The 144,179-nt window shown below is 45.6% G+C and overlaps 4 protein-coding genes and 1 long non-coding RNA gene across 7 annotated transcripts in view; 3 read left to right on the forward strand and 2 right to left on the reverse strand.

Moving 5' to 3' along the window:
- The first annotated feature begins 39,542 nt into the window (after positions 1 to 39,542).
- On the forward strand, positions 39,543 to 64,173 carry LOC138769463 (free fatty acid receptor 2-like). The gene is made up of 2 exons (XM_069947964.1): positions 39,543 to 39,626; positions 62,690 to 64,173. Exon 2 carries the CDS (start codon positions 62,706 to 62,708, stop codon positions 63,678 to 63,680), a length of 975 nt encoding a protein of 324 aa, XP_069804065.1. The 5' UTR covers positions 39,543 to 39,626; positions 62,690 to 62,705; the 3' UTR covers positions 63,681 to 64,173.
- Positions 64,174 to 68,555: 4,382 nt separating this feature from the next.
- Positions 68,556 to 82,483, reverse strand: LOC138769775 (natural cytotoxicity triggering receptor 3-like). 3 transcript variants are annotated; one of them, XM_069948455.1, is made up of 6 exons: positions 80,922 to 82,483; positions 71,268 to 71,603; positions 70,384 to 70,680; positions 70,171 to 70,272; positions 69,886 to 69,945; positions 68,556 to 68,741 (listed from the first exon to the last, which is right to left on the reverse strand). In XM_069948455.1, exons 2-5 carry the CDS (start codon positions 71,599 to 71,601, stop codon positions 69,920 to 69,922), a joined length of 759 nt encoding a protein of 252 aa, XP_069804556.1. In that variant the 5' UTR covers positions 71,602 to 71,603; positions 80,922 to 82,483; the 3' UTR covers positions 68,556 to 68,741; positions 69,886 to 69,919. The 3 variants fall into 3 exon arrangements, with proteins under 3 accessions (XP_069804556.1, XP_069804555.1, XP_069804554.1); XM_069948454.1 differs by lacking the exon at positions 80,922 to 82,483 and adding an exon at positions 74,000 to 74,373; XM_069948453.1 differs by lacking the exon at positions 80,922 to 82,483 and adding an exon at positions 73,032 to 73,100.
- Positions 82,294 to 100,369, forward strand: USF2 (upstream transcription factor 2, c-fos interacting). Its single transcript, XM_069948452.1, has 10 exons — positions 82,294 to 82,705; positions 92,296 to 92,342; positions 92,572 to 92,687; positions 92,957 to 93,076; positions 94,001 to 94,154; positions 94,724 to 94,811; positions 96,290 to 96,348; positions 96,441 to 96,535; positions 98,217 to 98,348; positions 99,484 to 100,369. Exons 1-10 carry the CDS (start codon positions 82,659 to 82,661, stop codon positions 99,571 to 99,573), a joined length of 948 nt encoding a protein of 315 aa, XP_069804553.1. The 5' UTR covers positions 82,294 to 82,658; the 3' UTR covers positions 99,574 to 100,369.
- A 16,079-nt stretch (positions 100,370 to 116,448) lies between these two features.
- Positions 116,449 to 120,889, forward strand: HAMP (hepcidin antimicrobial peptide). Its single transcript, XM_069948456.1, has 3 exons — positions 116,449 to 116,606; positions 117,048 to 117,113; positions 119,727 to 120,889. Exons 1-3 carry the CDS (start codon positions 116,529 to 116,531, stop codon positions 119,826 to 119,828), a joined length of 246 nt encoding a protein of 81 aa, XP_069804557.1. The 5' UTR covers positions 116,449 to 116,528; the 3' UTR covers positions 119,829 to 120,889.
- Positions 120,890 to 131,921: 11,032 nt separating this feature from the next.
- LOC138770081 (uncharacterized) overlaps positions 131,922 to 144,179 on the reverse strand; it is a 17,231-nt gene continuing 4,973 nt past the window's right edge. The window contains exons 2-3 of the long non-coding RNA XR_011359390.1: positions 132,325 to 132,387; positions 131,922 to 131,945 (exon numbers count right to left, since the gene is read on the reverse strand). This is a non-coding gene — a long non-coding RNA (uncharacterized lncRNA). The remainder of the gene's footprint in view (positions 131,946 to 132,324; positions 132,388 to 144,179) is intronic.

Genomic DNA, 144,179 nt, shown 5'->3' on the forward strand with positions numbered 1-144,179 from the left:
ATACAGTATGCAGTAATAATTTACCGTACCTTTCACATTCAATAAACAAAGAGTTTTTGGGGGGTGGCGTAATTGTTAAAAAAGAAAGAAGGCGCGTGATAGCTTGATCGTCTAAGACAGTTCCTCACATGAGGCCACACCCACTCATGTCCCGCCCACTTGGCAAGCGCAGATTGTGACAGATTAGGTGGAAACTATACTAAGAAAATAATAAACAATGACATCTGTAGATAACACAGACTAGAAGGAAACCTGCGGAGGGTTCTTAGAGAGTCATAGAGAGTCACTGCAGATCTGGTCCCATAAGTCGCCAAAATCCTGACCATTTATAACCACATCCTCCATCAAACACCTCTAAACTTTTGATAAGATACCGCTAGTATCTCCATCCACAGACCACACGCCACAACTTAAAACATTTTTTTCTTAAGCGTGCGTTCACACGTACAGATCCGCAGCAGATTTGATGGCCCAGAGTTACTTTGCACTGAAACTTCAAATCTGCGCCATCAAATCTGCTGCAGATCCTGTACGTGTGAACGCACGCTTAAAGAGAAACTAACAGCAGGTTAGGAGCCTGTGCCGTGTCCCCATAGGGCCGGAGATGTTGAGAATGAAGGTCATTTCTTACATTCATCCTTAGCGCCATTTTTGTTAAATCACGCGTATTTGGAGTAATCAGGAGATAGAGGTCAGAACTGTCCTCAACAATAATTCCTATCTGGATTTTCCATCTTTATAAGGAACTAATATTTCGGGAAAGCTGATTTAACAACGTTGTCTATTTACTGATCTAGTGTCCTGTGTCATCTGAATGAATGGATGTAATCAGTCACCACGCCTGGGAGAGACAATGCCTAATAACCCCAACATTGCTACATATTAACATTTTATGACATTCTATCAACTCCGTCTCTGTTGTCCGAGGCCTTATATCTCCTACAGGGTGGAGGCCTTCCGTCAATAACTGATGCAGGGGCTTTCCATCTACCAGACACCAAAGCACATCATGGTTTTCGGAGACAAATATACATCAGGTGTAAAGAGAGGAGACGGACGCACAATCCGGTGATAACATGGAATAGAAAGAGATCTTGGATAAACTCCCCTATATTGCGCTGTGATTTAGAGAGAACGCAGCTGCAGGCCAGATAACTCCAGATAGCATCCAGGGAGGGAATATCATGCATCCAGGTGTCGGTCAGAGGAGATCGGTCAGGGGCAAGGAGTAAGAAGACGTGTAGCCCAATTAAGTACTACAAATTAAATATCTCAAAAACAATGCGTTTTAAGGTTACATGGACTTCTTTCTCAAGTTACATAGATACAACATGATATAGCATGGAAAAAACACACATGACAAACACATATGCAGTGTCCCAGTACAGATCCAACCTACTGGTTGTAGTCTGGTTGCAATCTGTTTTGTGTTAATCCTCTACTGTGAGTCTTTATGGATGTTGTCATATGTTCTGCATATGTGAAGTGTTAGTAAAACCACTACTTTACTACCTGATGTTAGATTTATGTCGGTGCAAAGGAGACGGGATTGCATACAAAACACAAGCCCATCCAAATATATGTGGAACTCTCTAGAGTGTGTGGGTGGAGCCTCCCTAGCCCAGCCTCCTCCCTAGCCCAGCCTCCTCCCTAGCCCAGCCTCCTCCCTAGCTAAGCCTCCTACTGATCTATCGACCAGTTAGTCAGTACAACAACTTGTGCACATGTACAGATCCTTTTACACGTTATCGAGCTCCTTTAGTGAATGACAAGCAATGATTTTTTTCTATTAAACAATAGGCGTTTAGCCGAAGAGGTAAAATGCTACAAATTGTTTTTAATAGGATAATACTGATCCCTGTGAACGACCGAATGATAACACTGGAGGATGATTAACAAGGATTTTGAGGTAGGCTCAAAAGTTGCAGTCAACGACATACAAATGACTTTATGTTCGTTGCCGCGTTCACACCAGAAGATTATCGCTTCACTTTCGAAAATTTATTGCATGATAATTGGCTCGTGTAAAAAGTCAGTTCATTTGGTTGCCTGCACCTTTAGCTGAATCGTTCTAGTGATTCTAGCTCAGCTCACCATAGATAAGTTCTCAAGAAACTGGGTTAAAGGGGTAAAAGGTGAACTATCAGCAGGTAAGAAAAAAACCAAACCTGCTTATAATCCTCTATTGTGCAGAAGATGCAGAGGATGAAGGTATGCCTCTCACCTTCCTCCTTGGTGCCATTCGGGTGCAGTTAGTAGTTAGTCCGGTGAGACCATTAGGCGTGCCGATCTGCCCCGCATCCCTTTCTAGTGATAATTAATAGAGCGGGCCACCCAGGGGCGGGGGCAGTCTATATGGGGGTGGGCAGTGCTCCTAATGGCTCCCCAGAGCTCCTTATGGTTTCACCGGACAATGGAGCAAACAAATGCACCAGAACTGTGCCAAGGATGAAGGTAAGAGACATACCTTCACCCTCGGCATCTCCTGCACAACAGTGGACTATCAGCAAGTTAGATCCTTCAATTATTTGTGACTTTTAAAGGCACGGCACACAAGCACCGATCTGGTGCATGGTTTTATATATAGGGACCATTAGACTACATGGCAAAAGTGGACATGTCGGCCTGCTCCGTGATCAGTCTAAGAACTGGAATATTTATTGCTTTCTCTATCAAAAATCATCATAAAAAACATCACATCCAAAAAGAAACCGATGTGATATGACGTGCCATCGCTGCTGATACATTTCAGTAAATTTACTACTGTACATCTCGATAACTCTCTGGTTAAGGTTACGCAGAAGTTTTTTCTCCAGTCTTTCGTAAACCACATATCTTGGTATCATCATGAGTCATACCAGACAACAAACGTCTTATTTAACCCCTTTAAGGATGTGGCATCATTTCAGCCTTTTTTGGAGGGTTGTTCCATTTTATAGACTCTATTAGGCAATCCTATCAGACTCTTGTACATATCAGAGCAGGTTTTAACATGACAATGTGTTGGTACCCCTTAACATTGCTATGAGGGTGGTATGAGGGCACACTTCTTTATAACCACCTAGGTGCTATAGTCAGTACTGAGAGCAGCATCTAAGAGGTTAAACTGCTGGGATTGGAGTTGACTCAGATCCTGGCCATTGCAGTGTGGTAAATGTGAAACCCCCTGCGGATGGAACGGGCACAGCACCAAAGCCCATGTCATTCCTATTCAGTACACGTTGCTGAGATGGAGATTGTGTTTCTATTGCGGAGCCCAGGGTTGAAGTGGTGCCAATGTTTGGCCCGCAGACACTGCCAAGGTGTCACCACGTGCTGCTGCTCTCTGTGCAGTCTAGCAGGGTCTCTTCACCTCTCTAGTCTCTCTCTGCAAACAACGGGCTGCTGACTGACTCTTCCTTTTATACTGTTTGTGAGAGGACTAGAACCTTCTATTGGGCGGGGAGGAGTGGAGAAGCACAGCCTTAAAGGACAACTCCGGCGGGACCCCCCCCAAAAAAAAAAAAACACAGACACACACAGACACCATACTCACCATCCCTCCGGTGACGATCACCACTCCATTCGCCCGCCGTCCGCCTAACCGTCACCACCGTCCAGCGATGTCTCTGACTTCCAGGTCCTGGGGATGGAAAAGGCTGCCAGTGCGCTTGCGCGCCGGCAGCCTTTTCATTGGCTGGAGCGCATCACATGGCTTCCAGCAACCTCAGCCAATCAGGGCTGAGCAAGCTGGAAGCCATGTGATGCGCTCCAGCCAATGAAAAGGCTGCTGGTGCGCATGTTCACCCTTTTCCGTCCCATTCACTCTCTATGAAGACGCCGAGGAGGAAGAAGAACCGGACCGCCCCCCGGCTCTGACGTTGTCGTCACCAGATGCCGCCCGGGAGAAGAGGACAGTGACGATCGTAATAGGTAATGTGTATATTCCTTAACTTCCGGGCGGGGGGTCGGAGGTCCGAAAGTGGGGGAAGGGGGCCAGACCGGGTATTTAACCACATTACAAAGTTATATAAATTTGTAATGTGTGTTAAGTAAGCTAAAAAAAAAAATTTAGTCGGAGTTGTCCTTTAACATATACAATGTTTCATCTTTAGTCTGCCGTAGACTTATATTGAGTTTCCATACAGGTCTATGGGAATGACACAGCAGTTTCTTTCTAAACATAAATATTGAAAAGGTCAAAATGTCAACATGAGGTTTTTTGTCCCTCCAAAAACTCAGCTCTGCACACATATTATAACCTTCTGGTGTCATAGCTCGGCTTTATATTAACCCCTTCAGAGTATGGTGCAGATACAGTGAACATAACAAAAAAATTACATACCAAAGTTCAATACTACAACACAGTGCAATTTAGCATAACAGAACAACACAGTGCAATTTAAAGTGTCACTGTCGTGAATTTTTTTTTTGCAGAAATCAATAGTCCAGGCGATTTTAAGAAACTTTGTAATTGGGTTTATTATCCGAAAAATGCATTTTTATCATGAAAAAGCAGTTTGAAGCTCTCCCCCCTGTCTTCATTGTTCTCCTATGGAGAGAGCTAAAGAAAAGACCAAAACAGGACAACAAAGAGTTAATCTACAAATCCCTCACGGGATATCTCCTGTGACAGTCACCAGTGACCTGTGTGAGCTCCGATTACAGCTGTCACCCAGCTCCGTGCCTGTAATCCTCTGTTATCTGCTTTCTGCTGCCGGCTAACTCCCTCCTTCCTCCTCCCCCCTCCCCTCTCCCTAGAACAGACAGGGGACGTCTCCTGCAACAAGTCACAATTTTCAGATTTTTCAGAGTGGATGAAAAAGAGGAAGGAGGGGGGGACCTGGGAAAAGGCTTTTTACATGCAGATAATGGCAGATTTGGCTAATAAACCCAATTACAAAGTTTCTTAAAATCGCCTGGACTATTGATTTCTGCAAAAAAAAAAAAAAATACGACAGTGACTCTTTAAGCCTTGAAAGTACAATAAAGTGAGATGGTAATGGCCTTCCATTATAGCAAATGTCCGTAACTGTCCATGATCAAAGGTAACCTTATTCCTGGGCACTACACTATGACTTTAATATAGATTGCCTATGGAAAGACCTATAAACAATGTATAAAGCGGTGGCTGAGCATGGTCAGGTGACCAAATTTTCCATGGTCTCAGTGATTGGACCTCCATTTATTAGCCAGAGTATCACATATCCTGTGGATAGGAGATATCTCCTGTAATAGCCATAAAGTAATTCAAACACAGCTGAATGAGGCTGAGCTGTAATACCAAGCGCAGCCTATAGCAAAAAGTGGCGCTGTTCACAGAAAGAGGCCAAACCTCTTCTAAACTCATACAACCCCATGAATCAACCTGACTAGGATTGGTCAAAATGAGTGACGGCCATGACTGCTCTTTGCATGGAGGACACTGAAGTTTCTGACCCCATATTTGTCCTCCAGTGTTCTGTGCATTATAATTCCTTCTCAGAAAAATTTCCAATCTTGCAGAAATTAGAAATTAATATTCATCTTCTCACATGAAGTTCTTCTGTAGAAATAGGAAGTGGTTGGTATGAAATCCAGGATGCAGCTGAAACGCGTCTGTGCAGACACTTAGGGAAGTAATGGCAGAGCGTGCGTCTGCCTCATTGTTTATCTACAGGCATAGTGCACAGAGTGATGTCACAGTACATGGATACTACACAGAGTGATGTCACAGTACATGGATACTACACAGAGTGATGTCACAGTACATGGATACCACACAGAGTGATGTCACAGTACATGGATACTACACAGAGTGATGTCACAGTACAGGTATAATACACACAGTGATGTCACAGTACAGGGATAATACACACAGTGATGTCACAGTACAGGGATAATACACATTGATGTTACAGTACAGGGATAATACACACTGTGATGTCACAGTACAGGTATAATACACACAGTGATGTCACAGTACATTGATACTACACAGTGATGTCACAGTACAGGGATAGTACACAGAGTGATGTCACAGTACAGGGATAATACACACCGTGATGTCACAGTACAGGGATAATACACACAGTGCTGTCACAGTACATTGATACTACACAGTGATGTCACAGTACAGGGATAGTACACAATGATGTCACAGTACAGGGATAATACACACAGTGATGTCACAGTACAGGGATAATACACACAGTGATGTCACAGTACAGGGATAGTACACACCGTGATGTCACAGTACAGGGATAATACACACAGTGATGTCACAGTACAGGGGTAATACACACAGTGATGTCACAGTACAGGGATAATACACACAGTGATATCACAGTACATGGATACTACACACAGTGATGTCACAGTACAGGGATAATACACACAGTGATGTCACAGTACAGGGATAATACACACAGTGATGTCACAGTACAGGGATAATACACACAGTGATGTCACATGGATACTACACACAGTGATGTCACAGTACAGGGATAATACACACAGTGATGCCACAGTACAGGGGGAATAATACACATAGTGATGTCACAGTACAGGGATAATACACACAGTGATGTCACAGAACAGGGATAATACACACAGTGATGTCACAGTACAGGGATAATACACAGTGATGTCACAGTACAGGGATAATACACAGTGATGTCACAGTACAGGGATAATACACACAGTGATGTCACAGTACAGAGATAATACACACACAAGGTACCTGGGGCTGAACCTGTAAGCATACTTTTATATTTTGCCGTGTTGTATGTAAATTGGTGTCAACTAGGCATCGTGTCGATCTATCTCTGTCATACAGAGAGGCGGGCCTGGCAATATGTCCGAAATAGCCTCAAACTCATTCTCCTTTAGGCTATGTTCACACTACATAAAACTACAGCCATAGTTCTCACCGCAGAACTACGGGCGTAGTTTTGCGGGGTGGGACATAGCTTTATTTTTAATGGGATCCCGGCAGGAGCGTAAACACATCGTATGTGCTCCGGCCGGGATCCCATGCGGCGCCGGAAAAAACGGACATGTCAGTTTTCTGCGTCTGGAATTCAGTGAATTCTGGCCGCAGAAAGACCTGTCAGTTCACACAGTGAATCGAGTGGCACCTGCCGCTTGCTTCACTGTGCGCTATGGGAAGCTCTGATGCGGGCGTGCGCTAATGCACCCGCATCAGCGCTCTGCAGCCGGAAAGATCACTTCACGATCCAGGCCGGTTTCTCACGTAGTGTGAACATAGCCTTTCAGAGGGCTAATGGAACCATTGCTTGACTTTTTTTTTATCCCTAGAAATGTTTACATCGTTAAACAAACTGAGTGCAGTAAAGGGTGGCACCCGTATATAGATAGCACACCAGTATATAGATAACACACCATTTACAATACCTGATGTTCACAGCTCAGCCTCCCCCTCCCCGCAAGATGACCTCTGCACAGCTCACAGAGCATGCCTAGAAACCTCTTTCATTGTGGCGAATGATATCTGAGCCTAATCAGTAAAAAAAAATTCTTGGCCATGCAGTTTTGCTTATTCAGTAAAAAAAATTTTTAAAAATACAAAGTATAAAAGAAGATTAGCAGCTGTAACCTTCCGGCAGATAAACCTTCTAGTCACTGTGGGTTACGGAACCTTATTCTGGAGGTTCCAGCTCGCAGATTTCCTCAGTGATATTTGAGCAGTTGACATTATATAAGATTTTCCCCCCACACTTGGCAGAGGTCCTGTAACTTTGAGCCCCACCCCCAACCCCCTTCCACCCTGTGGCCTGCGCCGGACTGCTAACACTGCAAGAGGAAGTCTCATTTATTCATTCTATTTTGAGATTTATCTGAAACCCTTTATCTTAAAATAAATCCTGATCAACTTCCCCTTATATGTATAGAAATGATTACCGTCCATGTCTAAATTCATGACTGGTTACCAGAATATCATAGAACATTTCCAGCTCATACAAAAAAGAACAACCCATATACCACAGGGTGACATTGGAATACTGTTATAGCACTGGCCCTTGTGCAGTGTCCCAGAGCATTTTTTTTTTTTCAGTTGGAGTTTCTGAAGGCGTACCTACAGGCCCTGGCCTGCGGCCAGGAGCCTTATACGGGTCTTCTGTTGTGTCTTCTGACTGCTAGATCCTAGCCATGTCCGGCTGCGGTGAAGGACAGGAATAATCTATTCATGCTGCAGGACTGTCTTCTCTACTTCTGCTACGTCTGAAGGATTCTACAGGTGTATTGAGGTAGCAACACAAGTCAGTACTTTAGCTAAGTGCAAGGGCTGTGTCTCTACTGCAACTTTCTCGCATGCCCCTAGAGGGCCTCCTGGACAACTAGCTCTTCCACTAACTGGACCTGAACTCCATATTATTGTGTCACTCCGTGCCCACATAATAGTATAAGGCGGACGTCTCTTCCTGTGGATTCAGGACTTGTCTCTGACAGCCCCAGCTGAGCCATTGTGCCTGAATAGGCCCCGATCCCATAACCGTCTCCTAAATTAACCTTGCAGCACAACATAAGTCTATCACAATTAACATAAAACCTATCTCAACTAACTACCAGTGTATTCCTATGTATATTCAACTCATCTGCTATACTCTCCAGTCTATTTCACCTCAACTTTAGTATTTAGTATTTTAGTGTTCTGTGGACCTACCTAAAGCGTGTGAGAACTCTTCAAGTGTACTACCTCCCTTGCACAGAAGGCTACTGTATTCTAAGCTGTCAGATGCTGTACCTGTCCTTCAACACGTTACAGGAAAAACTATTCCCGGTTTATCTTGTCTCAGTCGTCTACCGCACCCCCACACCTGCAGCTTGGCAGAACCACCTTCTCTACACTAGAACAGCAACTACAACTTCTAGCAGCCTTGTGGTGCCCAGCCAGTATCCAGGGGTGGCCAGCTGGTCCCACTACTTGCTCACCATGACAACTACCCATGTGGTGCTCCCCAGCCCTCTTCACAGGTCACAGAGCATGCTCAGTAATGCTTCACAGTCATCTCAAGGGGACAGAATCTTTCTATTGTCATCTATGTCCATGAGTCTTGCTGTAAAGCACATCACTAAATGCTGTTAAAAACAGCTCAGGCAAGATGGCTAACCTCATAACAATGTACAAAAAGTAAAATAAATTTAAAAATAGAAACAGATTAGAACTCGTTTTAATGTGGAAGACTGCAGGGGAAGCACATGTGTCATTTCATATAATACATTGATATCTCTGTTCCTCCAAAGCAGGAAAAACTCTCAGTTCAGGCTTCCGATATCCATATACCCCAATATAGGTATGGGGAATCTTCGGCCCTCCAGCTGTTGCAAAACAACTATTCCCATCATGCCTGGACAGCCAAAATAATTTTATCACCAGTGATTCAGAATTATTTTTGATAATTTTACTAAGCAGATTTATAAAGGGAATAAAGGCCATGAGATTATAAAGTCATGAGCTGCAGCATGCACGCCTGCTCCCTCCCCACATCTCCCTGCCGTGACTGATTGACATACATACAGGGCTCAGTGCTGGAAGCCAAGCCCTATACCTCAATCTGTCAGGCCATGGAAGGGTGGACGAGGGAAGGAGAACGGTTTCAAAATGGACTCTCTATGGAGTCTCTATGTGGTGGATCCTGGGGATCGGGCGTCCCATTGAGTTCTGTTACCGTGATGGTTTAGTGTTTTAAGCCTGTGCATGACTGCATCATAACATTACCTACCATGCATGTCTGCTATGGATCTGGACGGATACAGAGAGTATAGAGACTGGAGGGATCTCAGGTGGAGGGGATAGCAAACGGGCTTGAAGAGAGCAAAGAATTTTGGCTGATTTTTTTTCTAATAATCTATAATTTAAAATAATCCTAAAATCTTGCAGTTTCCATTCTCACCACTAGGCACAGAACTAGTCAGAGACTTCCTGTTCTGTCTGTGGTGATAAATTATCTGTACAGCATTACACCAATAGATAGACAATAGATAAAGCTCACAGATCACCCTCCCCCTCCCTGTGCAACAACCTCCACACAGTGTGCTTAGTAATATTTCTTATTTGTGTCATCGTGTTCATTGCCGTCTATGTCCATGAGTCTTGCTGTAAAGCATACCATTAAACGCTGTTAAAAACAGCTCAGACAGGATGGCAACCACTATAATAATGTACAAAAGAACATGTTTTTATTATGAGTTGAAAAAAATCAAGGTGCTGTTTATGGTCAGGTATATCATATGCCAATAGGAAGTAGTGGGTTAAGCATTTCCGTACACGTTATTATGGTATTTCTATTAATGTAGTTCTTGCTTATTAAACTTACGTTGCCACATCAATCTATTTTTGACAGATACAAACTGGTTACATAGCACAAGTTATCAGGAAGTCTGCCTACGTGACAAATATACCAGTCAATGAATTACCCAGTAAAGTCATAAGAATTGGCACCTGGACTTCCAAACAATGCCAATACCAGTACAAGCTATAACCCTACAACAGTCCCAGAATTGCTGGCAGCACATCACTCCGTGTAATACTGATGCATGGTCGTAGCTGATGAAAGTATAAAGAAAATAATGTAGATGTATACTTACCTCTCCAGGCTCCCGGGTGTCCTCCCTGCCTGTTCCCCTGTTGTGGCACTGTCCTGTCTCGGCTAGTGATTGGCTGAAAAGCCTGTCACAGCAGAGAAGGCTTCTGAAGCGCCAGCTGCAGCTGCGGTGAATGGGGAGCAGGCATACCAAGGATTCTGGAGAGGTAAGTATAACTTTATTTTTTTCTATATACAGCAAGTGCTGCACAACCATCGAGCCAAGTAACAGTAGGCGAGACCCAATCTAGCAGATCGCGATCACTTACATAGAAAATCAGGCTATGGCCCTTAGACTGATCTGTATAACTATCACCCTGCAGTCTCCAGGTGCTCCTTTTTTAACCAATTTTGCATTTTTAATTGCCGACCTGCTGATCTTTTCAGGCTACAGTCCGTCCATTACCAGGGATTTGCAGAGGAAGAGAACAGAGACGCTCTTCTCCAGGTTGTCACCACTTAATCTTGCATCCTGAATTCAGACACACACTAGCATGATCAGTGCAAAAACCAGGGCCGTATTTACCACTAGGCACCCATGGTCCGGTGCCTAGGGCAGCACCTTTGAGGGGGGCAGCACCAGGGAGCAGGGGGAAGGAAACAACTTTCTTTTTGTGTTTATTTTTTAAATCTCCAACCTCCATTTCAGACTTGCCAGTAATTTTTATTTTATTTTTTTTTGGCGGGGGGAGGGGGGTGGGTCTGAGGGAGTATGGTAGGATTATTCAGGTCTGGTATGGCAGTGTTATCCAGTCAAAGTATGGTGGTATTGGTCAGGTCTTGTATAGAAGTGTTATCCAGTCACAGTATGATGGTATTGGTGAGGTCTGGTATGGCGGTGTTATCCGTTCACAGTATGTCAGTATTGTTCAGGTCTGGTGTGGCGGTGTTATCCAGGCACAGTATAGCAGTATTGGTCAGGTCTGGTGTGGCGGTGTTATCCAGTCACAGTATGGCGGCATTGGTCAGGTCTGGTGTGGCGGTGTTATCCAGTCACAGTATAGCGGTATTGGTCAGGTCTGGTGTGGCGGTGTTATCCAGTCACAGTATGGTGGTATTGTTCAGGTCTGGTATGGTGGTGTTATCCAGTCACAGTATGGTGGTATTGGTCAGGTCTGGTGTGGTGGTGTTATCCAGTCACAGTATGGGCGTATTGGTCAGGTCTGGTGTGGTGGTGTTATCCAGTCACAGTATGGCGGTATTGGTCAGGTCTTGTATAGCAGTGTTATCCAGTCACAGTATGATAGTATTGGTCAGGTCTGGTATGGCGGTGTTATCCGTTCACAGTATGGCGGTATTGGTCAGGTCTGGTATAACGGTGTTATCCGTTCACAGTATGGTGGTATTGGTCAGGTCTGGTATGGCGGTGTTATCCGGTCCCAATATGTCGGTTTTGTTCAGGTCTGGTGTTGGGCGGTATTATCCGTTCACAGTATGGTGGTATTGGTCAGGTCTGGTGTGGCGGTCTTATCCAGTCACAGTATGGCGACATTGGTCAGGTCTGGTGTGGTGGTGTTATCCAGACACAGTATGGTGGTATTGGTCAGGTCTGGTATGGCGGTGTTATCCAGTCACAGTATGGCGGCAATGGTCAGGTCTGGTGTGGCGGTGTTATCCAGTCACAGTGTGGTGGTATTATTCAAGTCTGGTATGGCGGTGTTATCCAGTCATAGTATGGCGGCAATGGTCAGGTCTGGTATGGTGGTGTTATCCAGTCACAGTATGGCGGTATTGGTCAGGTCTGGTATGGCGGTGTTATACAGTCACAGTATGGCGGTATTGGTCAGGTCTGGTATGGCGGTGTTATACAGTCACAGTATGGCGGTATTGGTCAGGTCTGGTGTGGCGGTGGTAAATGTGATGCCTGGAGCTATTACCTACCAATCACCAATCCTGTGGTGAAAATTCTGTCAGACAATATGCAGACGGCTCTAATCATTGATTCAATGTGGAAATTTGTTTATGTTTTAGGCTGGGTTCACACACAGTATATTTCAGGCAGTATTTGGTCCTCATGTAGGGTCCTCATAGCAACCAAAACCAGGAGTGGATTAAAAACACAGAAAGGCTCTGTTCACACAATGTTGTAATTGAGTGGATGGCCGCCATATAACGGTAAATAACGGCCATTATTTCAATACAACAGCCGTTGTTTTAAGATAACAGCAAATATTTGCCATTAAATGGCGGCCATCCACTCAATTACAACATTATGTGAACAGAGCCTTTCTTTACCTTCAATCCACTCCTGGTTTTGGTTGCTATGAGGACCAAATACTGCTTGAAATATACTGTGTGTGAACCCAGCCTTAGGCAGTTAAAACCCATTAAAAACACAATTCCGAAACCACTCTCCCCCACGTTCCCCAAGATGGGGCGTCTTCAGGCTTAGTGCCTAGGGCAGCAGCAGCTGTGAATACGGCCCTGGCTAAAACCTGTATCAAAGTGCAAGACAGAGGTGTCAATGCACAGAATGTGTCCCCTGCCCAATGACTCAGTGGTAATCCTGTGATTTAGGATTAGGGTTTGATACGTATCTCACTACTCAGGTCTCCATGTCTACTACTACTCAGGTCTACATGTGTGGTTGCACGCGCGCTATTTTCCAGTGTAATTCTGCAATCTATTTACACCGCCCCATAACAACCGCACTCGCCGCATTGCTTCCTGGCACAATATACATTTATCCAAACTATTTTTTATTTACTAACAGTGACCGCTGTCCACGTAGAGCAGAGACCTCCAGATGTGAATGGGGTATCCAGGAGTAGAAAAACACAGCTACTTTCTTGCAAGTACAGCACCACCCCTGTCTTCAGGTTGTGTGTGGTATTGCAATTCAGCTCCATGCACCCCAATGACAGTGAGCTGCAAAATCCACAACCAAACTGAGGACAGGAGAAGTGTCGTTTCTGGAAGAAAGCTGCTATCTTTTTCTAACCCCTTTAAGAGCCACTTAAATATTTTTTTCTGCTTTTGTGACATTAACCTTTCACGGAGTTCACAAAGTGAGTTTCGTCAAGAGTCTCCAGCCAAAAAACCATTGTGCAGCCATAACCAAAAAGTCTAAGGGGCCACATAAAAAATTTCTAGAAGTGTCTCTTTAAATAACCTTTTCTTGGTTGTAGTAAACTGCAGCAAAACATCATTGGGGAAGATTTATCAAACATGGTGTAAAGTGAAACTTGCCCAGTCGCCCCTAGCAACCAATCAGATTCCACCTTTCATTTCCCAAAGAGTCTATGAGGAATGAAAGGTGGAATCTGATTGGTTAATAGGGGCAACTGAGCCAGTTTCACTTTACACCATGCTTGATAAATCTCCCCCCATGTGTACATAATGGTACAACACCATCTGCAGACCCCCAGCTCGCCACACGGTCAGCACAGGGTTTACCCGGGCAATTGCTGAGGCCCACAGCTACTATAAGGGATCGGACAGGGAGAGGGGCCCAGTGTTGTAATGTTCAGCCTGGTCACTGTAAAGCAGGGTTAGTAAGCTGAACATCAGAAGACAAAGGAGACAAAGCAGGACCTGCACAGAGAGAGAAGAGGGTGAAGGACCTGATCACATGACCCAAAGGTCCTTAACCTCACAGTGTGGAAAGCAACCAATCAGAGAGGAAGAGGGATGAGACTGAGCTGTAACTGCTGAGTCTTATGCTGCGTTTACATGTAACGATTATCAATCGAATTTTCGCAATAACGATCGCATTTGAGTGATAATCGTTCCATGTAAACACAGAAAACGATCAAGCGACGAGCGAGAAATTGTTCATGTTGATCTTTCCACATGTTATCAAATCGTCGTTGGTCGTTCTCTAAAAATTCGCAGATCGCTTAGTGTAAACAGTCTTTCAAAGATTCCCCCTATGTCAAAGATGGGCTTAAGCAAACATAATATAAAACTCTTTATTTATTTATTTATTTATTTATTTATTATTATTATTTTTTTTATTATTTTTTTTTGTTCCCTTTCCTGCTCTCTCCTCTTTCCTCTCAGGGTCCTCATTTGGGTAGGGGTGGGAGGGGGGTGCGTGGGGTAACTGGGGTAGGGATCGGTATATAATAATTATTTTTTTTCTGTCTGTATACCATATCCGAGTCCTTTGGATGCATAAATTATATGACCCTTATTTGTATATAGATCATATCACTTATTTTGGTATTTGTAGGGTTTTGTACTGTAAAATTTGACTTTGTTCCGCATGTTTTAGGTATTCATGTTTACTGCTTAATTTATATGGAAAATTTAATAAAGAAATATTAAAAAAAAAAAAAAAAAAAAGATGGGCTTAAGCGATCTTAAAAACGATCGCAATAACGGTTTTTCTAACCATTTTTCTAACGATTTATTCGTCTAAACGCTGATCGTTATAAAAACCAAATTGTTGCTTCAAAATTGTTAAAAGATCGATTGGGCGAATTATTGCTTCTTGTAAACGTAGCATGAGTGTCTGTGTCTCCCCGGGCCTCCCCGGGCCTCTCATTCAATCTCCGTATACGAGACAATCACCCCATTGGGACAGAGGAGAGGGACCTCGGATGTTCCTGCTAATCGCAGTCTCTCCATCTACTACTCACCTACTCACTACTCACTCACTGGAAGTGGCCTGGATTACGCTGCTGGGAGAAGTGTAGTCCCGGCTATTTCTGGTGAACATGTACGCCAGTCAGCACAGGGGAACAGGTGAGTAGTAGATGTGATGACAGGAGAGCACATCATGCATTTCTGCAGCTGGGCAGCGGGGGAGGGGGTGTGATCCGTGCCGTGGTCTGCACTAGGACATGTCCTATTTTTTTCACGGTGCGGGTCGCGGCACAGATCATGTGAATGCCTGCATTCACTTCGGACAATTCGGACAATTTTACGGGACGTGTGAATGCAGCCGGGCCCGGCTGGGTTCACACTATGTATATTTGAGGCTGTATTTGGTCCTCATGTCAGGTCCTCATAGCAACCAAAACCAGGAGTGGATTGAAAACACAGAAAGGATCTGTTCACACAATGTTGAAATTGAGTGGATGGCCGCCATATAACAGTAAATAACGGCCATTATTTCAATACCACAGCCGTTGTTTTAAAATAACAGCAAATATTTGCCATTAAATGACGGCCATCCACTCAATTACAACATTATGTGAACAGAGCCTTTCTGTGTTTTCAATCCACTCCTGGTTTTGGTTGCTATACAGCCTCACAAATACAGCCTCAAATATACATAGTGTGAACCCAGCTAAATCAATTCCTATCCAGTGCAGTGGCTTTATCTAAAAGTATAGGGTAACACACTGTGCCAAATAACACACTTAGCTCTGCTATATATACATAGGGACGCCCTACGTCATAGCTGGATACTGATTTCGTAGAAAACTGAGCCTCCATGTTTGATGTTATGGGCGTCACTACTTCCTGAGAACTAGATTATCAGTCCAGCATGTGTTTACCTCTTAGCCCCTTCATTAATGGGACTTCTCCGCTTTACAGGATAATGTTGACTTATGAGGCCGGGCCTGAGCTGTACCAGTAATATCAACACAAGCTATGGCCAATGTTAACCTGTGCATGGCCGGAGTGTCAGAGACATCCACTGACAGTTTAATATAAGAGTCACAAAGTGCAGATTTCTGCAAATGAGTTGCCCCTGTCACCTATGCCCCTGCCACCACTAGATGTCAGTGTTATGTATTTCTGTGTATTGCACAGCTAAAGAAGGTAATGGGTTAATGTTTTATCGTTTACCATGTGCTTTTGTTGACCTATAGGGGGTGCTCTCTACTCTCAGCCTTTCTTCTTTCTCTTGAACACACTCCTTATTGTAGTGGTAGATGTAGGAAGTTAGTTATTGGGTGAAGGAAGTCTTATCTAGATTCTCAGAGAGGACAGACACAAACAAGACAGTTTCTGCTGTAGCCAATCCAGGGCCTGGCTCCTGCCAGGACCCTTGTCCGGGACCAAAGTGCAGTCTGGTCTAATCTAGTCTAAGACACGTGTATGCAGATGTGGTTAGAGACAACTGCTTCTTCCAGCACTTCTTCTCTATCTACTATGAAAAGCTAAGCTGAACATCCTAGCCCACGCCGTGAACCAGTCAAAGTGCTGGGGAGTGTCCTGAGACACAAGAGGAACTAGCCTGTATAGGACGAAGCTACCAAGGAAGGTCCACGTATCCTATCTCGCAGTGCAGGTAACTGGGACACCCCTGGAAGCTTAACTTTGACCAGATAACCACGACTGAGGCTTGTATTACCCTAGGAGGATGGGACACTAGACACTGTGGGGCACAAGGTCCTCAGACTAAAATCTATACATGTGTACAAGTAACTTCTCACTCTAAAGTATTCTCTACAAGTTCCGGCAGACTATATAACCAAAAAAAAACAAAATTGAGTAATCTAGCAATAATTTTATTCAGATCATGTTAAAGTACAGAAAGAAAATGAATCAACACTATAAAAACAGGGTGGCAATCCTGGAGAGATATCTCATATGACATAACTATACAGAAGCAATTCATAGTAAAGAACACTGGGACCGGGTATAAAGTGCTGAGTGCAAAAACTGTTACATGGGGAACCAACCCCTATATCTATTGTAAAGACCCTTATCACACCCCATATATGAACCGCTCGTATTACCAGGGAATTACAAAGTCCGCTCTCTCTCCAGGACGCCACCACCCCGACACGCGTTTCGTGTCCTTCGTCCAGGGGTCGGCAGAGTACAGTGCTACATTGGCTTGGGACTCCCTCTACAAACCTTTCTCCTCTACTTCACTTTCAACTCTTCAAGCACTGCTACAACTACTTCTCTACTCTACTTTTTTAAGCATCTCCTCAGCACAAACAAGTGAAGCACTAAAGTTTGTGTAAAGATTTATCTATTTTACCAAAGTGCATTGTACTACTAGACTGCACAGTAAAACTGTTCTATCACTGGGACTCCGTCATCTTTCTCCTCCGCATCAGCACCCATGCACACTAACCGTACACCTTGGGTTATTTTCCTCCTTTCTGTGGCCGATATTCCGGGTAGGTCTATGGCCTCTCAGAACTACCGTGACAAGAGCCCAATGGACCCATCACAACCCAGCAGGCTACCGACCATTTCTGGGGAGTACAGCCAGCCCCAATACAAAGCAGGTACCAACATCACACCTGTCTGCTGGACTAGCACTGGTGTCAACAATACCACCTCTGGCTGAGCTGTACAACAACACCAACAATCCAAAATTAAATTAAAGGAACGCAGAATTGAGGCCGCCGGGGACTACCGACACAGGGGCACAGAGGGGGCCTTATACTAAATGGGGGCTATCTACTATTTAAGGACTGCACAGAGGAGGCCTAATAATCTGGTGGGTACACAAATGGGCCTAAAACTACATGGGGCACAGAGGGGACCTAACTACTATATGTGAACACAGAGATGGGCCTAATGTCATTTAGGACACAGGGGGGATCTAATTACTATTTTGGGGCACAGAGGTGAGCCTAATAGTATAGCCAGAGAGTTGGCCTATTACTAGGTAAGTTTCAACTTAGCGGTATTACTATAGTAATATGGTATTGTTATACTGTAGTAGGTCAACTAATTCATTAACAATAATTTTGTATTTTTTGTATATTTACTCGGCCAATTTTAGGACCCCTAGTCTAGACTCAAACCTTCAACTATAAGAAGTATTAGGTCTATACTGGATTCTCCAGCCTCTGGGTATAATCAAAAATCAAGAATCACTTCATTCACTGAGAACAAGCGGAGATCTTGAAAGCGGCAAAAGAAATGAACAAGTTGCAGAGGTTTCCATAAAAAAAATAGTGTCCATGTTAGCGTTGGGGTCCGGTTTGCTCAAGTGGAGTCCTGTATGTTGTAAAAATGTTATTTTTTTATTATCAGTTTACAGACATTAGATTTTATCATGGGAGACTGTGATATTTACAAAACCTGCAGCGCGGTGGAGCAATAATACGAGTCGGAACAGGACCATCGACCACGCCATCCAGTATATGGGTCAGTGGGGACTGGCGGCGCATAGAGATGTTGATACTTTTCTATCAGGACTGATGGTTTATTTTTCATTTCTGTGTTTTATTGTAAGCAAATTCTATTTGCCAAAAACATCATCCGATTCTCCATAAAATAAAAAAAAATCCTGGAGACCTTGAGTCGTCCTTTACAAAAATTCTATTCTGACTTGTACCTGTTTATGGGAAAGATGAAGGACAACCAGAACAGCTTCTATAGCTGCGTGCTGGGGCTGCTACATGTAGGTCGGGAAATGTAAGAATTTAGAGGGTTTAATAGTTTATAAATTAGTGAAGATAAAGTGAACAACAACTATAACAACAACTCTGGAGGACCCAATACATCAATTTAGGTAGGAATTGTGTAATGCCTCCTTTCTCCTGTTGGGGTGCTAAAGGGAAATTGAAAACTTTCCTTCATTGATTAGAGCTGATTGCTGGGAATTATAGTGAGACCCCCAGTAAGCTGAACTTGATGGACAACCGTATTGACTATGTAACTATTCACTATGTAACATTTCAAACAACTGGTACACAGCGCCCGCACCTCTGTTGATTGTGTCAGGTATTGCAGTTTAGCATTAAGAAGAAGAAGAGACTAAGCCACAATACCATGTACAACCTGTGCGTAGGTAGTGCACTGTTTTTGGAGGAAACAAGCCTTGTTCTTCTACTCTTGGACGCCCGCTTTAAGAAGTTTAGTGTGAAGTGGCCGCTAGTAAACTCTACTGCTGTTACGTCTCTATCACGTACAAGTCCAAGGGGCCAATATCTGATAATTCAGCATCATAAAATTGCCGCTGCCTCCAACATGGACAGCTGGCAGGTTGTAACAAATCAGACTGATACAGAATACAATGGCATCACATAACAAGGAAAACTGGCAAAGCTCCATTGTCAACAGAGCGTCGTATCTGCTTTGGGTCTGGGCCAATGCAAAGTATTAGCAGGAACGCACAAGCTTTAGTACGTTCAGCCTCCAGTCCTCCAGTACCTGGCTTTATAAAGGCAGACCTACTTGGCATTAAAAAAAACTAGGCCTGGCTTTCTAATGGACTCTAAGTTATGTAGGTCGTAGAAGGAAATATTGTGGACCTGCAGAAGAACTCCAACCTCCAAACTCTCATTGGATGCCCATACTGATAGACTCAGAATCTAACGGGCATCATTAATAAGACATAGCTGGTGGCGGACAACTATCACCTACGACAAGGCAACAGGATCCTTGTCTGCCCCAACACAGAAGAAGCTGGTGGTCCCATGGACATGGACAATATTGGCCGGTCCTCTCTCGATATTGGCGAGATCCACGAGCAAACACCTATCCACCACAATAATACGTGTTCCATAGAATATAAGATCCATTGTTACCATCTTATCATCAAAGCGAGAGAGACGTTGTTATCTTATCAGAGGTCTCGGGAGCTGCTGCTATCCTGTGCCAGGTTGTCCTATCTGTACATATCGGGCCAGGGTGTCTACCTGATATCATGAAAGAGTCCTTGTATTTAGTGGAAGTTTATTAACCGTATTAATAAAACATAAATATTAGATACAACCTTCACTTTGCTCAATAAATGTTTAACCAATAGGAAAAAGTTGGATTTCTAGGCTCGATGAACTCATATACCTTCTGCCATCTACAGACCATGTACTTTACCCAAGATAGAAATTCTTGACCACTAGGTGTCTCACTTCCCTAAACATTGCAGTCCACTGCTTGTTGTTAAGGGAATTCTGTCTCTAGTAATAGAGAAACCAGGATGGAACAGTGGAAGGAAGTCTGACCAGTCTGGAGAACTACTCCCCATTTGATAAGCCACCTTGTTGTTAAAGGTCCCCATACACTTTCATTAGCAATCGCCGTGTCTTGTGGCCGGTTCGGAGGCCGGTATAAGGTGAAGGGGGCTCTCCTAAACAACCACTGGCAAATAATGTCCTGGGAGAGATAAGCTTACCCCTTCCCACAGACAACACAGAACCGCTCGGCCGTGACGAACAATCCTGTAGATGGGGAGGACGACGACAGGAGAGATAGTTGACAACTGAATGATTGAATGATCATTCAGCCATCAGTTATCGAAAGGGGATGGCCACCTAAAAGGGGTACTCCAGCAAAAAAAAAATATTTAAAGTCAACTGGCGTGAGAAAGTTTATATATATGATTTACTTCTATTTAAAAATCTCGTCTTCCACTACTTATCAACTGTTGTATGTCCTGCAGGAAGTGGTGTATTTTTTCCAGTCTGACACAGTGGTCTCTGCTGCCACCTCTGTCCATGTCAGGAACTGTTCAGAGCAGCAACAAATCCTTATAGAAAACCTCTCCTGCTCTGGACAGTTCCTGACATGGACAGAGGTGGCAGCAGAGAGCACTGTGTAAGACTAGAAAGAATACACCACTTCCTGCAGGACATACAGCAGCTGATAAGTACTGGAACACTGGAAAGTTTAAAACAGAAATAAATTACAAATCTATATAACTTTCTGACACCAATTGATTTGAACGGGAAAAAAAATTGCTAGAGTACCCCTTTAAGTCTATAGTATGATCATGTGGACCATGAATTACCTATGCCACATCGCCATCCCACAATACAAGTGCAATAACAATACATTAACAAAGTAAATATATTCCTAGGGTTAAGGAAGAGGAGAATCTGCTGCTGCCACTTTTTCTATACCCAGCCCCCTACACTGATAATCTGATCACTATGTAGCCTATGCTGATTAAGGTCATGTTCACACGGCATAATGTACCATAATGTAGCAGCCGGTGTCTGCAAAGATCATCTGGCCGGTACTGCATACTCCATAGTGTGCACTGACATGGTTTTCTATGGCCGCTATTCAATGAATAGCGGCCGCAGACAACTGACATGTCAGTTGTTTGCGGCGCCGCTTGGGATCCCGGCCAGAGCGTATACTATGTGTATACGCTCCGGACGGGATCCCATAGAGGAACATGCTGCGTGTCTTTTCGTACAAAGTACGGCCGTTGTTGCCAATTGCAACAACGGCCGTACTTTTACGCTGTGTGAACATAGCCTAAGAATGAAGCTCCCCTTTAACGACTACACATAAGGCAAAGTAGCAACTTATGATTTTACTAAGAGATTGGAAATCTGCCTAAAATGTTTATTGTGAGTGTAAATGATATAATAAAGTTAGATAAAAACATAAAGTCCTCATGGCGGCCGGCCAAGCTGGATGAGAGCCAAGGGAGGGGAGTGGGAAATCTCCAGCTATGATCCGGCTCTACTGGTTCTTACACATCTGATGAAATCTGCCGGCCCCAAATAGTCAGAATACCGATGCACTATGCATATCATGAATGTATTAGGGTAAATGAGCACTAGATAGATTTGCTGCGGATATTCCCACACTCACACAAGGATAGGGAAATTATCTTATTATTAAATTATATTATTAACTTTTGCAGCTTACCGGGAGACAATGCTCTGTGTTATGTATCAATTCAGTCAGTATAATGTCATTGTGTGGTACAGAGGTTTTGGTGCTGTGTGACAGGAGAGCTGACCGTACAGTGCGAGAACCCCCAGGATTCTCTGCTACTGAATGTGGATGCAGAGCAACTGCACACAAGCACAGTGAAGGGAGACACCTAGTGGCCATACCTATAATGTTGCTTTAAACACAGAAAACATAAAAAAAAAAAATAGTACATTGCAAAAATGCTTGCAGTCACAACCCCTGTAGATTTCTTTAAACAAAAAAAATTGTGACACGGAGAGAACAATCCTTACAATTGGTTGTACTACACTAGTTTGCCCATAGGCCGTGTCTGGTATCGCAGCTCAGTCCTACTCAATGGGGCTCTATAGAGATGAGATGCAATACCTAACACAGCCACATGCACATGAGTGGCGCTGGTTTACAAATAAACTTCTTTACACTTTGAATTGTCCTGTTTTGATACTAATGTAATGTAATTGACTGCGGCCGATCTGAAATATTCATGAATATGATGTTCTCCTGGTCTGTTAGACCAGGTCAGGTGAGAACAAGCCATAACTGGCTCCTAGAAGAAGCCTCAGGCTTCCAGGACTCATCAGGAGCCATCATGTGGTCAGTGTGGTCACGCTTCTTGTCCATAACATCCATTAGTATTAGCCTTACTGATCTAGAGACGCGTATTATTTCATGTGTAGATCCCTCAAGGATAGAAGCAGTAGCAGTAATGTTGAGGTCATTCTGTTGTTCTTCTCACTGAGTGATCTGTTACACACCCAACATGGACAGTGGCCTATGGACCCTATTAACTTTAAAGGGATTCTGTCAGCTCCCGGGCCCTACCTGAGGTGGTCACAGTGTGCTGTAGCTAGCAGTCCCCTAGTGAGCATGGTGCCTTTTCGTAATGTGCCTGTGGAGTGGATTACAGACAATCGAAGGTCTCCTACTGTAATGAAGAGTCAAAGAGGAGTTGTGTCTCAGTGTTTGTGCCGAACTTTGGCACTCCACTCCTTTTTTTTTTTTTCCTCTCTTTATTACATTTTCATAGTACAAAATCATGTTAAAACCTCAATGATCCACATCCTACCCCATACCATCTCCATCAGCTAAATATACCCGGTCTAGTTCATTACCATCCAGTATAAACCATAACCAAACAGCATTATGATCCGGAGGGGATTTCACCAGGGGGCTCAATCCATCCCTTTACCAGGAACTATCTAAAATCTTCCCCTTACCATCAGTATATCCCAGTTTACTAACACCACCACTATATCTTACCACTATACTAACCGCAGAATCCAGACACTGCCGGGAGAGCACAACAAACTAACTTAATTGAAAAATTATAAAGTCATCACTTAGCCAGCAGACTCGGCTGTCCCTCAACAGAGCTCCGCTCCCCTTGCCTACATTTCATCCCCGAAAGAAGAGGAAAGAGAAAGGGGGGGGGGAACACAAAAGGGAAAGAAAACAAAAAATAAATAAATAAATAAATAATTAAACTAAAAATAAACGAAATTACAAGACTACAGAGATATACTTCTGCTCTTTATCCACCTGGTAATTCCATCCATTCGGGGTACCTTCTCTGGCCGAACCGCCCCATCTCTGGAGCCGTACTACCCAGCAGAGCCCTTCCCACCAACCATTCCTTCCTGGAGCACAGGAAAGCCCACTCAGGTAGACCACCAGTGCTCCATACACTCAACTAAACTCCCGGAAGGGCCTCATCCACCATTTATCATGATAAATTCTGGTCCCCCCGTCAGCTTCCATTCCAAATCATCCCTCCACACCTCAGGTGTTATAAAAATAAATAAATAAGTGAAATCAAATAATAATTAAAACTTAAATAATAATAATAATCGTAAAGAATACTAAGAAAAAAATAAAAATAAATAAATGAATAAAAATATATATAATAAATAAAAATTAATTAAATAAATATTTATAATTTTACTACTGAGACTTAAAGAAAAGCAGAGCCGGCCTTAAAAACAACCGAGGCGATCCCTCAAATCTTATAATCAGTCGTTTACCTTTACCTCTCTCCCGATTGTGTCCAGATCCACGGCCCCACCTACAAACCATCCTTTCACCCATTATCAACATAAGGTTAACAAGCCACCCTGGTTCTTCCTTCTCCGGTTACAAATATAACATATAATCATCCATTATCTTAGTTCAATAACATTTACTCCTTTCCTAGCCCTAGACAAGAATCTTTTACTTATTATCAGGTATAGTATGGTGTACACAATTCTATATTAACTATAATGAATTTTAACTATGAATATTAATGAATATTAACTATATATGAACATACACACCAGTGTTGGATCTGTGGTCTAGGGTTAAGTCACATGTCTAGAGACCACCAACAGTTTATTTATTGGTTCAAATCTCCTGATAGAAGTTAAAGGGGTATTCCCCCCAAAGTTATTTTTGCATTAATACGCTGCCCACCCGTAGCTTTCCATGTTTCAAATATAAAGTTATTATGGATTCTGCACAGTTTTGCTGTTATCCAGCTGCATTCACCCCCACGGAATGCATAGAATCATCAGACCTCAGTCCACCCCGACACGCTCCCTGCTCCTGGCCCCCACCCTCCGAGACGGCATCACTTGTCCTCAGTCCCAGCACAGTGAAGTGACTGAGAACACTGATGGGGCGGCTGCTGTTACAGAGGGAGACACTGATCAGCGCAGCTAACAGCAGCCACCCGGTCACCCCCAGCCCAGAGCTCACCCCACCATCCAGCACTCACCCGCAGCACACAGCCCCCCGCCCCACAACCAACCGCCCTCCCATCACCCGTGGAATCCCTCACTCACCCACAGCATAGCCTCCGCACTCACCCGCGGCAAGCTCCGCCCCCGCAATGGCCCGCGGCAAGCTCCGCCCCCGCAATCGCCCGCGGTAAGCTCCGCCCCCCCCCCCCCCCCCCCCCGCAATCGCCCGCGGCAAGCTGCGCCCCCCGCAATCGCCGCGGCAAGCTCCGCCCCCCCAAATTCCCCATGACAAGCTCCGCCCCTCGCAATCGCCGCGTCACTGCCAACTCATCTCTGCTACACCCTCCCCCCAACTCAGCTTTGCTACGCCGTCACCGCCAACTCAGCTCTGCTACACCTTCCCCCCAACTCAGCTTTGCTACGCCGTCACCGCCAACTCAGCTCTGCTACACCGTCACCGCCAATTCAGCTCTGCTACACTGTCCCCCCAACTCAGCTCTGCTACACCGTCACCGCCAACGCAGCTCTGCTACACCGTCCCCCAACTCAGCTCTGCTACACCATCACCGCCAACGCAGCTCTGCTACACCGTCCCCCAACTCAGCTCTGCTACACCGTCACCGCCAACTCAGCTCTGCTACACCGTCCCCCCAACTCAGCTCTGCTACACCATCACCGCCAACTCAGCTTTGCTACACTGTCCCCCTAACTCAGCTCTGCTATACCTTCCCCCTAACTCAACTTTGCTACACCGTCACCGCCAACTCAGCTCTGCTACACCGTCATCCCCAACTCAGCTCTGCTACACTGTCATCATCTCCTTCATTGTCTCAGCTCTGCTACTTCACCATCATCAGGCAGAAGCATTGCATGATGGGAAATGTAGTTTCCTATCTTGGATATAGATCGGCTTTTAGAAAAGGTTGTAACTCAGGAACGGCAGCAGCTAGAAAGATGGGAGACGGCTCAAAATACTCAGAGGGACTTTGTGAGTAAGACCAGCTAGGTTTGGGAACATTTCATTTTTTAGCTCTTGGGGGGAATACCCCTTTAAATGTCTGTCTTTATTTTTTCTTCTTTTCTCATTACTGTATCATTTTTAACACTGCAAAGAATTTCCAATCAAGTTCAAGTTAGTTTAGCTTTTTTTTTTTTAATACAATGATGAGGGGAAAAAAAATATTTTTGTTTCTTTTTATCATTGTATTAAAAAATGAATTTTAAAACTAATTGGGCCCTGATTGGGAATTATTTGCACTTTTAGGCTATGTTCACACAACGTATGTTTTCGTAAACGTACGGCCGATTGCAACAACGGCTGTGATACAGAACGGCCGGTGTCTTACGTTGTGTGAACATAGCCTTATAAATGATACAAGAAAAAAATATATAACTGTATTTCATTCTGTCAGGGGATTCGAACCTAAGAAAGAACGGCTGGCAGGTCTCTTTACCCCTAGACCACAGCTCCAACACATTTGGGCTCAGAGATTCAATTATATCTGAGTGTTTCTTTCAGACATAACCTGTCTACAGAGGACTGATCTGCAATCAGAGACACTGGCTGACAGCTGAGCGAGCCTCAGGGCAGATCCTATAGAGATAGCAGGAGCATACAGATCTGGGACATCATCCTGTAGGTTCCAGCTGACCCAGGACAGACCTTTTCTTAAAGGGGAAGTTCACCAAAAATGTTTTCTTTCAAATCAACTGGTGCCAGAGATTTGTCATTTACTTCTATTAAAAAAATCTCCTGTTTTCCAGTACTTATCAGCTGCTGTATGTCCTGCGGGAAGTGGTGGATTCTTTACAGTCTAGAGAGCAAGAGAGGTTTTCTATGGGGATTTGCTACTGCTCTAGACAGTTCCTGACATGGACAGAGGTGGCAGCAGAGAGCACTGTGTCAGATTTTAGTAAGATCCTAAGAATGGCTTCTATACGCAGTCAGTGGGATTGCCGGCAGGGCATGGATTTAGCTTTTCAGTTTTCACCCATCAGCCTCTAATAGAGGAATCAGGTCGCCCCCTCTGTATAGTCTTCCTCCGCCATGATGATACAACCTCTTTCTGCAGGGTTTCTATAGAAAAATCAAACCACAACCTCCAGACGGATTTCTGCGATCTCTACTGTTTACAGAAGGTTTCATTGTTTATGCGGAGGATTCGCCGTCCTGGTTTCACCCCCAGGACCTTGTGAATTATTTAGTTTTTATTTGCCTTCCAGAACTTTTAGTTTTTTGTTTTTTTTTTGCAGAATTATTTGCATTGTCAACATTCTGTCCAAATTAAAAACAACATTTCTTTATTATTACTAACGGGCTCAATTTGGGAAGGGGTAGGTTGTGGGGTTCACTGTGCGTTAGAAGTGACACAAAAACTTTCTCTTTTGGTTACAGAAATAAGAGATTAAGGCCACGACTACACATAGCGGGAGATTTATCAAACATGCTGTAAAGTGAGACTGGCCCAGTTGCCCCTAGCAACCAATCAGTTTCCAGCAGGCTTGGAGCCATTTAATATAATAATGAGAGCCAATGACTACGGGGCCTTTACACAAAGAGAGAGAGAGAAAAAGAGAGATTTTTTTGAAAGCAAAGCCAGGAACCAGAAGTGGATTACAATAGGGCTGTTTCAGGGCAACAACCTGGGGCCCTGAGCTCCTTACAGTTGTGTATTGTCGGCTGGCTACAGTTCTGCCATGATTGGAAAAAAAATGCAGCTTTTTTGACATTATCCTGTACTATGAGCATCATACTACTGCTGCCATAGTTAGGGTCCTATTCCACGGGCCGAGGAGGGCCCGATCAACGATGTAAACGAGCAGCGATCTGCTAGATCGGCGCTCGTCTACTGGGCCTATTCCACGGCCCGATAATCGCTTAGCGGGGGCTGCAGGGACATCATTACAGATGTCCTTGCAGCCCTTGTTTCATACATTACCTATCCAGGCGCAGGTCTTCTCCTTCTCCCCGTCCCGCGCCACAGCAGCTTCAGAGCGGCCTGTCTGAACTGACGGTACCAGCCAGTGATTGGCTGAGCGGTCTGTCAGCCCCGACAGGCCGCTCCAAAGCTGATGCTGCCACGCGGGACCGGGAGAAGGAGAAGACCTGCACCTTGACAGGTAATTTGTGAGATCGGCGGTCGCCCGCCGCACCCGCTATTCCACGTAGCGATGTGCGGGTGGCGACTGATGATTTTAGGTTTGAACCTAAATGAACGATCAGCCGATGACACGATCATTGGCTGATCGTTCTCTCTATTCCACGGAGCAATAATCGCTTTGTGGAATAGGCCCCTTACAGTGGAGTGGGGGCACCCAGGGTTGGTGAACAGCCCTCGGCCTATGGTAATGTTAATCCGTCCCTACCAGGAACAGACTATAAATAGAGAACAGATCATAAAGGAAAGACTGAGATTTTTCCTCTTCTCAAATCCATTCCTGGCTTTGGCTTCAAAAATCTGTCAGATAAATCTCTCTGTGTGAAGGCACCATTAGATGTTTTCTTATTACAATTTCATGTGACCCTAAAGTGACCTTCCCTAAAAAGGGGAAAAAGCTGCATAACAATTGTAAAAGCCTTACCATGGTAAATATCCACCTAGTACTACAACTCAACCGTGTCTTCTTCCTCCATGGGGGGGAACTGAGGTCGCACAAGAGACATCTTAAACCCACACTTCTACCACTGTCGCAATGGCCGTTTTCAATTGTCACTGGTGTTATAGCTCCCCCTGCTGGTAAAGTCCTGATTTATTTATTTATTATAAATTCAATCATTTGACCTACTAACTTTGTATAAATATATTTTAAATATATATATTTATATAATATTTCTATTTTAAATATTTATATTTTCAAAGTATATTTTATTTTTTATATTTTTTTTACCTAAATGTTCCTTTTATTTGATGCATTTTATTGACATTACATTTATTAACTCTTTTTCACCAAGAATAATTGTGTACACACTTTTTGGCAGAGTTTGGTGTGATTATGCAACATGTAAAAGTATCAACATGCAATAGTTTGGTGTGAACGATTGATGGATTTCATAGCAATACAAACTACAGAACATTATACTATGTAAATTAAGAAAAATAGAAACCAATTTGACACATAATTTACATGTTCAAATTGCACTAAAAAATTGTACATCTGTCCCTTTGTTATTTTAGCAAAATTTATGTCAGTTGCCATCTTTGACCACCAGAGGGCGCTGTTGTCTAGGAAAAGCCACCATGGGTTTATTCCTCTGTAATATTGATATGTGCTTTAACAGAGCAGATTGAATGATAAACTAATTATTATAAATTACAGTAAATTAAAAATAAGGGAACATATTGCAGAACATATTTGGTTTCCTAGTGTTACCGATCCATCAGGAATATCTGGGTGCACAGCTTGTGCTATTCCCACATTTTCTGGTTGTACAACACTGAATGGTTAATGATAACTAAACACAGAATAACAATAAACTTAAGGGAATAAGAGGGGAAATACGATTCAGGTAATTATAAAATATTGGAATTTTGCACTGTTTTCACATAAGAAGAAAGTCATCTGAGCCTATAAGGATACAGTGCGCACTCCACCTCTACTTACCTCTACACCGTGATCTGACTTCCTTGCATTCAGATATTAACGGAATATCCTAAAGTGTTAAAACCGCCCCCTAATCTGTGTAAAAAATATATCACTGTGTACATACATTACATTACTGATCCTGAGTTACATCCTATATTATACCCCAGAGCTGCACTCACTATTCTGCTGGTGGGGTCACTGTGTACATACATTACATATCTTCTACTGATCCTGAGTTACATCTTGATTTTTCTCCAGAGCTGCACTCACTATTCTGCTGATGAGGTCACAGTGTGCATATATTACATTACTGATACTGAGTTACATCCTGTATTATACTCCAGAGCTGCACTCACTATTCTGCTGGTGGGGTCACTGTGTACATACATTACTGATCCTGTATTATACTCCAGAGCTGATTACTTAATGACATTGTGGGTTTCCCCGGGTACACAGGGACATCGCTATAACTGGCACATAATGTGCCGCCATACAGTACATCTCACAGAGGACGGAGGAGTTAGGAGACTCCATTTATTACCAGCATCGTCCTTCAATGAATCCAGTGATTCAAAACTCCTGTGATGTATAGAAGGTCAATGATGAGGAGGAGGAGGAGGAGGAAGTTCTCCTCTCACCTCTATGTCTTTTCTATTATCACAGATAGGACAGGCGCTGATATCCTGTGAATCTCCAGGATCCGGCACAGCAGGGCACCTGTCACCAGCACGCACACATTATCAAATCTCTATGCATTTCCTCAATATGATACAATGTAGCAGAGCCGGGGCTGTTATCATTGATTAGTCCTATAATAAACTCAGCTCTGCTACATCCCATAATCTCAGAGAGGGCTGTGCCCCTAGAGAGCGAGGAGATGCCATTTACACGTGTCAGTTACTCAACCTTCAGGATAAAGCTTCCTGCAAAGTCACTGAGCATGCCCACTAGAGTTGGCAAGCACAGGAGGAAGGGATGAGGGGTTGTGTCTTTGTTATGAGACGTGATGCCTGGCGTCATAAATAACGGATGAACTGCAGTTGGCACCGCCAATGGGTAAACTACGGCTGGCACCGCTTGTGCAGGAGCAGAGGGCTGGCAGGCTGGATATTTATGGGAGACCTCTGTTTATAAGGGGAGATCTAATTGGCACTACTGGCTTTCTGGTTGGTCCTATTTTTAGAGAAACTTCAAGCAGGAATAATAGCAGCTCAGGAGTAGACATATACCGTTCTCTTAGGTTCTGTTCACACCGTAGATTTTCAGGCTATAACAGACACTTGTTTTACAAGCAAAAGGAGACTAAAAAATATGTCCATGTCAGGAACTGTCCAGAGCAAATCCCCATAGAAAACCTCTCCTGCTCTGGACAGTTCCCGACATGGACAGAGGTGGCAGCAGAGAGCACTGTGTCAGACTGAAAAGAATTCACCGCGTCCTGCAGGACATACAGCAGCTGATAAGTACAGGAAACCCTCAAATTTTAAATAAAGTACATTACAAATCTCTGGCACTTTCTGGCACCAGTTGATTTGAAAGATTTTTATTTATTTTTTTCTGAACTAACCCTTTCAAATTAGCTAGTAATTTGATGGTGAAGTTATATGGACGTCAAAACTTGTTTAAGACAGAATCTACAGAATCTGCCAGAGAAGCATTTTAGGTTCTTTGCTCCAGCCCCTATAGTAAGTAGGTCCCCTCTGCAGCCCCATATAGTATTAAGGCCCAACTGTGCCCCCTTCTAAGGCCCCCTGAAATAGTGGTTACAGCCCCTCCATGCTCCTATATAGTAGTCAGGTCCCTCTGTGCGTCCATATAGTAGTTAGGTATCCTCTGTGCCATCCATATAGTAGTTAGGTATCATCTGTGCCATCCATATAGTAGTTAGGTTCCCTATGTGCATCCATATAGTAGTTAGGTATCCTCTGAGCCATCCATATAGTAGTTAGGTTCCCTATGTGCATCCATATAGTAGTTAGGTATCCTTTTTGCCCACATATGGTAGTTAGGTTCCCTCTGTGCCTCCATATAGTAGTTAGGTCTCTCTGTTCAGGCCTCGGTAGATACCATCTAACAAACCCTGTTAGTTAGTCCCCACAGTAGGTAGTATCCCCTTGAGTGTTAGGCCCCCAGTAAGGCATACCTGCCATGTAGGCAATCCCCCTGTCAGTATCTACCTGTAGGTACTGCCTATGGTAGTTGCCCCCAACAATGTAAATAGTCCCCCATGTAGGTAACCCCACCATATAACTACTCCCCCTGTAGGTAGCCCCAGTGCTTGCGGTAGTTGATGAAAAAAAATATCCCCAGTGTAGGTAATCCCCCTGTAAGTATCCCCACCATGAAGACATCCCCCATCAGTAATCCCCCTTAAGTAATCTTCTGACAGCTCTTCTCCCCGTCTCTCTCTCTGTGGGTGGGGGGGGGGGGGGCCGGAAGCACAATGCTGCCTGCTGATAGGCAGCTAATCCTTGCTCTGTCAATCACAGTGTAAGCAGGTAGCTCCACCATGCTTCATGACAGAAGCCCCCCTGGATAGGGAACCTGCCTACTAATGGGGCCCCCATGAGTACACGTCCTGCCCCGGTGGATCACATCTCATCAGATATAACAACCCCCTTCATCCTGACTCTGCAGATCTGACGTAATAACATCTAGATAAATATTTACAGCAGATATTATTCCAGATTCGGCTGTAATGTCTCTAAATGATTCAGGATTTGTTCCCTTGATTGATGAGCTGCTATGGAGGAAATTGGCCGCCGTCCACTCGTCCGCGGTATCAGGGTGAGATAAGCCGCTGTCTATCCAGATGCTGAAAGCGAGAGGTGACCTGATTCTAGGTCAACAGGAAGTCCCCGACAGCCACCGCTCGCTCTGCACACAGGGGATCTGCTTGTGTTCATCCTCCTTAGTAATATACAAAACACTTTCCAAAAATTAACAAAAAATAACTTGAGGCAAAACTTTGCAGAGACCCAGAGAAGATTGTGAGCCTTTGTAATGGAGGGAGGCAGGGTTGTAACTAGGATTCATGGGGCCCTATAGCAAAAAAACTGTATGGGGCCCCATGAATCCTGTACACTCCTACACTCACCCAACCCAACTGTTGGGGGTTGGGGCTTGGTGGGTGTTGCCGGCTGTCTGGAGGGGCGGGGCGGGGGGCGGCGGCTGTCCGGGGTGGGGGGGGGTGCTGGTTTGAGCAGTGCCATAGAGGCAGACCACACTTTGCCACATGGGCCCCATAGCAGATGCTTTGCCGGCCTCTATGGTAGCAATGCCATTGGAGCGAGATAGTTTCCATGGTAACATGGGGCACAAGTATTGACAAAAAAATAATTTAAAAATGTGTTTAACGAAAATATTTATTTTAAACAATAGGTGATTTTGGATGGTACATATCAGGGGAGAGACAGATTAGGCATGACGGTTTGGCTGCCTGTTCCTTCTCTTTCCTCTCTCTTCTCTCCATTCAGCACAGATGAACATGAAGGGATCACAGACCTCACCTGATAAGTCTCTGCTCGGCAGATCTCATTGTCAGCACTGCTCATCCTCCTCTAGAAGACGACCTTTTTATCCAGGTGATCACAGCAGCAAAGACATTAATTCTCCTTTGCTGGCGGAGTAAGGGGGGTACAGGACCCATCCTCCTCCATATTGTGGTAATCCGGTGCAGCCAGGTGGTGTTATCTAGGGCAGGTGGTGTACCTCTTCAGCTCGTGTCACAGGGTCTGGGCGGTATGTGCCCTCCCCGGGTCCCAGACACACGCCCATTAGAAGTAGGTGCCTAGTACAGGTGTGCCACTAAAAGGTATCTCTGTCAGGTGTCAGACTCTGGGATGATGGGTGTCATTTTGCACTATTACCTCTTGGTGTCTCACTCTCCCCTATCCTAACTGCACAGCTGAAGGTATGAAGGGGTAACTGATGTATTTTACTGTGTTATGCTGTTGTCCAATCTCTGGCTTCTCACACTTTTTCACCTATCACACTAGCACTGTCTAGATATCAGGATGAGAAGTGAAGATAGGTACCCAGCATGGACAGGATTCCCGTTTTCCCAGCCTACAGCAGCCTCACCGCAGGACACACTACCCCGACATGCAGGGGCTGGCTGGCAAACTTTAGCCTGGGGGGCAAGTACACAGCAGTGGCCCATGAGTAGCGGATATTCGCCAGGGCCGAACCTAAACATCCCAAGCCGGCCGGGGGTGAGGGGAACATAATAAAGAATCCATACTTGTCCCAATGCCTCCGCAGTGCAGCGTCACTGCTCACAGACCGGTTCCTGCAGCTCCTGGTCCTGCAACGTCACGCACTGGGGCGAACGGGTACTTCCTGCCGGACTTGACAATGCAGGAATGGGAGGAGCAGGATAACAGTAGCTGTGAGAGAGGTGGTGAACCTGTACTGCAGGGGCACAGGGACGGGTAAGTATAGATTCTTTTTTATGTTCCTCCAACCTCTGCCGCCCCAGGATTTTTATGTAAGGCCAGAATTTAATCTGCTCTGGCTTGGATTATACCTTGTATGGACATGGACATCATACTATTACTGACCAAATCCTGTATACTTATATAACCAATAATATCAGTATACAAGGGGCAAATAATACCGCCATACCATGACCACATACTACAATCACATAGTAACTACATTATAAAAGGTTACTTAATACCGTCACACCACGAGCATTACTACTATACTGGTACTACACTCCACCACACAGGGGCCAATATTACCCCATACGGTGACCAAATAGTAGTAGATACCAGCTGTACACAAGCTCTGTATACCATATAAGTACAGTGCAAACACATCCAGTGACTCACAGATGACGTTTTCTGAGTCGGTCAGGTTTCCTTTTCTTTTCGATCATGAATAATTCTTCCAACCACAAATCATCTCAGCAGTATCTGCCAGACAAACATCTTCAGCACCTTACTTTTACAGCACCTTTACCCACTTTTATACAAACTCTCCATCATAGTGCCCCTAAACAGTAACAGGAACTTCTTTAAAGACCAATCTGTAGTCACTTCCCTTTTCTGTGCCTCTTTTTAAAGTTAGGTCCCTTCTTCATGCTTGTATCTGTAATGAGACCCCCTATTTGTTCCCCATCTGTAATTGTGCCCCCTGTCTTTGCCCTCATCTTTAGTTAGGCCCCCCTTTGTGTCCCCATCTGCAGTTAGCCCCACCCTCTCCTTGTGCTAAGTGAATAGCACCCATTTGTCCTAATGAACTGTACTACTGTCCCATAGATAAACTGTGCCTCTTATGAACTGTCTATAATAAATAGTACCACTGCCCCCCACAACACTGTCCTCTAATAAACTGTACCGCTGTCCTCTCTAATGTACTGTACCACTGACCCCCCTAATGTACTGTACCACTGTCACCTCTAATGTACTGTACCACTGCCCCCCAACTATCCTCTAATGTACTGTACCACTGTCCTCTCTAATGTACTGTACCACTGTCCTCTCTAATGTACTGTACCACTGTCCTCTATGTACTGTTCTACTGTCGCCTCTAATGTACTGTACCACTGTCCTCTCTAATGCACTATACCACTGTCCTCTATGTACTGTTCTACTGTCGCCTCTAATGTACTGTACTACTGTCCTCTCTAATGTACTGTACCACTGTCCTCTCTAATGTACTGTACCACTGTCCTCTCTAATGTACTGTACCCCTGTCCTCTAATGTACTGTACCACTGTCCTCTCTAATGTACTGTACCACTGTCCCCTCTTATGTACTGTGCCACTGTCCCCTTTAATGTACTGTACCGCTGTCCTCTCTAATGTACTGTGCCACTGTCCTCTAATGTACTGTACCACTGTCCCCTCTTATTTACTGTACCAATGTCCCCTCTAATGTACTGTACCACTGCCCCCTCTAATGTACTGTACCACTGTCCTCTAATGTACTGTACCAATGTCGGTCCTAATGTACTGTACCACTGTCCCCTCTAATGTACTGTGTCACTGTCCTCTCTAATGTACTGTCCCAATCACCCCCTAATGTACTGTGCCACTGTCCACTCTAATGTACTGTACCACTGTCCCCTTTAATGCACTATACCACTGTCCTCTAATGTACTGTACCACTGTCCCCTCTAATGCACTGTACCACTGTCCTCTCTAATGTACTGTACCGCTGTCCTATCTAATGTACTATACCACTGTCCTCTATGTACTGTACCACTGTTCCCTCTAATGTACTGTACCACTGTTCCCTCTAATGTACTGTACCACTGTCCCTGTAATGTTCTGTACCACTGTCCTCTCTAATGTACTGAACCACTGTCCCCTCTAATGCACTGTACCACTGTCCTCTATGTACTGTACCACTGTTCCCTCTAATGTACTATACCACTGTCCTCTCTAATGTACTGTACCACTGTCCCCTATAATGCACTATACCACTGTCCTCTATGTACTGTACCACTGTTCCCTCTAATGTACTATACCACTGTCCTCTCTAATGTACTGTACCACTGTCCCCTCTAATGCACTATACCACTGTCCTCTATGTACTGTACCACTGTCCTCTATGTACTGTACCACTGTCCCCTCTAATGTACTGTACCACTGTCCTCTCTAATGTACTGTACCACTGTCCTCTCTAATGTACTGTACCACTGTCCTCTCTAATGCACTGTACCACTGTCCCCTCTAATGTACTGTACTACTGTCCCCCCTATTGTACTGTACCACTGTCCCCCCTATTGTACTGTACCACTGTCCCCTCTAATGTACTGTACCACTGACCCCTCTAATGTACTGTACCACTGTCCCCTCTAATGTACTGTACCACTGTCCCCTCTAATGTACTGTACCACTGTCCTCTCTAATGCACTGTACCACTGTCCCCTCTAATGCACTGTACCACTGTCCCCTCTAATGTACTGTGCCACTGTCCTCTCTAATGTACTGTACCTCTGTCCCCTCTAATGTACTGTACCACTGTCCTCTCTAATGCACTGTACCACTGTCCCCTCTAATGCACTGTACCACTGTCCCCTCTAATGTACTGTGCCACTGTCCTCTCTAATGTACTATACCACTGTCCTCTATGTACTGTACCACTGTCCTCTCTAATGTACTGTACCACTGACCCCCTAATGTACTGTACCACTGACCCCCTAATGTACTGTGCCACTGTCCCCTCTAATGTACTATACCACTGTCCTCTCTAATGTACTGTACCACTGTCCCCTCTAATGCACTATACCACTGTCCTCTATGTACTGTACCACTGTTCCCTCTAATGTACTATACCACTGTCCTCTCTAATGTACTGTACCACTGTCCCCTCTAATGCACTATACCACTGTCCTCTATGTACTGTACCACTGTCCTCTCTAATGCACTGTACCACTGTCCCCTCTAATGTACTGTACTACTGTCCCCTCTAATGTACTGTACCACTGTCCTCTCTAATGTACTGTACCACTGTCCCCTCTAATGCACTGTACCACTGTCCCCTCTAATGTACTGTGCCACTGTCCTCTCTAATGTACTGTACCTCTGTCCCCTCTAATGTACTGTACCACTGTCTTCTCTAATGTACTGCACCACTGTCCTCTAATGTACTGTACCACTGTCCCCTCTAATGTACTGTACCACTGTCCTCTCTAATGTACTGCACCACTGTCCTCTCTAATGTACTGTACCACTGTCCTCTATGTACTGTACCACTGACCCCTCTAATGCACTATACCACTGTCCTCTCTAATGTACTGTACCACTGACCCCCTAATGTAACGTACCACTGAGCCCCCTAAATCATTGTTTCCCAACCAGTGGCTCCTCAGATGTTCGTAAACTACAACTTCCATTATGCAAGCAGGACATGATAATAGTTGTAGTTTGGTAACACTCGAGGAGCGCCTGGATAGGAAGCAATGATTTATGGGTACAGTTTATTTAGTGTAATTTCTCCAACATCTGACCCTTCTGCAGTTATTAAACTACAACCCCCATTATATCCTGCCAGCAGGGCATGATAGGGGTTGTAGTTTTGTAACAACTGAGGAGCCACTGTTAGGAAGCAATGATTTAGGGGTACAGTTTATTTTGTGTGGTGTTCTCCAACATGTGACCCTCCTGCTGTTCCTAAACTACCATCCCCACTATCTCCTGCTAGAAGGGCATGATGGGAGTTGTAGTGTTTCACTAACTGAGCAGTCACAGGTTGGAGAACACTACCTAAACTCTACCTAAATTATTGCTTCCTAACCAGTGACTCCTCAGCTGTTGCCAAACTACAACTCCTATCATGTCCTGCCACCAGGATATAATGGGAGCTGTAGTTATGCAATAACTGGAGAGTCAAATGTTGTAGATAGGACAAAGCACAATGCACAATGCCCCCCCCCCCCCATGCTTACTTCACAAGCTGGTCCGTGCTTCTCTGCTGCTCTGGCCTCTTCTGGTTAGGTCTGACCACAGCAGAGAGGAGCAGGCCCGGCTAATCACACTGCAGAATCACGGAGGAGACACTGGCTGCCCAGACAGGGAGGTGAGTGTCCCCTGCTCCAGCCAGCCCTAGGCTACTGTATTGTATTGGTGTCTTATAGACCCCAGTACTATACAGTAACCCCCCCAGACCCGCTCCCCACAACCCAGGCCCCCTCCCCAGATACCAGTCGGGCGGTGGGCGGCTCTTCTCCCGGCAGGCGTCCTCCTCCATGGGCTGTGCACTTCTCTTTGCTCAGTGATGGAACAGGCTGCCTGCTCCACCAATGAGCAAAGTGAAGTGTGAGGCAGAGTCAGCGCTGCGTTCTGTCACCGCTGCTGACTGCTAGAGAGTGAGTGCAGCGGCCGCACTTACTGAGGAAAGAATTAAAGTGGCAGAGCGGCCCTAGCAACATCCGGACGCCGCGGCCCTTAGGTGTAGTGGGGGGACCGGCCCGGGGGGCATATGCCACCCTGCCCCCCTGCCCAGCCCGCCCCTGCCGACATGGCTAGGGTTGAGGTGCTCGTGAAAATGGAATAGTCTCTGGAAAAATAGTCTACACACATGGGGCCTGGCCTCCAGGCCAAGCCCAGAAAAGTACTGCAGCAGGAATGTGCTCTCTTACTTGCTCTTAAGGCCTTATTAAACACACAGATTATCTGACAGATATCTGACATATCATTTTTGAGACCGAAGCCTGGGATGGATTTAAAAAGAGGAGAAATCTCAGTCTTTCCTTTATAACCTGTTCTCTGTTTATAGTCTGTTCCTGGCTTTGGCTTCAATGATCTGTCATATATCTGTCAGATGAATCTGTGTGTGTCTTAGCACCCTTACCCTGGAATATTCGGACAAATCTGCCCCAACTAGCTCTACCTCAGCATATATACCCAGTCAGGGAGCTGGCTGATTGGGCAGCAAAACCTCAAGAGACCTACTACACTAACTTACAATAGGCTAGGGAGACAGAGGCGGAACAAGTGTGAGGTACTCCGCCCAGGGATTGGCTCTGTCAGTGGAACATACAGTGGCCTGAACAGTATGACATGAGAAAAGTCACATTCACAGTTAACCTTCAATTGTGCCAGAGACAGTGTAGAGTGACACCTAGTGGTGGGAGTGCATAATACAACCCTCAGCCCAGAGCATATACATACATCAGTACCGGCCTACACATGCTCAGTGCAGCAGCTGCACACTCGCTCTGGGACACAGCAATATGATAGGGAATGGAGAAATTGGACATCTGCGATCAGACTTCAGAGCGATCAGGGATCTTTAGTTCTCATCCCACCTCCTCCCACTAATACACCAGGCTGTACAGTAAACCTTATAGAGTGGGAAGGCTGGCTGACCACCCGTGAGTCCTCCATGACAGCTTTCCCAGGTTCCTGAATGGTAAATCTGCCTGGTTACTCAGCAGTGTGAAACAGTTGGACAGTTGGGAGGGAACAGCAGAGGCAGATGAGTTGTAGTGCGGCAGCATTGGAGGAGTGAGCTGTCTAGTGATTGGTCGATGAAGTCATAATCCAATTTGCAAAGGGTTAATGATGTGCTTCGTTGGTCTCTAGCCCTCCAGAGGCCCTGCCCCCTCCAATACAAGAGGCTCAGGTCCAGGGGGGTGATGATGATGATGATGATGGTGACAGCAGCAACTTCTCACCCCCATACAACTTGCTGCACAGTTACATTTGTGGTGGAGCTGGAGACTGTAACAACCAGCGGAGCTTCCCAGAAAGGAGGGCACAGCACTCACACAGCAACCGCAAGTAAGTTATCTCTATACTGATGTAGCCGAGCTGAGTCTGTCAGGTGTAGCAGAGCTGAGTCTGCCAGGTGTAGCAGAGCTGAGTCTGCCAGGTGTAGCCGAGCTGAGTCTGCCAGGTGTAGCCGAGCTGAGTCTGCCAGGTGTAGCCGAGCTGAGCCTGTCTGGTGTAGCCGAGCTGAGTCTGCCAGGTGTAGCCGAGCTGAGTCTGCCAGGTGTAGCCGAGCTGAGTCTGCCAGGTGTAGCCGAGCTGAGTCTGCCAGGTGTAGCCGAGCTGAGTCTGCCAGGTGTAGCCGAGCTGAGTCTGCCAGGTGTAGCCGAGCTGAGTCTGTCAGATGTAATTGAGCTTTTACATTTAGTTCTGTTCATAGTGATGTGTCCTGATGTGTTATCTATGGTTTTACATAGGACTGCAGCTAAACCTCTTGCGTTATAACAGCATCACCACAGTGCACAAAATATACATAGGATTTAGCTCAGCTACAAAGATCCATGAATTTGTTATAAATTACAGAACTGAGTTTGTCATTCGGCTCCAAGTGACATCACGCTGTGCCGTCTGTATCTTTACATGGGACTGCCTGTGTTTCAGAAATCAAAGCATTGTCGTGATATACTGTAACACAGATGCATAGCTGAGATAGTTTAGAAACCAGTTTCTGCTATACCTATACAGAATATGTATTATATCTAGTAGAGCTGAGTTTGTCATTCGGCACAGGGCTCTGTAATGGACTTCTTTATGTGAGCTCCAAACATTGTCATAATGCAGAAACTATGCAGACTGACAGTGAGAACACTAACTTGGCTCTGCTACATATCTCGCTTTCTCCCCTCCCTCCTTCACATAGCTGGTACCCTGTTCATATTTCTCTGCAATAGGGAAGATACCCGGCACCCCTCATATACTGGGCCAGTGTTGGTACATATTCTCCATTCGGTCACGTTGTCCATGTGCATTGGCATCCCTACCACACAGACAGGGCGTACAGCTAAACTACTCCCCCGGCTTACCAGGACAAACCTACCTACTGATGCTACACAGAATAGAGCTTCAAAAAAGTTATACAATTTGTAATTTACTTCTATTTAAAAAATCTCGCCATCCAGTACTTATCAGCTGCTGCATGTGCTGCAGGAAGTGGTGTATTCTCTCCAGTCTGACACAGTGCTCTCTGCTGCCACCTCTGTCCCAGGCAGGAACTGCCAGAGCAGGAGAGGTTTTCTATGTGGATTTGTTGCTGCTCTGGACAGTTCCTGACATGGACAGAGGTGGCAGCAGAGAGCACTGTGTCAGACTGGAAAGAATACACCACTTCCTGCAGAACATACAGCAGCTGATAAGTACTGGAAGACTTAATATTTTAAATAGAAACACAAATTATATAACTTTCTGACATCAGTTGATTTCAAAGAAAATCATTTTTAGCAGAGTTCCCCTTTAAGTGTTGTGTGACCCTATATTTGCAGGTTGAGGGGTTCTGGGAGCCTGACCCACACCAATCTGATATTAAAAGTAGGCCACTAATATCCTCCTCCTGGAAAGTAAACTGGGAGTTGCCCATTTGGGGTGGACTGACCCTTTAAGTTCCCAGCTGCCTGAGCTCTTCCTGCAGACGTGGAGCTGTATGTATCCGATAAGAGGCTAGGAAGTGAGCTGTGTACAGGAGGCCTGTAATCGGCCGGTCTACACAGATGGCGGCATCAGTGCCAAGAGGAAGATTTACACAGCCCCATTAATAGCCTCTCATAGCCGAGCACTGTGTATGTGTGCAAATGGTGCCTGCCAAAGCGTCAGGTCACCCGGAGTACTGGGTACTGCCTGCCAGATGAGACCATGCCAGCCGGGGGGGGGGGGGGGGGTAGGGGCAGCTCCACCTCTAATTCACAACTCTGTGGTCAGACCGGTCCAATCTGAATCACAGTATCCTGGGGGGGATGTCGCCAGCTCCCCCCCCCCCCCTGTCAGTACATGAGCAGTATTGGTGTTCTAGGATCATAGCCCTATAGATTGGACCGTACATTCGCTGTCCTGATTTTGTTTATATTTTTTTGTACAATTTCGGTTATACCAGTTTACTACCATTTCAGGACAATAGAAACTAACCTGATTTGATGTGTGTGTTGTTTGTTATGGAGCGGTGAGCGTTCATGATACCCTGACACTTGGGGTACGGGATAATGACACTTGGGGTACAGGATAGTGACACGCTGACACTTGGGGTAGAGGATAATGACACTTTGGGTACAGGATAGTGACACGTTGACACATGGGGTACAGGATAGTGACACTTGGGGTACAGGATAATAACACACTGACACTTGGGGTACAGGATAGTGACACAAGAGGATAGGATAAGTAATGTAAGTAAAGTATGTATGTACACAGTGACCCCACTAGCGGAATAGTGAGTGCAGCTCTGGAGTATAATACAAGATTTCAGGATCAGTACAGGATAAGTAATGTAATGTATTACACAGTGACCTCACCAGCAGGATGGTGAGTGCAGCTCTGAAGTATTATACAGAATAAGTAATGTATGTACACAGTGACCCCACTACTATATGTAATCTGGTGTGCAGTCATCAGTTCTACCCTCAGCTACAATAAACATCCTTCAATATTTGCTAATGTTATGTAATACGGCACAAATTGAGAATCTAATTGGGATGTTTTATATTGAGGATAATGCGGGAGGTCACCTGCCTGTGAGAGTGACATCCTTCCTCATAACCTGCCCTGTGACACGTCCCCCCGGGCCGTGATCCATACACTGATTGCTGCCACTAATCCCATTATGACAATTGCCGCTTCCTATGATGTCATTAATTACAATGAAGCGCAATTATCAGCGGCTCCTTCCATTTCCTCTCCGTAATAATAACAACCATTCTGCAGATACTGTGGCAGTGGTCATAACACGACAACAACAACGACAAATCTATTCACCTGGTACAATTCATATATTAGGAAGAGGAAGGATCCTTAAAGGGCACTTCCATGGATGGGTTCATAGCTTGTCGTATAAAGTAACTTGGGGTATCAAACATATCTTACATCTTACCGTATTGTTATATATATAAATACAGTATATATAGGGGCAGGGGTGTAGTGTTAAAGAAGCAGTCAAAGCCTCTGGTTTTATGTTTGCAGATAGTCATGAATTCGCTTGACAAGTCAATGAGTCTTTTTCATCTTTTTTTTTTTTTCATCTGTTTTTACAAAAAAATGGATGGAAAAACGGGTGCATTCTAAAAACAAGGGATCAAAACGTGTCCGTTTTTTTGTGTACACAAAAATGTGGCTCACCACCTATGCGTTTTGATCCTTTTTTTTTTTTTTATAATGGAGGTCAATGGAAAAACGGACGCACACAAATGCACCCATTTTTTTTGTCCATCATTTGCAAAAACGGATGAAAAAGAGTAGTGTAAACCGAGCCTGAAAGAGAAACTCCAAATCACCGCCATCACCATGGCTGACCTTGTCTTACACTGTCCTATTGATGGATAACTATAATACAATGGAAAACAACTGAGTCATTGTCATTAATGCTCTGGGGTCGCATCGATCAATGAGGACTGTCGCCACGGAAACGATAATTATTGGCGGTGCGACTCCGCTAATGAGGAAACCCCCGTACGTCAGTGTCCAGATAGATGATCTCTGTGTACTTTATCTCATACAAGACCACTAAGCTCATCGTCCGCTAATCTTATTACCAGTGATCAGGAAGACATGACACCTAGTCACATGACATCCTTAAAGTGCACCTGTCATTTCATAAACCTGGCATTGCTAGATTAACCCTCCAGAGCCGGCCCCTAGGAGTCATCTCCATGGAGCACAGCCATTTCCCAACATCAAGGAGGTGGGATCAGACTTTGGCTGTTTGCCTGTGTGGAGCACTATGGTCGACCAGTCACTTGCCAGATGGTACTGTGTGACGCCACTACTGTGATGGTTGGTCGGAGTGTACCTCAGCTGGATGGTAGGTTGTCGTGATGCCAGTGCCAGTTGTGCACACAGGTATGGGGGCACACCTGCTTTTATTTTATGGTGGCAAGCTATACCCTTTCCCCTGGCTGTGAGGGGGGTCCCTTGGGTACTTATCACAGTGGTCCGAAGTGAAGCTGTGACCCACCCGGACTATTGGTACCACCACCCACAGAAAGGGAGATGACCCAAGGATGGTGTAGCTACTGTGTAGGGGCCGGAGCAATAATCACTGAGTCCTGTTACCATAAATAAGTTCTCCTTTACTTCAGGAATACTTAAAGGGAACCTGTCACCCCCCCGTACCGGGGTGACAGGCTCCCGAGTCGGGCTCCGGGCTGCAGCGGCTGAGATCTCTGTGACCCGACCGGATCCAGAATCGGGACCCGGCGGGATCAGGTGAGTATAGGGGGCTGTAGCGGGGGGTCGGGAGCCTGTCACCCCGGCACGGGGGGGTGACAGGTTCCCCTTAATACAGTAGCAGATAATAGACTTCTAACTTGACTAGACACAATCTGCAGTAAAAGCTTTTGGAGCAGAAGAGCTGTGCTGACTTGATTGCGTGCTGAGAAGTAGAGTGAGTTTAGAGGAGTTTGTGCTGAGAGTCCCAACCCAAGGTAGAAGTGTGCTCTGCCGGAACTTTAGAAGAAGAAATAGAATACTCAAGAATACTTGAAAGTAGAAGACTACTTATGCCCTGGTTTCGACCTTTGTTGTCGCTGTACCAACTGCTGCCCTACAGTGTCGGGTGACCCGTCCTCCTAGGGTGACACAAGCCCCAGACCTTATTACCTGAGTTGAGCAAGGTGGCCAAGATTACCTGGTTACACCTGCGCTGCGAGATAGAGTACGTAGGCTTGTAGCAACTTTGTTCTATCCGGATCAGTTCCTCGTTTCAGGATACTGTCCTGCACTTTTAGAGACACTTAACGACGTAGATTGGGGTGATCTCTGACTTGCCCTCTCCTGAGTGGTTTAGCACTGCATAATAAGAATAAGTGTTGCTTTGAAGAAGAAAAGAGTCTCTGTGTTTCCCATACATTTGTCCCCTACCAAACTCCCGAGTAGACTACACTGGACAAGTGGGGGACCTGGCAGAGCCAGGGCCCAGATGAACTACAGCAGGAACCGTCTTGTTGTGCATCCTCTCTCTACCAAGACTTGGATAAAACTCCCTAAGTGTGGGCGTGTACTTCCTCTCCCCATGTGACAACTTCCTATAGGGTGTGTAAAACCTCCTGTTAGTGGTGGAGAGGAAAGTGCAGAGAAAAGAAAAGAGACTAGAGATAGGTGGAGAACAGAAAAAAACTCTTATTAGTGCGCAGAATACAAACAAACAATAACCCCTTGTTCACTACAGCTGTGCAATATTCAAGTGCATATACAAATAATAGTGACATCTAGAGGCCAAATGTTAGGAACCAGAAAGCAGGACAAGACAGTGAGCCCTAAGCTCAGCCCCGCCCACTGCCCCTACCTACTTGCCCCCCTAGGCTAAGCCCTAGGGCAGCAACTGGGCGGCAGTCCCTGCACTGGCTAGGTGGAAGACAAATACAAGACAGACAGACAAACACAATGAAGAATAGTCAACAATCCGGGTAACAACGGTCTGGCAGCAAAAGTACAAAATCAGGATCCAAAAGAGTAGTTGAATAACAGGCAATATGGTCAGGGGCAGGCAGCAAGCAAGGGTAGTCAGAAAACAAGGCAAGGGACAGAAAACCAGAGGTAACACAGATAGATGCAGGACAGGGAAGCTATACTGAATAACCAGCAATGAGAACACAGACTGGGGTTAGTTATATAGGAGGCCAGGGTTCTGGTCCAGAACGTAATTGGACCATCCCCCTGATCTCCAAGCACAGACACCTGAGAACAAAACAGATCCACTGGCAGGAAGACCTGTCAGTCACAGCAGAACCAAAACACAGATAAACCCTGACATGGCCAGACAGAACTCAGCAGTTGAATTCGGGTGTGTCTCCCAACAAAGGTGAGCATATAAACCAGTGTTCACACACTGCAAACAAAAGCACAGAAACAGAATACAAGAATATCAGCGACTTCTCGGCCGCACAGCACGAGCCAAGGGGCGCAAATGCTCTGCAAAGATACCATCCTGACACCAAACTTAGGCATAACTTCATTACCACTTTACTTGAAGTACAGGCTTTTGCAACGGGTGTATAGACTAGCAACAACCGTGGTGGGACACCACATACTCCCCCACTTGAAAAGAGTCGTCCACTGCCTAACACCTGGAGAAAGTCTGGACAGAAAGTTAGGGCACAGCAAGGGTTATATTAGCAAACATATACAATAAGTGTACAAGTAAAACTTTGGCTTTGGGCAATAATGAAATCGTCCACAATAAACCTGAAACACTAGATGCCTCTGTCCTTATGCATCGTGGCTGGTGCTATGATGCGTCAGTCTCTCTTGTAAAAAGTTAGGCTTATTCCTCACAAGAAAGGGGAATAAAGGAAAGGCGATCATGGCTAGGCCGGGTACGGGGGATACACAAGAACTGGGGAGCCTGAGTGGAATAGTGACCCACCCGGAATATTAGTACTGCCACCCACAGAAATGGGGGATGATTCAAGGAAGGTGTGTGCTGTGTCGGCGCTTAATGAGGAATCACTGAGTCTCTTTAGCATAAATATAATCTTGTTTACTCTGAAGATACTTGAGGTAGGCAGCAGATAATACAGCTTTTCCTTGATACAATACTTTACACTTGATAAGTTACTCAATACTTAAGAGTCCAGATCTGAGAGCAGAAGGAGTGATACAGCTGTGCTGACTGAGTTGCGTGATGAGAGGTAGAAAAGGGGATCAGAAGAGTAGAGAGGAAGATATCGAGAGAGTCCCAACCCAAGTAGTACTGTGCTCTGCTGGAACTTCAGAGGTAGAAATAGGAGAATACTTGAGAGTAGAGAGAGAACACTTATGCCTGTGTTTTGACTCTTTTGGTCTTTGCATCACCTATTGCCCACCAGTGTCGGGTGACCCATCCTAGAGGGTGACACAAGCCCCAGACCTTGTTACCTGGGATGAGCAGAGTGGTCAGAGTTCTCTGATTACACCTGCGCTGCGAAATAGAGTGAATAGACCTCTAGCAACTTTGCTTCTTTGTGAATACTGTCCTGCACTGTGTTTCTCTGGTCCACGGCATGGGTTAGGATGATTCCTGACTTGTCCTCTCTAGTGGAAGCTTAACACTGCATAGTGTGGAATATGGTGACTTGAAGATAAACTGTGTCTAGATGCATGTGCTGTCCGTCTAGACCACAACTTAGACTGGGGACCTGGCAGGAGCCAGGGCCCAACTTGATTGCCGTAGAGAGCATCCTAGCTTGTGTCCTTCCTCTTCAGAATCCAAAAGCAAAAGACCCTACACTTCCTCTACCCATGTGACTTCCTATAGTGCATGTAAGGTGTGTTGTGAGTGGGTGAAAAGTTCATGTGAAGAAGTAAAGAGAGAGATGATAGGTGAAGAGAAGAAAGAACTCTCATTGGTGTGCAGATCCATGAAATACACAAACAATAACCTACAGCCGTGCAATATCTGAATACACATAGTTATAACGACGACATCTTGTGGTAAAACTCTGGTATTACTACATTACCACTTACACATAAAAGTACAGGCTTTTGCGAGAGTGTAACCAATAGCAACATCCCTGGTGGGACACCACAGGCTGTGAGGGCAGGTCCTTCTCTGACCGCTCATTGTGGATGAGACAGCAGGGTACTGGAAGCAGAGTGCAGAGTGACTGCAGGAGACCAGGAGTAGGTAAGAATTGTTTTTCTTCAATTTTGGTCCACCCAAGAATTATCTTTTTATTTTTTTTTTCTTAGTGCCAGAAAATATAATATATATACACTCACCGGCCACTTTATTAGGTACACCTGTCCAACTGCACGTTACCACTTAATTTCTAATCAGCCAATCACATGGACCTAGTCCAACTAGACATGGTCAAGACAATCTCCTGCAGTTCAAACCGAGCATCAGTATGGGGAAGAAAGGTGATTTGAGTGCCTTTGAACGTGGCATGGTTGTTGGTGCCAGAAGGGCTGGTCTGAGTATTTCAGAAACTGCTGATCTACTGGGATTTTCACGCACAACCATCTCTAGGGTTTACAGAGAATGGTCCGAAAAAGAAAAAACATCCAGTGAGCGGCAGTTCTGTGGGCGGAAATGCCTTGTTGATGCCAGAGGTCAGAGGAGAATGGGCAGACTGGTTCCAGCTGATAGAAAGGCAACAGTGACTCAAATAGCCAACCGTTACAACCAAGGTAGGCAGAAGAGCATCTCTGAACGCACAGTACTTCCAACTTTGAGGCAGATGGGCTACAGCAGCAGAAGACCACCCGTTACTAGCATGGTGTACCTAATAAAGTGGCCGGTGAGTGTAAATATATTTCAGAATCTCATAGCTCATGTCCTGTCCACCTGCTATTACTGACCTCAGAAAGCCAACCACCACCCTCCCCCATCCCATCTTGTGCAGTTTTCCTGTATAATAATGACATTAAACATGTATAGCTAATGGACGACAGGTGGAAAACACCTTCTGTTACCCGTCACCTCAGTGCAGCCATTAACTATTTCCTTGATGACCGATAGATTGTCGGCCATATCTGAGGCTGCACACGTGTTATACAGGAAATCTGACTGGTCAGTCATGGAGATGCTACATCCACCTGGCCATGTGCCTCTGCGTCTGATAGTCACTAGGGATGAGCGAACCGGCTGAGGTTTGGGTTCATATGAACCTGAACTCTCGGCTTCTGATTCCCGCTGTCTGCCCGCTCCGTGGACAACCTTGAGGACTGTCTGGAAAACTGGGATACAGCCATAGCCATAGGCTGTATCCCAGTTTTCTAGGCGGTCCTCAGGCTGTATCCACCCTTTCCACGGAGCGGGCAGACAGCGGGAATCAGAAGCCGAGAGTTCAGGTTCATACGAACCCAAACCTCAGCCGGTTCGCTCATCCCTAGTAGTCACCGTCTCGTATTTTTATACCTTCACTTCTTTTAAAGGTTTTATAAGTCCGTGATGTGTGATCACCTGATACGGTACACAGCACGAAGAGGAGATTCAAGCATTGTACAAATTAAAGGGACAGTACTATTTTGGAATGGAATGGCTATAGCATATATGTACATATAGATAGATACAGACCGCCCCCCCCCCCCCCCCCCAATAGACACTGTAACACACAGTATGGCACTAGCCTAACTTGACCCAGCAAATGAAGCATGTCGGAGGACGTACTGTACACAGCCTGTACAATCTTTTCCATCTTTTCCTTCTTTTTTTCTGTTTTTCTCTTGAACCCACTGTTTTTCTCTTTTTCTTTTTTTCCATCTTCTCCTTTTTTTCTCCCCTTTGGTTTTTTCTTTTTCCCTTCTCATTGACAGTCCCACTGAGCTCCCTGATGAGTATATCTTTTGTGCCCCCTTAGCTAGTAGTACACACTGGATACACTATACTCTACCTCGTTTACATCTAGTACCTATAACGTTACATATGTTTTGAATTTCTATATACGACTTGGTAATTTTTTGCCTGAAATAACATATTCTATCTATCACATATTAGTTATACCTATGCTGGCATTATGTTTATATTGATTATATCTACTTGACCGATACCATGATTATAACATGTCCTCTCTTTTGCATTCTTTACAGACTGAAAGAATTATTTCAGAATGATTTGTGGATTTTTTTTCAATCGGAAGCTACTGCACGCATACGCCAGAATTCACACATGGAATTTGACTCTACGATTACTATTTTTGATGACGTCTAGTTATCTTTTAGGGCCATGGTTTCTTTATATTTTTCAGCACATTGGGGCTCTAATATGGTTCATTTTTGGACATATGGGTGAACATATATGCATTTAATAAATGGTCTCTATATTTTATATTTATATTTGTTTGATCCATTATTGATACCCTATCTCTAGTCTGGGTGGATGCTGGACCGATAGTACAATTATTTGGAGGTGGGCCTGTGCGGAAAGGGCGACAATTGGGTTCTCTGAGGAGGGTTGAGCCATATTACCGACCCAGGACACGTGCACTACGTGTGGTTTCCTGAAGTTGGTACCTTGGGCATTGACTGTTGCGGTACTTTACGAGTGTTGTGACATTTCTTTATGTCCTTGGTTGGTTCCCCTTCTTATAACCCTAGGGGTCTCATGACCCGTCATAGACATTCTCATTGTGCACTGTGTGGCCCTGCTTAGCCTCCTATGTACTGTAGGTCGGCCCTTTAATAATTGCCATATTTATATATTTATATATTTATTTACTCCTTCCCCATATATGCTTTACCATTTATCAGCATCATTTTTTCATATATTTACATATTTATTTTCCCACCCCACTATTAACTTATTTTTTACAATATGCCCTTATTCTTGCCCTTCATTATCCTTTGCTAGTTACTGGTCGCTATATATGTTCATCAAATATATCCTGGGACCTTACCATGATGTAAGGGCAAACTGCCCTCTTTCATCATGGCGACGTCTTTGATGATGACTCTCATGGAGGGGTCTGTGTTCCTGTCTGATGGTCGGCACACTACGCATGCGCTTTGGAGCGCGGCCGTCATGTGACATCTCTCCCGGTCATGTGACTGGGTTCCCGATCATGTGACTAGATTGGCGGTGCCTCCTGGGGGCGTGCTTGTTGTGACGTCATCGGCAGGCGGCGCGGACGCTTCCAGGCTCGTCATCCTCCATGTGGATTCACTGACATCGGCGTTGTGTATGTATTAACTGACTGATTGTTTATTTATGATTTTGATTACCTACACATGTATTATACTTAGCTTGTTTACACTAGGGATATTTCCACAAATATACTGCACTCCGATTGTTCATGATCACTGATTAGTTTTACTTATTGACACACTGTACATTGTATACATTACACCCTATGCATTTTAATATCTGCTTTTTCTACTTTTTTCACTTTATTTATATTTGTGAATCACTTTATTGATTGATTATCATTGATTGTGCACACATACATATATACTGAGCACTTGAGAGTATTGTGTATCACTGCTTGAGAAAGGCTGGTGTTATAGCCGAAACGTTGCACTTGTGTGATTAAAAGTGAAGATTCTTTTTGGATGTGCTGTCTCCTCTACATTTTTTGGACAGTCTGTACAACCCTCACACCCAAACATAACACATCCATTTATTTTACAAGGAAAATGTTTGAATGAACTAGCAAATCAGTACAATAAAGTTCTGGGCGCTGACACCGCTCTTAGAGTGGAATGAAAACACTTTGTGCTATAAAACGGTGAAGGGCCCTTTGAAGCTGCTTATGTGCAATTCCACCTGTTCAATATTTATACAGGGAGGAAATCGGCAAAAACGTCCGAATTGAGCCTAAAATATGGTGTATTAGAGTATCCTCACCGCAGAACATTTTGTAGTGTGTGCATTACATTACTGATCCTGTACTGATCCTGATACTTCAGAGCTGCACTCACTATTCTGCTTATGCGGTCACTGTGTACATACATTACATTACTGATCCTGTACATCCTGTATTATACTCCAGAGCTGCACTCACTATTCTGCTTATGGGGTCACTGTGTACATCCATTACATTACTGATTTTGTACATCCTGTATTATACTCCAGAGCTGCACTCACTATTCTGCTGGTGAGGTCACTGTGTACATCCATTACATTACTGATCCTGTACATCCTGTATTATACTCCAGAGCTGCACTCACTATTCTCCCGTTGGAGTCACAGTCACCCCCTAAATAGCTGGACGTCTCCAGTGAGTCTGATAACCCGAGTCGTCTGCAGTCAGGACTGGAAGCTTCTTTATAGATCTCTGTTGTGGTCCCATTAGTATTAATGCAGTGTGACTATTCTACAGGACAGCGACCTTACACACTATAGAGAGTACACTCTATTTACTCAGATATGGCGGTGTGGTGACCCAGGGGCTGCAGATGTTATGGTAGTAGTTAAGATGTTGCGGTACCACTGAGGCACTGGTCATTGGGCTCGGATTGGTAGTTAGCTTTCTAGTACCCCATAGTGCAAGGGTACACCGGATAATTTCTTTTCCTTTCAAATTAACTGGTTTCAGAAAGTAATATAGATTAGTAATTTATTTCTATTTAAAAATCTGCAGTCTTCCAGTACTTTTCAGCTGCTGTATGTCCTGCAGGAAGTAATGTATTCTTTCCAGTCTGACACAATGCTCTCTGCTGCCACCTCTGTCCACCTCTGGAAAGAAAACAACACTTCCTGCAGTACATACAGCAGCTGTTAATTTCTGGAAGACTGGAGACTTTTTTAAACAGAAGTAAATTACAAATCTATCTAACTTTCTGTCACTAGTTGATTTGAAACATAAAAAAAATTACGAGAGTTCCCCTTTAATGCAAGTAAAAAAAGACAGGAAAATACTCCTCTATATAATGGAATATATTAGCACAGAGAAAAATGCAAGAGACACCCCCAATGTATGTAATAGTCGCAGCAGAGACACCCCCAATGTATGTTATCGCTGTAAGAAAAAAATTGAGGCAAAGAGAAAACCCTTAATGACAAGTCACAGACTTTCAGCTGTCGTGCCCAGCACCCTTGGACCTGTCTCTTCCTGCCCTGAACGTACCTGCATGATGGCACCTTGATAGTAAACCAGGACTGCTGCAGAAACCTAGTGAGTGTCTCTGGCTTCTATTTTCCTTACTCAAAGGCTTGTGCTTATAGTACTTATATTCTTGTATATAGGAGCAGTATTATAGTAGTTATATTCCTGTATATAGGAGCAGTATTATAGTACATATATCCCTGTATATAGGAGAAGTATTATAGTAGTTATATTCCTGTATATAGGAGCAGTATTATAGTAGTTATATTCTTGTATATAGGAGCAGTATTATAGTAGTTATATTCCTGTATATAGGAGCAGTATTATAGTAGTTGTATTCCTGTATATAGGAGCAGTATTATAGTAGTTATATTCTTGTATATAGGAGCAGTATTATAGTAGTTATATTCCTGTATATAGGAGCAGTATTATAGTAGGTATATTCTTATATACAGGAGCAGTATTATAGTAGTTATATTCTCTTATATAGGAGCAGTATTATAGTAGTTATATTCTTGTATATAGGGAGCAGTATTATAGTAGGTATATTCCTGTATATAGGAGCAGTATTATAGTAGTTGTATTCCTGTATATAGGAGCAGTATTATAGTAGTTATATTCTTGTATATAGGAGCAGTATTATAGTAGTTTTATTCCTGTATATAGGAGCAGTATTATAGTAGTTATATTCCTGTATATAGGAGCAGTATTATATTAGTTGTATTCCTGTATATAGGAGCAGTATTATAGTAGTTATGCGGTTCAGGGAAGAAACAGAGTGCTGCACCTCCAGTTCGTGTTTTGCAATTCTCCCTCTCTGAACAGCTAGCACTCCTTTATAAGGCCCCGTTCCCACTGAGCAAAGCTAGCGGAATTCCGCGACGGAATTGTCCGCCGCGGAATGCCGTTAGCCTCCCGCTCATAATGGGACTCTATGGGAGGCGCGCGCTCCTGCCCTGTCCGCGCTGAAGAATGAACATGTTCATTCTTCAGCGCGTATAGAGCAGCAGCGCGCGCCTCCCATAGAGTCCCATTATGAGCGGGAGGCTAACGGCATTCCGCGGCGGACAATTCCGTCGCGGAATTCCGCTAGCTTTGCTCAGTGGGAACGGGGCCTTAGACCCACATGACCAAAATTAGCAGGAGATGCCTGTGCTCACATGTCTGGACCCTATGTCTTCCCCATTCTGTGAGAGCAGCAATGGTAAGTGTAATACCATATCTATACTTGTGTCGTTTGGGGGCAGCCTTCCCCGCCGGTGGTGCTGGCTGGGTTTTGGTGGGGCTTTTTGGGTCTGGTCCTGTGACATTGGGGTTGCAGGGCCGTTCCATGGCCTCCCTTCCCTGCACGTGCACGCTTTGCGGGGTTGGCGGTCGCTGACCGACACGGTGTGGAGTTAGCGTAGGGACCCGTGTGGACCAGAGGACCTGCGCGGTGGTACACGGGGCAATATGGCTTGATCAATTCATATACAGACACTCTGGTGTTGATTTTTAATATAGGCCTAGCGGCATTAGTATCAGCCATAGATGGGATGTGCAGCGGTTCCATTCTCTCCAGTTCGTATTATAGTAGTTATATTCTTGTATATAGGAGCAGTATTATAGTAGTTATATTCTTGTATATAGGGAGCAGTATTATAGTAGTTATATTCCTGTATATAGGGGGCAGTATTATAGTAGTTGTATTCCTGTATATAGGAGCTGTATTATAGTAGTTATATTCTTGTATATAGGAGCAGTATTATAGTAGTTATATCCCTGTATATAGGAGCACTATTATAGTAGTTATATTCCTGTATATAGGGAGCAGCATTATAGTAGTTATATTCCTGTATATAGGAGCAGTATTATAGTAGTTATAGTCTTGTACATGGGAGCAGTACTATAGCAGTTCTGTTATTATACATATTGGAATAACCTTCCCCAGTAGATTGCTCACAATAGTAGTCCACCCTTCCATGATATTCCTAACTTTTCAAGTAATTGTTTCAAGTTTTTAACTTTTCAAGTAGTAATCTTGAGGGGGAATAGGTGACTTATTAGGGGCCTTGTTTTCCATCTACTTGAAATGAAGTGATAATGTCCCTTTAAATTCATATGAGAAAACATGTTAGAAAGAGTGACAACTACTTCCTGGAATTCTGGCAAGGTTCTTCATTTCTTGAAGATTGCTTTTTAATATCTCATCATGTTGAAGTTCTCAGGCCCATTGAATGCAGGGTTATAGAGATAAGAGGTCCTAAGAACCTGATGAGGATCGGTCACTAATAAATGTCATTTGTCTCTCCAGAAATATGTAATGTATGTGTGTGTACAAGCTCGGACATTTATATAGGATTATGTCAAGTTTTCCCAAACACGATAAGCGGCCTTTGATTATACTATGGTACAAAAGGTAGTATACAATCATTAACTATTAAAGGAACACTCCAGCCAAAACTGACACAGGGCCTGATGGTAAGAAAGTCGTACAGCAATACAGCTATAACCCTATATCCTCTATACAGCAGTATCTTGGTATAGCATTGGGCTGTACACTTCTTTAGTCTTTAGTTACTGGGCCTGGGTGTAGCTATCTGACAGTATCATAGTTGGCCATATATTTTCTAAACTGGTGGATTTTTCTGTTAATAGGCTCCTCCCCTTTCCTGTGTTAGTTCTTCCTGGCAGTTTTCCCTTACTTTTCTTCCTGAGAGGAGATATGATTGAATCTTTATCAGTCAGGGATGTGTCAGGCTTCATTTCTACTCATATACTTTGATTCACTGTCGTGTTTGTTTGTTTCTTTTGGCAGAAAACAATAGTCCAGGCGATTTTAAGAAACTTTGTAATTGGGTTTATTAGGCAAATATGCCATTATGTACATTCGAAAAGCCTTTCCCCAGGTCCCCCCCCCCTCTCATTCACTGCTCATTATCAGGAAATCTGGACTAGTTTACATCAGTCAGCCCTGTGTAACCTGGGGAGGGGGGAGGAGGGAGATTAGTCGCCAGCAGAGAGCAGAGAACAAAGGATTACACAGCAGGACCCGTGTAAAAGCCAGTATAGAGAGGTCAGTGCAGACTTCAAAGAAGAAAGCCCCGTGAAGTAGCTGTAAATTAACTCTTTGTTGTCCTGTTTTGGTGCCTCATCTCCCTCCCTCCACCCCTCCCCTCTCCATAGAGAACCATGAAGACAGGGGGGAGAGCTTCAAACTGCTTTTTCATAATTAAAATGCATTTTTAGGCTATTAAACCCAATTACAAAGTTTCTTAAAATCGCCTGTACTATTGATTTCTGAAAAAAAAAAAAAAAAAAATTAAACAACAGTGACACTTTAAGTGAAGTATTATTATTTATGCAAGTTTACACAAGTTTTTTCAGGACACTGGGAGGTGGAGTTACACCCATAGAAATGCATCATCGTATATTATCTCCCGTCATGGCGGTAAAGGTTCAGTGGCCCCATTTCCGCCTGTTGATGCCATTTACAGCGTTTACATGGAACGATTATCATTCAAATATTTGCAATAACGATCGCATTTGAGCGATAATCGTTCCGTGTAAACACAGCAGACGATCAATCGACGAGCGAGAAATCGTTCATTTTGATCTTTCAGCATGTTCTCAAATCGTCATTCGTCGTTCGCAAAAAAATTCACGGATCGCTTTGTGTAAACAGTCTTTCAAAGATTCCCCCTATATGAAAGATAGGCCAAAGAGATCTTAAAAACGATGGCATTAACGATTTTTCTTACGAATTTTCTAATGATTTATACGTCTAAGCGCTGATCGTTATAAAAAACAAATTGTTGCTTCAAAATCATTAAACGATCGATTGGGCGAATTGTCACTTTGCGTAAACGCAGCATTAAACTGTGTCACTTTCAGGTCATCTTTTCCCTCTGTCTCCCCCTCCTCCATTCCGAGATAGCTGATGTAAAAAAGTCCCTGGCAGGCTTAATCTGCAACATTGTAGCTTCTTTGTAATGCTGGGAGGGTTAAAGATAAAAAGATATAATAGCTGGCAGCTGAGATACAGTAGACAGTATAACACTCCTTATCATACAGATGCAGGGCCTGAGTACAAAGAGCGGAACAGTCTAGAGGAGGAGATGTCTCCACAGGGAGCAGTTATGAGATCCCCAATGGCTCTCCCGAGACTCCGTCATGTTTATACAGATCCATTGTCAGGTTCCTGGAATATCATAAGAACCGATGGGAAAGAGTCCGAGCAGCAAGAACGCGGTGTGGAAGCCGTGTGTTATATGTGTGTATGTGGTGGGGTAGCAGTGTGGTGATGTCCTATCAGGAGGGCCAGGTCCAATCTGTAACATGGTGCCCTATGGTGGCCACTTACTCCTACTTACTGCAGTATAGGGGTACGTGCACACTGCGGAATGGCGACAGATAACCCGTCACACATTACACAGCTCTCACCCGCCCATGGACTGTGGCGGGCACGTGCGCCTCCATCCGTGTCATAGACTCTATTCTATGCACGGGTGGGTGCGAGCTGCGGAATATGCAACAGGTTATCCGTCATCATTCCGCAGTGTGCACGTACCCTTACATTGTGTGATATAGGGGGAAACAGTATAAGGCCATTTTCCCACTGCGCATAACACCGGCCGTTCTGTGACCCGGCCCAATTCACAGTTGCACACAATGGAGAGTACGGTCGGAACCGCACACTCCATTGTGTGAACTGACAGGTTCTCCGCGGCCTTTATTCAATAAATAGCGACCGCAGAAAACTGACATTTTGAGTTTTCCGTGTGGCCGGATGGAATCACATCCGGAGCCTATACTATGTGTATACGTTCTGGTCGGGATTCCATTGATTTAAATACAGAGCAATTTGCAACAACAGCTGTGATTTATGCTAAACATACATTGTGTGAATATGGCCTAATACAGCATGGTGGCTACGCTGCTGGGAACAGTGTGTTCTTCAGGAAATAATGTGTCCTCCCCCTGGTGAACAGTGTGAACAACCATAAGAGCCGATATGGATCATTCAGTGGTTAATTCAGTATCAATTGATCATTCAGTGGTTGTTTACCTACCAGCCCACTCCTATCTAATATAGTTTATATTGTACAGTATACATTGCGATCAATAGATATATTATTGCAGCTGCCTCCTCCGGCCTCCATCCTGCTGTCATGTTCCTGGAGAACCAGGAGGACAGAATCATTACTGAGTGACTCCAGCAGCTGTATCTCAGGAGTTTATTCTTTGCATTAGACAATCAATACTTTATAACTTTGTGACAGTCATAATTATTATTGTTATTGTTCCTGTAGTTCTCTATACTCTCTCTCTACTTTATCCTTAATGCAGCAGCCAGACCCATCATTCTGTCTAGCCGCTAGCTCAAAGCCTCTACCCTGTGCCAGTCACTACATTGATGCCTCCCCCCTGTACCAGTCACTATACTGATGCTTCCCGCCCTGTACCAGTCACTACACTGATGTCTCCCCCCTGTACCAGTCACTACACTGATGCCTCCCCCTGTACCAGTCACTACACTGATGCTTCCTCCTGTGCCAGTCACTATACTGATGCCTCCCCCTGTACCAGTCACTACACTGATGCCTCCTCCCTGTGCCAGTCACTATACTGATGCCTTCTCCCTGTACCAGTCACTACACTGATGCCTCCCCCTGTGCCAGTCACTACACTGATGCCTCCTCCTGTGCCAGTCACTATACTGATGCCTCCTTCCTGTGCCAGTCACTATACTGATGCCTCCCCCTGTACCAGTCACTACACTGATGCCTCCCCCTGTGACAGTCACTATACTGATGCCTCCTCCCTGTGACAGTCACTACACTGATGCCTCTCCCTGTACGTTACTACACTGATGTCTCCCCCCTGTGCCAGTCACTATACTGATGCCTCCCCCTGTACCAGTCACTACACTGATGCCTCCCCCCTGTGCCAGTCACTATACTGATGCCTCTCCCTGTACCAGTCACTACACTGATGCCTCCCCCTGTACCAGTCACTACACTGATGCCTCCCCCTGTGCCAATCACTACACTGATGCCTCCCCCCTGTGCCAGTCACTATACTGATGCCTCCCCCTGTACCAGTCACTACACTGATGCCTCCCCCTGTGCCAATCACTACACTGATGCCTCCCCCTGTGCCAGCCACTACACTGATGCCTCTCCCCTGTGCCAGTCACTATACTGATGCCTCCTCCCTGTGCCAGTCACTATACTGATGCCTCCCCCTGTGCCAGTAACTATACTGAGGCCTCCCCCTGTACCAGTCACTACACTGATGCCTCCCCCCTGTGTCAGTCACTACACTGATGCCTCCTCCTGTACCAGTCACTATACTGATGTCTCCCCCTGTGCCAGTCACTATACTGATGCCTCCCCCTGTACCAGTCACTATACTGATGCCTCCCACTGTGCCAGTCACTACACTGATGCCTCCCCCTGTGCCAGTCACTATACTGATGCCTCCTTCCTGTACCAGTCACTACACTGATGCCTCTCCCTGTACCAGTTACTACACTGATGTCTCCCCCCTGTGCCAGTCACTATACTGATGCCTCTCCCTGTACCAGTCACTACACTGATGCCTCCCCCTGTGCCAGTCACTACACTGATGCCTCCCCCTGTGCCAGTCACTACACTGATGCCTCCCCCTGTGCCAGTCACTACACTGATGCCTCCCCCTGTGCCAGTCACTACACTGATGCCTCCCCCTGTGCCAGTCACTATACTGATGCCTCCCCCTGTACCAGTCACTACACTGATGCCTCCCCCTGTGCCAGTCACTACACTGATGTCTCCCCCTGTGCCAGTCTCTATACTGATGCCTCCCCCTGTACCAGTCACTATACTGATGCCTTCCCCTGTACCAGCCACTACACTGATGCCTCTCCCCTGTGCCAGTCACTATACTGATGCCTCCTCCCTGTGCCAGTCACTACACTGATGCCTCCCCCTGTGCCAGTCTCTATACTGATGCATCCCCCTGTGACCCGTTATTGGCTCATTGGTCAGATGCGTAATCCTAGTTTCCACCTACACTTGAGTGGTTTCCCTGTGAACAAGATCTTGTTTAATCCGAGGAAGGAAACCATAAAATCCGGGAATAGGTTCTCCAGATCATAGTCACATGCCTCAATTTATTATCAAAAAGGAACATTGTGCAATGAGGAATTTCACACCGTGTACTTCCATCCTGGAACAGGAGGGCCGCCACTCAGGGCCGCCATCAGGGCAGTATTGCCGGTAGTGCTGTAAGGGGCCCGGGCCAGGTGACTCACAGAGGGGGGCCCGGTGCTGCTGACAGGACACTGCAATGCTTAGTGACAAGAACCGACCTTTACAGACCTGTTCTTCTCACTAAGCTGCAGTCTGGGGATCCTGCTCCCTCCCCTGTGTGGAGATGTTACCGGGGCCCTCACCCTCCTGGCTATCACAGACCTTCCTGCCCCGTGCAGATGAGGAGGGGGAGGGGCGGGAGAGCTGGTGCCGGTGAGGAGGAGGAGGACAGAGGATCTGCAGGTGCTGGGAAGATGTAAGGAGCTTCCTAAGGAAATGTAAGTGCCTGTTAGTATGTGTGTGAGTGAGTGAGTGTTTGTGTGTGTGATTGTATGGTATGTGTGAGAGTGAATGTATGTGTGTATGTGTGAGAGTGAATGTATGTGTGAGAGTGTGTGTATGTGTGTATGTATGTGTGAGAGTGTATGTATGTGCGAGAGTGAATGTGTGTATGTATGTATGTGTGAGAGTGAATGAATGTATGTATGTGTATGTATGTATGTATGTATGTATGAGAGTGAATGTGTGTGTGAGTGTATGTATGTATGTATGTATGTATGTATGTGTGAGAGTGAATGAATGTATGTATGTGTGAGAGTGTATGTATGTATGTATGTGTGAGAGTGAATGTATGTATGTATGTATGTGTGAGAGTGAATGAATGTATGTATGTGTGAGAGTGAATGAATGTATGTATGTGTGAGAGTGAATGTATGTATGTGTGAGAGTGTATGTATGTATGTGTGAGAGTGTATGTATGTGTGAGAGTGAATGTATGTATGTATGTGTGAGAGTGAATGTATGTATGTATGTATGTGTGAGAGTGAATGAATGTATGTATGTGTGAGAGTGTATGTATGTATGTATGTATGTGTGTATGTATGTATGTATGTGTGAGAGTGTATGTATGTGTGAGAGTGAATGTATGTATGTATGTATGTGTGAGAGTGTATGTATGTATGTATGTGTGTGTGTGTATGTATGTATGTATGTGTGTGTGTGTATGTATGTATGTATATATGTGTGAGAGTGTATGTATGTGTGAGAGTGAATGTGTGTGAGAGAGTGTGTGTATATGAAAAGTGTGCTCTGACCTGGAGAGGGAGCTGTAGCACTCCGGGCAAACTGCTCTTCCTGCAGGTCAGGGCACCCACTGCTGGGCCGCTCGCCTGCCCGCCCCCAGGAGACCAGAACCGATGTGCGCCCCCATCACCTCATCCCACAGAGTTATTTATGGGTAGGATCCTCCGTGTCATGTGATGAAGAGTTCATGACAGGGCGCTTGTTCGCTGACAGGGATGCTGCTGCAGCTGTTGGTGCTGCCTAATTCAAACATGGCGGCCAGGTGAGCGTGTCCTGTGAGTCCAGCGGGCAGTGTGTCCCGTGCCATCGCACATGCTGGGATCATGCTCCCCCAATGGTGATGTCTTCTCCCCGACTCCCGTACACTGAAGAGGTCAGAAGTTAGAGACACCTGAGAGGAACATGTGCTGGGCCGGTGTAGCAGAGCTGAGTTAGTAGACATGCTGGGAGCTGGAGGACTGTCATGTGGTGTCAGAGAGGGTTCTCCCATTCTATGTGTATCCAGCTGGTGCAACACTACAACTTCCAGCATGCACTGACAGCTAGCCTGTGACAACACTACAACTCCCAGCATGTACTGACAGCTAGCCTGTGACAACACTACAACTCCCAGCATGTACTGACAGCTAGCCTGTGACAACACTACAACTCCCAGCATGTACTGACAGCTAGCCTGTGACAACACTACAACTCCCAGCATGTACTGACAGCTAGCCTGTGACAACACTACAACTTCCAGCATGCACTGACAGCTAGCCTGTGACAACACTACAACTCCCAGCATGTACTGACAGCTAGCCTGTGACAACACTACAACTCCCAGCATGTACTGACTGCCTGTGACAACACTACAACTCCCAGCATGCACTGACAGCCTATGACAACACTACAAATCCCAGCATGTACTGACTGCCAGTGACAACACTACAACTCTCAGCATGTACTGACTGCCTGTGACAACACTACAACTCCCAGCATGTACTGACAGTGCATGCTGGGAGTTGAAGTGTTGTCACAGCCTCACAGGCAGTCAGTACATGCTAGGATTTGTAGTGTTGTCACAGGTTGTCAGTACATGCTGGGATTTGTAGTGTTGTCACAGGCAGTCAGTACATTCTGGGAGTTGTAGTGTTGTCACAGGCAGTTAGTACATGCTGGGAGTTGTAGTGTTGTCACAGGCAGTCAGTACATGCTGGGAGTTGTAGTGTCGTCACAGGCAGTCAGTGCATGCTGGGAGTTGTAGTGTCGTCACAGGCAGTCAGTGCATGCTGGGAGTTGTAATGTTGTCATAGGCTGTCAGTGCATGCTGGGAGTTTTAGTGTTGTCGCACGTTAGCTGTCAGCCTGTGACTACACTACAACTCCCAGCATGTACTGACTACCTGTACAACTACACGCTGCAATACTGATAACTGTTACTATGACATATCAGAGATTGCAGAAAAGGTACCATACATTATATTTTGGCTTGTAAATCAGCAAATATTTTGGGCTGTAAAAAAACAATAATATGTCCCCCATTTTGGTAGGGGGGCCCAGACATTTTGGCTGTATGGGGCCCAAAAATTCCTGATGGCGGCCCTGCCGCCACTTGTTCTACCACCTTGTAGTACAGAAGAGCAGGCTGACCCTTGGTTTAGTAACACCAACTATAGTCGCAGCCTACATATAAGACCTAATGTGCCTGTACACTTTTAGATCATCAGTCAACCCTGTAAATTTAACAGAGTCTAGCCAACCATCTAGTGTGTACCGAGGTGTCCCTACTCTCTCTCGATAAAAGATGTTGGGGCCGAAATGCATCAGGTATGTTGGATTCCCCTTTCCATTAAAGATTCATAAAAGACAACCAGGCCAAGCATGCCATTGTGTGGGGCATCAGGTGCATTCAGCCAACATCTAAATTGTATGGTTATCAATGGTTGACTGGTGGGGGCCCAGGACAACTTTCAATCAGCATTAGTGGATTCATCTTCCTATGATTTTCTGCTGACCCGTGTAGGGCACGTCCATTGCTTTTGATCATGACTGATCTGTTCGTCTTTTTTTCTTCCTAGAGATTATGACGTCACCATGGCACCAGCAGCAGAAGAGAGATACATGTACTTGGCGATATACGTTATAACAATTGTAACAGGATTTCCAGCCAACCTCCTTGCCCTTCATGCACTGATTCGAAAGCTACGGATCAAAGCCACCCCCAACGCCATCCTGCTCTTCAACTTGACTGTATCCGATCTGTCATTCTTGGTTTTTCTCCCGTTCAAGGTAACAGAGGTCTTGCAAGGTCAGTGGTCCATGCCCTCCTTCCTGTGTCCTCTCAGTGGTCTCTTCTACTTCAGCACCATCTACTCCAGCACGTTGTTCCTGACGGCGGTGAGTGTGGAAAGGTATCTTGGTGTAGCCTTCCCCCTCAAGTACAAACTCTACCGTAAGCCAAGCTACGCGGTGGCCATCAGCGGATTCCTATGGGTTTGCTCATTTGCCCATTGTAGCATCGTCTACATCACGGAGTACCAACAAGTCTCCAATGTCAGCAGTGAGAAGTTTGTGTGCTATGATAACTTCACCAAGAAGCAGATGGAGGTCCTGCTACCGTTCCGTCTAGAGCTGGGCCTTCTCTTGTTCTGCCTCCCTTTCCTCATTACCTGTTTCTGCTATGGAAGCTTCATCAGGATCCTCATATCTTCTCCGCACATTCACAAGGTCAAGAAGCAGCGGGCCATTGGCCTGGTTCTTACCACGCTCTGTGTTTTTGCCGTATGCTTCGCCCCCTACAACGTCTCTCACTTGGTCGGATTTGTTCAGAAGAAGAACTTGGATTGGAGGGAAAAGGCTTTGCTCCTAAGTACATTCAATGCGAGTCTGGACCCCATCATCTTCTACTTCTCCTCCACCGCAGTTCAGCACTCTTGTAGATGTTGCCTGATGAAGCTAAACATCTGCCATCGAAGCCCGGCTCTACATCAGATAATGGACAAGCAGAGCATAAAACTATCTCACCAGATGTCCGACAGCCAGATATACAGCTCAAAGTTCGGACCTTGATGTCTTATTTATTAGACCTATTTGACCTATATCTAATTTATTGGACCATAACATTTTTGTTGTGTCGTTGCTGTGTTAAAGACGTGTGACGATGGTTGGCCTGTAACGTTAAGTAAGTTTACATTGGGTTTTGCCAAGGCGGTCCACAGAAAAGACAACACCTGTACATGAGATTCTAGAACACGATCCACTAAAGAAGCAGAAAGCACAATGATCCCTTCCTCCATGCTTCACATGATGGTAACTATGAAGAATAGTGACTCTCTAAGCCCCAATGGGAAAATATGATCAAACTGAGTCCTGTGGCCCATAGAAGCCACATGAAGGATGACCACTGATTTACCATAACCGATGGTGTAGTTGTATTTGGCATTATACATTATGCACACCGAAACCAACCACATCATGACCAAGGAGAGACTATGCCACATCTGTCGTGGGTACGACATTACCATATCTGGGAGATTTGCTCCAATATGAGATAGTTATGTGTAATAAAGTCGCTATTGGCAGTGGAATGTGTTTCTATGCTTGATACATTGGTTTTATGGAGAGTGTGGTGCTGCTGCAAACGGTCACTTGCTGTGGTGGTTGGTGTGACGCCACTACTGTGGTGGTTGGCTGGAGTATAGCTCAGCCGCTGGTTGTACTGTTGTGATGCCAGTTCCGGTTGGGCACACAGGTATGAGACACACCTACTTTTAGTTCAGGATGGCTGACTATACCCTTTCCCCCTTGGTCGGTGACCTGCCGGGATGTAAGGGGGTCCCTTGGGCGCTTATAATGGTGGTCCGGAGTGGAGATATGACTGATATGAGTGTCAGTACCGACACTCACAGAAAGGGGTGATGACCCAAGGATGGTGTAACTACTGTGTAGGTCCCGTTATCATAAATAAACTCTTCTTTACTAAAGGAATACTTAGCACACCAGCTGACAATAGACTTTTCACTTGACTGGACAAAATCTGTGTTGAGAGCTTTTAAGGTAGAATACAAGTGCTGACTTGGTTGCGTGCTGGGAAGTAGAGTAAGTTCAGAGTAGCAGAGAAGAGTAAGGGCCCTATTCCACCGGACGATTATCGTTCACATTATCGTTAAATCGTTCGAATCTAAACGATAATCGTTGATCGCTTTATAAGACCTGGACCTACTTTTATCAATGCTCGTTCGCAAAACGTTTGCAAATCGTTCGCATTGAATAAGACGTCGTTCGGTCGTTCGCAATAGCAAATAAATAGCAACGATCGCAATTACGATCATAAGTAACGATTATAGTTCCATGGAAATGAGTGAACGTTTTCAAGTCGTTCGCAATAGCGGTCGTTTGAGATCGTTAATCGTTAATGATTATGCAAACGATAATCGTCCGGTGGAATAGGGCCCCAAGGGTACTATTACACGGAACGATAATCGGCCGAATCGGCCCGATTCGGCCGATTATCGTTCCATGTAATAAAGACAACGATCAGCCGATGATCGTTGTCATCGGCTGATCGTTGATATAAGTTCAGACCTATAATCGTCGGGCGCCGACCGTGCACCGCTACGTGTAATAGCGGTGCACGGCCGACGCTGACGATTAGCAAAGAAGAATACATACCTAATCCATGGTCCAGGGTTCCTCTTCCTCAGAGCTTCTTACCGGGTCCCGTGCGCTCCGGCTTCTCAGCGGCCTGTGTCAGCTGACAGGCCCCTCGGCCAATCACAGTCCGGAACCGCCGCAGCCAGTGATTGGCTGAGCGGCCTGTCAGCAGAGACAAGCCGCTGTGAAGCTGAAGTGCGCGGACCAGGGAGAAGTTAAGAAGAAGAGGAACCCTGGACCATGGATTAGGTATGTATGCAGTTTAAACAAAGGCTGCAAGGACATCGGTAACGATGTCCCTGCAGCCCTTGTTTAACGATTATTGGGCTGTGTAATAGGCCAAGTAAACGAGCAACGATCTAGCAGATCGCTGCTCGTTTACAGGTATTATCGGGCCCCCATCGGCCTGTGTAATACTACCCTAAGTCGTGAAAGTTCAGAGTAGTGGAGAGGAGTTTGTCTCGAGAGTCCCAACCCAATTTAGTACTGTGCTCTCCCAGAACTTTAGAAGAAGTAGAATACCTGAGAATACTTGGTTTTTATAGCTCCACCCACAGGCTTACAGCCATGCTCACATACTGCTATTATCATTGGTATATTCCTGCCTATCTTGTCTCCAGTAGCACAGTAGATTGTTTTATAGCCTTGCCCACAGCCTGCACGTTTTACTGCCCTGCTCGCAACCTCCAATTGTCGGGGATGTAATCCTGCCTATCTTGTCTCTAGCTGCTCAGTAGATCCTGCTTTCATAGCCCTGTCCACAGCCTGCTATTATCAGATGTGTAATCCTGCCTATCTTGTCTCTAGCTGCTCAGTAGATCCTGTTTTCATAGCCCTGTCCACAGCCTGCTATTATCAGAGGTGTAATCCTGCCTATCTTGTCTCTAGCTGCTCAGTAGATCCTGTTTTCATAGCCCTGTCCACAGCCTGCTATTATCAGAGGTGTAATCCTGCCTATCTTGTCTCTAGTAGCACAGTAGATTCTTATTTTATAGCCTTGTCTACAGCCTGCTATTATCAGTGGTGTAATCCTATCTTGTCTCTAGCAGCACATTAGATTCTGTTTTATAGCCCGTCCTCAGTCTGCTATTATCAGTGGTGTAATCCTGCCTATCTTGCCTCTAGCAGCACAGTAGATTTTGATTTTATAGCCCTGGCCACAGCCTGCTATTATTAGTGGTGTAATCCTGCCTATTTTGTCTTTAGCAGCACAGTAGATTCTGTTTTTATAGCCCCGCTCAAAGCCTGCACAGCACAGCTGAAACGTAAAATGTACTAAACAGACAGCAAGAATTGTGTAAGGTGCGGGTCCGTGCTGCAAGCGGCAGTCGCTCCTCCGTACAGTTCTTTGTATCCTATATCTGTCTTCTTGACCTCTAGTTCTCTAGTACAACACATGAATCATAAAGTTATTACATTACTACCCAAATCCAGAAACATTGTCTTCTTCTCCGGCCTCTTATTGTCTTTTAATGTGTCCAGTAATGGAGGTCATTCTCGTGAGCGCCGGACATCGCTCTGAACGTCTAACACCAAGAACACAGGCCTCAAATTAGATTTCTCAACGCACATTACAATTCACTTACCGCAGCAGCTGCCGACTGATTCAGGAAAGTTATAGGACATTTCCCCTAAAATGAAATGATGGCCGGGGATTACATGTTCCTGGGTCGCCTCTTCTGACGCATTGTTAGATGTCCTGTTCAGACCAGTGTATATGGGAAAGATGGATGACTATCTTACCCAGCTTTTCCTGACACCTAAATGGCAAATATTCCTAGGTACACAGTAATATATCCTTCTCTGGCATATCAGAAACAATGGAAAATGTATTGGTCATCACCTAGTTTTCCCAGACTCCTGAATGGCTATAGTTACTCAGTGATACATCTCTACTGTATCTCTGTTTAGTAAGTCATGCGGGACTCTGGGAAATTATGTCTATAGGGCCTGTATAGTTGCCAACATTTGAAATTTTTTTTCCAGGGACACTTTAGTGTTAAAAAGGGATGAGGCTTATTATGGGTGTGGTCTCGGTGGGGTGTGGCCTATCATGGGTGTTGGTTCAAAATTTTCCAGTTAGAATTTACAGTCAGAACAACACAAAAGGAGCATTACACACCCCAGTATTAGGTCCCCAGTATATTAACACCCCAGTGTCAGGTCCCCAGTATATTACACACCCCACTCAGAGTAGGCTGAGACTCAGAGATAGAACTCTTCTGACTGACTGTACATACTGGTAGTTTGTACCCATATGATGCAGCTGCACCCCACATCATCATACTACTACCCCCTTCATCCTCCTGCTCCTCCATCATCATACTACTACCCCCTTCATCCTCCTGCCCCTCGATCATCATACTACTACCCCTTCATCCTCCTGCCCTTCCATCATCATAGTACTACCCCTCTAATCCTCCTTCCCCCTCCATCATCATACTACTACCCTCTTCATACTCCTGCCCCTCCATCATCATACTACTACCCCCTTCATCCTCCTGCCCTTCCATCATCAAAGTACTACCCCTCTCATCCTCCTGCCCCTCCATCATCATAGTACTACCCCTCTCATGCTTCTGCCCCTCCATCATACTACTTCCCCCTTCATCCTCCTGCCCTTCCATCATCAAAGTACTACCCCTCTCATCCTCCTGCCCTTCCATCATCATAGTACTACCCCTATCATCCTCCTGCCCCTCCATCATCATACTACGTCCCCCTTCATCCTCCTCCTGTCCCTTCATCATCATACCAGTACCCCCTTCAGCATCCTCTTGTCCCATCCTCACCAGTGTGGTTCCTCTAGTAACACAGGGACTACTCTCCCTGCTCTGCATAAGTGACTGACATCAAGGAAATAATCAATGACAAACGGGGAGATTTATAAAAGCTTGTGCAGAGGAGCGGTCACCATAGCAACCAATCAGATTACAGCCTTCCTTTTTCAGAGGCCTTTGATAAAAAATGAAAGGAACAATCTGATTGGTTGCTATGGGCAACTGCCCCACTGTGTTAATGGCAGAGGTTCATACATTCACATTTATGGGCAAAGGGAGTTGGGTGCTTTAGATATTATACAGCAGGGGTATCAAACTCAGGCCCTCCAGCTGTTGCCAAACTACAATTCCCATCATGTCTAGACAGCCAAAGCTCTAGCTGCAGTGTCACCTTAACTGTCGCCCTCCATCTGCTGCAAAACTACAACTCCCAGCATTCCCTGACAGCCTTGCAGCACCTGGAGTGCCGATCCATGGAGTCAGAATCAGCCACAGTTTTGCTTTCCAGCACTTTTATTGATGTATCACATAAACATTGTACTATATCACACAGGCTACACTACCCATCCCAGACAATAATACAATGTTCCTCTGAGAGAAGCGATCGCTGCCGGGGATGATATGGCCACAACCAAGACTGCATTTCATATTAACAGCCGGGGATTCTGGGAGAAGTGATGGAGGAAGATGTATAGGACTGTAATAGAAAGATACCAAGTAAGAGTTCTAGTCAATGCTCACCTCTTCCCCCTCCGCCATATTATGATGCCCCTCCCTCATGTGGGCTGAAAAGCCAATATAGATCAGGCCGATTCCGCAGTTTATTGCTCCAAGTAATAAAGACAACAATCAGCCGAAGAAACATCGAAAAAAAAATGTTGCTAAGGGTACAAACCCACACACCGTATACACAGCAGATACGCAACAAATACGCAGCAAATACGCAGCAGATTTGTTGGTACAGATTTGATGCTGTGTTCAGTTATTTAGATCTAATCTGCTGCGTATTTGCTGCGTGTTTGCTGCAGTAAATACGCTGCGTATACGGTGTGTGGGTTTATACCCTAAATCTTCAGCCCCCGACCGCACATTGCTGACTGATAGCTAATGAATGTGTAAAAAAATAATAAACTTTATACTTACCTGTCCACGCTCCCTAGTGTTGTTCTTGCTTCTTCTGCTCCCTACAGCCAGTACTGGACCTTCTGATCCAGTCTCTGCAGTGACAGGCCACTGTCACTGGCTGAGCGGCCTGTCACTGCAGAGACTGGCTCAGAAAGTTCCAGCACCGGCTGTGGGGAGTGGGAGAAGTGAGAAGAACAGCAGGAGCATGGACAGGTAAGAAGGAAGTTTTTTATTTTACACTTAAGGCAAGGGGTACACAAACATTGCTAACAATATATATACAGCCCCTGCTGCCTGATCCATGTAGTAGCTCTGAGAGCAAGTGCTGATCTGCACTCACTTATTCGGCAAATCATGCTGTGTAATATGGCCTTAAAGGAGAAGTCCAGCTAAATAGAAAAGTTGAGTGTCAGCTGGGGGTGGACTTGTGCACCATCAACACAGCCCCCCCTCCCCTTCCCCCATCGCCTGCTTAAACTGAATTTTTTTCCTGACAGACTTCTCCTTTAAGGGTCATCTTCCCATTGAGGGATGCCCTATTATCATCTCTCAGTAGGAGCTAGCCTTCTTGCTGATGGTTTCCAGATAGAACCAGGTTGTTGTTGGGGGGGTCAGCACTTACAGTAAAAAATGTTGCTAGCCACAGAGTGACTGCTAAGATGAAGGTTCACTTTGTTGTCCATAACTGTATCTATTATGTCAGTGAATTTACTCACCTCAGTGCTGAACATCTCCGATCTTCCATTCCTCTCATTTGCCTTTGCATCTAATTTGTACTAGAAATAAAAAAAAAAAAAAAAAACATTGAAGGCAATATAAACCATGAATGTAAATAATAGCCCTTACATGGGTTGTCATAGTATTCTGAATGGCAAACCTGCCATGGGGCATTACTGGAGCGAGTGCTACATCGCTGCCTTTCAGGATCCTGGAAAGCTGTGTGACAGTGCCCATTGGAAATGTTTTCCTATATTATCACGCAATGGCTAAACATGGCTTACCTGTAAGAAGAATACTGATGGTCAGGCCAAGTATGAGTGCTATTTTAAGAATATTCAGATATTCAACAAGCTGATATTCACTTACTCCAAACTGAGGAATATCTGGAAATAAATACACATAATAGAATAAAAGCAGATAAAAAGGAAGGAGCTGCTGCCATCTGCAGGCACAATGCAGTAACTACATCCAACAATCATCTCAATGTGACTCACTGTGAGAGTAGTTGGTACATAGCAGTGCTGTAAGGGATATATGCTGGACAATGCAGGATACCGTCAGCAAGTTGGCTTTAAACTTTGAGGGTAAGACAAGGTGACGGGCAGCATGAAAGTCGCCGTCTTCTGACTTCCAGATTTCTAATGGTCCAGGGGCAGGTAAGTCAGTATCACTGCTGTGCCAGCTTACTGCAATGTCTGGTGGGTAGTAGCCAGATGTGCAGCAAGTAAGGGATATGGCTTCTTGTGACTTGGTGGTCACTTTCAGGTAGATCTCTGGTTGTGAAGGACGAGCTAAGAAAGGTAAAATACAAGGGATTGGGTTAGTTTCCACCTTGACCTTTTTGTCATGTTCTTCATTCCTGAACAACGTCTGCAGTGTTGCCTGGGGCATTATTCTGCTGAACACTGCCATTAGGGGTCATGATGGGGGGAGTAAGTGTGTATAATGGTTAGGTAGGTGTGCCCGAGTCATAGTAACGTCCACATGATGCCAGGACACAAGGTTTCCAGCAGAACATTGCCCATCACATTACCCCCGCCATCTTATCTTACCACAAGACTGGCCATTGTAGGGTTCCACTGACCCATTTTGCCAAGATGTCACTATCCGGTATCAGACGCTAAGTTGCCTGACCGGTCACTTGCTTCCTGATATACCCCACCACTGACAGGTGCCATTGTCACCAGATAGTCCATGTTAATCACATCCAGCTGTCAGTGGTTTTAGCATTATGGCTGATCAATCTATGCTATCTATCAATCTAATATACAGACATGACTGGTAAAAGAAGAATCTTATTTGGTGCACAGTTTATTAGTAAACTTAAAGGGATTATCCAGAAACCATACTTGTAGTGACGGGTAATCTCTTCCCCTACCATACACGATGAGGCTGGTGCCAGACCCACGTTCCTCCGGCTTCTCCCACATGTGCACCTTGCAGAAGTAAATCCCAGCATCTTCCCAGGTGACGTTACTGATGACCAGCGACGCGTCTCCTTCACTGAGGAAAGTCTTTGGGTGGGCGAGAGAGAAGCGGCTTCTCAGAGGGACGGCCTGACTGGAGCTCATGTTCCCCTCTAGTGGGGCTCTGTGCCAGGTCACGGCACCTTTACTATTGGATTCAGTAGAGAAAAAGCACTGCAGCTGGGCCGGCTGCCCCTGAGTGACCACCAGAGACGGAGGGGACTGGAGAACCTTCAGATCAAACATACCTGGGGGGGGGGGAAACAATGGGTGATTGTTACCTAAGGAGTAGGAAGGTTACATGAAGAACATACTGTACATAGTAAGAACATATATGGAGAAGAACATGAATAGTGAAAAATGTAAACAAGAAAATCTCGAGCACTCTTGGGTTAATCTAAACCCGAACGCTTTGCTTTTGATTGCCGGTGGCTAAAGAGGTTGGATGGTGCCCTAAGGCTACCAGGAGAACATGTATAGAATCTATGGCCTATGGCTGTATCCATGTTTTCCAGGACTCCCCAGGGCTGCACCCAATTTCTGCAGCCACTGATAATCAAATACAAATTGTTTATATTCAGAGGAACCCAAACTTGCTCGAGATTCGCTCATCGCTAGTGAAGAACATTTATAGCCAAGGATGTACAAGTTTCTATAGAGAAGTTCTTAATATCACCAGTAGAATCCACCATGTTTTATTAAACAGTCATGAACAGACGTAGCCAATACCCCCAAAGTACTGTATGAGCTGCAACATTTAGATCAATTACTAGATCATGATGACCTCTATAGGGTTGGTCTCTACATCATGATGACCTCTAACAGGTTGGTCTCCACATTATAATGACCTATTTCGGGTTGGTCTCCACATCATGACGAGTTCTATTAGGTTGGTTTCTATACCATAATGACCTTTATTGGGTTGGTCTCCACATCATAATGTCCTCTTGAGTTAGTCTCCATATTATGATGACCTTTATCCGGTTGGTCTCCACATCATAATTTCCTCTATCGAGTTAGTCTCCATATTATGGTGACCTTTATCGGGTTGGTCACTACATCATGATGACCTCTATCAGGTTGGTCTCCACATGATAGAAAACCTCTTTCAGGTTGGTCTCCTCATCATGACAAGTTCTATCAGGTTGGTCGCCACACCATAATACCTTCTATCGGTTGGTTTCTATATCATGATGACCTCTATCAGGTTGGTCTCCACAGCATAACCTCTATCAGGTTGGGTTCAACATCATGACTGTATAGGAGAAGACATTCCTCTTTCTCTTGGATTATAACTACCTTTATTTTGATGGTTCTAGTTCTATTTCTCCATTTCCTTTTAATTTTATCTCAAAATTGTCTTGAGGTCCAAAATTACTTGAGTCTGGCACCTTGTGGTGACAGGGCACTGGCGGATCATTGGCATAGTGGTGCCAGGTCCTTGGCACATCAGTGTAGGATCTTCAGCCCATCAGTATGTTGGCTCCTAGCCATTAGCTTCATATGTTCCACTATGAGGACAACTTCATCCAACAAGGTGACTTCTGTCCAGAGCCCGGTCAGGTTTATGGTCTTACACAAGCATCTGATAATCCAGCAATTTATATTTTATTCATCTTTGTATTGTTTTCATCTCCGCTGCTGCCAACACTGCCCAGCCACTGCCCACAACTCACCTTCAGCAAACATATGCACCAGTACCAGGATCCTGATGAGGAGGAGCAGGGTCTGATCCATGAGGCCGAGTCACATACAACGTTCTGTCATTCATTCAGTAGCTGAAATTATTGTAACTAATAAAAGGGATGGGTAACTAATACATGGGTGGGCTTCATCGCTAAAGTCTTCTAATGTGGTTTGCACTTGGAACATTAATTCTGCTGACACTGCAAGACCCAATTTCCAGGACACCGCAGTAGCTTGCGGCCAAGCTGTGTATTCATGTCAGGCTCTTACACAACAGTAGATGCAGATGTTATATAGTTAATAAACCTTAGGCAGAGTTTTGTAGTGTCTATAAACTTCTGCTCTCTTATTGAGGCGTCTCCTATTACATTTAGTTACATGGTCTGTCTTAGGGCCGTATTACACGTGACGATTATCGTTTGAAAAATCGTTAGATCGTTCGGATTTAAACGATAATCGTTTCGTGTAATAGCAGACAAAGATTATTAAATGACCAACGAGAAATCGTTGGTCGTTTCATAGAATTCTGACCTATTTTTATCATTTGATCGTTCGCAAATTGTTCGGTGTAATAAGAAGTCATAGCTGAAACCTACGCAAAAGTGACAACAATACGACTGCAAGAACGATCATAAGTAGCGATCATCGTTCCGTGTAATTGGGCGAACGATTTAAGGTCGTTTGCCATAGCGGCCGTTTGAGATCGTTTATCGTTAGTCGTCAAAAAATCGCTTGGTGTAATAGTACCCTTACTGTAATGAACGAGGCGAGAGGTGGGTTCAAGACCACCAGGTGTAGTGTAGGTGTGTGTCCTCTTGTGTGTATGGTCCCTGTTTACAAAGCCAGTAGATTTTTAACAAACACACTAACCAAGTGTCAAAGAGTAGTGGCATGGCTTGTGCCACACTTTGGCACGCCTCACCCCTACTTCCTCCTCCCCATATTCATGCATACTTACCTACTAGCCTGCCTTCTGCTCCCCACTGCCGTCATGTAGTTGCATGCACGCGCTGCTGCTGGCAAGGGCCGCACACCGACCTGCCAGTTAGACGATTCCCTCTGGGGGCGTGATCCTGGTAACGCTGTTCACTCATGTGCCTGTTGCAAAACTATAATTCCCATCATGCCTGGAGAGCCAAATCTTTAGCATGATGGGAATTGTAGTTTGATAACAGCTGGAGGGCCTGAGTTAGACACCTACGGTATAGAGGATAGTGCACGTCTCACCCCACGGGACCCGCCGTCTGGAAGTAATCCAACAAATGGGCATGGAGCAATTTGTTGTTATAGACATTTTGGGGGTGATTTATCAAACATGGTGTAAAAAGAAACAGGCCCCGTTGCCCCTAGCAACCAATCAGATTCCACCTTTCATTCCTCACTGACTCTTTGGAAAATGAAAGGTGGAATCTGATTGGTTGCTAGGGGCAACTGAGCCAGTTTCACTTTAGACCATGTTTGATAAATCTCCGCCTTTATCTGCAAAAATTCTGTACGCGCCCATAGACTTTTATGAGACAACCCGGTCTGTTCTAGGACTTTTGTGGATCCGTAAATATATGTACAGTGTGAACAGCCCAATTAAAACCAATGGGACCTAAATTTGTCAGTAACTGCAGGTCTGCAATAATGAACGTGTGAACGCAGGCTAATGGTACTCGCAGCGTTTCCATAACTGGAAGAAAGTGGCAGGACAGCAACTCACAAAGTACCTAGTCATATCGCCATAGGGTAGGTTCACATGATGGGAAATAGAGGCTGAAAAACTACCACATTTTATGTTTTTCTTTTAAAATCAGCCTAGCATAGATTTTCCATGCTTTTTTTTTTTTTTAGAAACACCCAATAGGCATGTGTTATGTAACGTGTTTTTCAAAACAGATGGGTAATCATGTGACCATGTGAAACTTTCTCATTGTCTTTTAATTGAAGTCAATAGGACACATAGCCGAGGCGTTTCCATCTTTTTTATATTAGCAGGATACACAAGTACGTAACATACGGTTAAAAAAGCGCAGTGTGACCATAACTTTGGTCTGGACGTTATAACATTATGTCATGCAGCTGCATTCTGGGATAGGAGGAGTGCTTAGTGGATAGGAGGGAGGGGATAAAATGGTGGAGGAAAAAAAAGGAATAAAATCCACATCTGCATCAATATGTACATCCAAACCGGCCTCAGTAGTGGCACAAATGATGTGAATGGTGATTCAGATCCACACAAAGTGGGAGATCTATTAAGGCCGGCATACAGTTACACCAGTCCTAAAGGGGAACTATCAGCAGGTTAGGCTAATCTAACCTGCTGATAGCCCCCTAATGCGCACAGGGCGGTGAGGAGGAAGATATGTCTCTTACCTAGTTGAATCCACTGCCGGGAGCTTCCTATCACTGCCGGGAGCGTCCCTATGGGCCGGTCTGGTCCACCCCAGGATAGCTCTATTGATTATCATTAGAAGGAGCAGGCGGCTCGGCACAATAGGAGTCAAGACGAGGATTCAACTACTAGCTGCATGGCAACGGCGATGAGAAGGAAGGTAAGGAAGATAGACATATCTTCCTCCTCTGCGCCCTGTTCACATTAGGGGGTTATCATCTAACCTGCTGATAGTTCCCCTTTAAGGGTGGGTTCACACTGGGGAATTCCCACAGATAAATTCCGCAGAACTCCGTCGGCTGTACGTGCGCACGGCCGTGCGTCTTTCCGCCGGCTCCATAGACACCATTCTATGGGCCGCCTGATTCCGGAATCCGCCCAAGCATAGAATGGTGTGTATGGCACGGGTGGAGAGGCGTGCAGCCATGAGCGCATACAGCTGACGGAATTCTGCGGAATTTATCCGCAAGAATTCCTCAGTGTGAACCCACCCTAAGGCCGGCATGCTGGTATGCCAGTCTTAAAGAGGATACGGATAGAACGGCGCCATCACAGGGAAGCCAGTACCGCGGTCCGTTTTTTGAACCGCAGGGTGGTTCCCGTGTACGGAGCCATTTTATCCATGGGTAACAGGCGGGGGCTGAAGCTCTGGAGGAGGGCCGGGCTGCCCCCAGTGGGAGGGAATTCCCTCCCCTCTATGTCACGGCTCCATTAGAATGAAGCAGCGTCATAGAGGGGCAGGGGATTCCGCCCACTGGGGCCAGGCTGGCTCACCTCCTGTGCTTCAGCCCCGGCCCAGTACCCGTGGATAGAACGGCGCTGTCCACGGGAACCACTCTGCGGTTCAAAAAACGGACCGCGGCACCGGCTTCACCGTGATGGTGCAATTCTATCCATGGGTCATATTAAAGAGGATGTACCTGATGGTACATCCTTTTTAATTAAAGCCCTGTCCCCAGTTACCCGGCTGGATTTACTAAGAGTTGCAATACCATATACAACCTGAGGACAGGGGTGGAGCTGTTTTTAGAGGAATGTCTGATCATTTGTCATTTGATCACCAGTGGCTAAAGAATTTGGATGCAGCCGTAGGTAGTGCAGGAAAACATGGATACAGCCATAGGTCATATCAGTTTTCCAGGACTCTCTGGGGCTGCATCCAATTTCCTAATCTCTATCCACTGCATAATTCATGGCTAACAGCGACAGATTGTGAGGTCCTGGAGAAGAAGAGCAGAACACATCTGGAGAGACACATTACGGTATCAGAGCATCTAGAACAGGAGGGAACCTTGCCTCTCCAGCTGTTGCAAAACTACAACTCCCACCATGCTTTAGCTTTGGCTGTCCAGGCATGATGGGAGTTGTAGTTTTGTAACAGCTGGAGAGCCGAGGTTTCCTACCCCTGATCTAGAAAGAAGATACAAATGTGCTGACTATGGAAGAAAACTCGGTCAGCGTCTGAGCCTGTGCTAATAATACAGATAGATTCTCTGCACACATCCGCTCCACCCACGCTTATACTTATTTCCATCTAAAGGTTACAAAATTATTTCTACAATTCCTTTAATCCGGCATCTGATCGTCCAGAACTTTAGATTTGTAGGATTTCAGTGTCTTTGTATCTTGTTGGATGTTATATACCCTTATGTATGACCCCCCCTCCCCCAATAATCCAGTATGTCTGATAATCCGTCACTCATCAGGTTGTTGTGTAACCAGGTCTGGGGCCATACTGGTTGTCACTGTTAGTATTTGCATATGTACAAGTGAGCTTCATTAATATTCATATCATCACTCAGAGACTCCGCCTTCTGGGGTCATTTGCTCAGGGGTGTGGCCAAACAGACAGGTCCTTTTACTGACAAAGTGAATATTAAAGAGGCGGAGCTTTAGAAAGTAAATCTCACCATTTTATCCAGGTGACTATGTCAATATTTATGTGTCCTCTGATATAGGCCCCACCCCATTTACCCTGGACCGTTAACAAAAAGGCATGTCATTCAGCTGACTATATAAGGGAGTGTTGACTATATAAGGGAGTGTTAAGTCCCGCCCCCTTAGCTCTCCCAGCCATGGCAGTAAGGTGTCACATGATTCCTTTCCATCGGACTACTGGCTGTAACCTGTTACCAAGGAAACAAGGGGCAGGGCTTACTTAACCCCTAACATTTAACTCTGACGGCTTCTTCTTGTTTTCATCCTATAGTAAAACTGACATGTTATCTATGTTCCTCATTACGATTACTATGATATGTAACTTATAAGACTTTTATTTTATGTTACTGCTTTTAAAAAAATTAAAACCGTTGAAAAAAAATGTGTTTAAAATCGCTTCATTCCCATGCTTATAGCGCCTTAACCCTTTGGTCTATGGGGCTGTTTTTGAGGTGTCATTTTTTGCACCATGATGCGTTATTTCTATCGGTACCTTGATTGAATATATGCAACTTTTTGGTCACTTTTTATTACAATTTTTCTGGATTCGATGTGAACAAAAATTTGCAATTTTGCCCTCTGGAATATTTTTGCGCTTACGCCGTTTACCGTGCGAGATCAGGAATGTGATAATATAACAGTTTGGGCGATTACTCAACCAGCAATACCAAATATGTTTATTTATTTATAAAATGGGAAAAGGGGGGTGATTCAGACTTTTTTTTTCCTACACTACATTACTCTTTATGCTCCACTAGAGGGCAACATACACTCATTCCTCATAGGAATCATTGTAGTGTATTTACAGTACATTACATTGAATCCATTTTACTGCAGATCAATTGTAACAGCTGCTGCAGCCCTTACGAATCGACCTGCGAGTCTAGATCACAGTCATTGCGACGCTGAGTTCAGGCCTGAAAGGCAACGGTCATCAAGCTTCCCTGATCGCATATAGAGAAGCCTGATCACTGCCACTGAACCACCAATGACTGTTTTTCAAGGCATTTAAATGCAGCTGTCAGATTTGACAGCTGCATTTAAACGTCTAATTAGCCGTGGTCCCCGGCTGCTATCTGCTCAGAGCGGGATCACTGCGTAACCCCTCTCTGAAGCCCCCACCTGCATCAGGACGTATATTTACGTTCTGATGTGGGAAGGGGTTAAAGGGGTAGTTCACAAATTAAAAAAAAAATCAACTGGTTCCAGAAAGTGGCAGAGATTTGTAATTTACTTCTATTTAAAAAAAAACTCAAGTCTTCCAGTACTTATCATCTGCTGTAAGTGTTGTATTCATTCCAGCTCTCTGCTGCGACCTCTGTCCATGTCAGGCTGGAAAAAAATGCATTTCTAACTGCAGAACATACAGCAGCTTGAAGACTTGAGACTTTTTTTTTTTATAGAAGTAAATTTCTAATTTCTGACACTTTCTGGCACCAGTTGATTTGAAGTAATGTGAAGCTCAGTGTACTTTCCACTCCTTATACACAATTATCTTGATATAATAGCATTAGTAAGTCTATGCATCCCTCGCCCTTTCACTACAAATCCCAGCATGCTGTTCTCGTGCTACAAATACAGCCATGCCAAGCTGCAGGCCCCTGTATAACACCTCCTCCTCTGTACACAACGTCCTCACCTACATATAACATGATAACCTGCACATGTCATATCCTCAGCACTATATACACAACCCATACCTCACTGTATGTAGCCCTCAGTGGCTGACTGCCCTACCACCTTCCCCTATGCCCCACCACCTACCCCTCCGGAGCAGCTGGCTGGCACTTACCCACTCTGCACTGAGACCAGGTGTTATTAAAGGGGTACTCCACTCAAACATAACTTTGATATGTTGCTGCCCATGGTGGGACTCATATGGTGGGACATGGGTGGGGTGGTAACATGGTACCACTTGTACCTGTAGGTTGCTGTTGCACTTTCTGTTTTTTTACATCTCGACATGTGAAAGTTGAGATAAATGACTCTCCTGCTTCAACTACTTTAACTTTATTTGCCAACCCAACCCCCCATGATGCAATTGCAGCCTTATAGGCAGCATTATAGGCGTAGTGTAACAGAAGAATGAGGCCATGTGCACACTTCAGTCCGCCTTCCTGTCACTATTCCTATTACAGTACAGTCAGTTATGTCATCTATAATGTAGTGTCCCAGATAATAATAATAATATTTATTTGTATAGCGCCAACAGATTCCGCAGCGCTTATTTAAATATATAAATACATTACAGGTTATATATTAAATTATACAATGAATAAATTACAATAACAAATTAGTGACCTGCTCTCAAGAGCTTACAGACTACGATGACTGGGAGTAACACGAGAGGCAACAAGTGCTTTATTTGTCAATGTTCATGGAATCTCTAAGTGCCTGTAGGTGATTGGGCAAACCAGTCACATTCCATTTTCTAAGCTCAGATAACAAGGACAGTGTAACTAGCACCAAAGAAGTTATAGAGAGGGGATAGCAAAGGGAGACGAGATGACGAAATGTTATAACGCCTGAAGAGATGGGTCTTCAGGGCGCGCTTGAAACTGGGGATGTTGGAAATAAGTCTGAGGTCTTTGGGTAGGGAGTTCCAGAGAACTGGTGCAGCACGAGAGAAGTCTTGGAGGCGGGAATGAGAAGTTCTGATTAAAGAAGAGGTTAGTGTGAGGTCGTTAGCAGAGCACCGGAAGGATGGTAGGTGGAGATGAGGGAGGAGATGTATGGAGGGGCAGAGTTGTGGAGAGCTTTATGGGTGAGGGTGAGGAGTTTGAACTGTGTTCTATATTTAATGGGTAATCAGTGCAGTGACTGGCACAGAGGGGAGACGTCGGTATAGCGGCTGGAGAAGAAGATGAGTCTGGCTGCTGCGTTCAGGATAGACTGGGGAGGGGAGAGCTTAGAGAAAGGAAGACCGATTAGTAGGGAGTTACAGTAGTCAAGACGGGTATGGATCAGGGCGACAGTCAGAGTCTGAGCGGTGTCAGCGGTGAGAAATGGACGGATTCTGGAGATGTTTTTGAGATGAAGATGACAGGAGCTGCAAGAGCTTGGATATAGGGAGTGAAGGATAGATCAGAGTCTAGCATGACCCCCAGACATCGAGCCTGATGCACAGGAGTTATGCTATCACCACAGACTGAGAGGGAGATGTCGGCTTTAGGTTTGTTAGAGGGAGGAAATACAAAAAGTTCAGTTTTAGAGAGATTAAGTTTGAGGAACAGAGAGGTCCTGGATAACATCCAGCAGCAGACCCTTTAAGCATTATCATTTTAAATGTAAAAAATGTAAATGTTAAATGGAAACAATAACATAATGTGAAGCCAGGCTGACAGTACACTGCAATACAATGGGGTGCAATGCAATGCAGACGTATCTACGCCGCCATAGCTGTATCAATACCTACATATCACCCCATCACATTACTCCATAGTTGTAACAATTAATATATTAGAGGAATTATATTATGATGCAATTTTTTTTATTATTATTATTTTTGAAAACTGGAAAAACATAAAAAACTATAAAAATTGTGCATGACTATAATGGTACTGACCTGAGGAATAAAGATAACATGGCAGCTGTAGGGCTACAAGCTGGAGGTCACAGCTTTAAAAAAGATAACATGTTTAAAAAATTCTGAGTTGTAATTTTCTGACACTGCTTTATGAACATAGGTACAAAGCAGCCGACTAGCGCTAGGACCTTGGACAGAGCGCTCCTTCCACCTTCTAGGCCTAGCAGCCGATCAGCCATCACGTGGTAATGACATGTCACATGACGCTGAGCTGACAGCTTCCAGCCCCGCCTCTATGTGGGCGGAGCCAACATGTCTTTGTTCAAACTAATGCGCGACCCCGCGTCATTTGGCGCTTTTCAGGAACGCGCTTTGGAAACGTCTTTTTTTTTTCTTCTCACTTCTCGTGTTCACGACGACAGCGACGCGTCCTACAGCGTTATGTAGTCTCACACAGTGTAGTTAGATTAGCGACCGACCGCTTCTGTCTGCCTGAGAACACAAAAAAAAAAACATAAAATTAAGTAACGTCAGTGACATTCATGGAAAAACTATAAACGACATCCATTCTTCCCGCCCTGGAGCTCCGTGTAATAGAAACGGGAAGGATTACTAAAAAAAAATAAAGTGAAAAAATGTTTATTTCTAAAAAAAAAAATAATCCCGACCACTCTTAAAAATGAATAAATAAAAAAAAACGTGAAACAAGAATTTAGATCCTTATTCCTAATCTGCGGTGTGTGACAGGCTGCTTTGTGTGTCGCGCCCGCCCGCGCTGACCACTATAGTACAGTACAGTGTGTACCGCGCCCGCCCGTCACTATAGTACAGTATAGTGTGTATCGCGCCCGCCCGCAGCGCCGCTGTCCATCCCCATAGTGCAGTGTGTATCGCAGCTCTCTCTCTCTCTCTCTGTGTATCGCGCCCGCCCGTCACTATAGTACAGTATAGTGTGTATCGCGCCCGCCCGCAGCGCTGCTGCCCATCACCATAGTGCAGTGTGTATCGCAGCTCTCTCGCCCGCCCGCAGCGCTGCTGTCCATCCCCATAGTGCAGTGTGTATCGCAGCTCTCTCTCTCTCTCTGTGTATCGCGCCCGCCCGCAGCGCCGCTGTCCATCCCCATAGTGCAGTGTGTATCGCAGCTCTCTCTCTCTCTGTGTATCGCGCCCGCAGCGCCGCTGTCCATCCCCATAGTGCAGTGTGTATCGCAGCTCTCTCTCTCTCTCTCTGTGTATCGCGCCCGCCCGCAGCGCTGCTGTCCATCCCCATAGTGCAGTGTGTATCGCAGCTCTCTCTCTCTCTCTGTGTGTATCGCGCCCGCCCGCAGCGCCGCTGTCCATCCCCATAGTGCAGTGTGTATGGCAGCTTTGTGTTTGTGGGGCCCGCCCGCCCGCGGATTGAGCGCAGCTTCTTGTGTCTCGGGCCCGCCCGCCCTGTTTCTGCCCTCCCGCTCTCGTGTACAGCTGCAGTAGCACTAGCTCAGGGACCCGCCCGCTCCCGCCTGCCGTCTGCCGCTCGTCTCCGGTGCCGCCGCTGCCTGCCGCCCCGGTGTGAGGTGCTCTCGCTGCGGCTTCTCCCCGCCTCCCTTCTCCTCACGTGTCCCGGCGGCGGTGCAGGAGAGGCAGGGAAGGGATCTCCTCACATGACCCGTGTGTTTGTCCCCGTGATCAGATCCGTCGGGCCTCCCGCCTCCTCCTCCTCCCCGGGCCGCCCCGGGCCCCGGCCCCGCTCAGCCTGACCCGGGGGGGGCCCTCTCCCTGCCCGAGCCCCGACACATGGACATGCTGGACCAGAGCCTCGACTCCTCCGCTGCAGCCGCCAGGTGAGAACTCCAGCCCCGGGCTGCGGCCTACACCAGGGAGGGGGAGGAGGGCACAGGCCTGGTGTGTAATAACTGTGTAATATACGGTATATACTGTGAGGGCACAGGCCTGGTGTGTAATATACAGTATATAATGGAGGAGGGCACAGGCCTGGTGTGTAATAACTGTGTAATATACGGTATATACTGTGAGGGCACAGGCCTGGTGTGTAATATACAGTATATAATGGAGGAGGGCACAGGCCTGGTGTGTAATAACTGTGTAATATACAGTATATACTGTGAGGGCACAGGCCTGGTGTGTAATATACGGTATATACTGTGAGGGCACAGGCCTGGTGTGTAATATACAGTATATACTGTGAGGGCACAGGCCTGGTGTGTAATATACAGTATATAATGGAGGAGGGCACAGGCCTGGTGTGTAATAACTGTGTAATATACAGTATATACTGTGAGGGCACAGGCCTGGTGTGTAATATACGGTATATACTGTGAGGGCACAGGCCTGGTGTGTAATATACAGTGTATAATGGAGGAGGGCACAGGCCTGGTGTGTAATAACTGTGTAATATACGGTATATACTGTGAGGGCACAGGCCTGGTGTGTAATAACTGTGTAATATACGGTATATACTGTGAGGGCACAGGCCTGGTGTGTAATATACAGTATATAATGGAGGAGGGCACAGGCCTGGTGTGTAATATACAGTGTATAATGGAGGAGGGCACAGGCCTGGTGTGTAATATACAGTATATACTGTGAGGGCATAGGCCTGGTGTGTAATATACGGTATATACTGTGAGGGCATAGGCCTGGTGTGTAATATACGGTATATACTGTGAGGGCACAGGCCTGGTGTGTAATATACGGTATATACTGTGAGGGCACAGGTCTGGTGTGTAATAACTGTGTAATATACGGTATATACTGTGAGGGCACAGGCCTGGTGTGGAATAACTGTGTAATATACGGTATATACTGTGAGGGCACAGGCCTGGTGTGGAATAACTGTGTAATATACGGTATATACTGTGAGGGCACAGGCCTGGTGTGTAATATACGGTATATACTGTGAGGGCACAGGTCTGGTGTGTAATAACTGTGTAATATACGGTATATACTGTGAGGGCACAGGCCTGACACGTATTTAACAGCCTGGTGTGTAATAACCCTATAATATACAGTGTATAATGGAGGAGGGCACAGGCCTGGCACACATATAACAGCCTGGTGTATAATAACTGTGTAATATAAAGTATATACTGTGAGGGCACAGGCCTGACACCTATATAACAGCCTGGTGTGTAATAACCCTATAATATACAGTGTATAATGCAGGAGGATACAGGCCTGGCACACATATAGCAGCCTGGTGTGTAATAACCCTATAATATACAGTGTATAATGGAGGAGGGCACAAGCCTGACACCTATATAACAGCCTGGACTGTAATAACCCTATAATATACAGTATATAATGTGTGAGAGGGAGTAGGGTACAGGCCTGACACCTATATATCAGCCTGGTTTGTAATAATCATATAATATACAGTATATACTGTAAGGGGGAAAAGGCCTGACACCTATATAACAGCCTGGACTGCAAGAACCCTATAATATACAGCATATAATGTGTGAAGGGGAGAAGGGCCTGACACTATGTAACAGCCTGGAGTGTAATAACTGTATAATATACAGTATATAATGGAGGAGGGCACATGCCTGTTACCTATATATTACCCTGGAGTGTAATAACCCTATAATATACAGCATATAATGGAGGAGGGCACAGGCCTGACACCTGGATTACAGCCTGGACTGTAATAACCCTATAATATCCAGTGTATAATGGAGAAGGGCACAGGCCTGTCACCTATATATCAGCCTGGACTGTAATAAGTGTGTAATATCCAGTGTATAATGGAGGAGAGAACAGGCTTGACACCTATATATCAGCCTGGAGTGTAATAACCATATAATATACAGTATATAATTTGTTAGGGGGAGGAGGGCACAGGCCTGACACCTATATAACAGCCTGGAGTGTAATAACCCTATAATATACAGTATATAATGAAGAAGGGCACAGGCCTGGCACCAATAGATCAGCCTGGAGTGTAAAAACCCTATAATATACAGTGTATACTGTGAGGGTACAGGACTGTCACCTATATATCAGCCTGGTGTGTAATAACCCTATAATATACAGTATATAATTGAGGAGGGTACAGGACTGGCACCTACATATCAGCCTGCTGTGTAATAACTATATAATATCCAGCATATACTATGTGAAGGGCAGGAGTGCACAGGACTGGGACCTATATATTAGCCTGGTGTGTAATACCCCTATAATATCCAGTGTATTATGGAGGAGGTATAACAGCCTGGTGTGTAATAACCCTATAATATCCAGTATATACTGTGAGGGCACAGGCCTGGCACCTATATAACAGCCTGGACTGTAATAACCCTATAATATACAGTGTATAATGGAGGAGTTATAACAGCCTGGAGTGTAATAACCCTATAATAATCGGTGTATAATGTAGGAGGGCACAGGCCTGACACCTATAATAGCCTGTAGTCTAATAATATCCAGGTGTGTGATATCATATAATGTATGGGGGGGGGCACAGACCTGACACATATACAACAGCCTAGATTGTAATAACCGGTGTATAATGTAGGAGGGCACAGGCCTGACACCTATATAACAGCCTGGAGTCTAATAATATCTAGGTGTGTGATATCATATAATGTATGGGGTGGGGGGGCACAGACCTGACACATATACAACAGCCTGGAGTGTAATAACTATTATATACCTGCCTGATTATACACCCCATAGCCTGACTCGTAGGGCAGTCTTGTCTATAATTGCTGTGTATTATTATATTACATGTGAGGGTGCTGGACACTATGGGCTATACCAGTGTCTGACGTATACAGCCTGGTGTGTAATAATGTATTATGTGAGGGGAGGAGGCTACACATACAGCAGACTGGTGTATAGTAATATAAAACATCTGTATATAATCTCCTGCTCTTAAGTAGTGTATAATAACATCACATGTACAGTATGTGTATATATTACACACTAGTGACGGGAGCTGTATACTATCCTCATTCTCCTATACATTGTAATATTATCACTCACATCCCATCACTGCCGTGTAATATTATATCCCTCACATCCCATAATATCCCATCACTGCTGTGTAATAATAGTAATATTATATCCCTCCCATCCCATAATATCCCATCACTGGTGTGTAATAATATATTATATCCCTCACATCCCATAATATCCCATCACTGGTGTGTAATAATATATTATATCACTCACATCCCATAATATCCCATCACTGGTGTGTAATAATATATTATATCACTCACATCCCATATTATCCCATCACTGGTGTGTAATAATATAATATATCACTCACATCCCATAATATCCCATCACTGGTGTGTAATAATATAATATATCACTCACATCCCATAATATCCCATCACTGGTGTGTAATCATAGTATTATATAATTTCCTGGCACATATCAGAGTGGTGTATAATGATAGTAATGGTATGATATAAGGGCAGCTGTATATCCTCCTCCTGGTGTGTAATAATATATCACTCACTTCCCATAATATCCTATTACTGGTGTGTAATCATAGTATTCCATCAGAGTGGTGTATAATGATAGTAATGGTATGATATTAGGGCACCTGTATCTCCTCCTCCTGGTGTGTAATATTACCTGCTCTGTGTAATACCACTTGTGCCCTGTAGTGGCCGCTGTGGGAGATGTCTTAGCTGCACACAGCCTTCAGCTTCCTCCCATAGCCTTTGCTTGGAGACTGTATGTAATAACTGCATGAGTGTACTGACAGCACCGTAAAGAAGCAGAAGGACCATCAATAGTCAGTCCCCCCGATCCTCAGTCCCCCTCCTTTTCGCCTTTGTCCAGCTGTTACCCTCTGGTGGTCTTGCTGTATGGCTATGGACAGGGTGATGTGTAAGCATGGAGGGTCTCAGTGTCCCATATAGAACACAATCTGCAGCCCTCTTGCTCGTGTGAACTACAATCCCCATCATGCTTGGAAACCCTCTCTGTCTGTCAGTCTGCCCAGGCATGATGGGAATCGTAGTTTTGCAGCAAGTAGTGCACGCCTGTTTAGAGGCTGATAAGCGGTGACGTGTCCATCAGGATTACAGCTCCTGCTGCACATATGCAGCGTCACTGCAGGAGATGTCACTGAGCAGAAAGGCTTGTTTGCTTTACGGAAATCCTGCTCCTTAGAAAGCTGGGTGACAGCGGGGGAACTTACTGGGGGTGGCAACAGCAAGCCCCCCCCCCCCCCCCCCCCCCCCAAAAAAAATAAAGTTTATTTTTCGAGGTTCCTGTATAGGATTAATCAGTCCCTGCCTGCATCATCCTGTCCTGCCATCTGTCTACATCCGGCTCTCCCCAATAGCTTCCTGCGGCCTCCTGGGTGAGGCGTCTTATCTGTCCCTAGTAAAGCTGGGTGGCAGCCAGTGTGCTTGTAGCCATAGGAGACTGGTGTGTTGTGGCTGCAGCTAAGTGACAGATAGTGTCAGGGCTGGGGAAGGAGAGGTCACGTGACCGTGTCACATGACTGCCTGTAGTGATGTCATCGCAGATTGTTGTCCGTCCCAGGAATCCAGCGTCGCAGACTGTTCTGTAGAATCTCCAGTGACTGCAGGACTACAACTCCCAGCATGTACTGACAATCCTCATGTAGATCTATTATTACAGGCATAAAGAGGTGCACTGTGCTTATTCTGGATGTAACACAGCAGTGTGATACTTTGTTGTTTTTTTTTTACATGCTTTTGTATGTTTTTGTGTGGACATTGCAGATACATCTTTTGCATACATAAAGCACATGAGGGTCACCTTACTTGTAAGCAACTTTATTTTCAGGTCTCAAAATACCCTGTGTGAACAGAGCCAAGTGGTAGAAGTTTAGCTGCAGCTGATCCTCCTCCTTCATATACATGCAGGCTGCCCCGGGCCGAGCATATATGTATATAAGGAGAAGGCTGATACCTGACAGCTATTGTGCATGGATTGCAGACCCCTGTATTAGTAGTTTGGCTGGAGACCACCGCCACCCCTGTCCTTGTATCCTTATTAACCCGACGCGGTTGTTGTTTCTGTTTAGTCCTTTTGCAGCAGATGTTGTTACGTTACTTCCAGCTCTGTGATTCTTCATCGTTTCCCTCTCCTCCATAATCCTCTGCTTCTCCTTTCAGATAAGTGGGTCACTCTCATGGACGCCATGCCTCCTCTCAGCCGCTGCTTTTATAAAATATTCAGGGATCGGGGGGCCTTAAAGGCCATTACACCTGGTGTATTAGAAGATGTATAGCCCTCTATGGCAGCCGTCCATTGTATATACAGTGGAGCGGCCTGGAAAAGAACTGGCTTCCCGGTCTGTGATAGCAGTCCGATAGACGTGGACTGGATCTGCAGCTGCTGTGAAACTACAACTCCCAGCATGCCCTGTCAGCTGAAGGCTGGGAGATGTAGCTTTACAGGCACAGGTTACAGAGCACTGTGCTAAAGCTGCTACCATTATAGGGATTACAGATAATCCCATTGAATGCTATTGGGCCTGACGCCAGCCTTGTGCTCCGGTTATGATAAGCTCCTATGACCCGGCTTTGGGAAAGTGTAAATTCTTGAACTCCTCACATCTTGTTATTACAGACAATAATACAGTCATCGCCAACCTGAGGCCCTCCAGCTGTAGCAGAACTACAACTCCCATAATGACCTTTGGCTCTCCAGCTGTAGCAGAACTATGACTCCCATAATGACCTTTGGCTCTCCAGCTGTAGCAGAACTACAACTCCCATAATGACCTGTGGCCCTCCAGCTGTAGCAGAACTACAACTCCCATAATGACCTGTGGCCCTCCAGCTGTAGCAGAACTACAACTCCCATAATGACCTGTGGCTCTCCAGCTGTAGCAGAACTACGACTCCCATAATGACCTGTGACTCTCCAGCTGTAGCAGAACTACAACTCCCATGATGACCTGTGACTCTCCAGCTGTAGCAGAACTACAACTCCCATAATGACCTGTGGCTCTCCAGTGGTAGAAACTACAACTCCCAGCATGCCTTAACATTCTGTGGCTCTGCAGTAATTGCAAAACTACAACTTCCATCGTGAACTGTGGCTCTCCAGTGGTTGCAGAACTACAGCTCCCAGCATGCCCTAACAACATGTGGCTCTACAGTGGTTCCAACTCCTATCATGCAACAATAGCTGAGGTTAGGAGTTGTAGTTTTGCTGCCACTGGAAAGCTACGGGTTGTTAGGCATATTGCGAGTTGTAATTTTGCTTCCACTTGTAGTTACGGCATGATGGGTGTTGTAGTTTTGAAGCCCCTGGAGAGCAGTAAGTGGCTAGGGCATGATGGGAGTCTTCCCCTTTTTAGCCCCTTAAGAGTGGTAGGTAGGGCATGATGGGAGTTGTAGTGTTGCAGCCTCTGGAGAGCTATGGGTTAGGCATCCCGGCAGTGATGGGAGTTGTAGTGTTGCAGTGTTAGATCTAAAGATGGAGAATTCCTTTAAAATGTATGCAAAAATATGTAAATCCCTTCTTGTGCCAAAATCTATCAGCCCCTGCGTTGTGATTGCTGCAGCGGAGCAGATGCTTCTTATATTACCTTAGTGGATGAGCAGAGGTTACTGTGTCAGGGCACGGCAGGTCCCATAGTCCAGGATAACTGGGGTGCCGGCACCTTCCACAGTACACAAACCCCCCCCCCCCCCCATGCAGGGACATACATACCCCCTTCTACCCATCCCCTAATTTTCACCACCCGTGAAAGTGTTAATCTTTTCCGACAAGACGATTAAAATGCAAGGAGGCCAGCACACATTAATAGGAAGCAGACAGCAGCTAAAGCCGAGCAGCCGGATGACTTCAAAGGGAAAGAGACTACGGAAGCCGTCACCTCTATGGGACGGGCGCGATGTCTGCAGAGAAGCTGCGGCAGAATGAGAGAGTCTGCAGAGTCCAGCACCATTTTTAGTATAATATCTGCCATGTCTGGGCCTGGGAGACGTCACCTGCCCCGGTGGTCGGAGGGTTTCCTAGTGTGATCAGTATACCAAATGTATTCTATTTAGCATCAACCAGTGCCCCATAATAACCCGCTGCCACAGGGGCTGCAGGCGGCTGACTCCTGTATCTCCTCTAATATCCTGCTCTTTGACATGGCCGCCACATGTTTCCCTCCAGCCGTGCAGCCTGTGGGGTACAGCTGGCGGCTTCCCTTACATATGCATTATAATCCGTTTAGCTATAGCTCCTATGTGTGTACAGAGCAGACAATGGCCGCCCTGTTCCCCTCCGCAGTCTCCTTACATACACATCCTATACACATCATCACATGTTTGTTTGTTTTCCTTTAGTTATATAAATAAAGCTAGGTGATTGTAAAGTAGAAATTTCTGCAACTTTCTGATGATCCGTGGGATCGGTTCTCTATCCTGTCCAGTATATCTGCTTAGTCAGTGACCGGGAAGGTCTCTAAGGGCCATATTATATGAGGCGATTATCGTGCGAATTTAAACGATAATCGTTCTGTGTAATTGCAGGCAACGATCGAAAAATCCTTTGTATGTCATTGATCATTGGTTTAGGTCTGAACCTAAAATTATCGTTAATCGTTTGCTGTAATTCCACGTTCGTTCGCTCAAGTTCTGCATTTGTTCACTAATCGTTCAGTGTAATTGCACATTGTCCATTGTTTTGCTGGGATCAGAAGTAAACGATCATAGTAACGATCGTAACTAACGACAATCGTTCTGTGTAATATGGTGATTGATTTTTAGGTTAATGGTAAACGATCTCGTTTGCAGTCGTTTATCATTAATCGTTAAAAATCTCTCCGTGTAATAGGACCCTAAGGCTGCAGCCTGCTCCTGACTACTCCTGCTCTCACAGCTCAGGGATTGTTAGGCTGCATTCACATTTAAGTGGAGGAAAAAACGAAAACGCAAAAGTGACAATTGGCCCGGTCCTTTAAAGCGACTCTGTACCCACAATCTGACCGCCCCCCCCCCCAAACCACTTGTACCTTCGGATAGCTGCTTTTAATCCAAGATCTGTCCTGGGGTCCGTTTGGCAGGTGAAGCAGTTATTGTCCTAAAAAACAACATTTAAACTTGCAGCCCTGTGTCAAACGGGAGTATCTGTGCCCTAACTTTGCACCACCCCTCCGTCCCTCCTCCCCACCCTCTTCATCATTAGGAATGCCACTGGAACATTTTCTCTATGCTGAACATTGCACAGGTGCTTAAAGGGGTAGTGCGGCGGTAAAGAATTATTCACAGAATAACACACATTACAAAGTTATACAACTTTGTAATGTGTTATGTTTGTGAATCGTCCCCTTCCCCGTGTCCCACCACCCCCACCCGTGTACCCGGAAGTGTGGTGCGCTATACATACCTGTCACGTGCCGACCTCTGTCTCCGATCTTCAGTCAGTGACGTCTTCTTCAGGCGGCCGGCGAACAGCTCCGACTGTCATGAATGCCGGCCGCCCTCTGCAGCGTCATCCGATGCTCAGCCGCGATTGGCTGAGCATAGCTGTGCTCAGCCAATCGTGGCTGAGCAGCTGATGACTTTCTGCCACCAATTGATTTGAAAGATAAAAAAAAATTGGGTGAACAACCCCTTTAAGTGAAGCTGAGTTGTAATACCACACACTATCTGAGGACAGGGAAGGCGCTAGCTATATATATATATATATATATATATATATATATATATATATATATATATAATTTATTTATTTATTTTTTGAATCATGTAATTATTTTATAATTGTGGGCAGTGTGGTGAGGCTTTCCATCTTGCCGTGCTGTATGTGGCCGTACATCAGCTGTATGTATGTCAGTCTGTGTCAGCAGAGTAATGCGAGTCCTCCATCACACATGGTTTCTCCCTGGGGCTGAGTCATGAGAAGCTTCACAACAAGACGGAGCGAGCCAAAGCATTCCTGACGGCAACACCCACTGAGCTGTAATATCTGGGCACAGGAGACATGGCCGTCCGTCCGTCATCACATGGCAGCACATTAAAGACAAGGGGGGGGGGGGAGCCATGGTGGAGTCACAAGGCTGCCCCTTATATCGACTTCTGTGGGAATAACCCAGCCAGACAGCCATGTCATCTGTAGTTCACACTGTGTCTCTGCTGCTGGTCAGGGTACATGACGTGTTCTTAATAAAGGGGTAGTCAACTCTATAGACATGTATACCATACACCTAGCAGTGGGGGACAACCTCTAGGCTTCTATTTCATCTGAGCGGAGGTCACATAGTACAATCAGTCTCCGAGAATGGGGGCTTAGAGAACTCAGGTCATACAATACTGGAGAATGACTGTGTGTCTGTGCCCCCATCTGGCGCCCCCTATGCTCAGTTATGTAGGGCAGCAGCCCCATGGCACACTTTTGTTGTCTGCATATCCGTGACTTCTAAGTTATCGTGTTGTGACGTCATCTTACACCTATTCTCCTTTTGTTCTTGCAGTCACGATAAAGGACAGGAAGCGGATGAAGTGGTAGAGTTACAGGAAGGTAAGTACCTATAGCAGTGTATGGTGTCAGCGGGTGGACTTAAAGGGGTTCTCACCTCATACGAAGGTTATCATATAACTGAAAGTTCCACAATTCAATAAAATATTATATGTGTCTGCTGTCAGTGAGTAGAGACGTTACCTACCATGATTGTGGTCAGGACACGCTTCCAGCCTCTCGGTGTACGGATGATCTCATCCATAATTCGGTCATTCTCTTCTCTTACCAGGAGAGGAAACCAGTGCCGACGAGCATACGGCGGTGGCCATTGCCACAGTGCAGCAAGCAGCCTTTGCAGACCACAACATTCAGTACCAGTTCCGCACAGAGAACAATGGAGGACAGGTAAGTGCTTAGTTCACATTAAATATGTGTGTACGTATGTGTGTATATATGTATGTGTATCTATATATATAATATATATATATATATATATATATATATATATATATATATATATATATATATATTTGTGTGTGTGTTAGAATCAGGGAGTTGGCGCCATCTGAGTGATAGTTTTAGCTGGCTGCATGGAGAGTGGTCCGCACTTGAAGTGTGAAAGACTTAAAGGAACCGGATTTCCTTATTATACATTGTTTCCTATGTGATTGCAGGTGACATACAGAGTCGTCCAGGTGACAGACGGTCAGCTGGACGGTCAGGGCGATGCAACTGGAGCAGTGAGCGTTGTTTCAACGACTGCGTTTACTGGCACCCCACAAGCTGTGGCGCAGGTGAGACATGGTGACCCAATGCGGTAAGATAACCAGTACTGGATGAGTAATGTATGTACACAATGACACATTTAGGAGTCCCTCATGAGGGTCTCATCTACCACCTTGTTGCTTAAGGGTGCCTTCACACCTACTGGATCCGCAGCGAGATCCGCTGCGGATCCAGACCCAATCATCCCTATAGAGCACATACTCGTAGCGGGATTGACATCCTGCTGGGAGTATGTGCATTAACCCCCCGCAGCCCGCCGCCAAGAGCATACATTACCTGCGACGGGGCTGTGCGTGAGGCTCCCAGCTCCGGTACTGCTCAGCCAATCAATGCTGCCGTGCACTGATTGGCTGAGCGGGGCCAGAGCCGGGAGCCTAACATGCAGCTGCGTCACCGAGCAGGTAATGTATGCTCTTGGCGGGGGGCTACGGACGGCAAGGGGTTAATGCACATACTCCCAGCAGGATGTCAATCCCGCTACGAGTATGTGCTCTATAGGGATGATTGGGACTGAATCTGTAGCGGATCTCGCTGTAAATCTGCAGCATGAAATCTGCTGAGGATCTGGTAGGTGTGAAGGCACCCTTACAGACAAAGAGGAAGTAAAGGGGGGTCAGCTGTGATGTGACTTAATTTCCTGTATCTGTAGTATGTAGACTGCTGAGCTCTCAGCTTGTGCTGTTGTTGTGTACAGGAAACTTACGTATGAAGTAATGGTTCTTGTTATGACTGGTAAATATCTGAACACTTGAGGTCACTGGAGAGGTCCTGTGTTACATATCCTGAACCGCTGATATAGAGTTCAGCTGGGTTCTCTGCGGTTATAGTTGAGCAGCTTCATACATCACATGTAGCGTCAGGCGTTGTTTCTGAGGTCAAATATCTGACCATTCATTGTATAAGTAGTCTAACTGTGGTCATTGGGGTTGCAGGCGGTCATCCAGAACCCCTTCAGCAATGGCGGAAGCCCCTCCACGGATGCGGTCAGTGGTGAGGCGCGCTTTGCATACTTCCCCGCTTCCTCTGTGGGCGACACAACGGCCGTGTCCGTTCAGACTGCCGACCCTGCGCTGACTCAAGCAGGAGGTAAGTGCCACTCGCTTCAGTGATCATCCATACTGTAGGGGAAAACGGAGAACCCCCACATCCGTGACATCAACCCCATCAAACAAGGTTGATGTCAACAGGTAAAGGGAACCGGTCATGCTGCTTGAACTATGAATCATCTGGGCAGTCCCCATTATATTATGGCCAACGGTGCAGGCAGAAGTCATCTCTCTCTCTATACCCAAATCTGGAGAAAAGCTGTGAGGGGACCACCCCGAGGACTGGTGAGGTGGGGCAAAGCTGCTGGGCATCGCACAGGTTACTCGTGCTTCATACAGCATGAAAGTAATGACAGGTTCCCTTTCAGTTTTGCTCACTCTTCCCTTATTACCTCCAGAGAATCTGTCCCAGTCATGTGATGCCTATTTTGCACCCCAATAATTGTTCAGCATAATCTTTACCTGTGTGAGCTTCAGAACAGATATTCATTCACTATTTAAGATTCTGATTCAATGACAGCAAGCAGAGATCTTATGACGCTGGATTACTGGAACGGCAGATGGCGTGTGACAGAACATGTAGTAATATGTTGGTGTTTCTACCATCAGGGCAGTTCTATGTCATGATGACCCCGCAAGACGTGCTTCCTGCAGGGACACAGAGGACGATCGCTCCGCGCACTCACCCCTACTCTCCGTACGTATCAGTACCATACTCTGCTAGGTTATGGCTGCAAATTGTCTTGGTTGCGCGACGTAAAGATGTGATATGACATCACATATGACTGTTAATGTGGTTGATTTGTGACTTGCAACCTACAACGACACAACTGGCGCTCAAAATGCAAACCTGTGTTTTCGGTCACATGCTACGCTTGACTTGCCAGCACTGATGTCAATGTAAGTCATGTGTGACTGTGACCTGCTTAACCCCTTAACGACCATGGGCGTACATTTACACCCCCCCGCTGCCTGAGCCTTAACGCTGGAGGACGTAAATGCACGCCCTGCCGGGGTCCCGGGCTATGGAGCGGGCTCAGGAGCTGAGCTCGCTACCTACAGCCAGGCCCTCCCTCCATTTTATACATAAAACACATAAAAATAATAAAGCTAATTAACGTATAATACACTGTAGCGTGCGTAATTGTCCGATCTAATAAAATAAAGCAATGTTGTTCCCGCATGGTAAACTGTGTGAACAAAAAGCGGTAAAAAACAAACACTAAGATTGCTTTTTTTTTTTTTTTTTTTTTTTTTTTTAATGACCATTTTATGTATAAAAAAAAATAATAATAAAAAGTGATCAATATGTTTGATCTAGTGAAAAAAATCTAGGTGAAAATATAAAAGCGCTATAAGAGTCACAATACGGCCATTTTAGAATAAAAATAAAAAGTCAGTTTTACCATAAAGTGCATTACGTAAACACGGAACACCCCTAAAATTTGTGGAATCACATTCTTTGACCCAAATTCACCCCATAAATGATATTTCGGGGGTTCCATCATTCATTTTATGACAGATTCAAAGATGCCATTACAAATTACACCTGTTCCTGAAAAAAAAAACAAGACCTCACATGGTCCTGTAGGTGGAAAAATAAGAGTTCTGTGTCTTAGAAGGTGAGGAGGAAAAAATGAAAACACAAAAGGGACAATTGGCCCAGTCCTTAAGGGGTTAAAGAGGTTGTTCACCAAAACCATTTTTTTCCTTCAAATTAACTGGTCCCAGAAAGTGCCAGAAATTTGTACATTTGCTCTATTAAAAAAAAAAAAAAAACTCAAGTTTTCCCATACTAATCAGCTGCTGTATGTCCTGCAGGAAGTGGTGTATTCTCTCCAGCCTGACACAGTGCTCTCTGTGGCCACCTCTGTCCATGTTAGAAACTGTCCAGAGCAGGAGCAAATCCGCACACAAAACCTCTCCTGTTCTGCACAGTTCCGGACATGGACAGAGGTGGCAGCAGAGAGCACTGTGTCAGACTAGAAAGAATACACCACTTCCTGCAGGACATACAGCAGCGGATAAGTAAATTACAAATCTGTATAACTTTCTGAAACCAGTTAATTTAAAAGATTTTCGCTGCAGTACCCCTTTAACCCTTTGTATACAAAGCCATCTAGGCCTTTAGTTGTGAGCGCAGTTTGTCACTGGAGCTTGTGTTTCTTTTATTAGAAAAATGGATGGGAACAGAACTCCCCGGGATGAGAGGCGTAGAGCACAACACAATGAAGGTAAGCCACCATCTCTCGCTCTCCTCTTTGTCATCGTGTCTCGTGCTTCCAGGCCTAATTTCCTCTTTCTTTTTTTTCTTTTCTTCTTGCAGTGGAAAGGCGACGAAGAGACAAGATTAACAATTGGATTGTCCAGCTATCGAAAATCATTCCAGACTGCAACATGGAGAGCAGCAAGACGGGAGCAGTAAGAGCAGCACCATACTGTAGTATACTGTGACGGCTATGGAAGTCTTTGAACCCATGTCTATTGCATTGCTGCTAGTTTTACAATGATTTGCAGTTGGTTTTCATTGACTGTGTTCTCCCCATTGGCTTCTGCAGCTTGTATATGTATTCAGAACACTCCCTCAGGCAGCGGTGAGTCGGCCCCTCTCGTCTCTCCTCAAGAGTAATCTTAGCTGAAATCTGTAAATCAAATAGATGAATGTTCAGGAGAGGCGTGAGAAGAGCTACAGGGTGAGCTCGGCAACTTCCAGCTGCCATTGTAGTGTACGGACATGCCGCCTGCACAAGCCAAAGGGTGGAAACCAATTACAAATCGTTGTGCAGTGAAACCTTGGATTACAAGTAACTTGGTATGAGAGCGCTTTGCGAGACGAGCGTATAATTTTATAACTATATAGCCCCCTGTGTCCCCATCCTGACAAAGTAGTGGGGAGAAAGCCCTCTCATTGTAACCCACTGCTACTAAATCAACTGTGCTGGTGATCGGACGCTCCGGTGCTGTCCGTGTCACCACTGTTTCTCTGTGACACCTTCACCGATGGCAGCTCCAGGCAGCCGGCAACAGGACCAGCAGGTTTGCAGCCACCTGTGTGTGGAGGGAGAGGGAACCAATTAACCCCTTCTTTACTGATAGTGTTCTTTATTGGTACAGAACACTTGCCTACCCTATTTATGGGTTGTGGAAGGAATCGTCTGCATTTCAGTTATTTGTAATAAGAAAATTTGCTTTGATATACGAGTAATTTGGATCACGGGTACGTTCCCGGAACAAATTATGCTCCTAATCCAAGGTTTCACTGTACTTCTAAAAGTCTATGCAATACATGAAAAAAATGGTTCAATGATGCCTACAGCCTTTAAGGAACTCTTAACTGTCCTTAAAAATCTTTTGGCAGGAATCAATAGTCCAGGCGATTTTAAGAAACTTTGTAATTGGGTTTATTAGCTAAAAAATGCATTTTTATCATGAATAAGCAGTTTGAAGCTCTCCCCCCTGTCTTTATGGTTGTCTATGGAGAGGGGTGGAGGGAGATGAGGCACCAAAACAGGACAACAAAGAGTTAATTTACAGCTACATCACTGGGCTATCTCCTCTGAAATCGGCACTGACTTCTCTGACCTCTGAATACCGGCTTTCACACAGGTCCCGCTGTGTAATCATTTGTTCTCTGCTAGATTACACAGGGCTCGACTTATGTAAAAGAGTCGAGATTTCCTGATAATGAGCAGTGGATGAGAGAAAGGAAGGAGGGGGGGACCTGGGGAAAGTCTTTTGAATGCATTTGCCTAATAAACCCAATTACGTTGTTTTTTTTTAAATTGCCTGTAGCATTGATTTATGCAAAAAATAATTAAAATTAGACAGTGACACTTAGTTATTGCAGGGCAGGAAATTCCTATATCGCTTGCATCTTACGTTTCTTTTTGGGGGTATTGTTTTTATGGCTGTAATAGGTAGAGATGTAACTGGAAAGCTGTGTGACAGCATATGACTGAGCGATACACTGTTCAGGAACACAGAGAATAAGACAATCTGTAGCTGTGATGGCAGTGGATGGATCCCTTTACAATGCACTACATTCACGTTTCCTGTCTTTGCTTCTTGGTTGTAATAAATCCCGTTGTTTTCCGGTGCACAGCAGAGTAAAGGCGGAATCCTTTCCAAAGCCTGCGACTACATCCGCGAGCTGCGCCAGACAAATCAGCGCCTGCAGGAATCCTTCAAGGAGGCCGAGCGGCTGCAGATGGACAACGAGATGCTGCGTCAGCAGGTCTGTAATTGTGGTTTATATCGGGTAGTTGTGTCATGTACAGATTTTCTGGTGTCTTAATGGGGTAGTGCGGCGCTAAACAATTATTCACTAAATAACACACATTACAAAGTTATACAACTTTGTAATGTATGTTATGTTGGTGAATGGCCCCTTTCCCCGTGTTACAAGCCCCCCCCCCCCCCCAGCCGCGATTGGCTGAGCATAACTGGCCGGCACGAGGGACGGTCGGAGCGGTTCGGCCGCCCGCCCGAAGATGACATCTGTGTCACAAGATGGCGGATGGGGGTCGACACGGATCAGGTGAGTATAGAGTACTACACTTCCGGGTACACGGGTGGGGGGACACGGGAAGGGGGCCATTCACTAACGTAACATACATTGCAAAGTTGTATAACTTTGTAATGTGTGTTATTTAGTGAATAATTGTTTAGCGCCGCACTACCCCTTTAATGTAGAACAGTGGGGGAGGCTTCTCACAGCAGGAGAGATGGCAGCACTGGGGTCCTCTGTTACATCTTTAGCTTCATTGAAATCCCATCAGCCCCAGAGTCAGCAGGTGGTACCACAAGGGGACCCATGTTCTAAAGCCCCCATGCACATTAGAGAAGAGTTGACCAAACCCACTGATTTCCCCATCCCTGATCTAATGTGTATAGCAAGTCTAAGGGGTTAAAGGAGTATTCTAGTCAGGTAAAATACATGTTGAATCATCCCCCCCCCCCGGAGGCAAACAATTTGTTCCATACTTACCTTATCAGTCTCCTTCCCCCATCTCTGGAGAGGGGGGCTAGACGGAGTGAACTGCTTAGTTTTCTGTGTCTTCACCAGAAAGCAGCTGCTCAGAACTGGGGGAAGGAGACTGAATAGATAAGACTGAATAGATAATGGATAAGTAGGGAACAAATTGTTACTCTCCAGGAGGGGGGGATGATTTCACATGTATTTTACCTGACTGGAATACTCCTTTAAGTAGATGAGGGACCCCAGCAGTTAGTCACAGCTTACTCCAGTGTGTGTTGGCATGGGCACAGGTTCTAAAGCGGCTTGATTTTTACATGCGCTGTATTTGCAGGGGGAATATCTGTAGTTGATTTGCAGATCTATAACTTGTCCTTTCCCATTCCCTTCACAGATAGAAGACCACAAGAACGAGAACACCCTCCTGAGATCGCAGCTGCAGCAGCACGGCATCGAGGTGGTGGAAGAGGCTCCCCGGCAGTAGACGCAGCACTGCGCTCCTTCTCCTTGTGTGGCTGCAGGGAGTCAAAGATGCCACGAAAATAAAACAGAAACTTGTATATCAGCACCTCCCTTCGTTTTACCCTGTCCACCTTTTGCCCTGCTCACCTGCCACCACCCCGCATCTACCCAGCCTTCCACTCCCTTTACAATAACCGTGTCAAAGATCTTTCTCCATCCTGGTGAAGAAGATTGTGAACTGTTGTGGCACAGGGGAGGGGGGGAGGGACTGCCACTGGTCTTCCTATGCAGACGGGAGAACCCTTTGCCCCCTCTTCAACTAGGAACATGCTTACCTTGGAAACTTTTCCGGCCTCTTCACTGCCAGGGACTTGCATGGGGCTGACAGAAGGGCTGCCCGAGTGGCAGAGGGTTTAATACGTTTGCATTGCTCCAATTTTTTTTTATGGTAAATATATAAATATGAACCTTCCTTTAGACTTTTAGCAATGACAATAGATGAAACAACTTTCCCCACTTCCTTTTTTCCCCCTCCATTTTTTTTTTGTTACCTGTCGTAATCCTCTACAGTGTGTGACTATGCGGATCAACAAGTTGTAGCATTATCCTTTTAACTACTACGGCTTCCAGGAGAATTGCACATTGTTATTCAAAGCTAACAGGAGGTGCCAGAGGTACAATTCCTCCTTTTTCTTGCCTATAATGTTACAGAATTTGCTTCATTCTACACTTGCTGTTTTTATTTCGCCCTTCATAAACTGTACTGACAGACCTGTCTCTTGCAGCAAGAATAAACCGGCCACTAGATGGCAACAGAGCGCTATGTATCCCGCAGGTCTTGACGGCGCAGTAAAGTGTGACTCCACCATTGCACACCTGCTTTTACAGTACTCGTATATTATGTGGTCTAGTTTGTCTTACTTGGCATCTAGAGAGAGGCCCTCCATAAGAGTGACTTGTATAGGGGGTAACACAGCTAATGGGATACAGCAGTTCTTATTAATGTTGTCTATGGGGATCCTAATGGACACAGCAGTGCGCTGGTGATCAGAGATGAACCAATTTGCCAAATCCCAATCTTCTGATTGGTTTTAGTCTTGTAAAAGTCTTTCTCCGATTCCCCAGAGAAATCTGATGTGACAGTCCTAGAGGACCAGACTTCTCTGGGAGAATGAGAAAGTGGAACCAATCGATGTCGAATATGTTTAAGGAGTTATTCCACCTTTTTAAAGTGATGGCATATTGCTGCTTTGTTTAATGGAGGTTAAAAACCCTGGGGCCCTCCACTGATCGGCCATATGCAGGGGCTGCAGCGCCACCTACACAGTCGCATGTCCGATCATCCTGCTGCCACCAGCATTCACTTAAGTGGAGTTCAGTTGCAATTCCATGCGGGTGGCTGGATGTAACAGGGAAACACAGGGAGCAGTATTCTGCACTGGTGTAGTATCCTTAGGATTAGCAAGTGTCCCAGAGATTGGTCCCCTACTGACCAGAAGCAATGGTGATATGTCATGTCTTTAGAGGATTAAAATAGCCTTTGAAAGGGTTATCCAGGCTAAGGCTGCATTCACATGTACGCGATACGGATACGCGACCATGGACCATTTTAGGTGTCCTTAAAGTAAATGCAGCCATTCACACGATCTGTGTCACGACCCCCACCATGAAAAAATAAGACATAATGCACGCCTCTGTCATTGCATCTGACTACTCACCTATTCCCCCGTGCCAGCCGGCTTACTTGTTCACCAGAAGTGGCCTGGACTATGCTGCCGCCACCTTCTGGCAGTGTAGTCCATGCCACTTCCGGTATGTGTGTGTAAGCCGTCTGGGCCCGGGGGAGTAGGTGAGTAGTCAGATGTGATGACAGAAGCGTGCATTATGTACTCCTGTCATCTCTGCTGCTGGGAAGGGGGGGGGTGCTGCACTGCTAGGGGATCTGTGCCGCGATTCTCCTCCGGATCGTGTGAATGAGACCTTAGAAATGGGCGCAACTGGAGCATGCTTGAGTCCAGTAGTTTGGTGGTTTAAGAAGTTGGATGCAGCCCTAGGGTGTCTGGGATAGAACCTGTAGCTGTTTCCACATTTTCCAGGACTCCCTAGGACTGCATCCAACTTCTTTAGCCACTGCTATTTAAATGCTGAACTATGGGACTCAAGCTTGCTCAAGTTGTGCTCCTCTCTACTATTCCAGGACTTAAAAAAAAAAAAAGCAGCACCACTCTTGTCCTGAGTTTGCGTGTGGTTTTGTAGCTCAATTCCATTTAAGTAAATGGGGCCAGGACTGTTTTTTTGCAGAAAATGGTTGTAAAAGAAGTTTTTGCAAGAAAATTGCTGTGTTCTTATTAATCCTGGATAACCCCTTTAAATTTTCCTTTCTGCTGATATGGATAACTACACATTGCCAGGTGTGACTGCTACATCTCTTACATTGCAGCACGGCAGACCAAGGATCCAGCAGGGGCTGCTATGGGGTAAGGAGAGGGCAGCAGGGTTCTGTATGTGGATCTGATACAACAGGGGTGGGGAACCTTGGGCCTCCAGCTGTTGTAAAACCACAACTTCCAAAGCTTTGGCTGTCCAGGCATGATGGGAGTTGTAGTTTTGCAACAGCTGGAGAGCCAACATTCCCTACCCCCTGTGATACAGTATGCAGGTAACCCCTCAGGTCAGCCATCCCCTGCTGATGTCCTGCTGCCCCCCATGTAGGTAAGGCAGCGCCCCCTGTCTGCAGACACCAGCTTCACATCCACAATTTTTATTTCCTTGTTCAGCCCTGTGACGGCCGCTCAGATCGGATTATGTCTTAAGGAAAAATCTGTTTTGTTATCATCACTTTTACTTTTTCTCAGTTTTTAATTTTTTTATGTTTTTGGCTTAAAGTGAATTTACCTCCTAAAATAAACAAAATCAGTTTAAATGTAAAAAATTCTGCAGACATCCTCGTCTTTTAGGTCATTAGGTAATAAGATGTATCTGTATCTGGGAAAGCTGGGTGATAACCAATATGGCTGCCTTTGTTGGTCCTGTTGAGCAGATTGTCCTGTGTAGTAGATGATTTTAGCAGCTTTATCATTACATATGGAGGCAGGAGCCATTCCAGGTGGTGGGAAAGCTGGGTAACAGTCTAAGATGCAGTTGGGGGGGGGGGGGGCGCTTTCTGCAGATCCTGAATGACACACTGTCCCAATATTACATGAGCTAAGAGTATACTCATGCATGAGGAGGCAGTGGCTATTTGGACTGTGGGGTAGCTGGGTACCAATGTCTGCAAGCTTTACAGCCGGGTTACCCAGCTTTCTATAGATTCCGAATAGCACATTATTACTATAAGATCACAGGGTGTACCATAGCATAGGGAGGCACATGTCATTCTGGTTTGTGGGAAAGCTGGGTAACAATCTCATTTATAAAGACTGTCTATACAGCTTTCACTGGGAAGCATCCAGCTCTCTATGGGTCATGAATGTCAAGTCTTCCATGCAGAGGAGCAGACTGAATATTTAGGCCAGTAAGAATAAGACCCAGCTTTTCCAGGAACCAAGGAAGAGAAGAGGGATAAATATACAGTTTGTAGACTTGGCTGAAGAGCACGATATAAGGATTTAAGATTTTCCTATTTTTAGAGTTCTCTCTAGGAGGTAGTGGTTCTGGGGATGGTCCTGAATGGTCAGTTCCCTTGTAACTAGTGAGATCCTAGAGATGTCAGCCACCTCTATGTGATGTCATCATGTAGCTCCCCCAGAGGGACTTATGCTATGATGTCATCCTGTAGTTCTGTCTGGCAAGTTTCTGCTGTGATGTCATCACCTAGTTTTACCCAGAAAGATCTCTGCTGATGTCATTATGTAGTGTTACCCGGCAGGATCTCTGCTGTGATGTCATTATGTAGTGTTACCCGGCAGGATCTCTGCTGTGATGTCATTATGTAGTGTTACACGGCAGGATCTCTGCTGTGATGTCATTATGTAGTGTTACCCGGCAGGATCTCTGCTGTGATGTCATTATGCAGTGTTACCAGGCAGGATCTCTGCTGTGATGTCATTATGTAGTGTTACCCGGCAGGATCTCTGCTGTGATGTCATCATTTAGCTCCGCCTAGTGATATCTCTGTGACCATATCCTGTAGTTCTGCCTGATGAGATCTCTGCTGTGATGTTATTATTTAGCTTTGATAAATGAGATTTCTGCTGTGACCTCATCCTGTAGCTCTGCACGGTGATCTCTGCTGTGACCTCATCCTGTAGCTCTGCACGGTGATCTCTGCTGTGACCTTATCCTGTAGCTCTGCACGGTCATCTCTGCTGTGACCTCATCCTGTAGCTCTGCACGGTCATCTCTGCTGTGACCTCATCCTGTAGCTCTGCACGGTGATCTCTGCTGTGACCTCATTCTGTAGCTGTGCACGGTGATCTCTGCTGTGACCTCATCCTGTAGCTCTGCACGGTGATCTCTGCTGTGACCTCATCCTGTAGTTCTGCACGGTGATCTCTGCTGTGACCTCATCCTGTAGCTCTGCACGGTGATCTCTGCTGTGACCTCATCCTGTAGCTCTGCACGGTGATCTCTGCTGTGACCTCATCCTGTAGCTCTGCACGGTGATCTCTGCTGTGACCTCATCCTGTAGCTCTGCACGGTGATCTCTGCTGTGACCTCATCCTGTAGCTCTGCACTGTCATCTCTGCTGTGACCTCATCCTGTAGTTCTGCACGGTGATCTCTGCTGTGTCCTCATCCTGTAGCTCTGCACGGTGATCTCTGCTGTGACCTCATTCTGTAGCTGTGCACGGTGATCTCTGCTGTGATCTCTGCTGTGACCTCATCCTGTAGCTCTGCACGGTGATCTCTGCTGTGTCCTATAGCTTTACCCAGCAGGATCATGGCTGTGATGATGTCATGTGACTCTGCCCAGTTAGATTTTTTCCCCTTACATATACAAGAAGTTACTTACAACCATGTAGATCAGTGGTGTTAAACTCTTGGCTCTCCAGCTGTGGCTAAGCTACAATTCCCATCATGCCTGGACAGCTAAAGCTTTGGATCCCCAGGCTTGATGTGAACAGCTGGAGGGCCTGAGTTTTACACTTGTGATGAAAATTATTATGAAAAATTCAGAACCGCTCCACCTGTGCAGAAGGTGTTTTGTGATGTCATGAATGGGAGTAAAAGTGTCCCAATTAGGATATATATAATATATGTGTAAAGCAGGTCATACACTGGACAGCAATGTCACTACTATTAAAACTGCAAGTCCTGGCGTACCCGATGGCTATACAGTAACATTGCTGTAGATAGAGGGTAACCAATGACAGAGCTTAGGGAGGTGTGCCAAGGCAGAGAGGGAGTGCCCGGAAGCCCCAGGAACGCCCCGAATCGTGACGTATTGGCCCTACATCTCGACCCAAGATGGTGTCCGGGGCTGTAAGATGGTCCTGCCTGAACCCGGGAGTAAGCCACTTTCGGAAGCCAGTGGGACCAGCGGAAGTGGGGCTCAAATTCGCTACTGCTGTACAGTACAGACCAAACACACCTCCTCATTCAAAAAGTTTTTTTGTATTTTCATCACTATGAAAATTGTAGATTGTAGCGGCATGCTATTCCATACGGTTTGCGTTTAGTTGGACCATCATTTATTTTTTAACAGGACAATGACCCCAAACACCTCCAGGCTGTGTAATGGCTATGTGACCAAGAGGGAAAGTGATGGGGTGCTACACCAGATGACCTGGCCTCCACAGTCACCAGACCTGAACCCAATCCAGATGGTTTGGGGTGAGCTGGACCGCAGAGTGACGGCAAAAGGGCCAACAAGTGCCAAGCATCTCTGGGAACTCCTTCAAGACTGTTGGGAGACCATGTCAGGTGACTACCTCAAGAAGCTCATCAGGAGAATGCCAAGAGTGTGCAAAGCAGGAATCACAGCAAAAAGTGGCTACTCTGAAGAACCTAGAATATTGTTTCACACTTTTTTGTTAAGTAGACTGTATAATTCCACATGTGTTATTTCATAGTTTTGTTGCCTTCAGTGTAAGTCTACAATTTTCTGTACTGTATATTATGGATCTATATAACGTTTCATGAGGGGAAACCTTTTTCTCTGCACTACTCCTTTAAATTAGGGTTTCCAAACCTTTAACTGTCAGGGCATGCTGGTAGTTGTAGTTATGTAACAGCTGGAGAGCCAGGGGTTGGTGGCTGTAGATATTAATGAGGATGGTTTTCAGGACTGCTTCTGTCTATAGATCATTCAGGTATATAAAGGATGGTGGTGGTTGTAGTCCTCCAGCTGGACCATCCACCAGTCTTAGACTTGCAAACAGCAGCCTTAGACTCATGTGACAGGGAAATAATCTTCAAGATGCCTCAATATCCATATGGGCTGTATAAGTGATGCTGCAGCCTCTTGAACAGCTTTAGGCTGTGTTCACACTACGTATATTTGAGGCTGTATAGCAACCAAAACCAGGAGTGGATTGAAAACACAGAAAGGCTCTGTCCACATAATGTTGTAATTAAGTGGATGGCCGTCATTTAATAGCAAATATTTGCTGTTATTTTAAAACAACGGCCGTTGTATTGAAATAATGGCAGTTATTTAGCGTTATATGGCGGCCATCCACTCAATTTTAACATTGTGTGAACAAAGCCTTTCTTTGTTTTCAATCCACTCCTGGTTTTGGTTGCTATGAGGACCAAATACTGCCTGAAATATACTGTGTGTGAACCCAGCCTGAGGCTGGGTTCACACTATGTATATTTGAGGCTGTATTTGGTCCTCATGTCAGGTCCTCATAGCAACCAAAACCAGGAGTGGATTGAAAACACAGAAAGGATCTGTTCACACAATGTTGAAATTGAGTGGATGGCCGCCATATAACAGTAAATAACGGCCATTATTTCAATACCACAGCCGTTGTTTTAAAATAACAGCAAATATTTGCCATTAAATGATGGCCATCCACTCAATTACAACATTATGTGAACATAGCCTTTCTGTGTTTTCAATCCACTCCTGGTTTTGGTTGCTATACAGCCTCACAAATACAGCCTCAAATATACATAGTGTGAACCCATCCTAAAGGTGTTATCCAGCGCTACACAAATATGGCCACTTTCTTCCAGAGACAGCATGACTCTTGTCTCCAGTTTGGGTGCAGGTTTTGTAACTCCGCTTAATTGCAAATCATACCTGACCTGGAGACAAGAGTGGTGCTGTCTTTGGACAGCAACACTCCATGTATAGTGGTAGAAAGATCTGGGTGACAATGAAGTTAGCATGATCGCAGTTTGATGATCATGGATGGAAACGTTCTTCTTTAGCCTTCTCTGACCCCTGTGCGTCTGTATTCATACTGGTGTAATACAATGACATCTTATGATGAGTCCGGCCTGCGCTTATGTTCATTTTTCTATTGGAACCAACCACTGATGGATGCCATTGCCTACCCTTAGATTTCTACCAATGTGTAGGAGTGATTCTGAGGTCCTGGTAGATGTCCCAGGTACCATACACACTGCATCCCACAGCTGCTGGAGGGTCCGTAGAGCCAACATGACCGTGAAGATCCCACAGATGCTCAGTTGGGTTTAAGTGTGTGGGAAGTAGCAGTGGCCAGGGTGGTACTTGGGACGTTATGTTCTTCAAACCAGTGTCTGCTGTGTGTCTTGCTGGAAGATCTCATCCACCCTCAGGAAGACAATCTGCATGTACGTGATATGTATCTGCAGGGAAGGATTCATGCCCGGATCAGTGCCCAGAGAAAATGCCCCAGACCATAACACTGCCCCCTACAGCTTGTGTTCTTCCAGCAATGGCTTCAGGGGTTTGTTCTCTCATGTTTCTTGCTTGACACAACAATGTGCATCAGTTCCAGGAGGCAGAAAATGTGGAGAAGACAACCCTTTCCCGATCACTGGAGAAGACCATCCTTTCCCCGATCACTGGAGAAGACCATGCTTTCTCCAATCACTGGAGAAGACCATGCTTTCTCCAATCACTGGAGAAGACCATGCTTTCTCCAATCACTGGAGAAGACCATGCTTTCTCCAATCACTGGAGAAGACCATGCTTTCTCCAATCACTGGAGAAGACCATGCTTTCTCCAATCACTGGAGAAGACCATGCTTTCTCCAATCACTGGAGAAGACCATGCTTTCTCCAATCACTGGAGAAGACCATGCTTTCTCCAATCACTGGAGAAGACCATCCTTTCTCGATCACTGGAGAAGACTACCCTTCCCCGATCACTGGAGAAGACCGTCCTTTCCCTAATTACTGGAGAAGACCATCCTTTCCCCGATCACTGGAGAAGACCATCCTTTCCCCGATCACTGGAGAAGACCATCCTTTCCCCGATCACTGGAGAAGACAACTTTTTACCCATCAGCGGAGGTCCAAATCTGGTATTGCTGTAAAAATTTGAGCTTTTTTTTTAGGTGACGTAACTCCATCCACGGTAGAGATCAGCGATCTGTTGTGTTACACACGTCTGGTAGCCTCCTGGCTCAGTTTGGTGGTGATCTGATCCACTGTAGCGTGTCATCCGCCCTTGTACACCAATGTTCATCTCTCACATCAATGGCACAGGTCGATTTACAGTTACCACATCACTTATTCACAATGGCAGTGGGAGGTGATGATGATAATGTCTGGGTAGATTAGCAGTTGTGGGACCTTTATATTCTTCTTGAGGTATCGCCACCCTATCCCATTACAGACCTGGCTAACTGCCCTCCTCCCCTCAACTTTTCCTGCGCCAAGGGACCCTCAGAGGAGATCCTGACTTTCCTTGCGCCAAGAAATCCTCAGAGGAGATCCTGACTTTCCTTGCGCCGAGGGACCTTCAGAGAAGATGACTTTCCTTGCACCGAGGGACCCTCAGAGGAGATCCTGACTTTCCTTGCACCGAAGGACCCTCAGAGGAGATCCCGACTTTCCTTGCACCGAAGGACCCTCAGAGGAGATCCCGACTTTCCTTGCACCGAGGGACACTCAGAGGAGATCCCGACTTTCCTTGCGCTGAAGGACCCTCAGAGGAGATCCCAACTTTCTTTGTGCCGAGGGACCCTTAGATGAGATCCCGACTTTCCTTGCGCCAAGGGACACTCGGAGGAGATCCCGACTTTCTTTGCGCCAAGGGACCCTCAGAGGAGATCCCAACTTTCTTTGTGCCAAGGGACCCTCGGAGGAGATCCCGACTTTCCTTGCGCGGAAGGACCCTCAGAGGAGATCCCGACTTTCCTTGCGCCAAGGGACCCTCGGAGGAGATCCCAACTTTCCTTGCGCCTCTGTAACTTCCCGTCTTGTATGTAGTGTTTTTCTCCTTGAAGATCTGCTGCTCGGGAGTGTCTGATGCCGGACTATGGGAGTCTTACTGTTAATGCTCTATTAGCAGAGAATCTTTTTTGCAAGCGTCGCTGTTACTTGTTTGTGATCCGAGAATCCATACAGAGCAGAAATGGTTAACAGTCTGCAGCCGCCAGCCTGCCTGACGCCCGGCTCATCTTAGGCGCCGCTAAAGTATTTGCAATGTGTGAACTTTACCTCCCGGCCTCAGTGAGTGTCACAACCGTGGTGACCGCACCAGTCCTCAGCGATGTTAGACCTGATCATATATAGTGGTCTCTAGTTGTCGGGAAACTACAATTCCCAGCAAGTCCTGAAAGCCGGAAGTGTCCAGAAGTTTAGTTACCCTTATAGTTCAGGACTCTTAGTATTGGATCTTAAAGGGGGGGATTAGGATTAGGAAAAGCACAGCTACTTTCTTGCAAAAACAGCGCCACCCCTGTCCTCTGTTGTGTGTGTGGTATTACAATTCAACTCCATTCACTTCAATGGAATTAGAAAAGAAGCGGTGCCAGAGCAGAGCATGATGGGAGCAGCTGGAGAGCCCCAGGTTGATGTTTCCTCCCTACAACTACCTGGACTGCAGGATGACCCCCACCCCCTGTGCCAGCTGCTCGGTGCCAGGCAGTGACCTCTCCACCTCAATCTGCAGAGTGATAGCGGTAGGCGCCAACTCCTGGGGACGTCTTGTGTTCTGACGTCAGGTATGTTCTGTCCATGATCTGCCCTCAGACCAGTACACGTAAATCTTCAAGGAAACATGGTGACCAGTCAGATGTAAAAGTGACGTCCTGCACGTCCAGATGGGGATAAAAATTGGTGCAGGCACAAACAGGATCTCAGAGGTGACGCATTTCAATAGTCATTAGAGATGAGTGAACCTGGAGCATGCTCGAGTCGATCCGAACCCAAACTTTCGGCATTTGATTAGCGGTGGCTGCTGAACTTGGATAAAGCCCTAAGGTTATGTGGAAATCATGGATATAGTCATTGGCTGTATCCAAGTTTTCCAGACAACCTTAGAGTTTTATCCAAGTTCAGCAGCCCCCGCTAATCAAATGCCGAACGTTTGGGTTCGGATCGACTCGAACCCGAACCCTGTTTGCTCATCTCTAGTAGTCATACAAACATGTCCTGTCTGCCAGCCTGGTGCAGGAGTCTGGGGTTGGTGGATGCCAAAGTGTATGGTGGGAGAAGAACTAATAGTATGAGGGAGATATTGGGGGGTCAGGAGACAGACAGTGACTGCTATGAAGTTATGAGCGTTCCCCGGGGGGGGGGGGGGGGGGGAGACTTTCCTGTTGCTGCAGCCATTATGCATCGCTGACTTTGATGGAGAGTGCTTAACCTTGCATCCAACACCATCCCAACTATAGTGAAGAGTGCCCAACCTCACATCCAACACCATGCCAACTTGCCAACCATGAGGGAGAGTGCCCAACCTCACATCCAACACCATGCCAACTATGAGGGAGAGTGCCCAACCTCACATCCAACATCATGCCAACTATAGTGAAGAGTGCCCAACCTCACATCCAACACCATGCGAACTATGGAGAGAGTGCCCAACCTTACGTCCAACACTATCCCAACTATAGTGAAGAGTACCCAACCTTACATCCAGCAACATGCCAACTATAGTGAAGAGTGCCCAGCCTGACATCCAACACTGTGCCAACTATAGTGTAGAGTGCCCAACCTTACATCCAACACCATGCCAACTATTGTAAAGAGTACCCAACCTCACATCCAACACCATGCCAACTATAGTAAAGAGTACCCAACCTTACATCCAACACCATGCCAAATATAGTAAAGAGTGCCCAACCTCACATCCAACACCATGCCAACTATGAGGGAGAGTGCCCAACCTTACATCCAACACCATGCCAACTATGAGGGAGAGTGCCCAAACTTACATCCAATACCATCCCAACTGTAGTGTAGAGTGCCCAGCCTGACATCCAACACTATGCCAACAATAGTGCAGAGTGCCCAGCCTTACATCCAACACCGTGCCAACTATAGTGTAGAGTGCCCAGCCTTACATCCAACACTGTGCCAACTATAGTACAGAGTGTCTAACCTCACATCCAACATCGTGCCAACTCTGAGAACAGCACACAGTGACATAGTGAGGTTGTAGCACCCAGAGCAAAGTATTGCACCCCCACCCAGTCTGATAATCTAAGAGTGGCACACAGTATATGTGTCACCATATACCAGTGGCGCACACAGGATTTTCCTATGGGTTTAAAGATTTATAATACATCCACACCAGGACAACATATTACTACTGCAGTGACTAAATAACCCCACTATACTGATGCTAAATAAAAACCACTCTAAACAGCCCAATATCCCAGATACCTCCACTACACAAGGGACAAATAATTGATACTGAATAAGATCACTGTACACAAAGCAATATCCCCCATACAGTGCCCATATAGTGGTGATCCTAGTTCTGCAGTCTAGAAATGATTATATTGCAGTTACATCCAGTGACGCACAGAGGGCGTCTTGGAATCATTCTTTCTGCTTGCATTAAGTAAAAGCCCCCAGTAGGTAATCTTCCCCCATCTACAAATCCCCCTGATTAGGTAAATGCCCCCAGTAGATAGATAATTTGCCCCTATTAGGTAGACAACCCCGGGCAGCATCTGTAATTAGATGCTGAGAGCAGGGGAACTGTACAGATATGCGCCGCGTGGCTAATTCATTACAGCGCGGCGCATATCTGCACAGTTCCCCCGCTCTCAGCATCTAAAAACAGATGCTGCCCGGTCGGGGGAAAGTCCGTTACAGGCATTCCACGTCCGTGTTCCGTGCGGAACACGGAACGTGTGAATGCAGCCTAATACAGGATAAGTAATGTAATGTATGTACACAGTGACCCCATTAGCAGAATAGTGAGTGCAGCTCTGGAGTATAATACAGGATGTAACTCAGGATCAGTACAGGATCAGTAATGTGTGTACACAGTGACCCCACCAGCAGAATAGTGAGTGCAGCTATCATCCGATCCTCTTAATGATGTGCTATGGTGCCAACTTTTCTGTCAGCATTACCGTCCCTTTAAGAGGTATCACAACTTCCTTTCTGAGTTTACTATGTCACATATAAATATTTTTGTATCCAATGGCCGATGCTGTCGGTGTCTCCGGCCTCCATGTTATTGCCGCATCCCCCTTATCTGATAACCATCTGGTTACAGCTAATATTGTGTCAGGGGCGGCAGCAGCGGTGTGCAGATGTCCCCCTGGACCCCCACCTCCTGTTACTACAGCGAGGTCAGCGCCTCTCCTGGCGCCCCAGGGTCTAGGTGTAGCCGACTCACAGGAGCCTGGTCCATGTGGACTTCAGCCCAGTACATTGAGTAAGGGAGACGCCGAAATCCATGGAATGATGAGACCTGGTGTATCCACACAGCAAAGATGTATCCAAACATTTGGAGAATAGGTTATAGTAACCTTCTGTACTATTATGTGACAGAAGATGGCCTAGATACATCTCAGCAGATTGTATCACACATGGTTGTACCTCCATCAGTATCACACCAGAGGCTTAGATATACAGTAACAGCTGAGCAGACAGTGTTACACATTACAGGCTTAGATACACAGATCAGCAGACAGTATCACAGAAGATAGTTACAGAGGCTCAGCGGAATGTATCACACATGCTAGGCTTGGATACAGACTTGAGAGGCTTTGACACATTACCTCAGCAGACAGCATCACAATGATCGGCTTAGATACAACTCAGCAGACAGTATCACATTTGAAAACAACAGTTAGACTGTATTACCTATAAGAGGTTTAGATACACTAGCTCAGCAGCAAGTATCTGCATGACAGTGGATTACAGTATCACACATGATTAGATTATAGTGAGGAGTGGACCAGTGGATATTCAGGTTTGACCAGTTCATCCTGCCAGGTCCCCAATCCAGGGTTTTTGTGGTCTAGACGTTGAGCAGAGCACATGTATATGTGAGACCTAGACACAGTTTTCCCTCAAGCAACCCTATTGCACACTATGCAGTGTTAAGTCACTGCTAGAGAGGACAAGTCAGGGATCATCCCAACCCACGCTGTGGACAAGAGGAACACAGTGCAGGACAGTATCCACAAGAAGTAAAGGAACTGATCCGGATAGAGCAAAGTTGCTAGAAGCCTAAGCACTCTATCTCGCAGCGTGGGTGTAATCAGAGAACTCTGACCACTCTGCTCATCCCAGGTAACAAGGTCTGGGGCTTGTGTCACCCTCTAGGACGGGTCCACAGACACTGGTGGGCAATAGGTGGTGCAAAGACCAAAGAGTCAAAACACGGGCACAAGTATTGTCTCTACTTTCAAGTGTTCTACTTATTCTACCTCTAAAGTTCCGGTAGAGCACAGTACTACTTGGGTTGGGACTCTCTCGACATCCTCCTATCTACTTCTCTGAACCTCTTCTATCTCTCAGCACGCAACCCAGTCAGAATGGCTGTGTCACCTTTGTACTCTCGGTACAGATCTGGACTCTAAAGTATAAAGCAACATATCAAGGCGAAAGTGTATTATATGTTCTCTGTATCAAGTATCTTCACAGTAAACAAGAGTATATTTATTTTAACCGGACTCTGTGGTTCTTCACCAAGCACCGACACAGTATTTACACTTTCCTTGGGTTATCTCCCCTTCCTGTGAGTGGCAGTGTTAATACTCCAGGTGGGTCACTACTCTACTCCGGACCACCGTGATAATTTCCCAAGGGACCCCGCAACAGCCTGTCAGGTTACTGTCCACAGGGGAAAAGGTATAGCCAGCCTACTCAAAATAAAAGCCGGTGTGCCAGCATACCTGTGTGCCCAACCGACACTGGCGTCACGACAACATAACACCTGGCTGAGCTGTGCCTCGACCAACCACCACCGGAGTGGCGTCACACTTCACCACCTGGCAAGTGACCGGTCGCTCCTCACAGCGGGGCATCACCACACATTGCTCCCTTGGAAACATGAATATGCAAGAGCCCATGGAGCCTCATTTAAGAGACTCGAAACACAGGACTAGCCAGATATCCCTCCGGAAAGGACCCAGCCAAGGGGTGGCTACTGTAGTGAAACCACCAAAGCCACCATATTAAGTGGCCCTATAAGTCAATGTAATGACAAGGGAAAAACCAAGGCCAGGTAACCATCCACATACAGCTGTTTCGGGGTGTTGCCCCATACGGAGGAAGAGGTGACGGACAACTAGGTCCAGCTAATCAGCATTCAGTAGCCGGTTTGTTGGCTGGTCCTGGCCACTGAGGGGATGTGGATGATGAGGGGAGTAGTTTTATGTAGGCTGGAGTCCTAGCCCCAGGACGTGTTTGGGGACTCTTGCCCCCAGCATACTATACAGCTAACTGGCACTGCCGGCCGCCAGTCAACAAACAATAATATATATCAGCTGTGCTTTCCGGCCAGGGCTGGTGAGGTCACGGCAATGGTATCTAGGGGCACTGGCACCCCTAGCAACCGGCTGGGCCGGTTATCAGGGACGCCATTGGCGTGGCTCTGTGGCCTGGCTCATGACAGGATGGTTGTCCCTTAGTAGTAAGAGTATTACTTTTTACTCATATAGTGCCAACGTATTTCACAGCACTTTAGTATTCTAGGTAATTTCCAGCCGCCGCTACTTTTCTATGTCTGCCATCCCTGCCCGGCATCAGCAGGATGGGGGGAAATAAGGTGTGCGGCAACATCAGTGGTGAGGCCCACACAAACATACAGGCCATGGCTGGGATTGCCAGGGCAACGCTGACGTCTACAAGCATGCTGATTGGCTGCTGAGCTCAGCGGCCACTCAACAAACTTTATTGACGAACAATCAACAGATACACAAACAGATGCGTTACTGCTCGCGTATCGGCTCATCCCTAATTAGATACATTAACTTGGGAGAATGTAATGATCACATGAACAGTTTAGATACACTGGTTTAGTAGACTTCACTTTGCTTAGATACAGGGGTTCAGCAGATGGTATCACACATAGGCTACAGATACAGCAGCTCTGCACTCAGCATCATACATCATAGTCTTAGGGTCAGAAAGATTATCTGCCAAAGATTTAAAGCCAAAGCCAGAGACTATAAACAGAGATCAGGTCATAAAGGAAAGCCTGAGATTTCTCCTTTTTTCAAATCCATTTCTGGCTTTGGCTTCAAATCTTTGGCAGATAATCTTTCTGTGTAAATGGACCCTAAAATATAGAGTTAGATGCATCAGCTCAGGGGTCAGTATCACATGAGAAGGTTAGATACATCCGCTTAGAGGACAGTATCACATGATAGGGTTAGATACATCCTCTCGAGACAGTATCACATCATAGGGTTAGATACATCCGCTCAGGGGACAGTATCACATGAGAAGGTTAGATACATCCGCTTAGAGGACAGTATCACATGATAGGGTTAGATACATCCTCTCGGGACAGTATCACATCATAGGGTTAGATACATCCTCTCAGGGGACAGTATCACACCAGGACCATACCTTCCTGTTTGTTCACCTTCCCTGTGGTTGTATGACACTGTCATAGCTGACCTGTCCCCAGTGTGTTAGTCCATATAGGACAGTGACTGATGACAGTACATCTGTACTGCACTACTGAATATGTAGCTGCTATAAGAGGGAAATAAGTGATGAACTTAGATACACAGCTTAGCAGACTATTACACATGATCCTATAGTGTCCATATAATATATTAGATTAGATGCAGAAGCTCATCACACAGTATCACACATGACAGGCTTAGATATGTTGAGTCTGCAAAGTGTCCAACATGATAGGCTTAGATACATTAGGTCTGCACAGTGTCACACATGATGGCTCAGATACACCAGCTCAGCAGGCAGTTTCGCACAAAATAGGCTTGGATACTCTAGTTATCAGTATCACTAATAATAGACTTAGATATTCTAAATCAGCTGACTGTATCACACATGATAGGCTTAGATACTTTGGACTTGCATACAGTGTCATACATGATAGGCTTAGATATAATGGGTCTGAATACGGGAACGCTGTCCAATTTGTTATGACATAGGAAAGGCGGAGAAGCTGGTATCACACATGACAGACTTAGATACACTGGCTGAGCAGACTGTATGTGACATTACTGACACAGTATAGAAAGAAGGTAAGTGCTACTAATAAGAATAATATGAGAATATTATAGCTATTATTACTAAATGGTGTGACATATACATATGGTGGTATATATATATATATATATATATATATATATATATATATATATATATATACATATACACATATATTCTAACCAATTTTACAATTTCCCCTAACTACATTTCTTTTTCTTACAAAATCTGGGAATTAGATTTTTTAGGGGGGAGGGGGGGGGATTAAGTGTGTAAATTACTGTCAAAATAACAGTAAAAAAATGACAACATAGAAGCAGGAGATAAGAGGGAGAATGTCCTGACGCCAGGATTATCGGCGGTGACCTTGTGCACGACCTGCGGGCTGGACACTGCCCATATATACCGCTGTATCCTGCAGGTGGAGCAGCATCAGAGCCGACCTGACCTGCGGAGCACACACAGCCCTCATCTCCAGATACAGAGAAGATGAAGTCCCTCAGCCTCTGCCTCCTCCTCCTCCTCTCCCTGATTGTCCACCAGGGGCTCAGCGCCTCCGCCATGGGGGTAAGTCCATTGCACTTTACTCTCTTTTATGTTGCTTTGATCACTATAATAGGAAATTCCTTATATAACAATCGTCTTTCATTATATCACAATGGAGATCCTTCCCGTAGGGGGCACCCTAGGCAGAATTTTTGGGGTAACTCTTACAGCCAAAGGGAATATTCCCAATTATAATATTACAATATTTAGTCTATTCTTGCTGTGGTGACAAGCTGTTAAATGTTAAAATCCTGTCCACCTGCAGCCACCACTAGGGGGCGCTTGCATGACACGGATTTATTATTGAGTTTATATAAGTCTATATACATACAGGCAGCATTTTATCATACAGCAACACATTTTGTAACAATTTATATGGTAACGAAAAGAAAATGATTCGCTGATAAAGCAGCTATGTCTATAGACGGGACTAATACCGATCACTATCATCTGTCTTCACAGCACAATGAAGCTGCAGATCCTGCAGATCATCTCACCAGCCCGGATGTGGTGGAGTCACATCTAGAGGTGAGTGTGTAGATATGTAGATATAGCTTAGCTCAGGTAGTTTGCTCCCTAGATCAGTTTGTGTGTGAGTGGGTGGGGAGTACTCTGATATGTAATGTTAATAGGTATACAGCTATTAGCTAAGAGACCCCTATATACTCTTGCATACAAAGGTGCATTTATGACAAATGACCATGTCTCTCTTGGTCTTCTGTAACAGTAGTTACCCCATTATTTCCTCCACCCAGTAGGTAATGCCATACTAGTGCCCCATAGAGTAGTCAGCCCCCCCAGTAGAGCCTCATATAGTAGACAGTCCCCCAATAGTGCCCCATATAGTAGTCAGTTCCCTCCAATAGTGCCCCATATAGTAGTCAGTTCCCTCCAATAGTGCCCCATATAGTAGTGAGTCCCCTCCAATAGTGCCCCATATAGTAGCCAGCCCCACAATAGTGCCCCATATAGTAGTCAGTTCCCTCCAATAGAGCCCCATATAGTATCCAGCCCCCCAATAGTGCCCCATTTAGTAGTCGGTCCCCTTTAATAGGCCCCATATAGTAGCCAGCCCCCCCAATAGAGCCCCATATAGTAGTCAGTTCCCTCCAATAGAGCCCCATATAGTATCCAGACCCCCAATAGTGCCCCATATAGAAGTCAGTCCCCTTTAATAGGCCACATATAGTAGCCAGCCCCCCAATAGAGCCCCATATAGTAGTCAGTCCCCTCCAATAGTGCCCCATATAGTAGCCAGCCCCACAACAGAGCCCCATATAGTAGCCAGCCCCCCAAAAGTGCCCCATATAGTAGTCAGTACCCTCCAATAGTGCCCCGTATAGTAGCCAGCCCCCCAATAGTGCCCCATATAGTAGTCAGTCCCCTCCAATAGTGCCCCATATAGTAGTCAGTCCCCTCCAATAGTGCCCCATATAGTAGTCAGTCCCCTCCAATAGTGCCCCATATAGTAGCCAGCCCCACAATAGTGCCCCATATAGTAGGCAGCCCCACAATAGAGCCCCATATAGTAGCCAGCCCCCCAATAGTGCCCCATATAGTAGTCAATCCCCTCCAATATTGCCCCATATAGTAGCCAGCCCCCCAATAGTGCCCATACTTCCCTTCATAGGTGAATTTGCTGGCCTGAACTTTCCCGACTCCCACGTTGACGCTCCTCCACCTGCAGGACACACCTGGCACAGGCAGGTTACAACTCTGTTACAACTCATTTCTAGGCTGCAGCTGGCATTAGGCCTGTTGCCAAGAAGTGAGTAGTAACAGAGGGCAGCGCGGTGTCCCGGCGCACGCAGCTTGGTGACGTCATCACACACGCTGCCTGTACCAGATGTGTCCTGCAGAAGATTGTAATATGGGCAGTCCAGACAGCCATGCAGATATGATATATTATTAGACTAGAATTAGCTGTGCTGCCCAATGGACGGGCCAGCACCAGGAAATCAATTTAATAATGACCGCACCAGGGGCCGGGGATTGCCATGCCTGGTATAGACGAAGCCATGATCAACCCAATCCTGGAGGTTGGGGAATAAGGAATTGTGTTGCTCAAGTCACAGGTTGGTCACTCTATTGCCAAAAGTTGAGGTCTCATAATGGAATGCAACCAAGCCAAGACCAACCCAAAAAAGCCAGATTGCTACAATTCTTGGAATATTCATAGGTCATCACAGTATCTCCAAAACATAAGGTCTAGTATCGGAAAATATCCACATGATAATTAAGCTATGACCCAGCCCTTAAAGCAGTATTCCACTCACCTATAACTTTTGATATGTTGTAGACCATGGTAAGATCAGCAATTCCTTCCATACTTGTTATTATCTAGTCAGTCTCCTTCCCCCAGTTCTGAGCTGCTGCTTTCTGCTGAAGACGCAAGAATCTGTGTGTTAGCTTCTCTCTCTGTCTCTCCCTCCTCCTCCTCCCTTTTGAGACGGCTGACATAAACAAGTCCCTGGCTGGCTGTATCTGCAACATTGTAGCATTCTTTGTAATTCTGGGAGGGTAAAACTGAGGCCAAGTTGCCAATTAACCCAATATGATTAACCCTCCCCAGCATTACAAAGAAGCTACAATGTTGCAGATAAAGCTAGTCAGGGACATGTTTAAATCAGCCGTCTCAGATGGGAGGAGGGGGAGACAGAAAAGCTCACACAGATTTTTACGTCTTCATCAGAAAGCAGCAGCTCAGAACTGGGGGAAGGAGACTCAATAGATAATAACAAGTATGGAAGGAATTGTTAGTCTTACTATGGGCAGCAACATATGAAAAGTTATGTTTAAGCAGATTACCCCTTTAAGGTTGATTTCGTCCCATGTTTCTCCAAATTTTGAGATGGTCATAGGTCAGTGTCTCCAAAAGCTGAGATCTTAGAATGGGATGTTTCCAAGCTATAGACCCGGCTGTGGTCTTCCCATCTGGAGATGGTCACTGGTCAAAGTATCTCCAAAAGATAAGGTCTAATGTAGCGGAATATCCAAGCTATAGACCAAGCTATGACAACAGAACCAGGTGACTCCAGGTCATAGGTCAATGCATTTACCAACACTGAGGTCTCATACAATCTATGGAGCTGATGTGTAGCATGCGGGGGGATGGACTGTAACAGTCTCTTCTTATTACAGGAGACTCTCCATAGAACCAAGCGCTTTTCCCACCTCTCCATCTGCCGCTTCTGCTGTGGCTGCTGCAAAGACAAAGAGTGCGGAATATGCTGCAAGACCTAAGATCCCAAATCCCACCGCACAACGGAGAGACCTGGTATCACAATGTATGAGACTGAAGGCTGTCACCCAACAATGTCATGGGGCACACAGTGGAAGATCCCGCCTGCCCTCGCTTTTCTGTATTTTTAGGAACATTTGGTAAATTGTCTACAAGAACCATGAAAAACATAATATCCTATTTATCAGCATCAAAACATTGAAGGATACTCTACCCAGTTAAGACATCTATGGGTTTATGGGCTTCTTAAAGGGGTAGTAGGAGTCACTTTATATATAGAATAATCTTGTATGTGCCTTTTTGCTGTATATAACAATCTGCTTAATGTGTAAGTTCACTGTTACCTTCCAGAATTGTTCCATTGTAAGGATCAATTTTACATCTGGAAAACCTAACTTTCATAAGAATTAGACACTGCCTCCGGAGGAGCAAAGGAGTACTGCATATATATGACGTTTTCCTCATTTTTTAATCCCACCTCTAGACTACTGATCATTCTCGGGGCCCCATTAGGACCGATTTCCACTGTAATAGTCATAGTGATATTCTGGTATGGAGGCTCAGGCCTCTCCTCTCATCTACCTCCGCCTCTGTATTTATATGTATTATATTAGCTGTGTTTCATGATGTTTATATTTTTGTACAGATTTTTTTCTATCTAATTGTTTTATTAGAGTATGAAACTAGATAACATTTAGTTTTCTGTAAAACCTTCAGGAAACCTCATGTATTTAGAGATTTCCAAATTTAGCTGCCAATAAAACCAAAAAGTGACATCTTTGGCGCCATCTTGAGGCTCAGAATGGGTTTACATGTTGAATTATCTGCAGCAGCTACCACTTGGTAATCCACCTTAAACTCATCTTCTCGTCTAATTATGCAGAACAGTAAGGACGCATGATTTTCATTGTTGCTAGGTCCCTCAATGACTCAGTGAGTGAGGGACTGAACATCTCATCTCGCTCCATATTTCTTCTTCTGCATTGGGTCTGTCTGTACAGTAACATTCATTGTGCTGGATTTGTAAATGTTTCTGCTAAATAAACTGAAGGTTACAGGAAAACAGAGCTGTGTGCTTCTTATTATATGATGTCTATCTATCTATCTATCTATCTATCTATCTATCTATCTATCTATCTATCTATCTATCTATCTATCTACCTTCTATTATCTATCTATCTCCTATCTATCTATCTATCTATCTATCTATCTATCTATCTATCTATCTATCTATCTCCTATCTATCTATCTATCTATCTATCTATCTATCATCTATCTCCTATCTATCTATCTATCTATCTATCTATTTATCTATCTCCTATCTATCTATCTATCTATCTATCTATCTATCTATCTATCATCTATCTCCTATCTATCTATCTATCTATCTATCTATCTATCTATCTATCTATCTATCTATCTATCATCTATCTCCTATCTATCTATCTATCTATCTATCTATCTATCTATTATCTATCATCTATCTATCTATCTATCTATCTATCTATCTATCTATCTATCTATCTATCTCCTATCTATCTATCTATCTATCTATCTATCTATTATCTATCTCCTATCTATCTATCTATCTATCTATCTATCTATCTATCTATCTATCTATCTATCTCCTATCTATCTATCTATCTATCTATCTATCTATCTATCTATCTATCTGTCTATCTCCTATCTATCTATCTATCTCCTATCTATCTATCTATCTATCTATCTATCTATCTGTCTATCTCCTATCTATCTATCTATCTATCTATCTAATAATAAAATCCGCAATGGAGTGCACTCTCTATAGATGAATCAGGGTGCCAGCGGCTGAAGACTGGATCCACGTCTTCCCTTATACAAAGAACAGAGTTCCGCTGCACTCCTTCGGTGAAAAAATAAGTGTTTTATTTCATAGCAAAAAGTTTACAAACTGCAACGTTTCAGTCTCATCACGAGACCTTTCTCAAGCATAGTGTAGTGAGTATCACATCATATTTATACACACATGTGTTAAATTCAATTAAGTGCCAATTAGCATAATAGACTTAGTTCAAACAAAATACATAGTAAGGTCCCGGTTAGGACAAAAATGGTGTCATCTGTATTGTCGCTGTGCTCTATATACAAAATTCATAATATTCATATTTGTGCAAAGTGACAAATTAAAATCATTCTTTAGTGTAGGGCGGAGTCAGCCACCATTCGCCACTGCTTTGGTTCATGAATCCAAGGTACGGCCCTCTTCATGTCGTTCAATCAAATCACCATATAGGCGCCTGCGTGTACATCTCCTCACTGGGCACCAACTTTGTAAATGGATATACAAGTGTTGTCATGGGCGGTCCTAGGGGAGCACGTCATCATAATACAAACATTCCGGTAAGAAGAGTGGTAAGTACATCTGTTGCACGATCTTATCCTGAGTTAAGTGTCAATCTGAACACTGCTCTATTAGGGATCCTGGGGAGAAAACTACATGGAACTCCATCCTTAATACTCTGGGTTTTCTGGCCTGACACCACGTCCAAGGTGCACGCACCATGGCGCGGTGAAAGTGTCAGAAAAAGGGTGTCTCAACTGTTTCACAATAAAGTGACACAGGAGGCTCCCCATTCAACTTGCCCAAACCCAAAAATTAGTAGTAGTAGCTCCTCCCTAACCCTACTGGATAATATTTTCCACCGGTTTAGATGCGTTGTCCCCTTTTGTAATTGAAGGTCTAGCAGTGGTTCATGGTGGTTTTCTCACGCTCCATGTAAATTCTAGGAAAAAGAAAAAAGAAAGGATATGAATACTCATATAGCACCAGAGTACAAGACAGAATAATTGGATCAATGCCAGAGGACAACCTCATTGGGAAAACCGACAAATTATTTATACATCTTGACATTAATTTTAAACTCCACGTTTAGACCATATGGCTGAAGTGTATTTAAACGGAAAATCCATGATAATTCACGTTTTTTTAAAATTGTTACACGATCACCTCCCCTTTGTGGTTGAGGAATATGATCCAGGATCATGAACCTTAGATCCTTTTCACTGTGTCCCATCTCAGAAAAATGCTTGGACACAGGAAGGTCCATTCTCCCCTTTCTGATAGAGTATCGATGTTGGTTCAATCTAGTGCGCATGTCACAAGTAGTCTCCCCTACGTATAGCAACTTGCAGGGGCACCAAAGTACATATATGATCCACTTGGAGGTACAGGTGAGATAAAATCTAATATCATAGACTCTATTGGTTTGTGGATGTACAAATTCTGGACCCCTCACCATGTAGGTACATGTTAAGCATTGTCTACATGGATAAGAACCTTTGCCCTTAACCATAAGATACTGCTGTCCAGTTCTATCATGTTTTTTAATATCTGTTTTAACCAGTTTGTCCTTCAGACTAGTTCCTCTTCTGTATGACATGAGAGGAGGACATTGGAATTCATCAAGCGCATGAAAACTACGCTTGACGATATTCCAATGTTGTCTGATAATGTCTGCAATTTTTGGAGAGAGATCAGTATATACTGACACAAAGGGGATTCTCTTAATCTTCTCTTTGGTTTGGATGGTTTCAGTATTGTACAACTTTTCTCTATGTTTTTTCAACAGATCATCAGGGTAACCCCTTCTCTGGAACTCTTCTGTCATCTGATTTAATGTAATCTCAAGTCTATCAGGTAAGTTGGTGATACGTTTTGCCCTTAGCATCTGGCTAAAGGGAAGACTCCTGACCATCGGTCTAGGGTGACAGCTATTGTAATGTAAGCACATGTTGATGTCAGTCTCTTTTCTATACATCTTAGTGTTCAGTATGCCATCCTGTAGGGTCAGTTTTACATCTAAAAAGTTAATTTCATCTCTGGAGTATGTCAATGTGAACTGTATGTTGGTATCTATACTATTTAGGAACGCATGAAACTCTTTCAATGCGTCCTCACTGCCAGTCCAAATGAGGAAGACGTCGTCGATGAATCTCCACCACCCCAGAACTTGTCTGAAGTGGTGGGATCCAGCGACGACATCCTCCTCCATCACCGCAATGCAAATGTTTGCGAAAGTGGGGGCTACATTAGCCCCCATCGCCACGCCTCTCTTTTGTAAGTACAGTGTGCCGTCAAAAACAAAGTAGTTGTTACCCAGAACCAAATTAAGAAGTTCTACAATAAAACCTTGTGCCGCGGTGGAAATATTCAGTTTATTCAATCTACTCTTGACTGCCGTCATCCCCAATTCATGTGTGATCGACGTATAAAGACTTACTATGTCGAATGAGGCTAAGATACTTTGTGGAGGAATTATAAGACTTTTGATTTTTTCTAAGAAATCTCCTGTGTCTCTAATGTAAGAGTTGGTATTAGTGGCCAGAGGTCTGAGTGCACGGTCCAAAAAAATTGAAGCATGTTGTAATACAGAATCCCTACTGGAGACAATAGGTCTTCCAGGAGGGCTCTGTAAATTTTTGTGGATCTTAGGTAAAAAATAAATGACCGGTGTCACTGGTTGTTTGACTATCAAAAATTCTGCCAGTCCTTCATCAATAATTTTCTCATCTGTTGCCTTTGTAACAATTTCTGACAACATTGTCTCAATACAGTGTCTGGGATCCCTTTGTAAAATGGTGTATACGTCCCTATCCCCCAATTGTCTCAATGCCTCTTGTACATATTTATCCCTGTCCATGACCACGATGGCGCCCCCCTTATCGGCAGGTTTAATAACCACATCGTGGTCATGGACCAGGGAATCCAAAGCTTCCCGATCAGCAGTACTCATGTTAGGGAACAGGACATTGTGTCTTTCATAGGTATCCCTAAGTGTAGCAATGTCCCTCCTAACCAACGCAGTGTATGTCTCCACCGCAGGAGACAATGTTGGTGGCTGAAATTCACTCACATTGTACAAATTAAGAGCTTTAGAGGTGAAAATACATTCATTATCTTTAACAGATACAACATCAGTTTTACTCGCAAACCAGACTTTTAAATTAATACGTCTAAAAAACTGTGATAGATCTAATTCTAATTGGAACCAGTCCACTGGTGAACTGGGGCAAAAATTTAACCCTTTTTGTAATAAACACATTTGTGAATTTGTAAGTGTACGAGAGGAAATATTTACCACGACTTGGCGGTCTCTTTCCTCAGACTGACAGTTCTGGGGGTTACTGGTTTGGTACTCCTCGAGCCCATGCGTTTTCTTGTTGTTCCTGTGTCTCCCGCGTCCTCCCCTTCTTGTGGGACGTCTGAACGTTGACCTAAAAAAACGTCTCCTTCTTCAACCGTTGATTTTTTCTTTTGTATCTTCTTAGTGTCCTTGTTGTCATCTTTAAATCTTTTTGATTTGTCCCTCTGTTGTGTGTCCTGATTCCGGAATCAGGACACACAACAGAGGGACAAATCAAAAAGATTTAAAGATGACAACAAGGACACTAAGAAGATACAAAAGAAAAAATCAACGGTTGAAGAAGGAGACGTTTTTTTAGGTCAACGTTCAGACGTCCCACAAGAAGGGGAGGACGCGGGAGACACAGGAACAACAAGAAAACGCATGGGCTCGAGGAGTACCAAACCAGTAACCCCCAGAACTGTCAGTCTGAGGAAAGAGACCGCCAAGTCGTGGTAAATATTTCCTCTCGTACACTTACAAATTCACAAATGTGTTTATTACAAAAAGGGTTAAATTTTTGCCCCAGTTCACCAGTGGACTGGTTCCAATTAGAATTAGATCTATCACAGTTTTTTAGACGTATTAATTTAAAAGTCTGGTTTGCGAGTAAAACTGATGTTGTATCTGTTAAAGATAATGAATGTATTTTCACCTCTAAAGCTCTTAATTTGTACAATGTGAGTGAATTTCAGCCACCAACATTGTCTCCTGCGGTGGAGACATACACTGCGTTGGTTAGGAGGGACATTGCTACACTTAGGGATACCTATGAAAGACACAATGTCCTGTTCCCTAACATGAGTACTGCTGATCGGGAAGCTTTGGATTCCCTGGTCCATGACCACGATGTGGTTATTAAACCTGCCGATAAGGGGGGCGCCATCGTGGTCATGGACAGGGATAAATATGTACAAGAGGCATTGAGACAATTGGGGGATAGGGACGTATACACCATTTTACAAAGGGATCCCAGACACTGTATTGAGACAATGTTGTCAGAAATTGTTACAAAGGCAACAGATGAGAAAATTATTGATGAAGGACTGGCAGAATTTTTGATAGTCAAACAACCAGTGACACCGGTCATTTATTTTTTACCTAAGATCCACAAAAATTTACAGAGCCCTCCTGGAAGACCTATTGTCTCCAGTAGGGATTCTGTATTACAACATGCTTCAATTTTTTTGGACCGTGCACTCAGACCTCTGGCCACTAATACCAACTCTTACATTAGAGACACAGGAGATTTCTTAGAAAAAATCAAAAGTCTTATAATTCCTCCACAAAGTATCTTAGCCTCATTCGACATAGTAAGTCTTTATACGTCGATCACACATGAATTGGGGATGACGGCAGTCAAGAGTAGATTGAATAAACTGAATATTTCCACCGCGGCACAAGGTTTTATTGTAGAACTTCTTAATTTGGTTCTGGGTAACAACTACTTTGTTTTTGACGGCACACTGTACTTACAAAAGAGAGGCGTGGCGATGGGGGCTAATGTAGCCCCCACTTTCGCAAACATTTGCATTGCGGTGATGGAGGAGGATGTCGTCGCTGGATCCCACCACTTCAGACAAGTTCTGGGGTGGTGGAGATTCATCGACGACGTCTTCCTCATTTGGACTGGCAGTGAGGACGCATTGAAAGAGTTTCATGCGTTCCTAAATAGTATAGATACCAACATACAGTTCACATTGACATACTCCAGAGATGAAATTAACTTTTTAGATGTAAAACTGACCCTACAGGATGGCATACTGAACACTAAGATGTATAGAAAAGAGACTGACATCAACATGTGCTTACATTACAATAGCTGTCACCCTAGACCGATGGTCAGGAGTCTTCCCTTTAGCCAGATGCTAAGGGCAAAACGTATCACCAACTTACCTGATAGACTTGAGATTACATTAAATCAGATGACAGAAGAGTTCCAGAGAAGGGGTTACCCTGATGATCTGTTGAAAAAACATAGAGAAAAGTTGTACAATACTGAAACCATCCAAACCAAAGAGAAGATTAAGAGAATCCCCTTTGTGTCAGTATATACTGATCTCTCTCCAAAAATTGCAGACATTATCAGACAACATTGGAATATCGTCAAGCGTAGTTTTCATGCGCTTGATGAATTCCAATGTCCTCCTCTCATGTCATACAGAAGAGGAACTAGTCTGAAGGACAAACTGGTTAAAACAGATATTAAAAAACATGATAGAACTGGACAGCAGTATCTTATGGTTAAGGGCAAAGGTTCTTATCCATGTAGACAATGCTTAACATGTACCTACATGGTGAGGGGTCCAGAATTTGTACATCCACAAACCAATAGAGTCTATGATATTAGATTTTATCTCACCTGTACCTCCAAGTGGATCATATATGTACTTTGGTGCCCCTGCAAGTTGCTATACGTAGGGGAGACTACTTGTGACATGCGCACTAGATTGAACCAACATCGATACTCTATCAGAAAGGGGAGAATGGACCTTCCTGTGTCCAAGCATTTTTCTGAGATGGGACACAGTGAAAAGGATCTAAGGTTCATGATCCTGGATCATATTCCTCAACCACAAAGGGGAGGTGATCGTGTAACAATTTTAAAAAAACGTGAATTATCATGGATTTTCCGTTTAAATACACTTCAGCCATATGGTCTAAACGTGGAGTTTAAAATTAATGTCAAGATGTATAAATAATTTGTCGGTTTTCCCAATGAGGTTGTCCTCTGGCATTGATCCAATTATTCTGTCTTGTACTCTGGTGCTATATGAGTATTCATATCCTTTCTTTTTTCTTTTTCCTAGAATTTACATGGAGCGTGAGAAAACCACCATGAACCACTGCTAGACCTTCAATTACAAAAGGGGACAACGCATCTAAACCGGTGGAAAATATTATCCAGTAGGGTTAGGGAGGAGCTACTACTACTAATTTTTGGGTTTGGGCAAGTTGAATGGGGAGCCTCCTGTGTCACTTTATTGTGAAACAGTTGAGACACCCTTTTTCTGACACTTTCACCGCGCCATGGTGCGTGCACCTTGGACGTGGTGTCAGGCCAGAAAACCCAGAGTATTAAGGATGGAGTTCCATGTAGTTTTCTCCCCAGGATCCCTAATAGAGCAGTGTTCAAATTGACACTTAACTCAGGATAAGATCGTGCAACAGATGTACTTACCACTCTTCTTACCGGAATGTTTGTATTATGATGACGTGCTCCCCTAGGACCGCCCATGACAACACTTGTATATCCATTTACAAAGTTGGTGCCCAGTGAGGAGATGTACACGCAGGCGCCTATATGGTGATTTGATTGAACGACATGAAGAGGGCCGTACCTTGGATTCATGAACCAAAGCAGTGGCGAATGGTGGCTGACTCCGCCCTACACTAAAGAATGATTTTAATTTGTCACTTTGCACAAATATGAATATTATGAATTTTGTATATAGAGCACAGCGACAATACAGATGACACCATTTTTGTCCTAACCGGGACCTTACTATGTATTTTGTTTGAACTAAGTCTATTATGCTAATTGGCACTTAATTGAATTTAACACATGTGTGTATAAATATGATGTGATACTCACTACACTATGCTTGAGAAAGGTCTCGTGATGAGACTGAAACGTTGCAGTTTGTAAACTTTTTGCTATGAAATAAAACACTTATTTTTTCACCGAAGGAGTGCAGCGGAACTCTGTTCTTTATCTATCTATCTATCTATCTATCTATCTAGAAAAAGTATTGCAGATGCAGCACTTAAAGTAAAATCTTAAAGGTGGGTGCCAACGATGTCCACAATAGAACCAACCGTGGAGACTGGATGTAGAAGGTAAATCACTGCAGCACTCCCACAGGTGTGGGAGCAATAAACTCACCTGTTTGGTTTCATTCGGAGTGCTGCGGTGATTTACCTTCTATATCTATCTAGGTAGAATAGCACAACCCAGAACAAAGTTACAAACAGTCTGGAATTTGCTAGGACTCTGCCAAAATTTTAAGAGACGGTCCTGGCAAATGACTGTCCTGGGCACATCCTGGTAAGTGCCTTGCCCCTGAATTAAAAAATTATTGGTGATGTAATTGTCACTATTTACTGTACAAGAGCCCAGACCCTGTATAGATTGCTGCTTACTATTTGGCCTCCAGCGATCTATATATTCCCCTTTTGGCCCCCAGCAATCAACGATCTACAGTACATGTCATCTTTAAGGCAGGCCGCTGCTTAGCCCCCCCCTCAGAGTGTGTAATATTCTAGAGTTTTTAAAATACTGGGGGCCTAATGCTGGGGTGTGTAATGTGCTGGGGCCTAATGCTGGGGTGTGTAATGTGCTGGGGTCTAATACTGGGGTGTGTAATATACTGGGGATCTGATACTGGGGCTGGGGTGTGTCATGTGCTGGGGTCTGATATTGGGGTGTGTCATGTGCTGGGGTCTGATACTGGGGTGTGTAATAAGAGACTATGGGGAGGGCTGGCTACTATATAAGACTATTGGGAGAGCTGGCTACTATATGGGACACTTGGGGGGGGGGGCTGGTACTATATGATACTATTGGGGAGGACTGGCTACTATATAAGAGACTATGGAAAGGCCTGGCTACTATAGGAGACTATGGGAACAGCTTGTTACTATATAAGACTATTGGGGAGGACTGGCTACTACAGTATATGAGACTATTGGGGGGGGGGCTGGCTACTATATGAGATAACTGGGGAGGGCTAGGTACTATATAAGAGACTGTGAGGAGGGCTGGCTATTATATGAGACTATTGGGGAGGGCTGGCTACTATATGAGACTATGGGGGAGGGCTGGCTACTATATGAGACTATGGGGGAGGGCTGGCTACTATATGAGACTATTGGGAACGGCTGGCTACTATATGGGACACTTGGGGGGGGGCTGGCTACTATATGAGACTATGGGGGAGGGCTGGCTACTATATGAGACTATTGGGAACGGCTGGCTACTATATGAGACTATGGGGGAGGGCTGGCTACTATATGAGACTATGGGGGAGGGCTGGCTACTATATGAGACTATTGGGGAGGGCTGGCTACTATATGAGACTATGGGGGAGGGCTGGCTACTATATGAGACTATTGGGGAGGGCTGTCTACTATATGAGACAATTGGGAACGGCTGGCTACTATATGGGACACTTGGGGGGGGGGCTGGCTACTATTTGGGCACTATTGGGAGGGCTGGCTAATATGTGGGTTGGGTTGGCTACTACATGAGGTAATATTGGGTAGTTGGCTATTACATGGGTTGGTGTTTAATCATTTCATAGCAATTTATCATGTCATTTATCATAGTGCACGGGGCTGGGAGACGCACACCACTGACAGTGCCAGGAACAACGCATTCGCCCTTCAATAAATATCATGGTTGGCCTACGACTTCGTCCAATTTTTGAATTTTGGCCCACTGTGTATTTGAGTTTGACACCCCTGTATTAGATGGCCCGACAAGTGGGCTGCATGGACATTGTTAGTGATGTCCATGCAGCCCTTGCCCAAACACCAAATACCTTACCTCTCCCTACTCCTGGATCAGGAAGCTGCGGAGCACAAGAGAGAAGACTGGGAGTGGGGAGAGGTAAGGTATCAGGTGTTTGGGCAATCGTCAGCTGTAGGCCACATAGCTGTGCACGGTCGGCGCCCAAAGATTTTAGGTCTAACCCAGTGATGAAATGATCATCGGCTGATCGATGTCTCTATTACTCGGAGCGTTAATGTAACAGGGCCCTTAGCCGGTCTTAAAGGGGTAGTGCGGCGCTAAACAATTATTCACTAAATAACACACATTACATAGTTATACAACTTTGTAATGTATGTTATGTATTTGAATGGCCCCCTTCCCCGTGTTTCCCCCCACTCACGCTAGACCCGGAAGTGTAGTGCTCTATACTCACCTGATCCGTGTCGACCCCCGTCCTCCATCTTGCGACAATGATGTAATCTTCGGGGCGGGCGGCCGAACCGCTCTGGCCGCCCTCTGCCGCGATTGGGTGAGCATAACTGTGTCTAATGTGTGTTATTTAGTGAATAATTTTTAGCGCCGCACTACCCCTTTAAAGGAATTATCCAGTGCTACAAAAACATGGCCACTTTTGCACCACTCTTGTCTCCGGATTGGGTGGAATTTGAAAAGTAAATTGAGCTTAATTGCAAACCACACCTGAACTGGAGACAAGAGAGGGGCAAAAGTGGCCAAGTTTTTGTAGCGCTGGATAACCCCTTTAATTAATAAATGACCCCCCCATAATGTTTATTAGGAAAGTACAGGGATTTTTCATGCATTACCACTCTTCACCTGCTGGTGGTGCTGTTACACATCTCATCCACTGACTGCAAATGGAAATTTCTAATATACTCAGTCTAAAACTAGTAAGTAACCCATAAACATTAGAGAAAAGGGAAGATTTCAGCAGGATTAGCTGACAGTCTAATATAACAGTAGATGCCTAGACTTCTCCACAATGACCAATGTTGATAAAAATAAAGGTTTCAGGATAATAAATAATTTTCTACTGTAGGTGCTGAGCGTGCAGGTAATTCAAGGAATCTGGAAGAATAGCTGTGAGCTCAATGTATTTAATACGAGAACTGACCATAAATTATAAACTGTCTACTGGTATCCACTGTTTATACTAAAGTGCGGTCTATTGTTCTCTGTTATCAGCCACTTCAGCCTCAACCGTTCTTCTAATAAATACTCAATACATATGCATATACTAGGTTTATTCTGACATAAATACAATGTTTAATAAAATCAGATACAAATATGTACAGGCTAAGATGACATATAGAGGTAGTATCAGTGATGACCCCCGGGGTCCTCTAGGTGCGGCAGCAGTATCCACACCCCTTGTTTCTACAGCAATTGCAGCAGTAGGTGCAGATAGAGAGACCCAAGTGTCGTCTTCTCCGGATAAGCGACTCCTGGAGAGAAGAGATAATAGAGAGGTTACAGAGAGAACGTAAAGCATTATAGGAAACGCATTGGGGGAGATTTATCAAACATGGTGTAAAGTGAGACTGGATCAGTTGCCCCTAGCAACCAATCAGATTCCACCTTTCATTCCTCACAGACTCTTTGGAAAATGAAAGGTGTAATCTGATTGGTTGCTAGGGGCAACTGAGCCAGTTTCACTTTACACCATGTTTGATAAATCTCCCCCATTGTCTCTATGTCGCCACCTAAAGGCCATTTTTTACACATTAGACTTTTCAGTAATGTAACCTTCTGCATGCATCTCATTTATTGCCCTGACCATATAATCACCACTGTCATATATTATATACATGAGAATATACAGACCTGTAGATGTGCCTCTTCTATCTCCGGAAAGTGGAGGATCCCAGGAGAGACTGATGCTTCATTCTACATAAGAGAAAATACAAGATTTAGGAAACGTCAAAGAACTTATGGAGTCATCATAGAAGGCCGGCATCGGCAGCTGAAGCAGGAAATCTACATGTATTTATAGGCTTGGCTAACCCAGTCACCACTCCAGAACACTGTATATACTAAAGCTGACAATTCCACATACACCAGTATTGAAACAATGGTCCAAAGTGTCCACTCATCAGCAGGGGTGATTCTAGCCTATCTGCTGGCCGAGGCGAACTATAGGATGACGCCCCCCCCCCCCCCCCCGTCAATCTGCCCACATTATAATCCACTACTGCCCCCCCACACACACACACACACACACACACTGCTGTCCCCAATAAACATAATGTTTGGTCCCTTGCTGCACAGAGAATGTCAGGAGAGGAGGGGGCTGATCTTATAGGGGAGGTCACAGCAGCACAGAGGAGGTCAGGAGAGGAGGGTGCTAATCCTATAGGCAGGGCCGTCTTAACAGCATTATGGGCCCCTGGGCAGAGGTGCGAATTGGGCCCCACCCCCCGCGGCCGCCGCCATCAAAAACCCCCCCATCTTTGCAACCCCGCCCCTAGCCAGTACAATTACGTACAATAAAAAATACTAATTATTGTTAACATAAACTTTAATTCACAATACAGTCTTTCAGCAGCGCAAAAACAAAAAATAACCGTGCGTGCGTGCCGCACCAAACCAGACCAGGTTGGCTTCAAAGTATCCAAAAAACGCAATGGAGACAGCACTTCCAACAGCAATCTGCAGGGTTTATTGTCACACCAGTGCAACATGTCTCATCTATACAGAATACAGGGAAACAACATGGTTCATATATAATATAATAGTCATGTTGTTGCCCCTCTGTCTATATGAGACATGTTGTTTTGCCCTTCTCTATATATATGCCAGATAACAAGCAACAAATATTACCACCGCATACTGACTAATCCACTGTACACAGATCACTATCACCTCATCCAGTCATATAGAGGTACCCAGCTCTACACAGGTTCTGTACACCATATACATTACAGTGCAGATACATCAAGTGACTCACATGAGACGTCTTCTCTGATCGGAGTTCTTCCCTTTTCATCTTCTTTTCCATTTGCCCTGGGCCGTTATGAGAACTTCTCCGAGCCACGAATCCACAGAATCTGCCAGACAGACATATTAGGCTCCACACTCTGTCACCATCCTCATCTCTCTACACACTGCACATCTGTATTGGCCCCTTATAGATAGCTCCCCCTGTATTACCCCCTTATAGATGGCTCCCTCGTATTCCCCCCTTATAGATGGCTCCCCCCTGTTACCCCCCCCTTGTATAGATGGCTCCCCCCTGTATCCCCCCCCTATAGATGGCTCCCCCCTGTATCCCCCCGTATCCTCCCCCTAATATAGATGGCTCCCACCTGTATCCCCCCTTATAGATGGCTCCCCCCTGTATCCCCCCCTTGTATAGATGGCTCCCCCCTGTATCCCCCCCCTATAGATGGCTCCCCCCTGTATCCCCCCCTCTCGTATAGATGGCTCCCCCCTGTATCCCCCCCTATAGATGGCTCCCCCTGTATCCCCCCTATAGATGGCTCCCCCCTGTATCCCCCCTATAGATGGCTCCCCCTGTACCCCCCCTATAGATGGCTCCCCCCTGTATCCCCCCCTATAGATGGCTCCCCCCTGTATCCCCCCTATAGATGGCTCCCCCCTGTATCCCCCCTATAGATGGCTCCCCCCTGTATTCCCCCATAGATGGCTCCCCCCTGTATCCCCCCCTATAGATGGCTCCCCCTGTATCCCCCCTATAGATGGCTCCCCCTGTATCCCCCCCTATAGATGGCTCCCCCCTGTATCCCCCCCTATAGATGGCTCCCCCCTGTATCCCCCCCTATAGATGGCTCCCCCCTGTATCCCCCCTATAGATGGCTCCCCCTGTACCCCCTCTATAGATGGCTCCCCCCTGTATCCCCCCTATAGATGGCTCCCCCTGTATCCCCCCTATAGATGGCTCCCCCTGTATCCCCCCTATAGATGGCTCCCCCTGTATCCCCCCCTATAGATGGTTCCCCCCTGTATCCCCCCCTATAGATGGCTCCCCCCTGTATCAACCCCTATAGATGGCTCCCCCCTGTATCCCCCCCTATAGATGGCTCCCCCCCGTATCCCCCCTATAGATGGCTCCCCCCGTATCCCCCCTATAGATGGCTCCCCCGTATTCCCCCCTTATAGATGGCTCCCCCGTATTCCCCCCTTATAGATGGCTCCCCCGTATTCCCCCCTTATAGATGGCTCCCCCGTATTCCCCCCTTATAGATGGCTCCCCCGTATTCCCCCCTTATAGATGGCCCCCTGCACAGCAGATAAAAAAAACAAACACCCAACTCACTTACCAGCGCTCCCCCGTCGCTGCTTCCTCTCCTCTTCTGCCCCGGCTGATGCGTCGCTCCCCGGGGGATTCTCAGGGAGCGCACACATCCGGAAGCTCAGTGTGCGCCCAGGCCGGGACTTCCGGTACAGGAAACCCCAGCGACGCGCACTGAGGTTCCTGATGCGTGCGCTCCCGGAGAATCCCCCAGGGAGCGACGCATCAGCCGGGGCCGGATTTCCACTTGCGATCGCAAGCAAGAAAGTGCTTGCGGTCGCAAGAGAAGGGGAAGGGGGCGCGCGCAGGGCCGTCTTACCAATTGGGCATGGGAGGCGGCAGCCTGGGGACCCTTGCGTCCTAGGGGGCCCCTGCCCGCTGTGACAGCGGGCAGGGGCCCCCTAGGACGCAAGGGCCCCCGGGCAGCCGCCTACCATGCTCAATGGGTAAGACGGCCCTGCCTATAGGAGAGGTCCCAGCAGCACAGAGGAGGTCAGGAGAGGAGGGGGCTAATCCTATAGGAGAGGTCCCAGCAGCACAGAGGATGTCAGGAGAGGAGGGTGCTAATCCTATAGGAGAGGTCCCAGCAGCACAGAGGATGTCAGGAGAGGAGGGTGCTAATCCTATAGGAGAAGTCCCAGCAGCACAGAGGATGTCAGGAGAGGAGGGTGCTGATCTTTTAGGAGATGGTCCCCCTCTTCCCCCCTTATAGATGGACCCCCTCTTCCCCCCCTTATAGATGGTCCCCCTCTCCCCCCCCCCTTATAGATGGTCCCCCTCTCCCCCTCCCTTATAGATGGTCCCCCTCTCCCCCCTCCCTTATAGATGGTCCCCCTCTCCCCCCCCTTATAGATGGTCCCCCTCTCCCCCCCACTTATAGATGGTCCCCCTTTTCCCTCTCCCCTCCCCTTATAGATGGTCCCCTCTCCCTTATAGATGGTTCCCTCTCCCCCCTCCCTTATAGATGGTCCCCTCTCCCCCTCCCTTATAGATGGTCCCCCTCTCCCCCTCCCTTATAGATGGTCCCCCTCTTTCCCCCCCCACTTATAGATGGTCCCCCTCTCCCCCTCCCTTATAGATGGTCCCCCTCTTTCCCCCCCCCACTTATAGATGGTCCCCCTTTTCCCTCTCCCCTCCCCTTATAGATGGTCCCCCTCTTCCCTCTCCCCTCCCCTTATAGATGGTCCCCCTCTCCCCCCTCCCTTATAGATGGTCCCCCTCTCCCCCCTCCCTTATAGATGGTCGCCCTCTCCCCCCTCCCTTATAGATGGTCCCCCTCTCCCCCTCCCTTATAGATGGTCCCCCTCTCCCCCTCCCTTATAGATGGTCCCCCTCTTTCCCCTCCCTTATAGATGGTCCCCCTCTTCCCCCCCCCCTCCCTTATAGATGGTCCCCCTCTTTCCCCCCCACTTATAGATGGTCCCCCTCTTCCCTCTCCCCTCCCCTTATAGATGGTCCCCCTCTTCCCCCCCTTATAGATGGTTCCCTCTCCCTTATAGATGGTCCCCCTCTCCCCCCCCCCTTATAGATGGTCCCCCTCTCCCCCCTCCCTTATAGATGGTCCCCCTCTCCCCCTCCCTTATAGATGTCCCCCTCTCCCCCCTCCCTTATAGATGGTCCCCCTCTCCCCTCCCTTATAGATGGTCCCCCTCTCCCCCCCCTTATAGATGGTCCCCCTCTCCCCCCTCCCTTATAGATGGTCCCCCTCTCCCCCTCCCTTATAGATGGTCCCTCCCTTATAGATGGTCCCCCCTTATAGATGGTCCCCCTCTCCCTCCTTAAAGATGGTCCCCCTCTCCCCCCCCTTATAGATGGTCCCCCTCTTTCCCCCCCCCCCCCTTATAGATGGTCCCCCTCTCCCCTCCCTTATAGACGGTCCCCCTCTTCCCCCCCCTTATAGATGGTCCCCCTCTCCCCTCCCTTATAGATGGTCCCCCTCCCCCCCCTTATAGATGGTCCCTCTCTCCCCTCTCCCTTATATATGGTCCCCCCCCCTTATAGATGTTCCCCCTCTTCCCTCTCCCCTCTCCCTTATATATGGTCCCCCTCTCCCTTATAGATGGTCCTCCTCTTTCCCCCCCCCCTTATAGATGGTCCCCCTCCCCCTTATAGATGGTCCCCCTCTTCCCCCCCCCTTATAGATGGTCCCCCTCTCCCCCCTTATAGATGGTTTCCCTCTTTCCCCCCTTATAGATGGTCCCCCTCTCCCCTCTCCCTTATAGATGGTCCCTCTCTCCCCTCTCCCTTATATATGGTCCCCCTCTCCCCCCCCCCTTAAAGATGGTCCCCCTCTCCCTTATAGATGGTCCCCCTCTTTCCCCCCCCCTTATAGATGGTCCCCCTCTCCCCCCTTATAGATGGTTTCCCTCTTTCCCCCCTTATAGATGGTCCAACTCTCCCCCCTCCCTTATAGATGGTCCCTCTCTCCCCTCTCCCTTATATATGGTCCCCCTCTCCCCTCTCCCTTATAGATGGTCCCCCTCTCCCCCCTCCCTTATAGATGGTCCCCCTCTCCCCCCTCCCTTATAGATGGTCCCCCTCTCCCTCCTCCCTTATATATGGTCCCCCTCTCCCCCCTCCCTTATAGATGGTCCCCCTCTCCCCCCTCCCTTATAGATGGTCCCCCTCTCCCCCCTCCCTTATAGATGGTCCCCCTCTCCCCCCTCCCTTATAGATGGTCCCCCTCTCCCCCCTCCCTTATAGATGGTCACCCTCTCCCCCTCCCTTATAGATGGTCCCCCTCTCCCCTCTCCCTTATATATGGTCCCCCTCTCCCCTCTCCCTTATATATTATATGGTCCCCCTCTCCCCTCTCCCTTATATATGGTCACCCCCTTCCCCCCCCCCTTATAGATGGTCCCCCTCTCCCCCCCCCTTATAGATGGTCCCCCTCTCCCCTCTCCCTTATAGATGGTCCCCCTCTCCCCTCTCCCTTATAGATGGTCCCCCTCTCCCCCCCCCCCCCCCCCCCTGCACAGCAGATAAAACAAAAACAAAAAACAGCACACAACTCACCTGCCATCCGTTCCCCCGTCGATCCTCTCTGGTCTGGTCCCTGCTGATGTGCGGCTGCCCGGGGTGTCCCGTCCTGTCCCCGGCAGCGTGCGCATCAGAGAGCTCCCCGTGCGCCTGTGGCTGTGACTTCCGGTGCACAGGGAGCTCTCTGATGCGCGCGCTGCCGGAGACAGGATGGGACACCTCCGGCAGCCGCACATCAGCCGGGGGACTAAGGCTGCATTCCCACGTTCCGTGATCCTGACGGATCACGGACGTGGAATGCCGATACCGGAGACCCCCGCGCCCGGGCAGCATCTGTAGTTAGATGCTGGGAGCGGGGGAGACTGTATTCATAAGTGCCGCGCTGTAGTAACAGCATCGCACGGCTGATTCATTACAGCACGGCGCTTATGAATACAGTCTCCCCCGCTGTCAGCATCTAATTACAGATGCTGTCCGGGCGCAGGGGGTCTCTGGTACATGGTACAATCAGTGGCGGATTATAATGTGGGCGGCCGCCCGAACCGCCCATATTATAATCTGCCACTGAATGCCGCCCCTAGGGGCGTAGCTAATGTCTCTTGGGCCCTGGTGCAAGAGGTCAATTTGGGCCCCCCCTTTCTCGATGCTATTGGTATATATATATCTCAAGACTGATATTACCAATAATACCAGTATACAGGAAATATTATCACCGCCATACTGTTACTAAACAAATCCTGTTTACTGAGACCAATATTGCCAATATTACCAGTACACAAGGGGAAATATTACCGCCACACCACAACCATCACCACCATATTGTTACTGACCAAATCCAGTATACTAAATCCAATAAAACACAGTACCAGATAACAAGTAACAAATAATACCACCACATAGTGACTAACACCACCGCTGCTACTGAATATAATCCTCTGTACATAGACCAATATCACTTCATACAGTCATATAGAGGTGGACGCACTGTACACAGGATCTATACACCATATACATTACAGTGCAGTTATATCAAGTGACTCACAGGGGACTTCTCCTCTGATCGGAGTTCTTCCCTTTTCATCTTCTCCATCTGCCCTGGGCCATTATGAGAACTTCTCTGGGCCACGAATCCACAGAATCTGCCAGACAGACATATTAGACTCCTCACACTGACACCATCCTCATCTCTATACACACTGCACATCTGTACTGTCCCCTTTACACCCTCATTAAGTAGGTAGCCCTGACACTATGTGACCCCCCTTACAGTACATGCCCCCCTCTGTGCATGCCCTATTGTATACACCCCCCATGTAGTCCACCTTATAGATGGCCCCCAATGTTTCCCCCTTATAGATGGCCCCCATGTTATCCCCCATATAGATGGCCCCCCATTTTATCCCCCTTACAGATGCCCCCCATGTTGTCCCCTCCTCCTGCCCCTTCATCACCATACTACTACCCCTTCATCCTCCTGCCCTTTCATCATCATACCACTACACCCTTCATCATCCTCTTGTTCCTTAATCATCATACTACACCCCCCATCATCCTCTTGTTCCATCATCATACCACTACACCCCCCATCATCATACCACTACACCCCCATCATGCCCTTTAAAACTAAAAAAATCTATACTCACCTGAATGGTTCCTCTAGTCTTCTTGTCACGCGCGCTGGCGGGCTTACCGCGGCTGGGGGCGGGGCTTACAGTGAAGGGGCGGAGCTTCGCGGGACCTGTTTTTTTGCCCTCAAGATGCTCCCAGCCCCGCAAGTCAGCCGGGGGCCGTCCCATCCTGCCTCTTGTGATCACAGGCAAAACATTGCTTGCAGTCACAAGAGGGAGTGGGATGGGAGCAGTACAGTGGCAAGGGGGGGCCTCGCGGGCCCCCACTTGGTAGCGGCCGGGTCGCGGTGGCGACCGCCTGCGACCGTGGTAGCTACGCCACTGGCCGCCCCCATGATGTCTGCCTCAGGCGGCGCCACCAGCTGTTGACTCAGGTCGCCTCATCATTGCGGCGCCACTGCTCATCAGGACGGACAATGCTCTAATCTATCTGCTATATTACTGGTATTTATAGGATTCTGTGTCACTCATCACCATTACACACAATGGGGGACTATTGCCTGAGCCTACAGGTGAAAAAATACCCAACACCCAATCTGTTTGAATAGAATGAAAGCCCCCAAAGGGAAAACAATGCAGGGGAATCTCCCACCTATTGAATCAATTGCTATAACAAGAATACACCTACTGTAATCCTGTTCCCTATATACAAGGATATAACTACTATAATACTGCCCCCTATATACAAGGATATAACTACTATAATACTGCCCCTTATATACAAGAATATAACTACTATAATACTGCTCCTATATACAAGGATATAACTACTATAATACTGCCCCCTATATACAAGGATATAACTACTTTAATACTGCCCCCTATATACAAGAATATAACTACTATAATACTGCTACTATATACAGGAATATAACTACTATAATACTGCTCCTATATACAGGAATATAACTACTATAATACTGCCACCTATATACAGGAATATAACTACTATAATACTGCTCCTATATACAGGAATATAACTACTATAATACTGCCACCTATATACAGGAATATAACTACTATAATACTGCTCCTATATACAATAATATATCTACTATAATACTGCTCCTAAATACAAGAATATAACTACTATAATACTGCTCCCTATATACAAGAATATAACTACTATAATACTGCTCCTATATACAATAATATAACAACTATAATACTGCTCCTATATACAGTAATATAACTACTATATTCTATGGCCTCCCTTCCCTGCATGTGCACACTTTGCGGGGTTGGTGGTCGCTGACCGACACAGTGTGTAGTTAGCGTAGAGACCCGTGTGAACCAGGGGACCTGCACGTGGTACACAGGGCAATAAGGTTTGATCAAATTATATACTGACATCCTGGTGTTGGTTTTTAAAATAGGCCTAGCGGCATTAGTGTCAGCCATAAGTGGCTGCTCCTTTCTCTCCATGTCATATTTTATAGTTCTCTCTTTTCTGAGCAGCTGGCACTCCCCTTCATAAGACCCACATGACCCAAATTGGCAGGATATACCTGTGCTCACATGTCGGTACCTAATGTCTTTCCCATTCTGTCTGCAGCAGCAGTGGTGAGTGCAATACCATATTCATACTTGTGTCGTTTGGGGGCAGCCTTCCCCGCTGGTGGTTCCGGCTGGGTTTTGGTGGGGCATTTTGGGTTTGGTCCTGTGACACTGGGGTTGCAGGGCCATTCCATGGCCTCCCTTCCCTGCATGCGCACGCTTGGATGTAGTATATTGGCATACCTCATCACTGGTGACACTGTGAATCTGGTGATGGAGCAGGGAGAGGATGAGGATGGTGCAGATAGTAAAGGATTTCATTATCTCTCCGTCTATGAATCTGTTGGGTCCAGTCTATGGGATCAGGTTGTCTTCTATCTCCTTGGGCAGTGCTGTATTTATGACCATGTCCACCATTGTGGGGTCTTCCTCCTCCTCCTCCAATGACACAGTTTTCGGTAATCTGTGTGGTGTTTACATCTTATTTCCCAGGAGAAGAAACTTTGAACATATTTAGGAAATATTCTGCCGATTTACAGTAACTTAGGTCCCACAGATCTAACATTGGGAAATTCCCAGAGCTGAGGTCATGTCTATAGGGTTAAGAAGGTCTGGGGAGCGACCTTGGTAATGAGCCAGTGACTGTGTCTGATGATATAACTGGGTATAAACACACAAGCTGTCCACTACAGGGGGTGGAGGAGGAGGGGGCACGGGTATGGGGCGACTAAGGACACACTGTGCAGGACATCCACACACCCTACACAGCCTGGAAATGATCACTCACTGCCACCAACATTCATCTCATTTTCACTAAGATGTCCACTGGCATTTCAGAAGGACGGAATTTGTGGTGCAATTAAAGGAGTAGTGCGGCGATTAACTTTTTCCGCTTGATTAACACACATTACAAAGTTATTTAACTTTGTAATGTGTGTCAATAAGCTGTCTGTCCCCATTCACACAACGTTCTTTTTCAGTAAAGAACGGACGCTGATTGCAATTGCCTCAGCGTCCATTCTTTACTGTAGGGGTGGCATTGGATTGAACCCAATGCAATGCCGCACGCTGTGTTCTCACATCGTTATTCTAACGCCCGATCTTTAGAATGGACGTTAGAATAATGTGCCTGTCAATTATTTTAGTGAACAGCGGCCGGAAACATCAGCTGTTCACACAACGCAATGTGCAGCGCGGCCGCACATTGCATTGGAGTGAATGGCTAATTGATTTGCGGGCACAGCCGCCGGTGCCCGCAAATCAATTGTGAAAAAAGAACGTGCCTGCAGCCGATACGGAGGTATCGGCTGCAGGGACGAGCTGAGTGCAGCCTGGCGGCCGGCTGTTTAGTGCTGTTAAACGTTGTGTGAATCTAACCATGTACAGGAAAATAACTACTACAATACTGCCCCTATATACAAGAATATAACTACTATAATACTGCTCCCTATATACAAGAATATAACTACTATAATACTGCTCCCTATATACAGGAATATAACTAATATAATGCGGTTCAGGGAAGAAACAGAGTGCTGCACCTCACACCTATGGCTGATACTAGTGCCCCTAGGCTAAATAAAAAACACATCAGAATTTTGTGTATGAATTGATCAAGCCATACTGCCCCATGTACCTCGTGCCGGTATCTGATACACATGGGTCCCTACACTAAGTCCACACCGTGCCAGTCAGTGGCCACCAACCCCGCAGGCGTGCACAGTCAGGGAACAGGGGCCATGGGACGGCCCTGCGACCCCCATGCCACAGGACCAGACCCAAAAACACCACACCAGAACCCGGCCAGCACCGCCGGCGGAGAAGGTCGCCCCCAAACAGCACAAGTCTGGATGAGGTATTGCGCTCACCATAGCTGCAGCAGACAGAATGGGAAAAGACAGGAGGGATTAAAACCATGAGCACTCAGGTGTCTCCTGCTAATTGCGGTCATGTGGGTCTCACCAGGAGGAGTGCAAAACACGGAGAAAAGAGAGAAACAAAATGCGGTTCAGGGAAGAAAAAGCGCTGCACCTCACACCTATGGCTGATACTAGTGCCGCTAGGCTAAATAAAAAACACAAAAATTAGCAGGATATGCCTGTGCTCACATGTCTGGACCCTATGTCTTCCCCATTCTGTGAGAGCAGTAATGGTAAGTGTAATACCATATCCATACTTGTGTCGTTTGGGGGCAGCCTTCCCCGCCGGTGGTGCTGGCCGGGTTTTGGTGGGGCTTTTTGGGTCTGGTCCTGTGACATTGGGGTTGCAGGGCCGTTCCATGGCCTCCCTTCCCTGCACGTGCACGCTTTGCGGGGTTGGCGGTCGCTGACCGACACGGTGTGGAGTTAGCGTAGGGACCCGTGTGGACCAGAGGACCTGCGCGGTGGTACACGGGGCAATATGGCTTGATCAATTCATATACAGACACTCTGGTGTTGATTTTTAATATAGGCCTAGCGGCATTAGTATCAGCCATAGATGGGATGTGCAGCCGTTCCATTCTCTCCAGTTCCTGTATAACTACTATAATACTGCTCCTATATACAGGGATATACTACTATAATACTGCTCCTATATACAGGAATATAACTACTATACAACTGCTCCTATATACAAGAATATAACTACTATAATACTGCTCCCTATATACAAGAATATAACAACTATAATACTGCTCCCTATATACAGGAATATAACTAATATAATACTGCTCCTATATACAGGAATATAACTACTATAATACTGCTCCTATATACAAGAATATAACTACTATAATACTGCTCCTATATACAAGAATATAACTACTATAATACTGCTCCTATATACAGGAATATAACTACTATACTACTGCTCCTATATACAAGAATATAACTACTATAATACTGCTCCTATATACAGGAATATAACTACTATAATACTGCTCCTATATACAGGAATATAACTACTATAATACTGCCCCTATATACAGGAATATAACTACTATAATACTGCCCCTATATACAGGAATATAACTACTATAATACTGCTCCTATATACAGGAAAATAACTACTATAATACTGCTCCCTATATACAAGAATATAACTACTATAATACTGCTCCTATATACAGGAATATAACTACTATAATACTGCTCCTATATACAGGAATATAACTACTATAATACTGCTCCTATATACAGGAATATAACTACAATAATACTGCTCCTATATACAGGATATATATAGTATATATAAGACTATTACTATATAATATAGAGATATAATGACACTTGTTATCTAACTATTAGTCCTGTGTTATTCCCAGCAGATGGTGCGGCCGGTGA

This window comes from Dendropsophus ebraccatus, chromosome 12, assembly GCF_027789765.1.
Source record: "Dendropsophus ebraccatus isolate aDenEbr1 chromosome 12, aDenEbr1.pat, whole genome shotgun sequence".
Classification (NCBI taxonomy): domain Eukaryota; kingdom Metazoa; phylum Chordata; class Amphibia; order Anura; family Hylidae; genus Dendropsophus; species Dendropsophus ebraccatus.

Coding starts and splice junctions, on each gene's coding strand:
- LOC138769463 (XM_069947964.1), top strand. CDS start 62,706: ATGGCACCAGCAGCAGAAGAGAGATACATGTACTTGGCGATATACGTT.
- LOC138769775 (XM_069948453.1), bottom strand. CDS start 73,092: ATGGATCAGACCCTGCTCCTCCTCATCAGGATCCTGGTACTGGTGCAT. Junction 70,681..71,267: donor CACCAGCCTCATCGTGTATG/GTAGGGGAAGAG, acceptor TACCTTTCTTAG/CTCGTCCTTCACAACCAGAG. Junction 69,946..70,170: donor CATCAGTATTCTTCTTACAG/GTAAGCCATGTT, acceptor TTTTATTTCTAG/TACAAATTAGATGCAAAGGC.
- USF2 (XM_069948452.1), top strand. CDS start 82,659: ATGGACATGCTGGACCAGAGCCTCGACTCCTCCGCTGCAGCCGCCAG. Junction 94,155..94,723: donor TGCGCTGACTCAAGCAGGAG/GTAAGTGCCACT, acceptor TTCTACCATCAG/GGCAGTTCTATGTCATGATG. Junction 94,812..96,289: donor CGCACTCACCCCTACTCTCC/GTACGTATCAGT, acceptor TTCTTTTATTAG/AAAAATGGATGGGAACAGAA.
- HAMP (XM_069948456.1), top strand. CDS start 116,529: ATGAAGTCCCTCAGCCTCTGCCTCCTCCTCCTCCTCTCCCTGATTGTC. Junction 116,607..117,047: donor TCAGCGCCTCCGCCATGGGG/GTAAGTCCATTG, acceptor CTGTCTTCACAG/CACAATGAAGCTGCAGATCC. Junction 117,114..119,726: donor TGGTGGAGTCACATCTAGAG/GTGAGTGTGTAG, acceptor TTCTTATTACAG/GAGACTCTCCATAGAACCAA.